The sequence below is a fragment of the Lagopus leucura genome, unplaced genomic scaffold, assembly GCF_019238085.1.
Source record: "Lagopus leucura isolate 7727_CA_CO unplaced genomic scaffold, USGS_WTPT01 Super-Scaffold_100001, whole genome shotgun sequence".
Classification (NCBI taxonomy): Eukaryota; Metazoa; Chordata; class Aves; order Galliformes; family Phasianidae; genus Lagopus; species Lagopus leucura.
Genome location: NW_024962262.1, coordinates 101,219,681 through 101,342,737, shown reverse-complemented (window position 1 = coordinate 101,342,737; position 123,057 = coordinate 101,219,681). Strand labels below are relative to the sequence as shown.

The 123,057-nt window shown below is 47.9% G+C and overlaps 12 protein-coding genes and 1 non-coding gene across 21 annotated transcripts; 10 read left to right on the top strand and 3 right to left on the bottom strand.

Moving 5' to 3' along the window:
* Nucleotides 1-438: 438 nt before the first annotated feature.
* Nucleotides 439-4,524, top strand: GNB3 (G protein subunit beta 3). Of its 2 annotated transcripts, none has more exons than XM_042867501.1 (9): nucleotides 439-495; nucleotides 1,035-1,073; nucleotides 1,239-1,345; nucleotides 1,457-1,520; nucleotides 1,645-1,807; nucleotides 1,906-1,969; nucleotides 2,430-2,631; nucleotides 3,399-3,615; nucleotides 4,418-4,524. In XM_042867501.1, the coding sequence occupies exons 1-9, from the start codon at nucleotides 439-441 to the stop codon at nucleotides 4,522-4,524; spliced, it is 1,020 nt and encodes a 339-aa protein (XP_042723435.1). The 2 variants fall into 2 exon arrangements, with proteins under 2 accessions (XP_042723435.1, XP_042723434.1); XM_042867500.1 differs by having other exon boundaries at nucleotides 1,906-1,972.
* A 1,077-nt stretch (nucleotides 4,525-5,601) lies between these two features.
* Nucleotides 5,602-7,676, bottom strand: CDCA3 (cell division cycle associated 3). The gene is made up of 5 exons (XM_042867502.1): nucleotides 7,511-7,676; nucleotides 7,318-7,438; nucleotides 7,043-7,249; nucleotides 6,349-6,470; nucleotides 5,602-5,969 (listed from the first exon to the last, which is right to left on the bottom strand). Exons 1-5 carry the CDS (start codon nucleotides 7,628-7,630, stop codon nucleotides 5,832-5,834), a joined length of 708 nt encoding a protein of 235 aa, XP_042723436.1. The 5' UTR covers nucleotides 7,631-7,676; the 3' UTR covers nucleotides 5,602-5,831.
* Nucleotides 7,677-8,014: 338 nt separating this feature from the next.
* USP5 (ubiquitin specific peptidase 5) lies at nucleotides 8,015-23,088 on the top strand. 2 transcript variants are annotated; one of them, XM_042867940.1, is made up of 20 exons: nucleotides 8,015-8,154; nucleotides 9,400-9,525; nucleotides 9,855-9,921; nucleotides 13,268-13,401; nucleotides 13,651-13,796; nucleotides 14,104-14,288; nucleotides 14,805-14,899; nucleotides 15,382-15,575; nucleotides 15,727-15,798; nucleotides 17,042-17,123; nucleotides 17,321-17,446; nucleotides 17,879-18,032; nucleotides 18,448-18,622; nucleotides 20,015-20,103; nucleotides 20,309-20,431; nucleotides 21,006-21,149; nucleotides 21,291-21,436; nucleotides 21,516-21,669; nucleotides 22,269-22,353; nucleotides 22,525-23,088. In XM_042867940.1, the coding sequence occupies exons 1-20, from the start codon at nucleotides 8,047-8,049 to the stop codon at nucleotides 22,616-22,618; spliced, it is 2,499 nt and encodes an 832-aa protein (XP_042723874.1). In that variant the 5' UTR covers nucleotides 8,015-8,046; the 3' UTR covers nucleotides 22,619-23,088. The 2 variants fall into 2 exon arrangements, with proteins under 2 accessions (XP_042723874.1, XP_042723873.1); XM_042867939.1 differs by having other exon boundaries at nucleotides 20,309-20,500.
* A 296-nt stretch (nucleotides 23,089-23,384) lies between these two features.
* On the top strand, nucleotides 23,385-26,315 carry TPI1 (triosephosphate isomerase 1). Its single transcript, XM_042867377.1, has 7 exons — nucleotides 23,385-23,554; nucleotides 24,346-24,469; nucleotides 24,564-24,648; nucleotides 24,784-24,916; nucleotides 25,143-25,228; nucleotides 25,376-25,463; nucleotides 25,745-26,315. Exons 1-7 carry the CDS (start codon nucleotides 23,443-23,445, stop codon nucleotides 25,861-25,863), a joined length of 747 nt encoding a protein of 248 aa, XP_042723311.1. The 5' UTR covers nucleotides 23,385-23,442; the 3' UTR covers nucleotides 25,864-26,315.
* A 1,553-nt stretch (nucleotides 26,316-27,868) lies between these two features.
* LRRC23 (leucine rich repeat containing 23) lies at nucleotides 27,869-35,344 on the top strand. The gene is made up of 6 exons (XM_042867890.1): nucleotides 27,869-27,979; nucleotides 28,062-28,174; nucleotides 29,019-29,493; nucleotides 34,003-34,139; nucleotides 34,596-34,818; nucleotides 35,049-35,344. The coding sequence occupies exons 1-5, from the start codon at nucleotides 27,869-27,871 to the stop codon at nucleotides 34,768-34,770; spliced, it is 1,011 nt and encodes a 336-aa protein (XP_042723824.1). The 3' UTR covers nucleotides 34,771-34,818; nucleotides 35,049-35,344.
* A 57-nt stretch (nucleotides 35,345-35,401) lies between these two features.
* On the top strand, nucleotides 35,402-44,873 carry ENO2 (enolase 2). Of its 4 annotated transcripts, XM_042867886.1 has the most exons (12): nucleotides 35,402-35,689; nucleotides 38,508-38,599; nucleotides 39,508-39,603; nucleotides 39,873-39,931; nucleotides 40,984-41,053; nucleotides 41,194-41,327; nucleotides 42,143-42,365; nucleotides 42,625-42,822; nucleotides 42,949-43,150; nucleotides 43,333-43,441; nucleotides 43,583-43,641; nucleotides 43,920-44,873. In XM_042867886.1, the coding sequence occupies exons 2-12, from the start codon at nucleotides 38,515-38,517 to the stop codon at nucleotides 43,987-43,989; spliced, it is 1,305 nt and encodes a 434-aa protein (XP_042723820.1). In that variant the 5' UTR covers nucleotides 35,402-35,689; nucleotides 38,508-38,514; the 3' UTR covers nucleotides 43,990-44,873. The 4 variants fall into 4 exon arrangements, with proteins under 4 accessions (XP_042723820.1, XP_042723821.1, XP_042723822.1 ...); XM_042867887.1 differs by lacking the exon at nucleotides 39,873-39,931 and having other exon boundaries at nucleotides 35,434-35,689; XM_042867888.1 differs by lacking the exons at nucleotides 39,873-39,931; nucleotides 40,984-41,053 and having other exon boundaries at nucleotides 35,434-35,689.
* Nucleotides 44,874-50,650: 5,777 nt separating this feature from the next.
* ATN1 (atrophin 1) lies at nucleotides 50,651-73,659 on the top strand. The gene is made up of 10 exons (XM_042867620.1): nucleotides 50,651-50,802; nucleotides 65,582-65,776; nucleotides 65,973-66,110; nucleotides 66,455-66,568; nucleotides 67,385-69,357; nucleotides 69,434-69,656; nucleotides 69,736-70,453; nucleotides 71,489-71,632; nucleotides 71,874-72,054; nucleotides 72,556-73,659. The coding sequence occupies exons 2-10, from the start codon at nucleotides 65,699-65,701 to the stop codon at nucleotides 72,587-72,589; spliced, it is 3,603 nt and encodes a 1,200-aa protein (XP_042723554.1). The 5' UTR covers nucleotides 50,651-50,802; nucleotides 65,582-65,698; the 3' UTR covers nucleotides 72,590-73,659.
* A 422-nt stretch (nucleotides 73,660-74,081) lies between these two features.
* Nucleotides 74,082-74,141, top strand: LOC122178436. Its single transcript, XR_006178328.1, has one exon. It is a non-coding gene; the product is annotated as a U7 small nuclear RNA (small nuclear RNA).
* A 60-nt stretch (nucleotides 74,142-74,201) lies between these two features.
* CUNH12orf57 (chromosome unknown C12orf57 homolog) lies at nucleotides 74,202-74,975 on the top strand. The gene is made up of 3 exons (XM_042867914.1): nucleotides 74,202-74,291; nucleotides 74,364-74,540; nucleotides 74,628-74,975. The coding sequence occupies exons 1-3, from the start codon at nucleotides 74,237-74,239 to the stop codon at nucleotides 74,774-74,776; spliced, it is 381 nt and encodes a 126-aa protein (XP_042723848.1). The 5' UTR covers nucleotides 74,202-74,236; the 3' UTR covers nucleotides 74,777-74,975.
* A 1,462-nt stretch (nucleotides 74,976-76,437) lies between these two features.
* On the top strand, nucleotides 76,438-95,632 carry PTPN6 (protein tyrosine phosphatase non-receptor type 6). Of its 2 annotated transcripts, XM_042866983.1 has the most exons (16): nucleotides 76,438-76,567; nucleotides 76,707-76,804; nucleotides 86,778-86,900; nucleotides 87,216-87,410; nucleotides 89,968-90,190; nucleotides 90,845-90,961; nucleotides 91,112-91,225; nucleotides 91,612-91,708; nucleotides 92,119-92,198; nucleotides 92,287-92,436; nucleotides 92,543-92,674; nucleotides 92,915-93,069; nucleotides 93,383-93,450; nucleotides 93,826-93,977; nucleotides 94,703-94,800; nucleotides 94,923-95,632. In XM_042866983.1, exons 2-16 carry the CDS (start codon nucleotides 76,791-76,793, stop codon nucleotides 95,023-95,025), a joined length of 1,821 nt encoding a protein of 606 aa, XP_042722917.1. In that variant the 5' UTR covers nucleotides 76,438-76,567; nucleotides 76,707-76,790; the 3' UTR covers nucleotides 95,026-95,632. The 2 variants fall into 2 exon arrangements, with proteins under 2 accessions (XP_042722917.1, XP_042722919.1); XM_042866985.1 differs by lacking the exons at nucleotides 76,438-76,567; nucleotides 76,707-76,804 and adding an exon at nucleotides 86,030-86,491.
* A 93-nt stretch (nucleotides 95,633-95,725) lies between these two features.
* PHB2 (prohibitin 2) lies at nucleotides 95,726-101,754 on the bottom strand. 2 transcript variants are annotated; one of them, XM_042866986.1, is made up of 10 exons: nucleotides 101,628-101,754; nucleotides 101,456-101,540; nucleotides 101,300-101,379; nucleotides 101,042-101,226; nucleotides 99,042-99,171; nucleotides 98,485-98,588; nucleotides 97,940-98,017; nucleotides 97,306-97,382; nucleotides 97,068-97,073; nucleotides 95,726-96,281 (listed from the first exon to the last, which is right to left on the bottom strand). In XM_042866986.1, the coding sequence occupies exons 1-10, from the start codon at nucleotides 101,752-101,754 to the stop codon at nucleotides 96,248-96,250; spliced, it is 906 nt and encodes a 301-aa protein (XP_042722920.1). In that variant the 3' UTR covers nucleotides 95,726-96,247. The 2 variants fall into 2 exon arrangements, with proteins under 2 accessions (XP_042722920.1, XP_042722921.1); XM_042866987.1 differs by lacking the exons at nucleotides 95,726-96,281; nucleotides 97,068-97,073 and having other exon boundaries at nucleotides 97,302-97,382.
* Nucleotides 101,755-101,874: 120 nt separating this feature from the next.
* Nucleotides 101,875-110,146, top strand: EMG1 (EMG1 N1-specific pseudouridine methyltransferase). Of its 2 annotated transcripts, XR_006178067.1 has the most exons (9): nucleotides 101,875-102,060; nucleotides 102,135-102,236; nucleotides 102,568-102,709; nucleotides 103,114-103,172; nucleotides 103,325-103,474; nucleotides 103,852-104,163; nucleotides 109,061-109,111; nucleotides 109,224-109,395; nucleotides 109,624-110,146. XR_006178067.1 is itself a non-coding variant. In XM_042866716.1 (6 exons), exons 1-6 carry the CDS (start codon nucleotides 101,929-101,931, stop codon nucleotides 103,963-103,965), a joined length of 699 nt encoding a protein of 232 aa, XP_042722650.1. In that variant the 5' UTR covers nucleotides 101,875-101,928; the 3' UTR covers nucleotides 103,966-104,177. The 2 variants fall into 2 exon arrangements, 1 of the variants encoding a protein (XP_042722650.1); XM_042866716.1 differs by lacking the exons at nucleotides 109,061-109,111; nucleotides 109,224-109,395; nucleotides 109,624-110,146 and having other exon boundaries at nucleotides 103,852-104,177.
* LPCAT3 (lysophosphatidylcholine acyltransferase 3) lies at nucleotides 104,359-119,968 on the bottom strand. The gene is made up of 13 exons (XM_042866715.1): nucleotides 119,776-119,968; nucleotides 110,536-110,643; nucleotides 110,321-110,427; nucleotides 109,833-109,926; nucleotides 109,676-109,713; nucleotides 108,428-108,606; nucleotides 107,934-108,042; nucleotides 106,994-107,080; nucleotides 106,504-106,670; nucleotides 105,712-105,859; nucleotides 105,078-105,236; nucleotides 104,842-104,968; nucleotides 104,359-104,710 (listed from the first exon to the last, which is right to left on the bottom strand). The coding sequence occupies exons 1-12, from the start codon at nucleotides 119,966-119,968 to the stop codon at nucleotides 104,852-104,854; spliced, it is 1,506 nt and encodes a 501-aa protein (XP_042722649.1). The 3' UTR covers nucleotides 104,359-104,710; nucleotides 104,842-104,851.
* Nucleotides 119,969-123,057: the final 3,089 nt, after the last annotated feature.

The window sequence follows — 123,057 nt, the reverse complement described above, 5'->3', positions numbered from 1 at the left end:
ATTTATTTATTTATTTATTTATTTATTTATTTATTTATTTATTTATTAGTTTTATTTTATTTAAACTAGAAAGGAACTTCGTTAGAGCAATCCCTCAGTTTCCTTGATGGAGGACTGGTGAGCACTGCCTGTTGATGCAAGTGCAGCAGAACTTCAGCAAGCAGTTCTTCAGCTTCTCAGTGTTCATGTAAGCAGGACACAAGATCAAAAGGATGTTTGATGAGGTCTAGCATGACCTTCCCAAACGCTAAGGGCATTGACTGGGTACAGTGAGACATTTCAGTCGTTCAACCAAAAACCAGCCTTTATCAGAGACACCTGCATTTCCATAACTGAGCAGTCTTATTGTTGGCCTTTCTACTTCACATCTCTCTCCCTTAATTTGTCTTCCCAGATTCAAGGTTGCCCACGTGGAAAAGCCACCTCTAGCTCAGAAAGATGGGAGAAATGGAACAGATGAAGCAGGAGGCTGAGCAGCTGAAGAAGCAGATTGCGGTAACGCTGGCAATAGTCATGAAACTGCTGGCAGAGTGTCTACCCCTTGTGTCTAAGTCTCCAACTTGGAGCTGAGCTTTCTCCAAGTACATCCTTGGAGCCTTCTGCAACACCGCACAGCCCTCTATGTACTAATGGAGATCTTCCTAGTATGGTGGGAGGGATTGGAAGGAAAAGTAGACAACAAGGGGAAGAATGGAATGGACACTGACATCATGACTGCAGATGGGCAAAGACTAATTCATCTCCAGACCTCTGTCTGTGGGGGCAGCTGGTGTTCTGTCAGGCTGGAGGATTCATGGAAAAGGTGTTGCATGGGGAACTGGGCAGCCTTAGACTCACCTCTCTACTGCTTGTTTGACTGGTGCTGAGCAGCCCTTATCACAGAACAGGAACTCCCTGTGCTGGGTACAATACAAACTAAGCAAAACTCCTATCCATTTTAAATGAGACTGTAGGGAAGGCCTCTGAATTTTACTTGCTGTTGCCTCCGTCACACACCTTTTTTTCTGTCTCATCCACTCTTGTCTCTCCTCCAGGATGCCCGGAAAGCTTGTGCAGACACAACACTTGCTCAGGTAAGGGCCAGGACTGACTGGGCAGGTTAACATGCATGAGGTCAGCTAGCATCACTTCCAAGGGGACTCTCCAGGTTGGAAGCAATTAGGAAGCAGGGATAGGGAGGCAGTACAGCTCCTGTTGGTCCCAGATTAATTCTTTCCCTCCCCCTGCTCTTTCCTCAGATTGTGTCTGGAATGGAGGTTGTCGGCCGCATTCAGATGCGGACCCGAAGGACTCTGCGTGGGCACTTGGCCAAGATCTACGCCATGCACTGGTCAACAGACTCCAAGTGAGAAAGATGCTGCTGATCTGCTGGGTGCCTGGCAGCACGTAGATATAGAGAGCAAGAAGGCTCTGGCAAAGAAAGACCTACTAACACAATCTTATTCCTTTCTTGCAGACTACTGGTCAGTGCCTCACAAGATGGGAAACTGATTGTGTGGGACACATACACAACTAACAAGGTAACAGTTATGTGGTTGCAGAAAACTGGGATGGGATGCGGGATTGGAACCCTTCAGATGCCCTCGCCCTGCTCTCCCATCTCCTCTGCTGCCAGAGGCCAGACATGGTTTCTTGTCCTCCCAGGTTCACGCCATCCCTTTGCGTTCCTCCTGGGTCATGACCTGTGCCTATGCACCCTCAGGTAATTTTGTGGCCTGCGGGGGCCTTGACAACATGTGCTCCATCTACAACCTCAAGACGCGTGAAGGCAATGTCAAAGTGAGCAGGGAACTCTCAGCTCATACAGGTGGGTGTTCTGCCTGTCAGCGGCCTGGGTGCCTCTGCTTCCAAATCTCACTCTTCTAGCCCTGCTCTATCTCATATTCGTTGGTTCCTGCTCCCCAGGTTACCTCTCCTGCTGCCGGTTTCTTGATGACAACAATATTGTGACTAGCTCTGGAGATACCACGTGGTAAGTGTTATCCTCTGTATCTTATTGACACGAGCAGCCACAGGCACTGAAAACTCACACTGGTCCCATCATATACTGCATTTTGGGAGAGCTCTGCCTCATGGTGGTGTGTGATCTCAGGCGCAGACTCTATGCAGCCCCTCTGGCTCTTATGGCTGAACAAGTGGTGCTCTTTCTGCAGCATCTTTCTTTCCACTTTATGTAAGGATGTTTTACCTGAAGGCCACAAAGAGCAACTCAAGAAGCCAGACTCATTGCTCTGCAGCTGCTGTTTTTCCCTGTGCAGGTTGGGTCAAGATACAGGTCTATCGGTGAAACGGGTCTATACTCCCACTCATCTCACGTGGTAGCCAGGCCCATGACTTCCTTCCTTTTCCTTGCAAGCAGAACAACTCTTTAAGCCAGCTAACAGCACTGTATGGCCTTGTCTGGCTCTGACGAGTTCTCTCTTCCACAGTGCACTCTGGGACATTGAGACAGGGCAGCAGAAGACCGTTTTCCTGGGTCACACTGGAGACTGTATGAGCTTGGCAGTTTCCCCAGACTTCAAACTGTTCATCTCTGGAGCCTGTGATGCCACTGCCAAACTGTGGGACGTGCGGGAGGGTACCTGCCGCCAGACATTCTCAGGGCATGAGTCTGACATCAATGCCATCTGCGTATGTATGCCATCTGTGTGGTAGAGGGGAAAAAAGAAAAAAGAGGATGGGCCAGCAATGAAATAGAGTCTCAGGTCAAGGTTGAGAGAGGCTGTCAGTCACATGAGGAACAAAGGTCTTGGGATTCAGCCTGAAGCAAAGAGGGCTTGAGTTCAGGTTGGGGGCTGGTTCTTCCCAGGCACTGGGGCACCAAAGCACCTGCCATTCTTCAAACCTGGCTTGGACCCAGCCAGTACACTGTCATCTGTGGAGCTCAGCACGATAACACGTGTTTATGCTGCTTTGCTTGTACCAGCTGTTGGGAACCTCAGCTTCGGCATGATCTAGGAGCCTTGACAGAAGACACAAGTGAGGTAGCTGGAATATCTAATTTAGCTGAAAGTCTCGTCTTCAGCTTGTACGGGTGGTAACTTGGGATCACAAGATTATCTGAAGAGGAACTCTTTATGTAAGGCAGCAGAGAGATCTGGGAAAGTATCCACCGTAGAGGCAAGGATTCAAACCAGAGCCTTAGAGGTGACAGAACAGTATACAGTGTCATCTCTTTCTGCTAATTAAATGGGTCTGCTGGCTTCCTGCAATGTACAGCTTCTCTCACCTGACACGTGGCTATTCTTCTGCCACACCCGTGTAGCTTGATTTTTGCTCTGGGGGCTGGGGCAGGACACACCCAAGAAGCACTTATGAGAAGGTGGCTTCCTGATGGTTAGCAGAGAGGTGAAAATCCATAAAAACAGCCTCATTAAAATCCGATGTGCCCTTCACAGTTCTTCCCTAATGGCGAAGCCATCTGCACTGGCTCAGATGATGCCACCTGCCGCCTCTTTGACCTCCGGGCAGACCAGGAGCTCATAGTGTACTCTCACGAAAGCATCATCTGCGGAATCACATCAGTCGCCTTCTCCCGCAGCGGGCGCCTCTTGCTTGCTGGATATGATGACTTCAATTGCAACATCTGGGACTCCCTGAAAGCAGAACGTGTGGGTGAGTGGCTCCTGGAGGCACTTCTTTCATTCTCTGCAGAGGTCTTCTATCCCTACCAAAGAAAGGAAAAGCAATGTATCCCTAATTTTTCTGAAAGGGACACATCCTATACCAACCAAAACTCAGCAGTGCTTTCTTATGCTTAAATAATAAATAAACTATCTTACTGAATGTTGGCTTTAATGTTAATCAGGTCAAGGCTTTAAACAAGTTTTTCAGAAGGGAAAAGTGTCAATATTCCTCTTAGCTAAACTGCTCTCAAACATCAGTATTATTTCATACATTCTTACAGCGCTGCACGGTGGCCAGGCACCAAGCTGAGCATGGACCTGGGCTTCTATCCAGCAGCTTTGGATGTTCTGATGCAAAGGATACGCCTAGTTACTATCTTTCTTCCAGACATGGCTCCTAATCCCCCAAAACTTATCACAGCCCACATTTGATCTCCAAAAGCATTGCTCTTTTAGTTTTGTCAAGGACACCTTCCTTTCTTAGCCTTACAATGGCTCCGTGGTGAAAACAGTTGGCAACGATCTCTTGCATTGAGGATGCTTCTAGCTGGACCTTCTTAAGAACATTGCTCCTTGGCCAGATACCCTAGTTGTACACCATGCACAAATGTTCTTCTGCACACTTGCTCTGATTAGCCAGGTACAGATTGCTAATCACATTTTGCGGGAACAGAATGATGCATAAGAGACTGGGTACACAGACTGTGGGGAAAGCACTCAGCTCAGTTAAGCCTTTTGCCTTCTCCCAGCCCTATTTCTTCTACTGATTTCTCATCATCTTCTCCCATCAGGAATCCTTTCTGGCCACGACAACAGAGTGAGCTGCTTGGGCGTTACAGCAGATGGCATGGCTGTTGCCACTGGCTCCTGGGACAGCTTCCTCAAGATTTGGAACTAAGGACAGCAGAGGAGAGAGAAAGAACAGCGGAAGCATGGCCCACGGCAACCGCATCATCAGCCAAGCACAACAGAAACACCCCCTTGTCACTCTCACTTCTCTCTACACACAGGTTGCTTACAGGGGTCTCCTAGAGTGAAAGGGGAAGGAGGGGGAGCACACACACTGGCTGTTCTCTCTAACTCTAAGTAAGCCTAAATTCTTGCAGGCTTGAAGACCTACAAAACACATCAGTTATATCTCTGGACTTTCCAGTACACCTCAAACACTGCATCTTGCTCCAAACACTACCACCCACATTTGGTATCCAGCCCTTGGAGGACCCCTCATTCAACATCTCTGTCCTAGACCTTTGATTTAACTATACCTAGCTTCTGTGGGGCTGTCATACTTCTGCAGGCAGCCTCAGAGATATACTAGGCTTGAGATTTATAACATGCAACCCTTACCAAGCAGGTAGTGTAACTTGGGCTCACTTTCTATTGGGAAAAACTTAAGACTTATCTATGGATAAATGGGGGAAAAAAAATAGCCCTCAGACCTTCCAGACTACCAGAGAATGTTTTATTTATTCTTGTTTGCTTCTTGCTGTTTCTTCTCTTTTTGCCTCATTCCTATATTGTGCAGTGACCCTGTCTAACCAGTAGCCATCAGCCACCACTTTCATGTCTGTTCTAGGTCTCCATAGTCCAGGCAAATAAAGAAAGCTGACATAAGCAGCACGGACTGTTATTTCCAGAGCCGCTCTTCTCCCGTGAACACTCTCTTGATTCTCTCTCTAAAGAATGTATTCTTTTAAGTCCACAAGGAACATGTTCCTCTGTTGTTTTGTTGAGAATAGCCCTATTTGTCCTGAAGTTCACTGCTCTGAGTTAGAACGGGGCACTGAAATTATATCCCTGCAAGCCTTGGAGATCTGTCACAACTTCAATCTCTCAGCTCAGGAGACAGCTGAGCATCAGAGCTAATGGAAAGCTGACATATTAGTCCCTTAAACTTAGAATAAAAGAAGACACACATACTGGACAAGCAGATTGCTCCTACTGTCACCTCAGATACAGAGTATCAAACACCAGCTAAGTTTTAAGATTAATTTATTTACTATAAGAACTATACAGTCAGTACAGCCTACGGAGAACCAAAGCCTGTACGTATATGAATATACATAAGGTTAAGAGTATTATCTTCCCAACAGAGAAAGGAGAAGATAAATCATGAGTCTGGAGTCTTAGTTGATTTCAGGATTTCCCAGTCCTAGAGGACTCTCTGAAAAGAGAATTACAGGAAGATTTTTGGAAAAGAAATCTCTAGTTCTCCACAAAAGGACACTGTTGGTTTTCTTTGTTTAAATCACTCCAAGCACAGTTCCCAGCTTTGAGGTTCCTGCTCAGATCCACTGCCACATCCTTCTCCCCAGGGTTCTCCCCCAGTATGTGCTTCTTAACCTACAGAAGGAAAAAAATGATTGTAAAATACAAACTGAGTTATTCAACTCTCAGTAAAATACGTAAGCCATTTTCAGGCCATCCACCTTTGACGGAATATCTGGCACTCTAATGTAAGAGTACAGGATTTTCATAGAAAATAGAGGATACACTGGAAGGGAGTAATATTGTGATAGAGTTGGGAATACAGATATGGAACAAGATTTGAGAGGGATCTAGGCATAAGATCATCCCATATAAGCATTCTCAGGATATCACCAGGCTCTACAGGTTTGGGAGACCATCATTCCAGCCTGTGGCTATACAAAAAAAAAAAAAAATGGAGAGATTTGTTATTTCAGCCCCTTCCCCTCCCACAGTATGAAGCAGTGAGATTTACCTGACGTTGGACAGGAGCACTGGGGGAATTATCGTCTTGTAGGATACTGAAGGGAGAACGGACAATCCCACCAGAGGTTGCCAAGATCTTGTTGCTGGCCTTGCGTCTTGCATGCTTGTTCACTGAGAAGCAAAGGAAACAAGTCAGTGTGTCACAACAAGGCTAAATGGTCCTGGATTTTACGTGCTTCCTGACATATGATCTCATACATGTTATTCAGAAGGTAAGAGGATCAGAACGAGACAAAGGCAGAGGCTGGCAGGGACCTCTGGATCTATCTGACCATGCTCTGCTCCAGCAGGGACACTGAGGGCTGAGTGCCAAGGACCACAATTGGGTGGGTATTAGAGATCTCCAGAGAGAGCCCAGAGCCTGTGGGCAACCCATGCCAGGGCACCATCACCAGCACAGCACAGAAGCGCTGCCTGGTGTTCAGAGAGAACCCTACTGTTCTCTCTCATGAACTCTCTGGTTCGTGCCCATTGCTTCTAGTCCTGACAGTGGGCAACGCTGATAAGAGCCTGGCTCTGTCCTCTGTGCACCCTCCTCTGGGGTGTAACTCTTCAATCCCTGAGAGAACTCATTTAGAGAAGCAGTCCCCAGCCTGTCAGCTGGAAGAACCGTTGGAGACCGACCGCTTGCTCCAGCACACACCCGCCCCACACAGCCCCTCAGCCACCCCCAAGGGGCTCACCAGAGGCCAGGCCGGGCCCGGCACAGCGGTGCGGCCTCAGGGTCGCCTCGCAGCCGGGCTCGGGGCCCCTGTCGGGCTGCAGCTCCGCGGCGCCCCGCAGGGCTGGCTCTTCACACGCGCGCTCTGCTGCGGGTGGTGGAGGCTCCGGGGGCGCGGTGTCGACGGCGAAGACCTCTCCGAGCTGCCTGACCAGGCACTCCACGCTGTCTGCGGAGGAAGAGACAGCGCTCAGCCCACACCGGGAATAGGCCCCGGGGAGGCGGCCCGGCACTCACCGCTCTGCGTGTCCTTCATGGGCGTGCGGGATATGCCGGGCGTCGGCGAGCGTGGGTCGGCGTCCTGAGCGCCTGCCTGGGCAGGCCCGGGCTGGGGGCTGCCTGCGGGGGAGCTCACCACCTGCAGGAGGACAGCGGGCGCTGAGGGGCCGCGGAGAGCCGTGAGGAGGGAGGAAAGGGGGAAACGCTGTACCTCAATGGGGGTGCGCAGGATGCCGGCACTCGGGGAGCGCGGATCGCTAACGTGAGCCAGGTGGCGGTTGCGGAGGGGACCGGGCATGGGAGTGGTAGGAGCACTGCCCGAGGCGCCCATAGTGGCGGGCGTGGAGCCGCGCGGTCCCCAGCCGGCGGCGCTGCCGCGATTCAAATCTCCCGCTCGGCCGCGGTGGCGCCGCCCCATTGGTCCCCGCCCGGAATAGGGCCCCGCCTCCGATCCCGCCCCGTGCCCGCCCCCGCTCCGCCTCCTGCCTTCTGTCGATCTGCGTGAGACTCCGCCCCACGCCGCGACGCCATTGGCTGAGGAACTCGGCAGGGCCGCCCGTGACGGCTGAAGGGCGGCTTCGATTGGCCGAGACGGCCGGCTCGAGGGGCAGGTGGGCGGGGCAACCGTCTCCAGGCCACGTTACGGGCGTGCCCGCGCGGCACGGGATTGGCCAGAGACCTTACGAGCACGCTGGACTGCGATTGGTCAGGGTGGGGCCGCGGGCGGAGCTGCAGTGAGCCGCTGTCATGGCGGAGCTGAGCGAAGCGCTGCTCTCGGTGTTGCCGTCCATCCGGGTGCCTAAGGCCGGCGACCGGGTCCACAAGGACGAGTGCGCCTTCTCCTTCGACACACCGGTAAGCTCGCCCCGAGGCCGACCTCCGCGGCCGGCCGGGCTGCTCCCCGCTCCCACCCGTTCTCAGCCCACCCGGGCGCCGGGGGTGCCGCCCGCGCGGGGCGCCATGGGATTTGTGGTTCCCCGGCTGCCGGGGCCGTGTGCGGCCCGGTGCGGCGCAGGGCCGTCCGAGACTACAGCCCCCGACGTGCCTCGCGGCGCACCCCTCCCGGCCGCGGAGCGCTGGGGGCTGTAGTACCCGGCCGGAGCGGGCGTGGGCAGCTCGTCGGCCCCTCGCCCGCCGCGGAGTATGCCGGGGGCTGTAGTCGGGCGGGGGGCGCTGCCCGTTGGCCTGGCGGCGTCACGCGGCCCCGCGGGCGGGGGCGAGCCGGTGCTGTGTCACTAAGATGGCAGTGGGCGTCTCCGCGGCCCTCTCCACACCGGTGCCGGCGTCCCCGCGCCTCTTTCCCGAGCCGGCCTGGGTGGGCCTAGGGAGGGGCGAGTGCCCCTCGGTCTCCTCCGCAGGGGATGTGCCGGAGCCCTCGGGAGAAAGGCGCTGCCCTCCGAAGGTGGAGGCTCTTTGGGAAACAAAAGCCCACCCCCTGGCCCGGCTTCCCTGCTGAGCCCCGCGCAGTGCCAGTCCCTGTGCTCTTGCCCTGTCTGCCTACTCTCTGCATTTGGATCCCTGCCCGCTTTGGCTTAAGGCCGGTATCTTTGCTGAGGTGTCTTCGTGCTTCTGGGGTGAGCAGGGCTCACCTGTAGCCAGTACAGAGTTCCTCACAAGCTTTTGCGTGCAACAGTGAAAACAAGCAGTGGTGTGCTGGCCTTCCCTGTGCTGTGGCCTGGCAGAGCTCCCCATGGCCACGGGAGCTGTGCCTGCAGGCAGGGTGGCACAGCTGCACTGGGAGTGGTTATGCCACGTTCTGACTGTGTGCATGATGCATGCTGCAGGCCTCTGGTGGGGCATCCTCCTCACCCTCCTGGGGATCTTGCTCAGACATCACAGGTTGGGTATCATCCTGCTGTGTGTGAGGAGTCATCTGGGTTTACCTGTACATCACCCTATAGGAGCACCTATCCTGGGACAGCCAGAGCAGGGCTTGCCAGCTTAGTTCAGATCAGTTACTAAATAACTGATATATAGTGATGAACAATTGCCATTATTTAATCAGTAGTTGATAGCATTCCAAGAGGTACCTTCTATCCTAACTGTTGGAATGGCATTCTTTGCTGTCTCCCTTCAGTTTTTCTCTCCCCTTCCTTCCAGGAGTCTGATGGTGGCTTATATATCTGCATGAACACGTTCCTGGGCTTTGGGAAGCAGTATGTGGAAAAGCATTACCAGAAAACAGGCCAGCGGGTCTATCTGCACCTCAAAAGAACACGTAAACCGGTATAAATAAAATAAATAAAACAAGGTGGCAGTACTAAAAAATAATAGAAGTCATGCTTGTTCTGAAACTGGGAGGTGGGAGATGTCTCAGTGTTAAATCAAGTATAGAGTTTTTCCTTCTGAGTTATCAGTGATGTTTTTCTTGGTGAGTTGGGATTCGCTAGACCTTCAGCTCTGCTGATGTTGAGCCGTTGTACCTAGCTGTTGGCCCAAGTAGTTACTGCCAGCCCTCTTGCGGTCTTTGCAGTAGCTTAACTCCAATCCTTAATGCTTGCCACAGCATGCCTGTCCCTCTAACTCTCTAACCCTATTTCTTGTCAATGAAATAGAAGGAAGAAGATGCTAATTCCAGTGCTGGGGACCCCCCAAGGAAGAAACCAACTCGCTTGGCTATTGGTAAGGAGGCGCTTGTGTACCATATATTTCTTGTCATTTTGGATCAGTCTTTTGAAGCTGCTTGGCTTCATGGCACATTTCCGTTCCCCTTCCTCTTCTAAGCTAGCTATGGTAGTGCCCCCAACTGAATTCAAATGTAATGTCTTCTAGTATGTCATAGGTAGGCAGTTACTGCAGAGCAGATGTTGTGATGGTAGTTTTGCTCTGCATTCAAACTTGTAGCATGTTTTCTGTAGGTCGGTAGTCTTTGTCTCCTCTCTGAACTCATTATGCCCGATAGAGCTTGGTCCCATACGGGTCTGTTATTTAATACAGATGTATCTAGTGAGGGGTTGGAGTAAGTCTGAAAAAATAAACATAAAGTTTCCAACAGAAATATTTCTTTTGAGAAATTTAACTAGTGGTATTTGTATAGAACAGGAAGGAATTACTGATAAGTGCTGTAGGAACACTTTGGGTTAGACAGTTTCTTGAAATATGAAGCTGATACTGGAGGAAATACACAAAAACTTAAAATGCTGGAACTGCTCCAAAAGTAATGCCTCTTATTTTATTATTTTGGCCCACAAAATCAGAAGTGGATGTTGGTGGCATGGCAGTAGATGTTGAACCTTTCCACCAATATCCCATTACGTTTTGTTGCTATGTGACAGATGGCAGCAGAGGGGCAGTCTAACAAAATGGTATCTGACATGGAGGTGCAAAGAAACGAAAATGTGTCACTGAATTTCTCCATGTGAAAAAATGGCGCGCTGAATTGATATTCAGTGACACTTGCTAAACTTTTATGGGAGCCACGCTCTGGATGTGAATACTGTGAGGAGGTAGGTGGTGCATTCCAGCAGTGACAACAACAACAGTATGTTTCCTCCACTGGTACAGGTTTTTAGGATCGCAGCAGGTAGGCATTTGTTCATTGCTGGCAAAAAATACATAGCTAATGGTGAGTGTTGAAAAGTAGTGTTTTATAGCTGAGAATTTGCTCTATCAAGTAATGTTATTGTGCTCTTTGTATTTGTTGTAGTTTCCATGGAAATAAATAGAAGGTATTACTTTTGGAGCAACCTACACATTAAGAGCAAGTCCTTTTTCAGGAGAACAGTGCTGATGTTCCATCACTTTTTTTTGCACCAACTGAAAAGCTGTCATAGGAATCAGAGAAGATGCTGCTTATTTGGAGCACTATCAGCTAGCAGTTTCTTAGGCATTATGGAGCAGAGGATGGGAACATTTTTATCAGTAACATTTTCGTGGGTTGCTGGAGGTTGACCACTACAGGGAAATCCAGAACTTGTACCAAGCAGGTCTTGCTTCTTAGTCACTTTTTCCCTAGCGGTGCCATTGCATAGCAGAAGCCTTGTGAGAAGAAACCTCACTGCTGCTATTGCTGCTTTGGGAGATATTCGTCCCAGTCTGCTTTGTGAGTTATTTCTGCATCCTCAGTTCTGCAAAGATCTTGAGACAAGTTTTCCCTGGATCAGAGAACAGTTGCCAGTTATAACATCATAGTGGATGAATGAAGCAGAAGAAAATAAAAGAAAGTAATAGCTTTGTAGCTGAGGCAATGATCTCAGACTTGAAGAGGTTTTTTTTTCTGTTTTGGGGACAGATTTCAGCTCTGTTGTAGCTCAAGTGTAGTGGTGGATTAATGCAGACATGGAGGAGGGTTTTGAAAGTATAGGAAAGATTTAGGAACAAAATATAGCTGCATAATATACCCCGTGGTCTCTCTGTACCTCAGCCTCCCACTCCACGAAAAAACTGCCAGTAGTAGCACTTGCCCTCCATGCCACTCTGTTGATAGAAAGACTCTTGTGGAGGTTGTGATGCTGAGATAGAGCCATGAAGGCAGGAGGCCTCCTGGGGCAAGTTTGTGGGTATATACAGGGTAGAAAACGGGTGGGAAACAGTCTGCCAGCTGAGGACCCTTTTCCTCATCTGGAGCCTCAGGAGGTTCGTGTAATGCCTCAGGGGACTTTGAGCAGTCTGTTTTTCTTTGCTTAGAGTTCAGGAGCTGTATAATATCCTGAGATTGTGTACTGTTTTGTTCCGTGAAGTGATGACAGATCTCTCTGGGATGTGCTGAAGAGGTGCAGGAGAGAATTATTTGAGATGCTGTTGCATGATGCTTACGACTTCTCAGAAATTTTTAAAACGACTTGGGCTTGCAGCATTTGCATTCTTACGTGGCAGATCTTGCATAGTCTAAACACTGTAGGTATCTGTGGTGAGAGGTGCAGGAGATATTGTAGGAACCAGATGTTCTTGTCAGTGATGTTTTATCAAATGCAGTAATGATTCTCAGAATTGTGTCACCTCCAGAATTCCTGAGGCAGGGGCATTAAAGACTTCCAGCAAAAACTCATATTCCCTTCAATGGTTTGTTGCAGAGATTTATTGCATCCACAGCATGCAATTTTCAAATAAAGGAAATGCAGTAAAAAAAAACCATGGAGGTTTAAGGTTGTCAATAAGCAACATGCTTTCAGCCCTGTTTCCTTCTGGAATGTAAAGTGTGAGCTCTTGCAGAACAGGAAAAGCCAAGAGGTTTTTTGTGAGAACCTTAGAGAACCAGAGCCTTCCCTCCACTGCACATGTAGCTTCTCAGTGACTCTGCCTGTGACAAGGGGGTTGAAACTAGATAATCTGTAAGGTCCTTTTCAACCCAGGCCATTTTATGATTCTATTCTATGACTCTTGACGACTTGCAAGTAATCTGTTGTGTATTGAACCTCCATTTCTGTTGCAGCCTCTTGAAAGCATGGCTAGATGGGCAAGAGAAAATACCAGTACTGTGCCTTTCCTAAGGCTTTTTGTGTGTTATTCTGGGTGTTGTGCTCCCAGAAGAACTGCTAGTTCTCTGTATTTGAGTTCAGGACATTGATTTTTCTTTTTTGGAAGAGGCAAGAAGCAGAGCCAGGCTCCTTGAGGATGCAGATAGGCTAGTCCTTCATGCTGGATTGGAACACTATCTCTTCCTACACATCTCCATGTGTGATCTGAGGTGCACTGTGATGGATAAACAGCAGTCTTTTGTCATGGCCCTGTTGTGGTCACTCTGTAGAACACATCTGTTTTTTCCAGTTGTAGTCAGGGTCTCGAGTTTCTTTAAGAGCAATTGTGCTTTTGTCAAAAGCACACCTGTTGTCACTAGGCTTATATTTCCTTCTGTGAGGTCCGTACCTGCAGCAGGAATGTTGGGAGGTAGACATGAAGAAAGATTATGGAACACTGGTCTAGAATTTTGCCTTAGTCATGATTCTTTATTTCTTGTAAGCTACAGGTGAAGAAGTGTTGGAAACTATTTAGTTCTTATCTCTTGCCACAATGTTTTTTCTTTCTGTAGGTGTAGAAGGTGGATTTGACATCACAGAGGAAAAGTTTGAGTATGATGAAGATGTAAAAATAGTGATTCTCCCGGAACATTTGGATATTCCCCGTGATGGGCTGGAGGGACTACCTGACATGGTCAGAGACAGGGTACGTTTGGGTGGAGGGTGACGTTTTTTACTAGCAGGGAGGCAAGGAAGCATTGCTAGGAGAGAGCTGCGGGATTATTCTACAGTCATAAATTACTTAAACAGTGCTTTTATAGTATGGAGCCTGGTTTATGACCAAATACTGTCTTTCTGTGAATGACTTGCAGTTCTGAACGTAAACGTAGAGTGCTGTAGAACTGGAAGTTTCTTCTCTTGCATTCCGCATTGTTTTTCTTGCTCTTCTGACTAGATTGCCAGTGCAGTTGAAGCCATCCTTACAGCAGACTCAGCTTCCCGGAAGCAGGAGGTGCAGGCTTGGGATGGGGAGGTTCGACGTGTTTCTAAACACGCTTTTTCCCTGCACCAACTTCAGAATGATGTCCGCATCCCACCATGGTGAGCACAGTACTGACATTTGCTGTATCATTCTGTGTCCCAGATGCGCCCTGATCATCTTCCTCTCCTGTCCCAGAAGATGAGATTTCCTCTCTGGGGCCCTGCCCTGTGTGTGAGTGTGCCTTGTGTAAATACAAGACCGGGGGCAAACTAAGGTATTTCAGGATGCTCAGCGTTCTGAATTACAAGATAAATGAGATCACAGAAACTTTTGTTCATACTGTGATCAGTGGGTAGCAATGGAGAGGGCTTAGGAGATAGAACCCAAAGGTTTTTACCCTAACAGCACTTTATTCCTTGTCAACAGTGGCTGGAAGTGCAGCAAGTGTGACATGAGGGAGAACCTGTGGCTGAACATGACCGATGGAGCCATCCTCTGCGGCCGGCGCTATTTTGATGGCAGTGGAGGCAACAATCATGCAGTGGAGCACTACCGGGAAACTGGCTACCCACTGGCTGTGAAACTGGGAACAATTACTCCTGATGGGGCCGGTGAGAAAGGGGGATCCAACAAGGGTTATAGATGGCAGGCACTGCTCAGGATGACTTTGGTCTCTGACAAGGTAAAGGAGGGAGGATTTCAAGGCTGATCTTGCCCACGATATGACCTGGAACATGCAGTATCAATCTATCGTGAGCTTTCCCATCTCCCACCCTGACCTGCTTCTTGTGGCAGACAAAGAACCAGCTGATTAAATCTTCTCTCACTTGTAATCTGAAAGCTTTTAGAACAGTTATCCAGCTTTCTCTCTTATTTTAAGTAGTGAGATATCTATCAAGGATTTTTTGTGTCTAAAACCTGAGGGTATAGCACAGTAACCCTTTCCTCAATCCAGGTATACAATCTCAGTATTCTATGTGTTGTACTACTCTCCTGAAGAGAGAAAAGAGAGGAAAGTCCAAGTGCTCAGTTTGTCAAAACTCCCAGTTCTGAGCACCCAGATATCTTCATCCAGAGTGAATTTTAGATCACGGGCCATGATTATTTTCCTCTGTGTTTCTGCATAGATGTCTACTCGTACGATGAGGATGACATGGTCTTGGATCCCAACTTGGCAGAGCACCTCGCTCACTTTGGGATTGACATGCTCAAGATGCAAAAGGTGAGGGGCTATTGCTGTGCAGACCTAGAGGGGGAGAGAAGAAACTAAGTTTTCTTAGCTGGATCCCAACTTTCTGTGGCTGCACAGAGCCATTCCTGATGAAGAAACAGTGTTTTATTTATCAAACAGAGAGTTGCCTTGTCCGCCTCTCCCATTGCCTTTTTTGCATTTCTTTCTTGTCCAGTAGTTTCATTTCACTGTGGCTCTGTGTCGGTACTTTTGGCAGGAAGGTGCCCACACCCCTAGCTGTGCTCCCTAGATTTATTGTTAATTTGTAGTTTTCATGCTCCTTTTAAGAAAATGCCTTGGATTTCTCTCATATTTCATAGCATTCCTCCTTCTGTCCCAAGTACTTAAATATTTGAAAAGAATTCTCGTATCTTCTTTTCACATTTTGTTTCTCTACTGCATTGCCCTTTTCACACCTCAGTTGTTCTCTTAAGTTGTCTTTGAAGGTTTTCTCCTGTTCTTTCCCTCCACAGACAGACAAGACAATGACAGAACTGGAAATAGATATGAATCAACGTATTGGGGAGTGGGAGCTCATCCAGGAGTCTGGTGTGCAGCTCAAGCCCCTCTATGGGCCCGGGTACACTGGTATCCGTAACCTGGGCAACAGTTGCTACCTCAATTCTGTGATGCAGGTGCTGTTCAGTATCCCAGACTTCCAGAGAAAGTAAGTGAGCCTAATCACTCTTTTCCATTGACCTGGGATCCCCTGGCACCAGTACAAAGAGCTGGGAGCTTCTGTTGCAGGAATCAGGCTCAGAACTGTCTTTGCTAGATGAATCCATATGTCTCTTAGATTGCTCTGTTTTTTTCTGCAGGTATGTGGACAAGCTGGAGAAGATATTCCAAAACGCACCTTCGGATCCCACACAGGACTTCAGCACACAAGTGTACGTAGACTTTTGGTGAGAGAAGGAAGGCTGAAGCTGCCTGGGTGTATCCCTTCTGCATTGCTACAGGTTTCTCCCTCAAGCCTTGCCTCTCTGTTTCCATGTTCATCACCAGACACACTGGTCTTCTGTGATCAATAAGGATCTAAGCCAAGAAAGATATGCTGAATGTCCTAGATGGAGAAAGCAGGGTTTATCTCAGTGCCCCTGGGGACTCTCAAACCTATGATGTGAGGGATGCAGTACCATATGTTACCACGAGGGGATTTCTGGTAGGCGTATTCTGTCTGCGTAACAGCTTCTTTGCAGAAAGGTTTGCTTTCTGCAGAGGAAGAAGATGGCTAAGAGCAAAGAGATACACAGATTTAGAAAAAAGCATCACTCTCAGTGGATAGTTTATATATGCTTAAAGAGACTTCCTGCAAGAGGTATGGAAGAAGGAGCACAGGTTTTCAGAGGGCGCTTCATTTAAATACATTGCTTTGCTTTTGCATCTGCATTAAAACAGCAAAGCAGTATATGGAGGCTTGGGATAAAGGAAAGGAAGGTAGCATTTGTGGAAGAGAATCCAGAGGTAAGCAAAGATTCCAAATTCTAAAGCCTGGGGTTAGGTGTTCAGTTAGGAGGAAACTGAGACAGCCTGGGCAAAAGGAGGAATTGGTAGTGTTTGGTTCCAGACAAATGGCAACAGTGATGGGGAAGAATTGGAGTGAAGTGGAAGAACAGGAGGATCTGGGTGTGGGAAGAAATCACTTGAGCTTTGCTATTGTCCATTAAGTGCCTCATGGAGTTATTCTTAACCTTCCCCTTGGGAAACTGTGATCAGTCTGCTCATAATATTGCTATTTCTAGCTCAGGCAATTTCACTGTGTCCTGTTGTCTCTTGTGCTGTCAGTTAGATACGCTGCTACTTTAGCCACGTCAGGCTGCATTATAGCTTGGCTGCTGAGCAGCTGCTGTGTTGCTCAGCACTGGCAACCCTTCTGTGAGGAAAGGGAAGCTGTTCCTTTTTGCTCTCCCCACTGTACAAGCAGTGGTTGAAAATGTTGACCAGAAGTCCAAGTAACTTTCCTGTGGATGATGTCTCATGGGCCCAGAGGGATCAGACCAAGATAAGGTGATCTTAGCTGATGCAGTTGAGAAAGCCAATCTCTGTGAGAATTCCAGCCATGTCACTGTTGAAGTTGGACAGGTTTCTGTGGCTCCCAGAGTGTGTGGAGTTTGACAGACTTTGTCATTCCAGAGCCAAACTGGGTCATGGTCTGCTATCTGGGGAATACTCAAAGCCAGCTTCTGCAGAAGGGGAACAGCAGCCTGATCAGAAGGTGAGATCTGGATATGGTTCCCACATGGTGTGTGTTAAATGGGGGAGGAGGAGGGAGAACCATTTCTGAAGATATGTCCTGGGGTTTGTACCATGGCCCCATCACACAAAGAGCATGGCTAAGAGTAGAGTGTTGCATACGAGGGCACACGTTTGGTACATTATGAACACCTCCTTCTTCTACCTTGTTATTTGCAGGGTGTACAAAATGGCATTGCTCCACGCATGTTTAAGTCCCTCATTGGGAAGGGACACCCAGAATTTTCCACTAACCGGCAGCAGGATGCCCAGGAATTCTTTCTGCATTTCATCAACATGGTGGAGGTAATGGCTGAGTTTTATTTCTCTGATTTTGGAAAAGCCTGGCTTTTTTTCTTGCTGTAACATGGCATGAGATGTACATGTGAGAAGCTGGCAAATGGAGCAGAAAGAGGGAGAGAATAAAAGGAAAAGGGGCAGCTGGCACCTGTGGGAACAGAGAAAGAGACATGTTTGCCATGTTTTCGGGGCTGATTCCCAAGAGATTCCTCCTAGCAAGGGCGCAGATGGAGATGTAAAATTCAGTTTAGGAGTTAGAATGGCATGCGTTCCCACGATCACAGAAGATGTCTGTAGGTTCCTCTTTGCTTTTCCTGTGGACGGGGTGTAGAAATGAATACTCTTTCACCATGTCTTGTGTGGGACTGCTGCTGCTGTAGATCGTTATTTCTGCCATTCTGATGCCATATCCATCCTTGTAATCTCTCCCTCTTTCAGAGGAACTGCCGCAGCTCGGAGAACCCTAATGAGGTCTTCCGTTTTCTGGTGGAGGAGAAGCTGAAGTGTCTGGCCACAGAAAAGGTGAAATACACCCAGCGTGTGGACTACATCATGCAGCTGCCAGTACCCATGGATGCTGCGCTCAACAAAGGTTAGTGATATGTCCTAGCCAGGATAGCAGCATACATTATGTCAGGTATCGTGCTTTTCTTACGGAACTCCTTAAATGGGAAAGAGACTTCCTCAAGCTATTTCTCTGCCACTTCTGAAGCCAAATTCTTCACCTGGTCTTGTAGGATTGGGCTCATTTCTTTAGTGGTGTGACAGTGATGTCCCTCTAGAGCCTTTCCCTCCTACACTTCAAGCTGGGCTGTGGTTTAGCAGCAAAGCAGAACTGCAGAAGCAGAATAGTGCTTGCAGTTGCCAGCTTTGTGCTCCATTCTTGAGAATGCGTATCCATGTATCTGTAGGCCCATTCAGCCTCTGGGTGTAGGTTACACAATTGCTTTACTTGTACCTAGAGGTTGTCCTTGACTCCTGTACTTTATTCTCCTTTATTCTCTCAGATGAATTACTGGAATATGAGGAGAAGAAGCGGCAGGCAGAGGAAGAGAAGCAGCCACTGCCTGACCTGGTGCGAGCCAAGGTGCCTTTCAGCTCCTGCCTAGAGGCCTATGGAGCTCCAGAGCAGGTGGATGATTTCTGGAGCACAGCCTTGCAGGCCAAGTCTGTGGCTCTCAAGTGAGTGTGTGGGGGTTACTAACTTGCCAGGCTATGGTGAGTGGGCTGCAGCCGCATCTCAGGGGGACTTGTTTTCATCGCCCGGAGAAGGCGATGCATTACTGAAGAGCATTCCCACAGCTCTTCAGTCCTCCAGATCTTTGTCCATAGAACATGGAAGCAGAAGGGAACCAGTCCATCAGTGCTGGAGTGTAATCCCCTGAAGGATTACAGTGGGCAGAACAACAGTGCTAGTGTGAAGTCCTTGCCATCAGATTTCAGTTGCTGAGAGGCTATGAAAATACAGTGACATCCCAGAAAATTGGCAGCTTTTATTCTAAATGCAGTTTAGCTGTAAAATTAGTACTGACGAGTACGGCAACACCAGTTCTGCGTGATCTCCAGAATGTCTTTAAGGGAAGCTTTTTATCTGCTAAGGTTTGAGAAAAATGCTGAGCATAACAAACACCTGGGTTAAAGTATGCTAACTTAAATGCTAATAGCAGAGCTTTAAAGAACAGCTGTAATTTGTCACACTGCCAGCAGCACATGTCACAATGGTGCAAAGGTGTAGTGAGAAGAACACAAGCTTAAGCACCTTCCTTCTGTGATGCTACTGGCTGTCCTGCAGTGAAAGAGTAGTTGTCAAAGAGCCCAGTAAATCCATAGAATGGGACTTTTTTTTTCCTAACAAATGTACTATTATTAAGCAATAGCTACTAAAAATGAACAGTAAAGCAAACGGTTTGAAAAATAATGTTTTGCTTTTAAATAGTGAGTTGTGTTCAAAAGCTTTGTTAGAATTAGCATTGAATATATACTGCTTAAATTAATTCTACCGCATGTTAAGATTATTCTGGTAATGAGTCTTAATGTTGCTTCTCCCTTCACAAAGGTTCCCCTCTGTTTTGGAGATGCCAAACACCCTTTCCCTCAAACTGTGACTAAATAATGTTCAATCAAATCAAGTCCCTGTCAGCTTAAGACTTGCCTCTTCTGCTTCATAGCTGAAGAAGTGCTTTTGCACTTGAAAGCTTATCACTTTCTGCAGCTTTATCTGTTGGTCTAATAAAAGATTATATTTCTTGTGTTCCATAAGAATAATAGTTTAATTAAATCCTAAAATCTGAGTCAGCTTGTAAAATGCATGATTGGGAGATAAAGAATGTACTGTGTTTCCTTATCCCGCAAGATTTTGTAAATGCTTTATTCCACCTAATCTGGTCAGAGAACCTGCTTTAGAAATTGTTTGGTGTTTAACAAACTTTAAGCTCAGCCTAGGAGAGTTGTACAGATTTGTCCCTGCCTTAGGACATGCCTCCACCTTACTGTTAGTTGATTTCTTGAATCAACTAGATGCCCTCAGTCACTGCTAACAAAGTATAAACTGGCTGTTACGTTAATGTCTTTCAGAACAACGCGGTTCGCCTCTTTCCCAGATTATCTGGTGATTCAGATCAAGAAATTCACTTTTGGTCTGGATTGGGTGCCCAAAAAGCTTGGTAAGAAGGACAAGAAGTCCAAGCATATAGGTACAAGGTGTCATAAATGGGTATTGTGATCCTTGCTCCGTAGAGGAAAGTAACAACCCCAAAAGGATCTGCAGGCTAGCATGTTGTGTCCCCAGTGACTTGCCCTTCTAGAACTCCCAACGGAGTCTTCTGTTTCTGCCTGTGTGTCAGACTGAGCAAACACCCTGTCTTGTAGATGTCTCCATTGAAATGCCAGAGGAGCTGGATATCTCTGCACTGCAGGGAACGGGGCTGCAGGATGGAGAAGAAGAAATGCCAGACATTGCACCCCCACTGGTGACACCAGATGAGCCCAAAGGTAGCCTGGGGTTCTATGGCAACGAGGACGACGACTCCTTCTGCTCCCCTCACTTCTCCTCTCCGACATGTTAGTGATTCTCCTCCTCTCTTCCTGATGCCTGATTCGTTTCCTTGCTCTCCTTGTCTTGTCTCCTATCCTAGTGGTTTCAGACTTTTCCTGTCCCTCTGTCTGTGAATATCAGCTGCCTCCCTTGCATGTAAGGGTGTTATGCAGGGGAGTTTGTTAATTCCCTTACTGTGGGAGATGAGAAGGTGGCATGTCTTGTGCATGTAGAAGGGGCAGAGCTGAGATTTACACAAGATTTGACTGGCAGAGAGGTATTTTACATAGACAAACCACAGCACAGGGCAGGGTTTGAAGGCTAGGAAATGGGCAGTGCTGCTGAGTTAATGAGGTGAACGAATCCTTGTGTTCCCTGGAGTGCATGTGTGTGAAACCACATTTTTGAATAAAGTGTGATGAGGAAAGCAGGGAGTGAAGAAATGGCTTGGGAAGCTGTATGAGACTGCACAAAATGGTGCAGGCATGGCTTGGGTGGGAGCGGGTGGCTCTAATCTCTGTTTTCTCACAGCCCCCATGTTGGATGAGTCAGTGATTATCCAGCTAGTGGAGATGGGTTTTCCCATGGATGCTTGCCGCAAAGCAGTGTATTACACAGGGAACAGTGGGGTTGAAGCTGCCATGAACTGGGTCATGTCACACATGGATGATCCAGGTATGAGACCACATGGCCATGGAGAAACTTACTGCATCTGGGTCACTGTCTCACTTCTTGTCCCACTGCAACAGGGAAAAACTAGTCATTTGAACCTCAGACTGTATCCCTTCTGGGGCTGTGTTTTGTTTTCTGCTGCAGATTTTGCTAACCCGTTAGTTCTCCCTGGATCCAGTGGACCAGGGTCGACTATTGCCTGTCCAGACCCTCCATCAGAAGACAGTGTGGCCACCATTGTCTCCATGGGCTTCTCCCGGGACCAGGCTATGAAAGCACTTAGAGCAACGGTGAGGGGCACAGGTGACATCAAAGCAAAACAATTTTCTCAGGAATAGGCATTTGCAAGTCTTTTCCTTTGCCTTCCAGAACAACAGCCTGGAGCGTGCAGTGGATTGGATCTTTAGTCACATTGATGACCTTGATGCAGAAGCTGCCATGGATATCTCAGAGGGGCGCTCGGCAGCAGAGTCCATCTCTGAATCTGTTCCTGTTGGTCCTAAAGTGCGCAATGGGCCTGGAAGTGAGTTCCAAGCAAAATGAATACAGGCTTCGGGGTGCAAGCTCATCCAATCTAATCAATGCAGTAAATCCATAGGTTTTAGTGGCAGCAGCTCCCACAGAGCTGAATGGGTAGGAGTGGGGAGGAAAAGGAGAAGGGTGGCAGTGTAGGGCCCAAACCCTTCAGCATGGGAATTAGTTGGAAGCTGATGAGTGAGGCCAAGAAGATGCTGTTAAATGAAAGGCAGGAAGGATTGTAGTTCTTTCCCCATATTCTGATCTTTGGTCTCATTGAGAAACTGAGTTCCAATCCATTTGCAGAGCTCTAATGCCAATGCAGTTTTGCCCTGGACTCTATAGGGAGGTGGAATTCCTGCCACTACCCATTCAGCTTACCTGAGCCAAATGAGCTTGGAAGAGAAAAGGCTCAGTGGAAGTCGTCATCTCATGTTTCTTTGTACCTTTGGCCTCAAGTCAGTCACACTTGACTGGGACCCATTTTTAAGTTAGTACCTAGGAGAGCTTCCATCAGATCTCACATCAGGAATTCTCTAGAGGGCCTCGCACAGGTCTGTGGTGCCTTTCCACTTTATCTGATACCTCTTCTCTTTTCCTCACAAGAATATCAGCTGTTCGCCTTCATCAGCCACATGGGCACTTCGACTATGTGCGGTCACTATGTTTGTCACATCAAGAAAGATGGCAGGTAAGAGGGGTTTTGACAAAAGGGGTCTCTGAAGTACAGCTTTAAGCCACTGTTCTGCCCTGTTTCTTCAGAGGTGATGGTGGACAGAGAGAAGCAATCTGGCAAAAAGGCTCACATAGCATCTTTGCCACACGATAGCATTCCTGAGCTTCCCCCTTTTGTGTGTTGCAGGTGGGTGATCTACAATGACCAGAAGGTCTGTGCTTCTGAGAAGCCCCCCAAGGACCTGGGCTACATCTACTTCTATCAGCGGATTCCCAGCTAGAACATCCTCTTGCTGTGTGTGGAGGGGGGGAAAGCGGGCCGTAGGCAAGGAAGGGGAGGGGTGGGGGCAGTCAGAGCAGGGTCTGCCTCCCCTGCTCCTCTTACCCGCTGCCCTTCCTGCCCTCGCTGTGGGACGCACGGGGAGCTGAGTTCCACGACAGGCTGGGGCTGGAGCCCCCGGGGACGGGAGCGAAGGGGAATCGGAGGGTGGACATACGTGTTTCTGTAGGACGTACCTTCACTACCCGCACCCCGCTGCGCAGCCCTTGGCTTTGCTGCTGGGGGGACGGCAGCTCCTTGCTTCCCGCAGGGGCAGGGCACGGGCGTGCGTGTGGCTCGGGCGGCGCTTTCTGCCTGTCCTCCCAGCGAGGGGGCAGCACGGGAAGCAGCGCGGGCCGTGAGCGGTGCCCCCTCCCTGCGTGCCCTTCACATGCCAAAATACACGAGGGACAAAATAAAAGTCGAAATAAGTCCCGGTTGACGAGTTCTGTGTAGCCGGGGCCCCGCGAGCCGAAATTCGGGCACTGCCGCGGTACGAGCTTCCGTACGGAGAAGGGAGATGGCGTGGGTCTCTTGCGGGAGGGGCGCGGAGCTTCCGTGCGGGCCCCGCGCTCATCGCAGCTTCTGAGGAGCCGCCGCAGGCATCTCCGAGCGCAGGCCGCCCGGCTGCCGAGGCCCCGGGGGGGTGGGGGAGCTACCGGGGGGCGGGGCTACCAGGGGGCGGGGCCTCGCGCCCTGCCGGCCTATAAAAGCGGCCGCCGCAGGCTGCGTGCCGTTGTCGACCTTCGTCTGTGTCGGTGCCGGTTCTCGCCCGTCGCCTCCGCCATGGCTCCCAGGAAGTTCTTCGTGGGTGGCAACTGGAAGATGAACGGCGACAAGAAGAGCTTGGGCGAGCTCATCCACACGCTGAATGGCGCCAAGCTCTCGGCCGACACCGGTGAGGGAGGGCGCGGCCGCGGCCGCACGTAGCTCACGTCCCGCGCGGCGGGGCCCGGCCGGGGCACGGGAAATGTCAGGGGGCGGCGGGGCCGAAACTTAACCCCGCGGCGGGGCTAAAAATACCGCGACACCGGATCCCGGCCGCTGAAGGGCACCGCATCCCCCCACCGCCGGATGCGGGCGGTCTCCGTCCACCGGGGCGGCGGGGATCTGCGGGCCCGGCCCGGAGAGGAGAGCCTGCGGCGGGCGGTGGGGCTCTCCGGGCTCTCCCTCGCGCGGAGCTCCTGTCCCCGAGGCCTCGTCCCTGCGGCCACGGCCTGCCGCCCTACCCCGCGCCAGGGTTCGGGGGCGCGATATTTGGGCTGAGGTCACCGCGCTGTGGAGCGGGTTCCAGCGGCGTGCCTAGCTGATGCCCGGCTGAAATCCACGTGTAACCCGACGCTGCCCTTTTCTCCCCGGTTCAGCCTTGAGGCCGGACAAGATTCCTGCCCGGTTTCTCGGCTGGGATGTTTCCAAGGGACCCTGTGTGAACTGGCTGGAAGCCTGGCTCTCTGCCCGACTCCCCCATTTCTGACCCCTGGAATGAGTTTCCCCTCTGCTGTCGAGTCATCAGATAGTAGGGAGGATGTTCCTATTCTGTGGGTCCCCCAAATGTCAGCGAGGGCAGGCTGAGCCTCCACCAAGTGGGAAAGGGGGAAGGGTAGCCTCTCAGGGCTGGGCCACAGGGCCAAAGGTTGCGTGTGGTTTCTATCCTTTGGCCTTCTGATGGGTGACCCTTCTGCCTTACAGAGGTGGTTTGTGGAGCCCCTTCAATCTACCTTGATTTTGCCCGCCAGAAGCTTGATGCAAAGATTGGAGTTGCAGCACAAAACTGTTACAAGGTACCAAAGGGTGCTTTCACAGGAGAGATCAGGTGAGTCCAAAGTGAAGATTTAAGCCAGCATTGCTTTGCAAAGTGAATTTTCTGTGGAGATGTGAGTCAATACCTTCATCTGCTTTCTCATCAGTCCAGCAATGATCAAAGATATTGGAGCTGCGTGGGTTATCCTGGGCCACTCAGAGCGGAGACATGTTTTTGGAGAGTCTGATGAGGTGAGAGACTCTGGAGTGGAGAGGTGGTACCAAACACATAATTCTGTGAAGGCTGGAGGAGTGAGCAGTTCATGGGAAAGGTAGGTACAGGAGGAGGTCTGACTGCCACTTACCTTATTTCTCTTCCATCCCCAGTTGATCGGGCAGAAGGTGGCTCATGCTCTTGCTGAGGGCCTTGGTGTCATTGCCTGCATTGGGGAGAAGCTGGATGAGAGAGAGGCTGGCATCACGGAGAAGGTGGTCTTTGAACAGACCAAAGCTATTGCTGGTAAGGGAAGAAAATTGACTTTTTTCTTTGGACAGCTGGGAAATTGCCATTTTGGCCATAAATGTCTGTTCCTGGCCTTCCTTGAAGGCTTTCAGAGACATTGCTACAAATGTTAATGAATAGTGGTCATGTTATTAAAAGGTCTGCATGTTCCAGGAAACTTTCCAGATCTACCCTTCCCAACATGAGGTATTGTAATCATGTGTGCTTTCTTCTCTCCCCTCAGATAACGTGAAGGACTGGCATAAGGTGGTTCTTGCCTATGAGCCAGTTTGGGCTATTGGAACTGGCAAAACTGCTACTCCTCAACAGGTATTAGCAAGGGAAAGGTGGCTGATAAAATGGCTGTCTGAGCTTGCTCGAGAGGTCTCCCTGAAGATGGAACAAGGCAGTTCCTTCTTTGGAAGGGAGTTGTAGGCAGGATGGTTCGGACCAGTTCCTATTTCTGTTTCATTGCAGGCTCAGGAAGTTCATGAGAAGCTGAGGGGCTGGCTCAAAAGCCATGTGTCTGATGCTGTTGCTCAGTCAACTAGGATTATCTATGGAGGTAAATGAGTCTGTAGTTTCTTTGAGGCTGAGCTTTTTTTTTTTTTTTTTTTTTTTTTTTTTTTTTTTGCTTGCTGCTGTTGTACAGCATGCTCTGCTCTGCTGATGAGGAAACATGAGATGAGCAGAGCATGAAGAACCACTTACTAGCTTTTTTAGGTGAATGGGAGATGGTCTCACAATTTACAGAATAAGAGGTGGCTAGTACCTTGCAGTTTATCTCAGTGTTATTGCCATTTTGGGTTTGCCACATCTGAACTCTTAATCCTGTTCCCTCTTTAGGTTCAGTCACTGGTGCCAACTGTAAGGAACTGGCCTCTCAGCATGATGTAGATGGCTTCCTTGTTGGCGGGGCTTCTCTCAAGCCAGAGTTTGTGGATATTATCAATGCAAAACATTAAAGCAGCCTGTGAGGAGCAGTCCCTTACGGTTAAGAGCAAGAAACTGAAGCAAGAAGGGACCTTTTGTTGCACGTGTCTCGGTACAGAGGCTTCTTCTGAGGCTTTCCCCCACCACCACAATCATTGTTCTAGCTGTGCTGCTAACTCCCATCACCTCGTTGGAGTCCCATTAGTGTGAGCCCATCTCAGCAGAGTCTCCTTTCTGAACTGGCAAAATCCTTGGTTATCTGTTGAGCTGTTAGAGCCCACAGTCAACTTGGCCATTGCCTCTCTCTCTTTGCAGCCCTGCAAGGAGGGAGGGCCAGTAGTACTGAGGGGAGGAAAAAGGAACCACCATCTTCTGCATCCTTCAGCTCCATCTGCAAGGAGCCTGGCAGCTTAGACCCTTGTGAGACACCTTACCTCACCAATGTCCTGTATTGAACAATAAATGAAAAGGAAAAAAGTGTGTCTTGTTTCTTATTCAGAAGCAGTTAAGGGCAAGGTGTAAACAGATGAGCTGGAGTACTTTGGGGAGAGCTAGCTGCAGAGAGGGCAGTATGTTTGGGTGTTCTGTCTTTGTGAAGTTTTAAGGGGGGGTGAATGTATTTTTGGTTGTTACTTTTTTTTTTTTTTTTTCTTATACCCCTCCATTTCCTTGTTGCTCCAACAAGCATTGCACAAATGCAATGTGTGTCTTCTCACTATAGTTCTCACCTAGAACATAGCCCAGAGAACCTTTATTTACTGTTGCAGTTCCTCTTCGGTTCTGTGATAATGAATGCACTGCAGTACATTTCAGTAGCTGCAAGAGCACCTGGCTGTCCCACTAGTAAGTGGATGTTCCTGCCACTGTCACCCTGGTGGTGGCTGCTGGCTAGGTGAGCCAGCACAAGTGTGAGTAATAGCTGCAGGCTTGTGTGAAGCAAGCTGGTGAAACTGCTGTTGTGAGGTAGTAATAATCCTAAATTAGTTGGTGAGGTTGTCTGGCCAGTGAGTATCCCATCAAGTAGGAAAGTTGGCCTGAGGAGGAAAGGAGGGGTTGCTGGTGGAGATAGAACATGTAGTGAGTAGGTGCCTGGAGAGAGGTGTGCAGAAAAGATGTTTCAGAAGTTAAAATGGAGAGGAAAAAGATCCTAAGATCCGTGGCTTCTGCAAGCAAAGTGTTTGAAGGGCTTCTGGGGCATGGCCTTAGTTTGGTCCTACACAGCACTGTCAGAGCAGCAGTGACTTGCAGAGGTGGAACTGTGCCTTGGACTGGATGGGCCCAGGCTGTAGCACTACCGCCAGCTCTGCTGTCCAGCGCTGCCTGGAGAGCAGCTCTGCAAGGGACAGGGAGAGTGACCTACACAGGAAAAACAGATGGGAGATGTGCACCACGCTTGCTGTATTCAGGAGAACACAGAAGTGCAGAACCACTCATTTAGTGAGGAACGAAGCAGGCAATAATCTCTGCATCAGCAGGAACGTTGTGGCTCTCTTCTTTTTGTCTGCTTTCTGGCAGGAGGGACCATAGCTGCGCGGAGCAGGATCACTGCCAGCTCCTCACCCTCAATGAGAACTGCAGGGGCTGGACCTTAACCGTGTCGCTGCTGAGGGCAATGAGCCGAGATAGCCTCACCGAGCCCGTGCAGCCCTGTGCCCAGGCCGGGGGCCAGGAAGAGCCGGCACTCCCAGCACAGGCACGCATCACACACGCACATCAGCGCGGACGGCCAACACGCAGCTCCGCACACCGCGCTGTGCCAGCGGCCTCACCCCACGTCTCTCGGGCCGGGCCTCGGCCGTCGGAGACCCGAGGCGGCTGCCGGCACAACTCCGCACTCAGTCCTACAGCGGTTCCGATACCGACTCGGCGCGAACCGGAACGCGGCCTGGAACATACGGGAACCGGGGAGGCCGGAACTGCGGAACAGCGCGGCTGTGTGGTAGCAGCGCCGGGGCCCGCCCCCGTTCCCATGGCAACGGCGCGGCCTGGCGGGCACGGGGCGCAGTGAGGCCTGGCTGCCGTCGGGAGCGGGGCGAGATGGAGGGCGGGGGGCTGAGCGCGGAGGAGGAGTTCGTCGGCTATGAGGGGGGGGAGGATGACGAGGAAGAGAAGGCGCTGTCGGAAGAGGAGGAGGAGGAGGAGAAGCAGGTGAGGAGGCAGGCGGGGGCAGCTGGCCTTGTATCCCCCCCCTCCGTCCGCCATTTCACCTGTGCTGGGCTCTCTCCCCCAGGTGCCGGCCACATGTCCCTTGACGGAGGAGGTGCTGAAGGAGGGCCTCTCCCTCCTCTGCAAAATTGGCAACGGCCTGGCGCACGCTTACGTGAAGTTTGAAGCCAAGTATAAGTGAGTGTGCAACGCACATGCAGGAGAAGAGATCCTCTTCCTAATGTGTCTGTGTAGCCGTCCAGGGGCTGCACCTAAGGCCACCAGTGACTGGGCTGTGGGGCAGGAGTGTCACAGGGCACATTCTCCAGCTGCCTTGCTTCCAGGCAAGGCCTGAACTGGGGACCACCTCCACTGTAGCCCAACATGTGGATCTGTGGGGCACAGTAGTGACCCCTGGGCTTGTGGGAGCTTCTCGGGTGCTCTGATTTTGATCTCCCAAGGGGACCTGAGCAGGACACCTTCACTACAGACAGTTCAAGAAACATCCATTAAGCATCTCTGCATATAACTGATTAACATACACACTTAAAAGTACAATGCCACAGTTGTCACAGGAGTTTGGAGCCTCAGCCCCATCAGTACCCCCAAAGAGCTCTAGACATAGCAGGCCTCACAAGGTAAGGCCAGTCTAGGTGACTACTGGCTTTTCCTGGCTAGGAAAGTCATTACACACAGCCTTGGGTTGCCCCTGCTGTCTAAAAGACACTCTCCCATATCCCACCCCCCCTAGGCTTGCCTTCTTTCTACTCTGGTTCTTCCCTCTCCTGACAGCTACAGTTCAATGGGAAGAAGTACTGTCTGTGCCAGAAGGAAGGTCCTCTCCTTGGCATTCAGCCTTGCTTACAGCATCTTTGGCCCATCCCTATTGCCTGCCTTTTTCCTCCTTCACACAAGGCTTTGTAGGACAGGAGGGAGATGGGAGAAGAGGGGGCCCTCCCTCCCACCATAGTGAGAAGCAAACTGAAGGCTGATAGCAGGGGAGGAAGTGAGAGGTGTTTTATTCACTTTTTCCCTTCCACAGGGACTTGACAGACATCAGCCTCCTTGAACGTTTCATTCACCTGCGGTATGTGGATTTGTCAGAGAACAAGCTGCAAGATTTGTCTCCACTGAGCAGCCTAACCCACCTGCTTTGGCTGAAGGTGGATGGGAATCTGCTTACCAGTGCCCACATGCAGGAGCTTCCCTACCTCCAGATCGTCAGCTTTGCTCACAACCGCATCAAGAATATGAAGGGCATTACTCACCCCCACTTAGCCAGCCTCAGCCTTAAAGGTGGTACAAACTACTGTCTTCATTGCTGTGCACATAGAAAACTCTCTTTGAGTGGTATTAACTGTCATTATTTCTTTGTCCTTTGGCACTCAGGAAATAAAATCCAGACAGCACTGGGTCTGAATCAAGCACTGTATAGCCTGCGTATACTGGAGCTGCGAGGAAACAAGCTAGAGAGCACAGCAGGGCTTTGCCTTCCCAAGCTCAAGAATCTCTATCTGGTAAGGGATCAGCCATCTTGGGAAGTGGGACTGAGATGCTGCAGAGGTTGGCATCTTCAGTCAGTGGGTGTAGAGAAGACACTATCCCATTCCAGACGTCATAGTGTACACGCTAACCCATTCAGTTCAATCTTCGCAGCCTGAAAGGAACAGATTTCAGAGAGCTAAAGAAGCAAAGGTCTCTCCTTTGGGGTAGATCCTTCTATGATATCTGTTCAAATAGTGCAAAGGCAGTAGCAAGTAGCCAGTAATTGTTCTGCAGAGAGCAGGGAGGTTGGCAGTGCTTGGTATGTTGCATTCTCCCTTTGCAGGCACCTAAGGGAGAACAGTGTTCTCTCCCTGGCAGCATTAGGCAAGATCACACTCCATGTCTCCCAGGAATGTGAATGTCAGTGGGGAAAGCAGTAGGTGTTCTCTGGATTACACACAGGAAGGTGATCATAGAACGTGAATGGTTTGGATTGGAAAGGACCTTTAAGATCTTTTTGTTCCAACCCCCCTACTATAGGCAGGGACATCTCCCACTAGACCAGGTTGCTCAAAGCCCTGTCCAGCCTGGCCTTGAACACCTCTAGGAAGAGGGCATCCACAACCTTCCTGGGCAACCTGCTCCAGCATTTCACCACCTTCACAGTAAGGAATTTCTTTCTAGTACCTAGTCTACATCTACCGTCTTCCATTTTAAAGCCATTTCCCCTCATCCCATCACTACCAACCCTTCAAAAAGTCTCTCCCCAGTTTTCCTATAGGCTCCCTTCAGATACTGGAAGCCTGCTATGAGGTCCCCCTGGAACCTTTTCTTCTCCAGGTTCAAGAGCTCCAACTCTCTCAGCCTATCCTCATAGAGAAGGTGCTTCAGCACTCTGATCATCTTTGTGGCCCTCCTCTGGGCCCACTTGTCAGTTAATAATAATATGAAATAACTTTCTGCCTATTTGATGCGCACTTCCATGTGTACAGTTACGTATTTGAGGTCTCTATCTAACCCAATACCTATTGCCAGCAGCTCTTTCTCCTCTCTGATGGGCCTAATTGAGTATGGGTATAGCAGCACAGAGATATGATTCACATCTTGGGCTGCCAAAAAAACCTGATTGAATATCTCAGTTGAAACTAAGAAGAAGCAATTTTCTTCTACTGTGAGCAGTTGCTTAGGGACCATTTACTGCTTGAGACACAAATGAAGAAAGTATGTTGGCTTACTCCCATGAATCACACAGTACTATTGCTCGCAAAGACTTGATAGTGATCCTGAGTCGTTACCTCTGGAAAAGCAATTAAAGATGATAAAAGCTACAGGGCTTCTTTTCATCAGTACTCCCTGGCAGAAAGCACTGAGGAGATTGTTGTCTGAGGTTGTCTGCTATTTTCTGGTATAGAGCTGAAGTCTTAGGACTACTGGTGCTGGAAGAAGGGATGAAGTGGGTAAGTCTCTAGGTACAATATAGAATTGCTAAGTAAAACAAGCCATGTTAGCAGGTGACTGAGTTAAGCCAAAGCAACACCTTTATTTAAAGTAAGAAACGTAATTGAAGAATTCCTGAGCCATGCATCTGAAGCAGGCAAACTGCAGGACAAAATTATTAAAACTAGAACTACCGATTAATGTCTCAGAAATGTGAGCTTGAATTTGTTCCCCATGTTTACCTGCTTATCAAATCGTTTTGGAGGGGGATCTCTCCCAGTACTACTTTGCTTTCTGTAGAAACGTGTCGGTGTTACTTGAGCCATAGGTAGGTAAAGCTGATGTTGCAAGGACAGGGTTCAGTGCACCCATCAAATAGGAATTCAAAGGTCAGCTTAAAGTAACTGAATCAGATTTGGTTAATATATGACATAGTTTCAGTATTCACAAAGTTCTGCCCACCAGCGGGAAAACCAGAGGCTGATTGTGAGCCATGTGGTGCTTCAGTCAGCATCCATTTTAGGTTCACTGCTGTCCAAAGTGTAGGTGTGTGTTACTTCCTGTTCGTTACGCAGCACTGCTGACAAAGGCTAGCTACAGCATGGGCAACATGTTGTATAGCTTGCACTAAGAAATGATGGCTTCATGTGTACGTGAGGAATCGTTACAGAAGGCGAGGTGATGATGTGATCATTAAAATAAAGGTGTCATTTTGAGTGCTCCTGGAGTTCAGAAAAATGGAAGAATAATAATCTGTTCAAAAATCTGATCTGCATCGTCCTGTTAGCGCTTGCATGGCTGGAGCCTTTGAAACTGTTCACTGGTGTAACGGAGCAAGTGGGAGTGATAGTAGGTTGCTACGCATTTCACAGACTAGTGGTCTGTGAGCTCCCCACTTTCATTCCGACATCAGCTCCTGATTTCCTCTGAAGTGAGGTATACAAATCAATCTTGGCTTTTTAAATTTGTTTACAGGACCTTCACTAAGTCTCAGACTTTCCTCTTTTTCTCAGTGTTACCTTCTTGGCCATTTTGCTTCAGAGTCTCCTTTGCCCAGTTTCCAATGCAGTCTTCATTTTCTACAAAATATTCTTTTCATAAGTGAGCCTGCCCTAAACTGCTCTCCTGTCCCACCAGTTGAGACTCTTCTCCTTTTATTAGATTTGACTACATCACTGCATTTGACTACATCAATTTTGGCATTGACTACATCACTGCTTGAGTAACAAAAAAGGAACAGAGAGTGCAGTGGCACCGTTGTGGGTTAGCCTAGCAGGCAGCTAAGCACCACACAGTGTTCTCCCTGGTAGGATGGGGGAGAGAATTGGGGGGAAAAAGTAAAACTTGTGGTTTTAGATAAAAAATAGTTTTATAGGACAGAATAGGGAATGAACAAAAAAAAAACCCAAAACCCACAAAGAAAGTGTTGCATAATGCAATTTCTCATCACTCCCTGATCAATGCCCAGCCAGTCCCTGAGCAGCAGGAGCACACCTTGGCCAACTCCTCCCATGTGATAGTTCAGTGTGATGCCAGATGGTGTTGGATATCCCTTTAGCCAGTTTGGGACTGTCCTGGTTCTGTCCTCACAGCTCCTTGTGCCCCTCAGGCTCCTCACTGGTAGGACGCTGTGAGAAGCTGAGATGTGTCTGCACAGAGCTGCTCAGCAACAATTAAAACATTGGAGTGTTATCAACATTATTCTCATCCTCAAATCAAAACATGGCACTGTGACAGCTACTATGGAGAACATTAGCTCTATGTCAGTTGAAACCGGGATGGGAGCCTCTCTCCCTGTTCATGTATCTGCATCCTTAGAAACTATAACCCTAAGCCACAATCACGAGTGAAGTCCTGCTTATCTCTGGGTTGAAAGATGCGGTAGGGATAACGTAGTTGCCAGGGATTTTGCAAACTTGGCTGCACAAGGCCATGAGCAATCAGATCCAGCTTTGGTGCTAGCACTGCTGTTAATCCAGGGATGGACAGGAGGCTTTGAGTGGAATTTTCTAGACAAAATTGTGCTGTGAAACTATTACTGAATGTAAGAACTTTGTGTTTCCCCATCTCACAACTGTTCACACCAAGGTGAAAGAAACAGATAGGGAATTTTGAACTGGTAAGATATTCTTCCTGCCCTAAGCTTGTCAATTTTATTTATTTGTTTATTTATTTGCAAGACTTATGGATAGCTAATAAATATTGTACTGAGAAGCTCTTAAACCAACTGACAACCCCCACTTCTCTGCAGCCTCTGTCAGGATCATGCAGCCTGCTTCTGGTCATAGAGGAGCAGAAGAGAAGACTTCTTGGTAGTAGATTTCTCCTATAAAAGAAGCAGCTAAACTGGAAGTTTGCTGGACTTTATGACTGAGAGGAGCAGATAATTATCCTTTAAATGAACTTGACTTAGCTCTTTGCTTTCTGTTCCACATTGACACTCTTTGAGGCCTTAGGGGCTCAGATGAGGCACTGCTGTGGAAGGGCTGTTTTGCTGGAAGTACAGCAGGTGGCTCAGATGGCATACTCTGGTAAATTTGAATCGTGGCATGTCTGCATCCCTGTGTAACTAGAGGCTGTGTTGGAATTACTCATCTGGGGCGGTCATGTCCCAGCCACTAAGTGATGCTGCAGGGAACTCTTTTTAGCAGGCATTTGGTTCTTGAATCTGAATACTCAGAACTCTTTTAGTAAGGCCCTGAGCATCCTGCTTGCAACCAGGCTAGCATGGTAGTTAGCCTGGCTGCAAGCAGGATGCTGCATGGAGACTTCCAAAAGTCCTTTCCCATCTAACTCTTTATGAGTCTAAGCAGAGTCCTGATCAGAGGTACAAGCTAGAGCTGCAGACATGTTCTCAAGGTATTCTGTCCCCTATCTCTAAAATTCCAGTGCAATTTCTGGTTTGGCTTCTGACCATGCTATCTGTCACTGCCAGGTAGCCTCCCTACATTGTTATGTGTGTATGATGTCCTGCTTCAGAGAAGATTGCTTAGCAGAGGTAGGAAGTCTGAAGAGTAGAAAGAGCTTGACAGAACAGAAATAACTGCTGTTCCCTTTGCCATTTGTGCCTTTTTTTCATTCTCACTTCCTATGTCCCTGCTTAGGCCCAGAATACCATTAGGAGCCTCGAAGGCCTTGAGGCACTAGAGCAGTTGTCAACTCTGCACCTGCGTGACAATGAGCTTGAGACTCTGGATGGATTCTCTAGCAGCATGAAGTGCCTGCAGTACCTCAATCTACGGTAGGTCCTCCCTGCTTCTTGTCAGGACTGGACACCAATTCATCAGGCTATACTCCCATTTACATCTTTAGGATTTTCTGTTTTCTCTAGAAGCTGAAGCCTGATGGGAACGGGTTGGATTGATCTTTACAGCTTTTAATTGGTGTTCAGGGCTCAGTTTTCTACCAGTTTCCCAACCCAGACTTTTCCAAGCTTCTCGGAAAAGCTCTGCCTCTCCAGTTGCTCTCAGACTCCACACCATACTTTTTATATCTTGCTGTAACTCTTTTTCCACCCCTCTCCGCCTGTTCTCTGTGTCCTGGCCATGACCACCAGTGTCCTTTTCTTCCAAGCACTTGCTGGACAGGGGGTGGCATTATCAGACTGTTCAACACACTGTTTGAACAGAAAGAAATCCTTATTGTTAGGACTTATATGGATCTCTTTCTCCTGCACATTGTGCTGATTTTTCTTTAGGAACAATGGGATCAGTAGCTTGCAGGAAGTGGCAAAACTGCAGGTGCTCCCCGTGCTGCAGGCCCTGGTGCTGATGGACAATCCATGCTCTGATGAAACAAACTACCAGCAGGAGGTCCTGGCCCAGCTGCCACACCTGAAGCGCCTCGACAAGGAACCAGTTGAGAAAAATTAGCATGCAGAGGCAAATGAAATCCGTTAGAAAAGGCAGGAAGAGGAAAAGGTATGAACAGGAATGTGAAAAACATAAGGTCAGATGTGCTGGTAAGCCCCTCCTCCTGTGAATCGAATGAAAAAATGGCTGAGGGAGGTCAGGTCCCAAGGGCAGAGCTGCATGCAGCTGAAAACAGGCTTTACAGTCTGATTGCCATCCCTGGCCCCAGCAGCACAAGTGAGAGGTAAAAAAGAAGTCAGGCATGGAGTCATTTAACTTCTCCCTCTTTCCTTCTTCAGGAAATGGAGGTATCTCTCTAAGGTGATGTATCGAGTGACCTCTGGTTTAAATCCCTGTTCCTTGTGAAGATTTGGGGATGCATCTTCCCATGTGCAAAGCAAGAGCTATAGGTATGAGGTTCACCTCATTTTGCCTGAAGAGGAGAGGAGTGTCCTGGATGCTGCCCTCAGTTACTGCAGCGTTTTTACAGTCTCTGCATGTACATCCTCAAAGTAGTCCCAGGAGGGAAAAGGGGGGTTACAAGTTGCGTGGTTTGATTTATGATTTTCTTATTTGGATAAAAATACTTAACGAACCTGGAGTGTCTGTAATTGTTTATCCTGCCCACCCACTCCTATTCCCTAGCTCTCTCGCCCTCTTCTGTCTGTGTCTGTCCCCTGTCTGTCTCTCTCTCTCTCTTTCTCTCCATCCCCTACGTGCTGTTTGCAAAGCTTTGCTAAATCCTGACTCATCGCAGCTTTGGGTCACATGCTGCTGTCCCGGCCCTATCAGGGGCGTCTCCATCCTGCTGCCGCCGCCGCCGCCGTTGGCTTAGAGGACACATCATCTCCCCTTGAGGTCCTGCATCCCTACTCAGCTCCGTCCTCTCTCCTCTCTACCAGCACTTTCTCAGTCTCTCGTTCACCCCTGCTCTAGGAAGGTAAGTGTCTCCCCGTGGCCAGCCCTCCCCCTCACTGCATGCGTGCCTCTGCTCCCCGCTCCGTGCCCTCCAAACCCTACACGCACTTGTGTCCCTGTAGAAAAGGACCGTTGTGAGCGGCGTTAGCAATTAAACTCCCCTCACTTCCTCCACCTGCTCCTCCCACCCCTTTCTCCTCACCCCCACCCTTCTCACTTTTCTTTCATATTTTAATTTCAGGTACTCCCTCCTTCCCAATCCCCGGCAAGGATGATTTCAGATATGAGTCTGGGGAATTTCAAAAGGGGGGGCAACCGACAAGCATAGGTGCTGCTGCCAAGGGCACTGCGGGGAGACGCTGAGATGGAGCTTTACCTGGGGGAGGGGGCTGGCGGTGGTGTGAGGTAAAGCTCACTGGATTTTGCTGGGGAAAGGACCCAACCTCGGAGCAGACCTCTCCCAAACTACTGATGTGTCGACGCAAACACGAGAGCGAAGCCCAGTCCCAGGGAGAAGGAGGGAGGAGGAGGGATGTTTTCTTATCACCGCCCCACACCGCACAGGGTGAGGGGGGGCAGCAGGGAGAGGAGGTGACAGTCAAGCAAGCGAGAGCTGCATCAGCCACGACACTGCAGCAGTGCGGGCTTCCTTAGGAGCAGTGCCTAGCCGGGGGGGTGGCAGCTGCACCGGGGCCCCAGCATGCAGGGCTGGTGGCTGTACCCTGGGGAAAGGTCTCTGCAGTGCTGTCCTGCTAGGAAGGGAGGGGGGATTGCTGCAGCAGGGTCAGGCAGTGCCCTGGCGGATTGTGCTGCATGAAGCGGTGCCCGTGGGAGGCACTGCAGCAGCGCCATGCCAGAGTACCCTGCTCAGCCCCTGCTTGAGAGAGGCAGCCCAGCCTCCAGCCTGGCTGCTCTTCTTCTCACTGTGTCAATGGGTTTCCAATTGAGGCTCTGTCCCAATCCTTTATCCCAGCTTATCCTCCTCTGACCTGCTTTCAGGACAGTGCAGCTGATGCTAGGGATTTTAGAGTGGTTCAGCAGAGGCCAAGCAGAGAGGGACATGGAGAAACTGCAGAAGTGGAGAAAAGGGTGTAGAGAACTAAAGAGGAATGAAGAGATCCAGTAAATGATGGGATGGAGCCAGCTAGGTTAGGTTTGGGCTTGTCATCTGGCATCCTTGGAGCTGGCTCAAACAGGGATAGGTGGATGCAAGCAGAGGGACGTAACCAGGGCCAACATGATCACGTAAGCACTGCATCTGGCGCAGGTCTTGTTGTCAGACCCCTGCTGTGCCATAGGTCATTTTAATGGGTATGGCCAGGGCACTGCTGTGAAGAAGCTCACAGCTGTGCAGGCATGGCTCTGGAGGAAGCTCCTGCAGTGCAGTCCAGATGACATGAGAAGTGCTGCCAGTGTGGCTGAGGGGGATCCCAACCCAGATGGGCCCTGTGGAGGGCCCTGCATAGGTTCCAGAGAGCCCCAGTTTCCCCCCACTTAACCTTCCCAGCTTCACAAGCTTTTGCTGAAACTCCAGAGCAGTGTGATTTCCCCAAACCCTGTGATTTCCATGTAGCAGAGGCCATGGGACTGGGAACTGACTGGCTTCCCCAGCCTGTTTCTTAGCCCTGCTCTTTGCTGTGATGCCCTATTTGCAGCACCCCCAACAAACACACCTGTGCTGAGAGACAATATCGGCTGCATCCTTGCCTGCAGCCCAAGGCATGATTCTGCCCAGAAAAAACACCGACTGCACCATGCTTGCCGCTGGGCCTGGACTCCACACTTGTGTGGTTCCAACTCTGCTCTGCTTTGAATGAATAAGCTGGGGAGCCAGGGACAGAAAGCCCAGCGAAGCAGGGGTGGCAGTAACAGATAGTCAGCAGATGCTGCCCGCTCCCAGCAAGGCTGCTCCCTACACTGCACTGCCCCACTGCCTGCTGGTGGAGGCAGGGAGACTTGCAAGGCCAGCTACGGAGATCAGGAAAGGGGTCAGACCTCTTGTGGAGAACCTCGGGAATGAATTTCAGCAAAAAATGCCTCCCTCAAACTGCTCTCCTCAAGCCTGTTTCCCACCTCAGGTTTCACTGAGTGCATCCAAAATGCCAGATCTCCTCACACACCCCTGCCAGAGAGGCCTCAAGGTCTTCTGTGCCTACATTCCTCTGGTGTGTGGGGGCCATGAACTGGGGTCAGCCTCAGCATCTTAGCCTGCCCAATTTCCCTCCCCTTGTGCTCTGAGCTGTTCTTCTCCTTCATCAGGTGCCATAGCCTCTGGCTGCTCAGTCTCAGCTTGGCTGGCCCAGTCCCTGGTGTGGACTGCAGCCATGCCCTGCAGGGTGCCAGCTGCAGAGGAGTGAGGCAAGGCCAAGGCAGGCGCTGCCCAGGGCCCAGCAGGGATCTCTCATCCCTGTGAGGAGATGAAAGTTTCTGGGAGCCCTGGTGCCAGGGCTGTGCCCTCTCCAGAACCCCCAGTGCTGTGGCCCCCTGTAAGTCAGGGGTGCTGGAAAGGGGGCACGTGGCTGCCACGCGGGACAAGAGGGAAAACTCCTACTTTGTTATATGTAGTGAAGGGATGGGATTCAGCATCAGTTCCCGAAGAGAATGTGGATAGCTTCTCACTTTCTGGGCTTTGGATCACATTTTTCATATCTTCCCTCTAGTCTAAATTTCCTCAAGCCTAAATTTCCTTGGAGTTTGAACTTCAGCTCCTAATGTAGATCTTTGTTGAGCATCCTTTCCTCTGCCTAGACCTTAGAAGGGTGAGCCCTAGGTCCCAAGGGCAGTCTGAGATCTTGCAGGATAGCTCAGAACTAGCATGTCCTTTCCTGTCCTCTACACAGAGTCACCATGGCAGTCGAGAGGATCCATGCCCGAGAGATCCTGGATTCTCGTGGGAACCCCACTGTGGAGGTGGACCTGTACACACACAAAGGTATGGGGTGAAGATGAGAGATGAAGGGGAAATCCTGTCTTGCTGAAGGGGCTGGATCTGCACAGCAGCTGAGAGCAGGGAGTATCTCCCCTGAAGGCTCTCCAGTGAGCAACCAGAGACATCGGGCCAGGGAGATAGATCTCCTGGCGTCTACCTGTGGTCCTGCATGACATGCATAGTGAATGCTGACTGCTGTGTGTGTGGCTTGTCCCATGTCTGACTGTAGCGGAGACGGCTAGTTTCATTAAAATAGACATATTTACCTTTTTGTCCTATCCACACAATGCTCTCTGCAGCTATACTTTCACTCCTGGGGCACATTTGGAAATGCTTCCACAGCCATGCTCCTGAGGTTGAGGGAAGATTTGTTTCTGAGACGTGTGCAATCATGTGTGTGCAATTATGCATTTCATCTGGAAGAACTGCAGCTATGTTGGGCTGACAGCTAGGTGGGATGAGATATGTGCGTAGTATGAGTGACCAGAGTAGGCCTCCAACCTCCTGCTCCTTCACTGAGGTAAAAATCCAGCCCTGGACAAAAGGGAGGAAGCCTCCGACAGCTGTGAGTAGGGCTGTCGGAAGGATGCAGGCAGAAGTACCAGGACAAGGAATTTCTGCATGTCATTTATAGTTCTGGGACTGGCACAGACCTCTGCATGGCTGAGATCCAGGTTTCCCAGTCTGAAAACACTGGGTGGACTTCTTTCTGTCAGACTCTCTGCTATTCCTCCTCTGAGAGGTGTTCACCTCTGAGAAGACTACCATGAGCAGCCAGCCAGTGGGGCTATCTGTTGGCAGAGGCGGGTGGCTCTATCCTTTCCTTAAAGTAGAACAAAGACAGATGCATGAGGTCTTTCCTTCCTTTTAATCCTCTGCTCTACTCATACACACGTTTTGCTGTCCCTCAGGCATGTTTCGAGCAGCGGTTCCCAGCGGAGCATCCACTGGGATCTATGAAGCACTGGAGCTACGAGATAATGACAAGTCACGTTTCCTTGGAAAAGGTGGGGAGGTGTCTGCTCCACACCCTGTACCTGGGGCTGTCACACATGGGGCTTCACCAGAGGGTACCACTCATCCACTAACGAGACATGCCCTCCATGGAACCTTCCAGGCACTGATCCAGTGTCAAGTGAAATGTCAGGCCTCGACCTTCCCTCCCTGTTTCCCCCTCTCAGCCTTTCTATTGGTCTTCTACCCTCCCTCTCTTCATTCTCTTCTTTGCCTCAACCTTTGTCTCTCTCCTTCTTTCTCTGTCTATTCCCTTCTTTAGGGGTCCTGCAGGCCGTGGATCATATCAACAGCACTGTCGCCCCAGCTATCGTGGGCTCTGTAAGGATTTCTCTTTGTTCTTCCTTATTGAACGCTTACTCTGTTCCGTCTCTTTCCACCTGATCTCTGTTTCTGCCTTTCTTCATCTCACTGGGTTGACAGATGTAGTGCTGCTCTCTGTGAACCCAGGCACACTCTTCCTGCCTCCATGGCTGTATGCAACAACAGAGATCTTTTCTCTGAGTGGAAAGGAGTTAACCCTACCTGGCCCACTGCTGCATCTGTACCACCTAGCCAGTCCCCTCGTTTCTTTCTATAGAGCTCTCTACCTTTTTCAAATGTGCTCCTCACTTAATCTCGTCCACACGTCTGCATCCTCACACCCATTCGTCCTCCCCTCTCCTCCAGCATTCATGGTGTGGTGAGCAATGACTGTACCCACGCAAGGTCTGGCAGCCCTCCCCAGCACAGTCTGTGGACTTCCAGATCTGTAGTGTCACATCTGTAAGTCCTTTATGGAACCTGCTCTGAAGGGAGTTGAGTTGATGTCATGCACTGAAAGCCACGCAGCTTGTGAGGAGTCTGACTGAGAGCCCAGCTCTTCTCAGCCCTGAGAACTTTCTGTACTGGTAGAAGGCTCCCCACATTGGCCTTAACACTGCTCCCTCGCTCATTCCCCGGAACAGCTCCATCTAGTTCTCGTGTGCTTTCTTGGGATTGAGCATGCACTGTTATGCCTAGCTTGTATGTAGCCATAGCATGACAAAGCTCCCTGGAAGCTGCCAAAAAGCTGGATAAATCCTCAAATGAGTGCTGTGTGCTGAACTCTGTGTGACCGGCCTGGGCTGCTGCTGATCCCTTATCCAATGTGGGTGCATCTAAGCTGCACTGCAGTAACATCATCATGATTACCTTACCTGACTATATACCAAGGCTATATACTATTAGTATATACTATATACTAATTTCCAGAGCTTTATGTGTATGTATTCCCCCACAAGCTGAAAAGGTCCATGTACCCCCAGCTTCTCCATCAACACTTCCTTTCTCATGTGCCAGAGCCAACAACTCTTCTCAACATCCCCTTCTCAGGAACTCTTTCTTTCCTCCAGGGCCTCTCTGTTGTAGATCAAGAGAAGATAGACAATCTGATGCTTGAGATGGACGGCACAGAGAACAAATGTAATTTGCTATTTATTTCGGTCTGGGAAGTAAAGATCACAGTGGGTGGAGGGAGGGTTGTAGCCTGGTCTGGCAAGGGCACTTGCTGGGCAGAAAGGCAGTACCTGAGGACCTCAGTGAGTTCTTGGTTTTGCCCACAGCCAAGTTCGGTGCCAATGCCATCCTGGGAGTTTCACTGGCTGTGTGCAAGGCAGGAGCTGCAGAGAAGGATGTCCCCCTGTACCGGCACATTGCTGACCTGGCAGGCAACTCCGATCTCATCCTTCCTGTGCCAGTAAGAATCCTCCATCCTTGACATACTAATTCAGAAACTTCCAAAGATACCTCAAAGAGTGTGTTTGATAGAGGAGGTAAAGTAGTAAGGGATATAGGACCAAAACACCAGCTGAACGCACTGCAGGAAGCAAACCAATGCCCAAGCTTTCTCAGGGAAGGACTCACAAACAGAATGCCTATTCCTGGAATGGTGTGTAAGGCTCTGCCCTCCCCACCTGCACAGGGGTAGAGGGGAACTGGAAAAGGCTCAGGAAAGGATAAGAGACAGATCAAATTGTGGGCCAGCTTTTGTAAAAGGAAGGGCTGTGTAAACTAGGAGTTTTCCTTGTGGAAAATAGGAGCTGAGAAGGATACAGCAGATGTTGTGGTGGGGGTTGACTGAGGATCAACCACTACTCACTCTTAATGCAAGAACCAGAGAGCATCATGTGAACCCTCTGAGGCACAGTTCAAAACAAGGCTAGTTATACTGTGAAACTCCCTCACAAAGCATACTGTGGGTGCTAAAATTTTCTTGGGGTCGAGGAAAAAGTTCCTGGAAGAGAGGTTGATGTAGCATTGCTGAATGGACAGATAAATACATACAGTTTGGGAGAACTCTGAGAGGGAAACAGATGGGAAAATCCTCTCCAGTTGTTTGGCACTATTGGAAGGAGGATCCCAGGCTGTACGTGGCTTTGGTCTGACATGCTGCAGCTGATGTGTTATGTTACTCTATGGGATGTGGTATATGATGAATAGACATGGTGACCCACCTGAGAGCCTTGTCAAAATGGGTTCCTTCAGCTCTAATTCACTTACAAACTCTTCCAGGCTTTCAATGTGATCAATGGAGGTTCCCACGCAGGCAACAAATTGGCAATGCAGGAGTTCATGATCCTACCTGTGGGAGCTGAAAGCTTCCGCGATGCCATGCGCATTGGGGCTGAAGTCTATCACAATCTCAAGAGCGTCATCAAGGAGAAGTATGGCAAGGATGCTACTAATGTGGGCGATGAGGGAGGATTTGCCCCTAACATCCTGGAAAACAGTGAAGGTGAGAGTTACACGTTAACGGGATATCCCTGCCTGCAATGCTGTGACCAAGGCCTTTTTACACCCAATACTTTTATCCTTTTAGATGTGGCCTCCACAGCCCCTCAGCATGTTTCTGTTCTGCTCCAGGCTTCATTCTCTCTCCCTCATTGAGCCATCAGACTCGCAGTGGCTCCTGTTCACAGGGTCTTTCTAGGGAAAGTTTCTGCTGGAAGTCAGAGCTGTCTGGCACAGGCTGACTTCAACTCTCTTCCTTCCAGCTCTGGAGCTCCTCAAGGAAGCTATTGACAAGGCTGGCTACACAGACAAGATTGTCATTGGTATGGATGTGGCAGCCTCTGAGTTCTACCGAGATGGCAAATATGACCTTGACTTCAAGTCCCCAGATGACCCAAGCCGCTACATTTCGGCAGATGAGCTGGGTGACCTCTATCAAAGCTTTGTACGTGATTATCCAGGTGAGCCACTGTGCTTGGCAATGGGGACTCATCACCAGTGTTGCAGACATCACAGGTGCATCTCTACCATTTTGGGGGGATTGGGAGGAAGGTAGCTTTGACTTGTCTCTTCTGTTGTCCATTCAGTGGTTTCCATTGAGGATCCCTTTGACCAAGATGACTGGGAGGCCTGGTCCAAGTTCACGGCCAATGTTGGCATTCAGATAGTGGGAGACGACCTGACAGTGACAAACCCCAAGCGCATTGAGCGAGCTGTTGAAGAGAAGGCCTGCAACTGCCTCCTGCTCAAAGTCAACCAGATTGGATCTGTCACAGAGGCCATCCAAGCGTGAGTCCACCCTGCTGCCACTGTTATTTGAAATAGTTGGTGATGTACCACAATAAGATTAAGACTCGTGTCTCTGTGAGAGTGTAGAATGCTGAGGAGGGGAGGAGAGGGTCTGGATCTCACCCTGTGCAGGGGGTGGGTATTAGAGTGGCAGCTGCTGAATACATATCTTGGTCCTGCAGCTGTAAGTTGGCCCAGGAGAATGGCTGGGGTGTGATGGTGAGTCACCGATCTGGGGAGACCGAAGACACCTTCATTGCTGATCTGGTCGTAGGACTGTGCACTGGGCAGGTATGTGAAACCTAACGTGTGCACAGGCATGCAGAAAAATGCAGAGGTGAGAAGCAGCATCCCTCTTGCTTCTCCCTCTGGGGAAACTGGTGCGAATCATAATGGCGTCTTACAGTGTTTGTTTTGGGAAATCCTTTACAGATAAAGACGGGTGCCCCCTGCAGGTCTGAACGCTTGGCTAAGTACAACCAGCTCATGAGGTAAGGGGCTCTTAGGGTAGGAAACAAGTGAGAATGGAGAGTAACTGAAAAATAGAGAAGCTAGAAACCCGAAGGGCAGAAGGAGTTTGTTGGGAGAAATGTGAAGGCAAACTGCAGAGGTGAAAGTAGAGATCTCTGGATCCCTCTTCCTTGGCATGGTGGGATAGCAGCACCCTCCAGCAGCTAGCCCCTCTGCCCCCTTTCAGCTTCCTGGCCGTATGTTATCCCTCAGGTACTCTGGTGCCTTTCCTGAGTTTTGCTGTCTCTCTCTCCTGCAGGATTGAGGAAGAGCTTGGTGATGAAGCACGCTTTGCTGGACACAACTTTCGCAACCCAAGTGTTCTTTGAACGTTGTCCCCCAGGCATAGACACCCTTCAGCTTTTTCCCACATCACAGACTCTGAACCTTCCTTCTCTTCACTACTCCCTTTTTTGCTCTTTCTCCCTTCTCTACCACCTGGTTTTCTCTCACCTCAAAGCCCCACGAGTTCAGGTATCCCTGGCTAGATATACCCAGATGAAGGATGAAAAAGTGGTCCGCACCCCATCCCTTGCTTTGGGATCATAAGCATTTCTGAATCTAGGCATTTTGTGTCTTTTGTTCTTGTGCGCATCTGAACCACTCTGTTCACATATTAGACTACGGGAGCATGCTGCCCAGCATGTTTACGTTGTACGCCGAAGCATGTGCAGTGAACATATGTGCGTCGGCTGGTGTGTTTGGACAAGTGTCGCACTTGTAGCTGTGTTTGAACGAGTGTCACCAGTGGCTCGCTCTCGTTGTGCGTGTGTGTAGGTGTATGTGTACTGGCCTACAGCATTGTTGTGCCCCAGGTGCATTTGCGCTGAGCCGTGGTGGGACCTAAGCGTTCCTTCCTACTGTTCTGAGTGCTGTTCCATGCTGAGCTGTGCTTGTCAGCAGCTTAGTGTTGAGTGAACAATTGCTTGTCACTGGCCGTGTGTACGTGTGCTGTCAGTCTCCAGGTTAAGCAGCTCTATGGGATCTTGTGGGTCAGCACATAGTACTGTGGGGCAATATATTAAAACACAGTCGTAAAAAAACACATGCTCTCATTTGCTTATCTTAACCTTCTTCTCTGTTTCCATCCCTCTTGCACTCCTTCACTCTCTCTTCTGCCCATAATGTCTGCTTCACCTTCTAGACAGTCAGTGCTCAACAGAGCAACAAAGTACAGAACCCTAAACTTAATTAAAATGTATTTCACACCTGAGATCCTTGACTTGGCCTGATGTTTCTCTGCACTTATCTGTATTTGAGGAATGGGGACATTTTGTTATCAAAGAAGAGGATCGTGCAGAAGGACAACCAAAGCAAGCAGAGGAAGTTGGCAAAAGAAAGGCCCAGATAACCCCCAACCTGCTTTCACAGCTGTCCCACAATGAGACTTGTCTGTCCTGTATCCAGCTGGGAAATATTGAGGGAAGGGCAGATGGGAGAGTTTTCTGCATGAAGAAACTGTGCAAGGGATTTTAATCATGCCTGCCACTGATCTAACAGACCCCAGGGCAGGTCACAGGCCAGATGCCCACTAGACATCCTGTGACAGTAAACTGAAACTGCAGATTTTGGAAGAGAAAAAGCTATCTTTGTGTGCTTGGGCACACTGAGGTCCTGCAGAGCTCCTGTTCAGCCCTTGCCTGACTGTGCTGCCACACCTTTCGCGATGAGTAAGGTAAGTCAGCTTGTTCAGTGAGCCCTAAGCCCCCTTGACCAAACCCCAGTATGGACTTCCAAATTGAAAGACAACATTTAAAAATCAACACTGGCATTTCACTGCTAACTCTTTACTAAATAATACAGGAAAAGGAGTGCATTCATCAAGGAAAGACAAAGGCTGTGACATGAGAGAAAAGATGGTGGGAAGGAGAATGGTGTTGAGACGGGGTTGGTTCCGGTGGGGTCACCAGTAAATACGGAACAAATACCGGCAGCAGTCAATAGCTTGCGTCCTAGCTGCAAGTACCTCTGTGAAGACTTGCCCCTACGATCCCCCGCGTCCCGTCCCACACCTCACGCGCACGGGCGGTCAGTGCAGACCAGCACAAAGCAGCGGGACTGCCGTTGCCTTCTGGGAGCTGTAGTTCGGGTATGGCCGCGGGAAACGCTCCATTTTCCAGTGCCGGAGCCCTCGCCTCGCCTCAAAATGCGGGTCCCCTGCAGGCAGGGGGGAGCTGCTCCTCCGCCCGCGCTCCCGTAGGGGGCGGCCTTGTCTCAGCGGCTCCGTGCGGCTCGGCTCGGCCGGGCGCCGGCGGAGGGTGGGATGGAGCTGGCCCCTCCGGGCACCGTTGCATTTTGCAGCCGTGCAGCGTTTTGCCACTCCCTCATCTGCAAAATTGGTTTTGCACGATGTCTCTGGTTTTGGAGGAAAGTATATTTTTGTGCTCGAGGTACATGTTGTTATTATTATTTTTTCTTTTTCCATTTGCACGCCTAACCACTGCTTCCTTTTGTTTTAGATGCTGGGATTTTGCAAACAGTATGGCTGAGCAATCAGGGAAGGTTTTTTGGAAGTAGTTTCTCAGCTTTTATACTCTTAAAGCATCTCCTCTTCCCGTTCTCCCCTCACTCACTCTCATTTGTCTTTTTTTTTTCTTGTTTTTTTTTTTTTTTTTTTTTTTTTTTTGTTCACCGAAGGAAACAAAGTGCAGGAGGTGGTGCGTTACCCATTTAAATGCAGCAGTACTGTAACAGCAGGGAACAGGTGTGTGTGCGTACCTCCATAGGTTGTGAGAAGAATTTGTTAGCAGTTACTGCCAGTGAGATAATGCCACGTCCCTACAGTAGGACGTGTGGAAGCACCGGGGTGATGAGGATGCATTGCCTCAAAGCAGTGCCTCACCTTGGTGGCTTTTCTAAATCAGAAGAGTTTGGCTTTGACAGCCCAACATGTATATGACGCTGGTATGTTCACTTGGGTCACTACAGGTACATACATGGATGCTGCTATTTCTTTGTCTCCGTGGCAGACATTTGGTTACAGTTCCTTTGTGATAGAAAGACCCAAATACTTTGTTATCCCTTACACAAGCAATGCAGTAGGAGATGCTATCTTCTCAGCAGCAGAGCTACAATGTGCATTTCCATGAGAAGCAGCGGAGATTGGGGTGTGGAGGCAACGATGTCTGTTAAGAGGAACGAATGTTGGATTGGTTTTCTTTCAGCTCTCAAATCAAATTCTGTTTAGGTGACGTTTTCAGAGATACAACTGGCTGTTCAAGGGATAATTTAGCTCCAGCTGCCCTGAAGCCTGCACAATTGTTCTTTAATAAATAGGTGTCCACAGAGCACCTGGAAAGGAGAATAAGCCTTATTGTAGAGGACACATGGAAGCCTTAATGATGCAGAGCTAAGAAGTTTCTCCCGTCCCTCTCTCTGGAATGAGTTGGGAGGGGTGGGTGTAGGGCGGAGGGGAGGGAGAGGACAGATATGCATGTTAAAACTCAAGTAAACAAAATCCCTAACAGGAGGCTTTTTCTGCTGAAAGATGACCTTGATCTGACAAGAGTTCCAAAAAATTAGGTGCTGGGTAGCTCGTGTTATGGGACAGCCACTGCAGGGAGGCTGGTGAGTCTGGGTATTGAGTTGTGTCACAGACTCAGCATTTCTGCGACCAACAAACACCAGTGCTGTTTGCATGAGTTTTAGACAGCAAGCCAGGAGGGGCCATCCTGTGTGGCCATGTTGGAGTTTGTGTCACAGGAAGTCTTTACCAAGGCCTAGAACAAGCCACAGGGGTTTTTGATTCTTCTTGTTGAGGAGATTGCTATGTGTTGCACGTCTGTGCTGCCTGAAAGGGAAACAGGGCTCTGCATAGTTTTACAGCCACAGGTTAATAGGATAAAGATCAGAAGGGGTGTCTAGTGGTCTCCGCACCAGGCTCTCTGTAGAGGTAAGGTTGGCCCCAGAGGTAGATCAGCGGCCCACAGTTGTTCCTGAGCATCTCCAAGGGGAGACTGCCCAGATCTCTGGGTGCCTGTGTTGGTGCTGAACCATGCTCAGGGAGGAGCTTTGTTCTTTGTATAGACAGAATTTCTCTTCTTGTAAATTTTGTAACCATTTCACTGTCCATCTGTTAGGAAATCTTGGCTCTGACTTTGCTATAAACTCCCATTCTCACTCTCACTCCTCTTTTTCCCTCAAAACAAAACAAAACAAAACAAAAAGCTAGAGAGAGCAATTAGTCCTTCCTAATCTTTTTTTTTCTTTCTTTCTTTCTTTTTTTTTTCCCTCTCCTGGCAGAGAGAATTGTCTCCTGTATCTTCTCCTTGCATGTCATGATCTGCATCCCTTCCAACCACTAGTCCTCCACGGAAATTTCCAGCACCTTCTTTCTTCTGTATTTCTACAAGAAGGTTGGAAGGTTGCACCACAGCCAGCTCCTCTCGCTCCTGAGTCCCCCAGAAGTAGAAAATAGTGGAAGGATGCAGCCAAAGAGACTCTGGAAGGCTGCATGCTCCATCTGCCTGCTCCAAGGCAGGACCACTGATGTGTTACTCGTCTGTCTTCCATTTGCACTGACCGCTCTGAGTCAGAGTACAGCACGGTGTTACCAAACGTCAGTATGGGTATGAAAGTGATGACATGAAAACATTTTTAGAATTGACCTTGTGGTTAAATAAACTCAGGGTCACCAGATGGCCTGACAAGTTACCAATATGAGAAGAACCACCTAAGATTATTAAGATGGAATGTGGAGAGGCCAAAGCAATACCAGGCATTGTGACTTTCACTCAAGTCAGAGAAGGCTACCTTAGTGATTTGGGTATTTTTGTTTAGCATCCAGTAAGCAAGGATTTTGACAAGGTCTTCCTCCTTTCTTGAATTGTCCCTATAAAGATCACACTCATTATGAGCTTGGGATGCAGGGCTGCCAAGCTCCTAAGGTGAGAATTTGAAATGGCAGTGACAACCACAGCCTCAACAGCAATAACAGTATTTTTTCTCATCTTCTAGAGCTCTACTGGGTGAGACACTTCTTATGGCAGCTGATGCTTAAATTTGGGAGTGTGTATGTGCCTTCTGCAATGTAACACCTCTGTGAAATAATCGGTATCATGAAATGTTTCATACTGATAATCAAAAATCAGTGAACATTTTTGCAAATGTTGGTTGTAGCTTTTTCAATCCTCTGTTCCACACAGGGAAATCAGAAAGTAATGGTGAATAAAAGCACCCCAGTATCACCATTGGCAGGGTGGAGGCTCTCAGCAAGGGTCAAGGCAAAGAGATAGGATGAGGAGAAGAATAGATGAGAAAATGAATGATGGCTGGAGACACGAGGCATGTTTATATTGTGTTATATTGTGCAATGGCATGCTGCCTGGCAGCAGAGCTGATTTGGGAACAAGAGTCCAAGTCCAGGGGAAGTGTGGGCCTGGTAGTGGCATGGTACCGCTGGGAAGAGGGTGTGGAACAAAAGCTTGCAGGAATGTTGCTGGGACATTGTTAGGAATGTTTGTAAAATGCTTGGGTGCAGCAGTGATTAGCACTACAGAAAAACCCACAGGGAGATTATTACATCTGCATTCAGTGCCAGGTTTGGATGCTGTACAGTGAATAATGCTCGGAGCCATGTAACGGATAATAAGGAGTGCTGAACGAACACCCACTGAGAGCAACATCCAGCCTGCTTGCTGATGGACAGGAGGTCCTGCCGAGGAAAGGTTTTGTGATTGTGTATAGGAAGGCTACCCAAATGCCACAGCAGGACTTGCCCCTGTGCATACCAAATCCCTCTTGCTGTGTGCAGGCTCACATAGCAGCATAGTGCTTGGTTCTGCTCATACAACCAGCCTCCTTCCAAAGTCTGAAGCTGAGAATAGCACTCGGTCACTCCTGGCTTCTCCCTGATGCTCACCAGCAGTAGAATCATAGGATCACAGAATCATAGAATGGTCTGGGTTGAAAAGGACCATAGTGATCATCTCGTTTCAACATCCCTGCTACCTGCAGGGTCGCCAACCACTAGACCAGGCTGCCCAGAGCCACATCCAGCCTCGCCACATAGATGAGCCTGCCCAGAGCAGATCGCAGCCCTGCTGCGCTGTAACAGAATCATTTGGCTCCCCACCTCCCCTTCCAGAAGTCCTCCTTTGCTTAAACTTTTTCAAAATGGCCATGCACACCCTCTTTGAGGCTGAACTTTGCAAACAACGGAGCGCAGCCAGCAGCCAGCAGCCAGCTCATTTTCCTGAAGCAGAGAGGAGCCCACACGCGGGCAGGGGGAGAATTGTTCACATTTTTAACATTCTGGCTGAATTTGAGCCCTTTGTAACGGCACGGCGCCCGCGTCTCCTTTGCATCTTAAAGAGCGTTTCTGGTAGCAGCCAAAGGCCCCTCAGCGCCCGCCCGATGCCTCCTGCCAGCACCACAGATAGCCCAGGCAGGACCCGACCCCACAGAGATGGCTACCTGGCTTGACAGAGGAGAAGAATAAGAAAAAGGGGAAAAAAGCGGGGACGTCCCAGCCCCCCGGGACTGCGCAGGGCACTATCGAGGCGGTGCGCGGCGCAGCGGGGCCGCACAGGCCCGTCCCGAGGCGGCCTCCTCCGGCGCTGGGCGCCGGTGCCTCTCCGGCCGCCGCACGAGGCTCTCCCTTTGTGCCGTTGCCTGGTAACCGCGCGGGGGATGGGAGGCCGCCGGCCCGCGCCGCATGCTGAGCGCGGCCGCCCCGCCCCGGGCCTGCCCGCCCCCCGCCGCGGGGAGTCCGCGGCCATTTCGTCTCCCGGCGCGGGGCCGAGCCGCGCTGGCGGCGGTGGGGAGGCGGGGACGGGCGCGCTGGCGAGCGCGGCTCGGGGGGTGACGGGGCGGGGGGGGCTCGTTCTGGGCTCTTCGGAAATGGGAGGTGGCTAAGGGAGGCGGGCGGCGAGCGGGGCAGAGGCGGCGGAGCCTGAGAGCGGGGGGCGCGGCGGGGACGGGGGGCGCCGCCCCCCCTCGGAGCCGCTGCCCCCGCGCCGCCGCGATCCCGGAGGCACGAGAGAGAGCGGGGGAACGCGAAGCAGGAGGAGGGAGGAAAAAAAGGGGAAAAAAAAAAAAAAGAAAAAGGAAAAAAGGGGGAGGGGGGCAGCGTTTAAATCCCTTCCCCCGCTCCTCTCCTCCTCCATTCCTCCCTTCATTCGACCTCCCCTCCGGAGCCGCCGGTGAGTTCCCCTCCCGCTCACGGCCGCTTGTCATTTTCGCCCACTCGCGGGGATTCCCTCCCTCCGTCCGTCCGTCCGTCGGATCGGGGCGGGGGGCGCGGGCGGGACGCGGTAACCCCCGTGGCGGTGAGGAAGGGCCCCCCGCGGTGCCTTCCCTAGTGCGGGCGCGGCGGGCGGGGCCGGGACCGGGTCGCGGTGGCTCCGGGGCGAACCTCTCCCCGTGAGCGGGAGCCGGGAACGACCGTAAATCGCCGAGGGGGGCCGCCCGCCCAGCCCAGTGCAGCCCGCGGAGCGGGCCCGCCGTAGGGTCCCGGGGCGGGGACCTCCCCCCCCTCGCCGCTTCCCGGCGTGACGTCAGCGCCCGCCGAGCCCCCTCCCGGCAGAGCGAAGTTCGGCGGGGGCCGGGGCAGGGGTGCCCCCGGGGCGGCGGAGGAGCCGGAGCTGTGAGCGCGCAGCCCGGCGCCGTTCGGGAATCGAAATAAAACAATGCTGGAAGGAAATCGGCCCGCCCGCTGCCGGCCGGGCTCCCGCCGCCCCGAAAAATCTCGACGAGATTCCCTCCTCCTGGAGAGCCTCTTATTGTCCCTGCTTTCCAGGTGCAGCTCGGGAGCAGGCAGAAATAACGCCCGCAAGCGGTGTTCGCAGCGGGCTCTGAGCGGGGGAACCGGCGTACCGCCAAGTGCGTGCGCTCCCTCTTCGCTGCACGGGTGGGATTCGCCCCGCCGCTGCCATCCGCAGCACGGGCGGACCTGCTGCCCTGTTCACAGGCGGGAACAGCTGCCGGGGGACCGGGGAGCGAGCACGGCCCTACGGGTGGTGGCATCTGGGGGGCGTTGGTGCTCACTCTCCGTCCTGGGGTGTTCGTCGACTCTTCAGGGAAAGGTGGCAGCCTTATTTCCTGTGCCGCTCTTCTGGCTGTGCCATCGAATCGGTCGCTGCTTTGCCCTACTGGCCCCCAGATGGCAGGTTGCAATGCTTCGGTGGCTGTTGACCAGTGAGTCCGCCGGCTGTGCTTTGGAGTGGCAGCCATTTGGTCATTGTGGCATCGCTTTGCACGCTGCTTTGCGTGCAGTTGAGATCTGTCGATTGCCTCCTGCTAGCTGCAGCGACGTTCTGAGGCTGCTTCTGAAAGAGGTAGTGTCTTTCATGGCATTTGCCTCGGTGCTGTGGCGGCTTGACTTCTGCAGTGAGTTACTTAGTTGCCAGCGCAGCTACTTGTGAGAATTTGTGTCTTTTGTCTGCACGGTGTGTTCTGCGGCGCTATGATTCCTCATGAGCAGCCTCTACCCATGGAGCTAGCCATTCAGATCGGTTGTGAACATCTCTCCTGGGTTGTTGTACTGGATGGGTGGCACGGGAACCAGTGCTTTCTAGCACTGAAAAAAAGTGAGGTGAAAGTAGCAGGCCATTACCTTAAGGGTGTGTAGCAGCAGAACCGTTGAATATGTCATTCATCTTGTGCCATCTGAATAGTGGAACACAGTTATTGAACCTTCAGTTGTGCTTATGCCTAAAGGTTCAGAGATCAGCCCAGTTTTCCCTCAGGAATCAAGGTGTTCATGTCAGAGCGCAGCCTTTCTGGGTTGCCTCACTTTCATGAACTCAAGTCCACTATTGTTGAGTTGAAAGCGAATGTCCCTTTAAGCCAAGGGTGTTGTGCATCACTGCTGTGCTGTACGTGCATCCTTGAGGGAGTGGAGGGGCTGAAACTCCAAAATCATTGTCCCTGAATGGGACACTTGTAAATGTGAACTATCAAATCAATGGAAGGAATTTCGTCCTTCTTTCCCAACCTGTTTGTTTTTATTTTTGTTATTGGTGTCTGCATAACCAGTCGTTTGTGCATATTCCCTGTTTTTGGGGGGGAATAGTCTGGTCTTTCAAACCATACTGTTCTGGTTGTGATTCACAATGGAGCCTTTCAAGCATGGCTTTGAGGAGTGAATTTGCAGTGCTGTGTTTCTTGCTGGAAATGATAAAACTCCTCTAAACGTGAAAATTAAACTTGCACTGAGTTCTAATAAAGAAGATCAACAGGTTTAACCTGCTGTGATGGGCCGCCTTTACATCTTTTTCATATGAATTTACCTCCTCCCCCAAACTTTGTACCCCTTCGGTGTCTCTGGAAGGTTCCTACGTTCTTGCCTTCAGATTCATCTATATTTGTATATAATACTGGGCATGCAAGGTTCTATGACTGTAGCCTATCAAGATCATTATACCAAGAGCAACCGGATAGGTGTTTTTCTTCAGGATGGGGAGATTGTATTTGCAGCTGGAATGGATAGAGAAGGTTATGCTCATCCCAAAGATCAGCATCTGTAACTCCATAAATGCTTTCTTTATTGCTCCTTGGCAATAGATTGGCTTGAGTTGGAAGGGACCTTAAAGTTCATCTAGTTCCAACCTCCCTGCTGTGGTCTTCCTCGTGTTCACCAGCGTTATTGTGGAGGATGAAGGTGGAGTTGATGGGTGTAGATACTAGAATTTGGAGCTGTGTGGGGAAGAAATAAATTGCTGGACCTGTGTTGTAATATCTTTGCAAATTAAGTCTCTGCAATTGATTTGAGCATTTATTTGATTTTTCCCCTTCTTAAATATCTCCCTGCACGCTTACTCAGTCTTTTATTTTTTTCTCTTTAGGTAACTGCCTGTTCTTATGAGAACCTGTATGCTTCCTCTGTCAGGCTTTATCCTCCCCGGTTCTATTTTGTCTATCTCCTATTAATGTTCTCTTTTAGACAAATAAACTACATTCTTACTTCTAGTGGATTATTTTTTTTTAACCTCCTTCTTCCTCCATTAAGAGTTGTTATGAAAATATCAAGTATATTTCCTGCATTTATCGGTTTGTCTCTTCTATCTTTGCTTCCTGAGAAATGTTGTGAAGTACAGAATGATAATGCTATATAAATTTCTTGAAGGGCCAGTAGTCCAAAGGAGAAGGCAATTCAAGTTCCAAATGTGAAAATATAAGCATCTCCAAAAAAGTCATGCTCTTATGTAAGTGAGCTACATCTAGGGTACATGTTCTCTGCAGAATTAATTCACGTGGTCACAGCCTGCTTACAGTTAGTTTTTTAATGTTAACATGAGGTAGAGCATTTCAAGACCTTGCCTGGGTTACTGAAGCTGCAGAGGTCCCCAGACACATTGCTTGGATATGTGTGCCATTGCCCTTTTTATAACACTAAGCTGGAGGATCTTGCTGACCTTCCAGTTATTAAGTGTGCAACTGTGGGCCTACAGCCCATGGCCTCCTCGTCAAGTGTGTGGAGAACAGTGAGATGCAAGGGGATGTTTTCAGCCCAAGTGATTTGAGATTTACCTCTGTATTAGCCCAGGGGTTAAAGTGGACTTGAGAGTTCTTTGGGAGAGAAGATTTGGCACATACTAAAAGTTTAGCGCTAGGTAGTTTTGCGAAGAAACAAAGTGCTTCAGAAGCACTGCCTTCCTTCCAGTTCTGATGATGCTCTGCTGCTGCAGAAATTTCTTAGATTCCGTTTTCATTGTTTGTTGTGGCAGCGAACATTGATTTGTTATTGTCTCTTGTAAAAATATCAATGTTTGATTGATTGCTGTGGCGGTATTTTCACCTACAAACCAAAGGGTAACTGCAGTATCTTCTCTGAGTAATTTTAGCCAATGTTCTGACTGAGCTTTGCTGAGGAAGTGTAACTGGTTGCTTTCAATCTTCCTCTATGTCTCTTGCCCTGGTGACATTGTTCGTCGTAGATCAGTTTAGCTGGAAAATTTTAGTCGTGTGCTTCCCTGCTTTACAAGCCACTTGGTGATACCTTCTTTCTTCCATAAGGTCTTTCTGTGTTGTACATCATTTAAGTGAAGGTTTCATTTGAACAGCCTTTATCTCTTTTTTGTGTGTATGTATTTTACATGCACATATATATACACACATGCACCACATGATGTACATATATAGTAACATATATAATACATCACATACAATATGCATCATAAAATACTGTATATTAAGTTTTAAATGGAAATTGTATAGTGTAGTATATTGGATATAAAGTTGTATCTATGAAATAGTATATTGTGTATGCTGCTGTTTTTCTTTCAGACAGCGCAACAGATGAAGTGATTTTCCTCAGAATTATTCAGAGCTTGCCAGCAGTCGACTCTCTATGAGCCAATCATGATTGTTCATGGGGCTTTCCTTATACACTGCTAGACTGATGCTTTCAAAGTACAGTTTCACCCAGGACTAGCCTCTTCTCAACCCCTCTATGACTTCTAATGACTTCAGCATTAAAAAACCTGTTCTGGTTAGCTAACTGCGCTTCTACCCTGTACGACACAAGGCAGGGAATTTTACCTGCAGTCTTCACATTTGAGCAATTTTTTAGAAGAAAAGGGGAAAAATCATTAAAGATTTCTAGCAATACGTTAAATCCCTAGGCAACTTTTTCAAATAATTAATCTATCCCAGTTTTCAGATTTTACCCTGCTTCTGTCAGAATTTTTTCTAGCTTCAGCTTCTATCCATTAAATCTAGGGTCTTAGGTTTGTAGATTAGAGAGCTCTCTCCTATCCGCAGTTTTCTCCCTTTATCATATTATAATATTCGTAGGCCTTGGTCATCACCTTTTGACCTTTTCTCTAATAAACTAAACATGTTGAGCTTCTTAAGACTCTTTGTAAAGAGGAAGGGGAGTTACCAGACCTCACATCTTCCTCGTTGTTCTTTCTCAGAAGTTTTCAGTTTGTCAGCATCATTTTTGAAGCACGCAAGACAAAACTACATACGCTATTCCCATGATCACAGAATCACCAAGGTTGGAAAAGAGCTCTGAGATCATCCAGTCCAACTGCCCACTTGTCACCAATATTTCCCACTAAACCATGACTCTCAGTAAAACATCTAAACATTTCTTGAACACCTCCAGAAACAGGTGACTCTACCATCTCAGAGAAGCATTTCCTAATGTCCAACCTGAACTTCCCCTGGTGCAACTTGAGACCATTCCCTCTAGTCCTATTGCTAGTTATGTGGGAGAAGAGATCGACCCCTACCTCAACCACAACCTCCCTTTGGGGACCTGTAGAGAGTGATAAGATCACCCCTGCGCCTCCTCTTCTCTAGACTAAACAATCCCAGCTACCTCAGCAGTTCCTCATAAGGGTTGTGTGTCAGACTCCTTACCAGTCCTGTGTTTAGTCGGGTAAAAACATTTCTCTGTTTTTGCTCTTGAAGAACTGGTGGATTTCATTCATTCAGAAATGGCCTCCTTAGAAGTCCTGTGCTGGGAATTCATGTTCAGTTTGCTACCGACTGTTAATTACAAGGCCTTTCCAGAGCTTCTCTCTATCCTCAAATTTTCATCCTTGAAAGCATTCTATGTTCTTCTGTTCTTCCTGTCGAAATCTTCCATAATTAAAATGCTTTTACTGCAACCTCACTGTTGCAGTAATTCCAACTGATCTGTGCTGCATACTCTGCCTCAGCACTACCTGCAAACTTTACTGTGTTTCTGCAAACTTTGTTTGGCCGGTGCCTTCACCAACTGCCAATGAGTCCTATGATGATTCACTGTTGACCCTCAATGGCAAGCTTTGGGAAATACACTTTTTGACAGTGGATCCATGCATGAGGTCCTTTTGACAGGACAGGTCGTGCTCCTGCCATATCTGTGCGCTAGGTCACAGGTTTGCCAAGTGCTGCTTTACAAAGATTACCCAATGGTTTTAATGATTGATATGATTAATATCTCTTGGGCGGTGTTTTCATTTGCCATCATATCTTTTCCCCTGGCTATCCAGTTTGGGCTTAATCTGGTAAAAATCATGCCAATGGCTCAGTAGCCTACTTGAGATGTAGAGGCCTTTATCTGTGGTTCTGTAAGGAACATTATGCTTATGTACACGGCAGCATTTTTGCATGAATTTGTTATTTTAAAATCTTTTGGGATCAGGGAGAATCTTAGATGTTTGTGACTTCTAATACTTCACTGTATCATGATCGGGAAGACTTTGACTCAGCCAAAGTTATCATGTTTTCTGATTTTGTAAAGTCACTAAGAACTAAATACAATTGTTCTTTGTGAACTTGGTGAAGTATGTGAGGCAAAACTTCTGTTCCTATCCCAAGAGTAATTCAGTGCTGGCACAGGTTCCTGTGTGACTGAGGAAGCTGTTCCCTGAGATGTTCGTGATGATTTCTCGTAGCCTTGCAGTTTGCCACAAACAGGGGATTTGGGTGGAGATCTCTGGAGATCTCATGTGTAAATCTTCCTGTGACAAACTATTGGGTTTCCCTTCTCTCAGCCCCACAGCTGAGAACAAGATCATCCCACTTAGCCAGTTCTGTAGACTGGGAATGATCTATGGGATTCCAAACAAGCGAGTGACTCAGAGTTCATCAGTGTCTTGTGCCTGCAGCTCAGCTGTTCCTGTGCCCATCTCCTTGGCCTTAGTTCACTCCTTTCCTCCTGGATTGTCTGTTTGTCTTCTTCCCACTCAGACTCTTGGTCTTTGCAAAAATGGCCATCACACTGACTTTGCTGTTAGCTATGAATTCCTAGAAACAGAGAATCCAAAGGCCGTGCCTGCAAAACCCCTGTGTGCACCATGCCAACTACTTTCTTTTGCAAACTTAGTGCATTCTATCTTAATAATAAAGATTTTATTTTACCCTTGTTATGCTTCAGGGAAAGCTGTTTCAGAGCTTCGCCAGATGGATGAGTCTTCTCATTTCCATCTTAGAATTGTTGACAGCCATTTTATACCTACCTTCTTCCTTAGCTTCAGTGTACTTCTAACTCTCTGTGTTTAATTTTTGGTGTTCCGCAGACAGTAATTGCATGACCTCAGATTTTATATTGTGATATTTGGAAAAGTAATATCTTTCTAGGTCTTGAACATGACAGACAGACTCTTTGTGTCCCTCAGTACTCTGGAAACTGCTTTCTGTACCTTCTGTAATACACTTCGATCTTTACAAATCTTTACAGAACCAACAGATTTGGTTACAGGGTAACCAAAGCATTGTGTGGTTTGCCTGACAAGTTCGGTGTCCCTTGGCATTGATACTTTCTTCCTCATTGCTTGGTAATACTTGTGTGGTACCTTCAAAATAACAGTGGTCTCCTAAGCCTTCCTGTGATTAATAAATCCCTCTCCTCTCCAGTGCTCTCTACTGATGAGCAGAAGTTCTGATGGTGGATTTGCTTGCTGTTTCTCTTCATGCTATTGAGTAACGGCCATCTCATCCAGAGTCTGCTGCTCCAGCAGTGGTCACTATCAAATACTTAGGAAAAACAGTAATATAAAGCGAGCTTATATGCCATTTTCCTCTGGTACTCCTACAGGTTTCAGCCATTTTCAGGGCAGGGACTGCCATAGGCAGATGTGGTTTCCTGCTATTCAGTGAGCTTCAGATACTCTATCTTGCACAAACCTTTTCTCTCTCTTTTCTCCCTTAAGCCCATGAAAATTTCTAGCACTCACAAAGTCCTTTGATGAGAAATTCTGCAGTGAACCACCCAATTCAATAACCATTTATTTCTGTTGTTTTTTGAACTTGTTCTTTGTAGCATTATTTGATGGTCCTCATTTCTTGTACTGGAAAAAACAGCAAGAAATTATTTTATACCCAACTCCTACTTTTCACATATGGCTTTACAGACCTTACAGACCTTCTGACATCCTCATTTAGTATTCTTTTTTTTTTTTTTTTTTTTTTCCTGGACAAAGATATTTAACCCATTCAGTCATGCCTTTTCATTGCCTTTTCTAATTTCTGTGGAAGGAACAGAACTGCAAGCATGTGTGGGCAAAGCATGTGTTTATGCAACTGCGTAATGGCATCCACTATTTTGTTTTCTGTTCATTTCTACCAGGTTGTTTACCTTCTTGATAGCTACTGAGTGCCAAGGTGATGTTTTCATGGGTCAGTCTGTCATACCCCAAGGATACCATTCTTGAGCGGCTCTGATCAGTAAAGAGTCTGTCAGTTTACATGTGGAGATGGAGTTATCTTTTTCTTTATGCGTTGCTTTACATTTGTGTAGATGGAAGTTCACATGTCATTTGATTGCTCAAGTCATTCCTCTTGGAAAGTCCTCCTCTACCAATTCTCACCTTTTCTGTCATCTGGCCTGACGCTTTCAGCACTTTTCTCATTCAGATCCATTTACAGGGTTGAATCCTTTTAGCCCCTGAGCTTTTCTCTATCTCTCTTCAACATTCTGACTAGTTTGCCTGGGACAGAGGGTCTGAGCAGAGAGCCATACCATGGCCTGGGCCTGCCTCTGCCAGCTGCAGAGCAACATATCTTTGCAGAAAGGAGTGGCGATACAAGACATTCATTGATTTGTTAGAGGAGGGTTGGGTGGATGGTACGGCTGTATTTTTATATTTATCCTGCAGCTGCAAAGTTTCCAGCAACATCTCTCAATAAAGACCTAGGGCAGAAGACCTAGGTTCTCAGTAAACAACCATGGCAGGCCAATAGGTGGATAACGTCCTTGTACCAGCAATTTGAAGCCATGGTACGTGGAGCCATGGTCAAAAGCTGCAGCAAGGAATTTATGAGCCTCCAAAGATGTTTCAGTACTGGGATGGGTACCCCATGTCAGTTGGGGTTGGTTTGCTTTTTGAGATATTTGGGACATTTCTGAGCAACTCCACCTAGATTTGTGGCCAGTCCAGCCGTGAGCAGAAGTTTGGAGAAGGGACCAATAGAGCTGCCATCCAAACCAAATCTTTCTTTGAGTCTCTAGTAAACTGGCCTTTGATGTCTCTAAGCAATTCACTTTGCATTCCTTAGTAAAGGGAAATTCATATCTAAAAGGAGGGAGGTTATGAATTACAGTATACTCTTAAACAATTCCAGAGGTGAGGTATGCTCAGGCCTTGCAAATACAGGAGGTGCTAAGCTTCCCGAAATAGTGAGCATGGAAGTGGTGATGTGTCCCGTCTCAGTCATGCATTTCTTAGCTTCCATCCCACTCTGTGTTGCATTTTGTGATCCTCTGCCAGCCTATATCTCCAGGAGATCCAAAGGCCCTCCTCTGGAAAGGCTGAATATTCTTCTGAGATTTTAAAGTAAATCTGTTACAGACTTACAGTCATTTTACTGTGCCCTCAGGAATCAACTTACCATTAATGTAACGTTCTTTAGTACATCAACCTTCATTTAGTGAATCAAACTTCATTTTCAGTTGCTTTTGCAAAAGTTAATATCCTCTTCTATGCTGTAAATTAAGCTGATGTTAAATGCATAAATGTTTTTATTATTTATTACCTCACTCTCGCTCTAATTGTTTTTATCTTTCACTCTTCTCATTAGAAAATGTGTTTTATTCTCAGTTATCTTTTTTTGTGGAGTGGAACTTCCCAAACTGCAGCTTTCACACTTCACATTTTTATGTCTCACAGTTGTGTAGAATTAAGAAAACAAAACATTAATGCGGACTTAATAAAAAGTAAACTGGCTTTATCCCCTTAGAGTGCCAGTACTCTGAAAGTATCTGGCCTCATTTCATGAAATGGGAGCATTTTAATTTTTATTACTTTACAGGGGTAAAGAAGCACTTAGGTGCCAGTGAATTCCTAAACAAGTATTGTTATGAAATATATAAGATAAAGACTAAACCTAGTGACTGAAGTTGAGCTCCAGCATTATTTTAATATTTATGTAGGTAGACCTAAGCCACAGAGGGTTCATTCAGTTACTGTATTTATGTATAATTCTGGTAGAGAGTGAAGTTTCCAAAAATGTAGATGTACCTGTTAAGTAAATTAAGTAAATTTTTTTTTTTTTTAATTTACAGAAGATAACTAAAATTGGAAACCATCACTGATCGTGCACTGAGCTCATACATTCTGATTTCCGAACAGCAGTTTACACTGTCCTGTGCAGCAGCAGGAGGTGGGGGCTGACAATGGGCAGGGAGGCTGGGGAGGTCAAGGAAAAACATAGTTGGTTTGGTACGAAACTCCTGGCAGCTCCAGTAGGAAGAGCTGGATCCCCCAGCTCTGCAGTCATTTTGAGGAGAGAGACGGCGTTAAACTTTGCTCACTGGAATTTTATTGGAAGATGATTAAATGACCATTAAGTCTGCCATTTTACCCCTTCACTAATCCAGTCTCCAGCCTGTGCTCACAGCCCCTCCATCCACCGGCTGTTGTAATTATTCTGTAGGATCCAGCCTGTGTCAATTACTACCTTTCATTCAGTTTCACATAAGCATACTTCTTCATAACAAAAGTTACTGTATGGAAAAAAAAAAAGTGAAGATTTGCAAGTCATGGGAATATTGGCAACCAAGGTAATACCAGCTACAAGCATTTGCCCACTGCCATCTTTGTATTCAATGATTTTGGCATCCTAATCTTTTCACTTACACAGTCATTTTCACACTTGGTGTACATACCAGAGAACTGGCAGTAAGACTGCAGCATGCAGCCTGAGCCCTGACATACTCATCATTTATTGCTATCTAACACTGGACACAGCACTTTCCCCCTTCCCTCCCTCTTGCATGCCTAGCGCTAAAACACCAGGATTAGAGCACAAAGTCAGGCAAGTAGCCATTAGGAAATGTCACACATCAGGATGCCTGACTTCGGTATTTTAGAAAAAACTTTGTTTTTTCAGTTACTGCACAGTTGTTAACCCCAGGTGAATCTCTAGGATTTTTTCCTCATTTTATAGGTAAAGGAAATGGGGATAGGAGTTGAAAATATATTGCCTGGAAACACTATGCAGTATAAGATATAGCAGCTGCTGTCTTGAGTGCATGTCCCTGGCAATCCTGCTCCATTGGGTGCTCACCTCTGAGTGGTCTTTACCTGCCATTGGGAATACTGTGGTTTACATCACATCTTGCTTTCAGGATGCTTTTTGGCATCTGCAGTATGTTATAAAGATGCTGTGTTCATTTCACCACCCCTTTTCATCCTTTTGGAGGAGAAGGGAGAAGAAAACCAGGATATGAACTTGAACTAATAAGCTGCAGAGAAGGAGAATCCCTCTAATTCTCAGACCCTGTTTTGGCAAGCCAAATGCCTTTGATTTCAGATAGGATTTTGAATGTAGTTCTTACATTAAAAAAGAAAAAAAAAGACAGGAATTGTCACTGTGTACTTTCGATAATTCCCAACTGAAAAACAAACAAGCAAAAAGCACAAAAGGAAAAAAACAAAGAGTTTGAACTTCGGAACATCTATACTTAGACTAAGGGAGGAACTCAAAAGTCATTTTCTGTGGTCTGTCACCTAGCGGAAGATAACTCTGGCCAGGCTATATGTCTGCAACCTGAAGTAAGCTCTAACACTCGTGCACAGTTGGCTGTCCATTGGCATGGCATTCCCTTGTACCGCCCTTGGCCAGTGCCAGCGAACGCTCTCTGAGATGATGCCCAAGCATGGTTTGCAGGTAGCAAGATATTGTCAGATTGCCCCTTCCGCCTATGATCCGGCCACGCACATTGCCATCCTTGCATTGTGCCCCCAGCTATGGATGTGATCAGCCCAACAGTGCTGGACTTGGCTGGCATTTGACCTCAGGCAGACCGGAGCCCCGTGTTTGGGCTGCCCACGCTGGACTGACCCTGCTGGTGAGCACTGGCTGAGGTGACAAGGCCCTTCAGATCTGATTGGGTCCTGGGGCATCATCCAGGCCTTCCCATCTCACTGAAATTGCCTCTCTGCTGCAGGCAGCACGTGTGGGCTGTACATCTGGGTACAGAAATGCAAGTTTTCTGGGGAGTTTGTCACTTGCCACCCCAGACAAGCCCCCAAACACCATTCTAGGCCATCTGTGCTTCTGCTGCCATGTATGAATGTTTATTTTCTTAGACTCTCAGTCTAGTATGTAAACTATGTACAGAACTAAGGACATTAATGTAACTTTCTAAGAGGGCAAGAGCATGTGTTTAAGTAGGTAAAACTTGAGTGTGTCCCATTAGAGCTGGACTTTCTTCCAGCTCCGATAGCTGCGAAGAGCTGCTTCACACCACAGCCTGTGAAGAGCACAGTGTATTGGGTCTCCCAGTAGAGCAGCCCCAGGCCTCCTGGCTGCCTGGACAGCCTGGGACAGGGAACCACACGGGGCTGGTGGCTGGAGGAGTGCAATCCGTTTTGGGTGTCACATGGGGATGCCTGTTGAATGCAGGAGCCTGCACAGGGCTTGCAGGAGAATACGGTGGATCCTTGGAAGCGCGCCTGACTGAGCTGGGTTATACAAACACAAACAGCAATTCCCAGTGCCTCTTAACTCAGTTTAACCTGTAAAGGGCTTCACAAAGCCAGGAAAAGGTTAGCCCTTTGGCAACAGTACTACCAATTGTCTCATTTTCACAAAACCACAAGGTGGTAAGAACTCTTCAGAGGCATTTAGAGGGATCTTCTGTGATGGAAAGGGTTAAAGCGTAGCTCAGTTTTACACTTAGTTAATTGCCAGGGTTCCTACTGCAAGCTTTTATTTTGCAGATGTTGAGATTAGAAGCAGCACTGTGATCCTCTGGTGTGACCTCTGACATAGCCATTGCTGTGCTGAGCCAAATAATGTGTGGGTCAGTTTTGCTTTAGAAAAGTCTTAATCCTCTAAGTGGCAGAAACTTCTGCCCCAGTGGTTAATGGTTGTCTTCCAAAATGTACCTGTTTGCTTCTGGCTTTGTTTGGTGCTATGTAGTCTGCAGCTGAGAAAAATACTTGGTATTTCGTTTAGAAAGGGAGGTTCCAGTAAGCATTTGCCTTACCTCCCTTGGGTAGACTGCCGTCATCATTACTATGGAGCTGCTAGAAGGCTGAAGTGAGCCCTCTGCACTACATGACAATGTCCACTGTGGGAGCTGTGGGTGGCATTGCTGCTGAGTGTAATATAAAGAGCAGCAACATGTCGGCAGTGAGCTGCTGCTAGCACTGCATTCAGTTGAAGTGGAGCTGGCACCTGAGGGCTGCCAACATGGTGTGTGCTGGGATTGAGTTCAGCTAGGATTGCCTTCCTTATAGCACTCCTTTCTTATCAGAAATAGTAATTCTATATGCTTACCTGGAACACACTCTAGCATCGGCATAACTGACTGAATTAGCAGCTGAAGGCCAGGTTATGCCAGAAAAACAGGCCTGTAAAAGATATCAGTTCATAGGGATTGAGAGAATGCTCTGGCTCCAGTAGGTCAGTTCTCAACCTCTGTGAGCTATTTTTCTATTAAAGAAGAGGTCTAAGTTAATGAATTGTTTTGTGTGAGAATTAATGCTAGATGAGTCCCCTGTGGCTTTCATGGTGAGGGTCAAATAAAATATTAATGAAATTAAAACAAACAATCCCTGTTCTTCCCAAGTATCTTCTATATGAGTGTCTCAGCACTGGCCAGAGAAGATGAGGAATCCCACAAGGAGCAGGTCAGGGAAATTACTTGTGTTTTATAAGCAGGGAGGTGGAGGCAGTGGAAAGCAGCGACTCAGGCCATGCAACTCAGCATCTGGGCCATGAGCTCTCCCATCCCATGCTTTTGCTCTGATCTCTGGGTTCAGCTCCCTTTGGAGAGTGCTTCCAGACTCCAGCACTGACCAGTTAGAGGCTGACCTCTCCAAATCTGGGATGGCCTCTAGGAGTGCTGAGTTCCCAAAACTTCCCAATGCTTCCAGAGCCAAGCATATAACCCAGAAGACAAGTGTATGTTTCCTGATGCTTCAACCATGGGACAAATTTTGTTGTCTTGCAGATTGCCCATCCAGATGCTGGGTGCAGGAGCTTGTACAACAGACTGGAGAAGGACGGCCTCTTTGGATATGCCTGTGCAGTGCAGGGCAATGCAAAGGGTCCTGAGCTGGAGCCAAGCAAACCAGCCTCAGAAGCAGCATTCCTTACTGACCCCAGCACAGCTCCCAGGCTAACAGAATCATGGTGTTTTCATACTCTGAACTAGGAAACCTCTGGCATCATGGGGTGTTAAATATCTAACAGTGCTTTCAGGACATGGCACAGATTGTAAGCTTGTTCAGAGGGAGCTTGGAAATCTCCCTGCTGGTGCAAAGTTCTGTGCATTTCCGGGCATGACACTGATACATAGAGAAACAGCAGAGGGGATGGAGATGAAGGAGGTCTAAGGAGATGGTCCAAGCTAAGCAGAATGATGCTGTTTGTGCCATGCAACATCAAAGCTAAATGAATGTTCTTGCACCTATTTTGGACATTGAGTAGCATGAGCAAGACTTGTCACATATCCATCTTACATGCTGGTATATGTGAGCACGTGTGTGTGGTCTGGGGAGGTCAGGGCTGTATCATCCTCCTTGCAGCAGAGATCTCAGGGGGCTTATTACACAGACTTAGATAATGATAACACGTGGCCAGTTAAGGATAACTTACTGCAGCGGCAAGTGCAAAGAGGAACTTCTGAAGGCAGAAAATTAGTGGTGATTGTTTCTGTTTGTTTTTTTTTTAACTCTTATCTCTCTCTGGAGATAAATCAACAAGGAAATGGAAATACTAAAATGCTTCCAGAGGAAAATCAAAATACTGATAACTCATTCCTCCCTGCTTCCCTCGAAAAAATTCTGTTGCATCCTGACTGCCTCACATAATGTTTGTATCAGTCCTAGAAACTGCAAATCAGAGATGACAGTGAACAAATCTTTTCTCCTACTAATGGGAAAATTTATTGCGTTCTTGGTAAAGATCCTTACATCTGTGCGTAATAACTAAAGAAACAGTAATAATTTTGTCATATTTCTATAACAAACCACAAAAGGATGTTCTATAGTCTACTCACTGTTTCTCCCCATCTTCTTGTCTCCCTTTCAGTGCCCACCAGGGTCGTACTGCCTTGCTGGTGTAAGCCCTCCCTTCCAGAAGACCTGCTCTTGCCCACCTCAGTCTCCCTCAGAACAGCAGAAGGGGGCTGCAGAGCGATAAAAATTTATGTTTTCATCAAGCCGTGCCAAGGAGAATGGGGGTCCCACACCCAAAAGAATGAAGACACGACAGAACAAGGACTCGGTACATAAGGTGGAAGAGGGAGGTGGGATCCCAGTGACCAGCAAGTGCTGTGGGTTGGGACTGAGGCTTGCAGCAGAGGTGGTGAACATGAGTTTGATGTGGTGGAGTGTCAGGACGTGGGGCTTCGAGAGGGCAGGGGACAGGGCAGGAGTGGAAGGAGGTGCAAAGTAGAACTTATCCGATGATCCCTTTCCAGATGTCTATGCGGAGTGGACGGAAGAAAGAGACTCCAGGGCCCCGAGAGGAGCTCAGGTCACGGGGTCGAGCTTCCCCCAGTGGTGTAAGCACCTCCAGCAGTGATGGCAAAGCTGAGAAATCCCGACAAGCAACAAAGGTAGTATGAAGTAGTGTGCGGCTGTAGGGTGCCAAAGGGCTGCCCAGAATGGGCACGACCCATTTGGGAATGCAGACCAGATGGGATCTACCATGCAACCCATGCTGAGTTAGCTACCTGTAGGGGTTGTATTCCTTTCTTTGTGCTTCCTGATATCTCAATTTTCAATACTGCTTTTTGCTATATCCTGGCTCAGTGTTGCCACTACAACGTCCCACTGCCTGCTATGATCTGCAACAGAAGTGGTGCTGTGTCTCGCCTGCTGCCAGCTGGCAAAGCTGGGCAGGGTGGGAGGTTTCCCTGTGGCCCTCTCACCTCTTTGTTTTCTCTTGTCTGCCTTGCAGAAAGGCCGGGTGGAGGAATCCTGCACCCCCAAGGGCAGCAAGCAGGGCCGAACAGAAGAGATCTCTGAAAGTGAGGGGGAGGACAGCAATGCTCCTAAAAAGACCAAAACTGAGGTGAGTTCTCTTTGTTACGGTTACTGGCACATTCTGGACCCTACCTGTGCTGCTCACATCTTCCTAGCTTGAGATTCTGTTTGCTTGATAGCTCTGTCACCTCAGATTGTGCCCTGCAGCTCTTCTGCAGGCAGAGCCCAAGTGACACCTGCAGTTACACCTATGTAATTTCTCCAAGTGGATGCTGCTCAGCTCAGCACTGATCTTTCTTTCAGTTGAACTGCTCTTGTAGGCTCTGAGGCTCACTTGTTTGTTGCCACATTAACTGCTTAATCACCAAGCAGTGGAAGAGTTCAGTGGGAAACACAAAGAGAACCCCAAAAGGTAAGGAGTGGGGCAGAGAGGACATGCTCAGGGCAGGGCTTGGAAAAGGACCAGGGAGCAGGCGTCTTGCTGAGCAGGGTGTCAAGGAATGCCCTACTCATGAGAAAACTGTGGGTCTGGGGGCTGTGTGGGCAGCACTACCTCCCCCCTTGCTGTGCCACCTGGTGGTAGTACTGGCTCATGTCTTGGCCAGCAGCCCATTACTGGTGCTGGTGCTGGGACCTTGCAGGTGCCTTGTCTCAGCCTCATCTATAACAGTTACTGTGCCTCTGAACATGAGATGCCCATCACCATCTCCTCCCCAAGTGTGTAATGAAGTATCCAAGAGCACCTGAGCTGCTGTTCCAAAGGGCAGCAAGAGAACTGCCAAATGAAGCCTCCTTCCCTCAGTGTGCTTTTCTAATGCTAGGGACAGCAGAGGAAGGTGAGATTGAAAAGTGTCACGCATTATCAGGGAGGTCGCATAACTTTTTCTTCTTCTCACTACTTCAGGAATTACCCTGTCCTCCATCCCCTTCTGACGTTGACAGCCTCGATGGCCACAGCTTCAATGATGAGATGAGCAGCGACCCACGGGACATTGACCAGGATAACAGGAGCACCTCACCCAGTGTCTACAGCCCTGGCAGTGTGGAGAATGACTCCGACTCCTCCTCTGTGCTGTCCCAGGGCCCATCCCTCTCCTACCACCACCCTCCGCTCTTCCCCCAGAGCCCTCCGGTCGCCCCCACTTCTGACAGCCTGGCCCGTCCACCTGAGCCTGGTTTCAGTCTCCCAGGCGAGGCCCACCCCCAGGGCCCCACTGGTGGAGGCTACCACTCCCAGCTGGAGGGCCAGGCCTCCCGCATTTTCCAGGCTCCAGCCCCACAGACACCAGCCTCCTCTTCTTCTGCCGTTGCCACCACTTCTGCCCCCTGCTCTTCTTCCTCCTCCTCTTCTTCCACTTCCACCCACGCTCCTCTCTACCCTACGGCCAATGTGGTTCAAGTTGGTTCCAAAATTGCTGGTGGAGCAGGGGGGCTCTCAGCACCGGGGAGTCGCGAGCAGACCCTCAGCGCCAAGCACAATCCACCACCCACCACTCCCATCTCACTGGCGTCGGTGGTTGGGGGGTTGCCCCCTCAGAAGACTTCCCCAGCCAACCCACCGGCTGCTCCCCCAGCCTCTGCACCTTCCTTCCCACATGTCTCAGCCAACCTGCCACCCCCACCAGCCCTACGCCCACTGAACAATGTGGCAGCTGCCTCCAGCTCCCCAGGGATGGCAGGGCAGGCCTTGAGTGGGCACATGGCATCACCCCATGGGATAGGCCAGGACAAGGCACAGCCCCTGGCCCCCTCACGCTACCCCTATGCCCCTCCGCAGCTGCCACCCTCCAGTTCCTCTTCCCAGTACCCACAGCCCTCCCCCACCCAGCCCTTGCCCAGTTACACTGCCTCCTATGGGCACTCCTTTCCCCCGCCCAGCGGCCTTTCAGTGTCCAGCCAGCCCCCCAAGTACACCCAGCCCTCCCTACCCTCACAACCTGTATGGAGCCAGGCCCCTCCTCCCTACAGCCGCCCCCTGGGCAATGCCAGCTCGCATCTCCCAGCCTCTTTCCCCGGTCAGTCTCCTCATCACCAGCAACCACCGCAGCAGCACCACCATGGCCACAGCAGTGGTGGGGGGGTCTCCCCAGCTGTAGCAGCAGCTCCCCCACAACCCCCTGGGGGCTATCCCCATGCCCTGGAGTCCAATAACCATCACCCATCTCATGCCACATATGGGTTGCGCCTCTACCCTCCCCACAGCCAGGCCACTTACAGCCAGGCTCCGTCAGCTGCTACAGCCCCTTCTTCCTCCTCCTCCTGTTCCTCCTCATCTTCTTCTTCCTCCTCCTCCACCTCTTCCCAGGGAAGCTACCCTTCCATATGCACTCATCCCCCGGGGCAGAGTCCTGCCACCTACACCTTCCCTCCGCCCCCACCCCCCTCCCCGGCCCATGGTGCTGGCCCTCCAGTTACTTCTGCAGCCACCACCCTCTCTACTGTCATCACCACCATGGCCTCTCCATCTGCGGCCCCCTACAAGACCGTCTCACCCCCAATGCCTCCCTCAGCTGTGGCTCCATATGGGAAATGTGCAGCCTCCCCTGTCCCCACCTTCCAGCCCCCAGCTCCCTACAAGCCAAGCTCTCCCCCAGCTTCCTCGGCTGCTCCATTCCGGGCTGCAACCCCCCCAGGCTACCGGGTAGCATCCTCTCCTGTGGCCAGTGGCTACAAGGCCGCCTCACCCACCCCGCCTGCCCCACCGCTGCCAGGGAGCTTAGCCACCCCAGCCCCACCACTGCCGCTCAGCGCAGCCCAGATCAAGCAGGAACCATCAGAGGAGTATGAGCCCCCAGAGAGCCCTGTGCCACCTGCTCGCAGCCCCTCACCGCCACCCAAGGTAGTGGATGTGCCAAGCCATGCCAGCCAGTCGGCCAGGTAGGGGCAGGAAGATCCCCACCCTGCCCTTTCCCCCGTTCCCCCTGCACTGACATGCTGCATTTGATGCCCCCAGGTTCAACAAGCACCTGGACCGTGGCTTCAACTCCTGCTCCCGCACAGACTTGTACTTCGTGCCCCTTGATGGCTCCAAGCTGGCCAAGAAGAGGGCAGACCTGGTGGAGAAAGTGCGGCGGGAGGCCGAGCAAAAGGCTCGGGAGGAGAAGGAACGAGAGCGGGAACGAGAGCGAGAGAAGGAACGGGAGCGGGAGAAGGAGCGGGAGCTGGAGAGGAGCGTGGTAGGTCCAGAGGATGCTGGAGGCTGACCTTGGCGGTGGGCCACAAGTATCCTGATGCTGTTTCTTTGCTATCTTGCAGAAGATGGCCCAGGAGGGCCGGCCAGTGGAGTGTTCCTCACTGGGGCCCGTCCCCCACCGCCCTTCCTTTGAGCAGGGCAGCGCTGTAGCAACCGTGCCCCCCTACCTGGGCCCTGACACCCCGGCCCTGCGCACACTCAGTGAATACGCCCGGCCCCACGTCATGTCCCCCAGCAACCGCAACCACCCTTTCTACGTGCCGCTGGGTGCCATCGACCCAGGCCTGCTGGGCTACAACGTGCCAGCCATCTACAGCAGTGACCCAGCCACACGGGAGCGGGAGCTGAGGGAGAGGGAAGCCCGTGAGAGAGATCTGAGAGACCGGGACCTGCGTGAGCGCCTCAAGCCTGGGTTTGAAGTCAAGCCGGCTGAGCTGGAGCAGCTCCATGCCGTTCCAGCTGCTGCCATGGATCCATTCCCACGCCATGGTGGGCTCAGCCTGCAGACGGCCCCCGGTCTCCATCCCGCCTTTCCCTTCCATCCTGGGCTGGGCCACTTGGAGAGGGAGAGGCTGGCGCTGGCAGCTGGCCCCACTCTGCGTCCTGACATGTCTTATGCTGAGCGCCTGGCAGCCGAGCGCCAGCACGCCGAGCGGGTGGCTGCTCTCAGCAATGACCCACTGGCCCGGCTGCAGATGCTCAATGTGACGCCTCATCACCATCAGCATTCCCACATCCACTCCCACCTACACCTCCACCAGCAGGATGCCATACACGCAGGTAAGGACTGCACAGAGCAGTGCTCTGCTCCTGCTGCATCCCGTCCATCTGCCTCTGGGAAAGCCCAAATATTTCTGATGCAAGATTAGAGGGCCTTAGCCCCACGTATTCACCCAGAAAAGGTCACCCTCATGATCCCTTGTGGACCTCCCATCCGAAAGACACTGTCATCTTTTGCAAAAGCCATGTGAGTCTGCTGCTTGGTGGAGAGCAGAACTGTTTTCACCACAGCTTTTAGTTTGGGTCCCTTAGAATGCAATGCCATGTGAGCACTGGCTGCACCATATTAGGGGGCTGTGGGCTGCATTCCTCACCCTAGGGTCTGCTGAGAGCATGGGCGCCCTGATAACAGCAGCCTCAAAAGCATCCTTAATGCCAGGGAAATGTTGGCTCTGTAGTTTGCTCTGTAGTTTTCTCCTGCCACTCTTGGGATGGGATAGGGGGAAGAATGGTAAGGAATTGGAGACAACCATCCTTCAGAATGGAGGTGGCCCCTTCCATTTCTTTGTTCCACAGAATACCAAGGTAAAAAGCAGCTTAATGAAAATCTCATGGAAGCAAAGCCCATACTATCATATAATAGAAAGAAATTGCCGTGCCTACGGAGGTGCTGTGAAAGGTCAGCAGGATGTGGTGGCAGTCACAGGCAGATACCCACATTAATCATCTGCAGCTGTTCAGAGGTGGCATTGGGTACAAGTGAATGGCGTGGCTCCAAAGCATTGGAAAAATCAGTTTTCATATAAAACAGTATCTCACTTCTGGGTACAGGCTAGATGGTAGAGCAGGCCCTTGCAGAACCAACTCTGAAGAGTATGGGCACAGAGTATGGGCCACACTGCTTCACATGAAATTCAATGCAGGCAAAAGGAGTAATGCTCAAAGGCAATGGTACTGCATTGCATGCCTTGAAAGCATTCCAGTCCTAATGCAAAGCGACTTGCTCCGTACCTGTTTTGTTGTTGTGTCCTGTGCTCTTCCCTTTGTGACTTACCAAGCACGAGACAACTACCTTTTGACATCTTTTCTTCCCAGCCTCAGCCTCTGTCCACCCTCTGATCGACCCCCTTGCCTCGGGATCGCACCTCACTCGGATCCCATACCCGGCTGGCACCATCCCCAACCCTCTGCTCCCTCACCCTCTCCATGAGAACGAAGTGCTGCGCCACCAGCTCTTTGGTAAGAGTGCTCTCAGACCTGCTTTACCCCTTCAGAGGGCATCAGCAGAGCACCGTGGGGCAGGGCGGCCATGGGGGGTGTCACAAGATTGGTGGAGATCTATGAGGCAGAGCTCCGGCATGGTATGGGTTTGGGTGTAGCACAATGCCATTAAGTGCCGTGGAGCCTTGACTGGTCTGTAGGAGCATGGATGAAGCTGTGACACTAGCTTGTTCATTCTTTCATTTGTCTATTGGTACAGCTGCTCCCTATAGAGACCTGCCAGGATCTCTCTCTGCCCCCATGTCGGCAGCGCACCAGCTGCAGGCCATGCATGCGCAGTCGGCCGAGTTGCAGCGCCTGGCACTGGAGCAGCAGCAGTGGCTCCATGCTCACCACCCTCTGCATGGAGTGCCACTCCCCACCCAAGAGGATTACTACAGGTATGTGCACCAAGCTCACACTTGGACTGAGCATAGCAGAAACACTGGGAAAGGGGCACATCTGTGTAAGCAGTGGGGTTAGAGATGTGTTTCCCTATATGTGTGTGGCTCCAGACTGACCCCATGCTGGGACTGGGGATTGCTTGCTGTGGTGTACAGCTATGGGCTGTTGGCCAGAGGCTGTGGTGGGGCTTCCGCTCCTGTCCTTGGCAGGAAACCTGTTTCACACATGCCAATATAGTGATGAATAACTGATACCCTTGCCAAAATGCCAAGTATTCGAAGGGCTGGATGCCCTTGTCAAGGCAAGGCTTTCTCAGAAGCTTGTTGGGTAAGAAGTGCAGCATATTATGTTTTGGATGGCACCTCTTACATGAAGGATTTGCAGTGCCAAGCTGGCACTGCCATGCAGGATTAGGCTAGCAACTGGCATTTGCGCAACGCTAATTTCTCACTATATCTTCCCTCTCACAATCACTTTGTTTCTCTCCTTTATCCTAGTCACCTGAAGAAGGAAAGTGATAAACCCCTTTAAATTGACTTCAACTGTCAACATGACATCCCTATGTCTTTCTGTGAACCAACCAAATCCCAGGGGAGGGGAAGCTGCAGTGATGCGTGTCAATCCTACCCTGCAGCACACTGCAAGAAAGGATGGGACAGAACTATGGTATGGCATCCTGGGAGCAGAATGTGGAGGAAAGCACACAGGGAGGGACTGCAACACCAATGATCGACTTGAAAGGATCTGCCCATGATGTCAGCAGAGCTCTGGAGGAATTAAAATCTGCATCACAAAGAGCTCACAAAGATAAAGACTGGTGTGAATTCAAGATTGCAGCAGCTCCATCTTTCGTTTTGAGGGAGCAGTTGTGTTAACTAGAAAAGGACTCACGGGACTTCATGTACACAGTGCCGCCTTTCCTGCTTCTGTGAGCAGGAGCTGCAGCCACGACGCACCTCCAAACTCAGTGGAGCCTTTCTTCTAGATGCCTCCTCTTCCCCCACACTGTAGGTGTAAGATACTGCTTAGCGATGCCGAAAAGCAACACGGAACTTATTCAGATGAGCCTGAGCAGCCTCTCATTCTCCAGCCTCCCTCCAGATGCGAGCAGTGCGTTCCTGGACCTTTGAAACACGGCACTGCTGCCCGCTGCCAAGGCAGCTCCAGGCTGCTGGGTACCAAGCGCTGTGGGACTGCTGGGCGCGGCCGTATTTCCCTCACACCTCACGGATGGCCACGGCCCACAGGCACCCCTTGATCCCAGTGCCAGGCCTGCCTCAGCGGCACCCCTGCCCTCACCCCCCCACTTGGTGTACTTTGACTCATGCACATCCTATTAGACGTGGCAGTTTGATGTAGCAACGTGTGTCCCCTTCCCCCGCGTGCGTGTCTGATCTCACGGTTGTATAACTCGAGCGGTCCCCATATATATATTTACTTAACCATTAAAAGGAAAAGGAAACCAACCCACGGCCCAGATATGGAAAAATGCCCCAACCATGTTCCCCACGCACTCCCCATCACACATTCTAATAATTTATATATATAAATATATATATGAAGCTCTTAAAAAGAAAAGCAAACAAGCAAACAAAAACCCTTCCAGAATCAGAGTCCGTTGTGTTCATTTCTCTCTCGGCGCCCAGAGGTACCCTGCTGGACAAGGTGCTCAGCCTGCCGCTGCGGCCCGCGGTGGGCGGGGCATTCGGAGGACACGCCCTCTGCACTGCACCTCCCGCCAATCGCAGCCCTCGCCCGAGGCCCAGTCGAGCCCGTCCTCTACAGGGGGCGGGGCGTGCGCGCATTGGCGCCAATAAGAAGCGGCTGATCTGCATACGACCAAAGCGGCGCGGCAGGGCTTTGTTTTGCGGCTAATGCCGGCCGCCGGAAGCGCGGAGCGGGCGGCAGCCTGCATAGAAGAACTGAGGGGCCGCTCGGGCTGCGGCCCGGAACGAGCGGCCCACTCGCCCTTACTTTGGGGCATGTCTGCGCCTTGCGCGCCTCCGCGCGAGGGCCTCTCTGTTAGTGATTTCAGCTCTTTTAGTATTTGTCCAGCAGGTTTCCCGCTCTGCGGGAAGCCCCACACTGCGGTGCAATGATAGGGCGCGGCGGCGGGGGGCGGTGCTTACGTTGTGGGTGGGGGGCGGTGGCTGGCGGTGCGGGGCTGCGGGAGGCCTCATGGCGGCTTCCGTCCAAGCTCCGCCGCCGGCGCTCAGTGCGGAGCAGGCGAAAGGTGAGCGGTGGAAGGTGTGGGTTGGCGCCGGGGGGTCGTGGCGGGGTGTGTGAGGAGTTTATGTCGCCGCAGTGGTGCTGGCCGAAGTAATCAAGGCCTTTGGGGCGCCTGAGAACGTGCAGCGCATGGACGAGGCCCGGGAAAACGCGTGTAATGACATGGGCAAGATGCTGCAGTTCCTGCTGCCCGTGGCCACGCAGATCCAGCAGGACGTGATCAAGGCCTACGGCTTCAGCAGCGATGGCGAAGGTGGGCAGTCCTGGCGGCAGGAGGGCAGGGCTCGTTCTGCCGAGCGCCGTCTTCCTTCTCTCCCTCCTTCCCTCCCTCCCTTCGCAGGGGTGTTGAAGTTCGCCCGGCTCATCAAGTCCTACGAGTCGCAGGACCCGGAGATCGCCAGCATGTCGGCAAAGCTGAAGGCTCTGTTCCTGCCCCCCATGACGCTGCCGCCGCACGGGGCTGGCATTGGCGGGGTGGCCGCCTCGTGACGCCGCCGCCTGGGCTGGTGCTGGGGGTCCCCGGTGCTCCGTCCGGAGCCTTCCCTCGCGGCTGGGGCTGTCTGCGCTGCTGCTCAGCCAGCCCCGAGAAACCGAGCGGTTTAAACAAGGAAGATAATGGCGTGAGACGAACCGGTTTCTTTGTGCATGTTTCTGTTTCTGGCTGTGAATAAAAGACGTCTTGAAAGTGCCCTCGTTGGCTAATGAATGGACAATAAGCTGGTGCAGCTCTGCAGGTATAGGCCCTTCTTCCTGATGCGGAGCAATCGTAGCGGTGCCTGCCTCATATGTGGTGAGACCTGAGCTTACTGTGCAAGGCACGTACCAAGTTCTGCAGAAAATGCACTTGATGATGCAAGCCTTAGTATGAAAGCACAACACTTTATAGCTGTCCCTTTCTTTTTTAATGCTGTTAAAGAGATGCTAAGCCTCATCTAGAATCACAGACTAGTATCAGAGTATGACAAGTTGGAAGGGGGCCACAAGGGTCATTGAGTCCACTCCCTGCCTCCACACAGAACCTATCCTAATTCAATTCAAACCCAGTGTCTGAGAATAAGCACTCTCAGCTTCAGCAGTCTGGGGCCATGGACAACCTGTTACAGGGCCCCACCACCTTCTGGTGAAGACCATTTTCTAACCCCCAACCTGACCTCCCATGATGCAGCGCCATGCCATTCCCTCTAGTGCTGTTGCTGCCACCTGACAGCAGAGCTCAGCCTTGCCCCTCTGCTCCCCTCACGAGGAGCTGTATGCTTCTGTGAGATTCAGAGTCAACTTGCTGTTAACCAGAATTCCCAGACCCCTTCCAGTGGGGCTGCACTCCACCTTCTCTTCCCCTGATAGGATAGATCCAAGGTTGTTTCATCCCAGGTGCAGAATACAGCATTTGCTCATGTTACCTTTACTTGGTTGGTGATTTCCCAGCCTTCCAATTTGTCAAGAACAAGTATTTACAAATGTGCTATTTGAAATGTACTAGGCAGCATGTTCTTGAAAACAATATTGTCCCTAAGGTGCTGTCCAGTGATGTAAATGCAGCTTAGACCACTGTGACCAACAGTCAGTACTGGTAATTCATAGGCTTTCCCATACACTCCTACAATGAGCCTCTGTGGCTGTATTCTTGTTTTCTGTCTAAATGGGATAAAACTTGTCAGACTTCGTGATACAAGTGGTAACATGATGTAGCAAGGGCCGGCATATAGAGAGAGAGGGCTGTGCTTGACCATTTTGGATGCAGATAATGTATAACTATTCTGCATTTCCCCAAACTGAGAGAGAAGTGGGCTCTCCCTGGTGTGAAATTCTGTTATTTTCACCTTATGAAGGAAGGCACACGAATGTATCATTTTAGCCTTCTAGTACATATGCCTGTTGCCCATGGGAACGCTGGGGTCTTTGGGAAGGGCTGAGAGCAAAGAAGGGCTCCCAGCCGCCACAGGCTGGGAGAGCAAACTACGGCTGTGAGAGCTGTGTTGGGTTTTGCCTCTGTGCCTTGGTTACAAACCAGGTAGGAATGTAGCTGGAGAGGGTGTGAGCAGAGCGGATAGGAAATAGGAAGAGCAGTCCATCCCTTCCGTTTCTACCTACCTCTCCCAGCCTGGCCTTTCCCCACCCCTCTAGTTATTTATTAACTACAGCCCAGGAAGTGTTTTGCAAATGGTGAAAACCAAGCCCTCTGCCTGGGGCCTGCTTTTTGCCTAGCCTGGAGCTACCACCTTTAAAGTGCCCAGAAACAAACAGAGCTCAGTCAGGATCCTGCCTTTGTGCATCAGACGGGTGAGTCACGGGACACACGGCAAACCCATCAGCTGCTCCTTCCTGAGCCTTGATACCGACTGCCATGATCACCCAGCTATGGCAGCAGAGCACAAGTCCACCTCTGCTACTTCCAATCCTGCTTTATTTCTTCTTGTAGGACCCCCTGGTTTAGGGGTGTGGTAGTTCCTCCAACAGCTGCTGTTAACCCCCCATCAGTGGGGATCTGCGTGTCAAGACCCCGATGCCATCCTGTGGGTGAGTGCTCTGTGTGTTAGTTAAGGCAAGAAAACAGAACTGGGGGAGGGAAACAAAGATACTGGCAGTAGGAACTGGGCACACATGGGAAAAATATACCTTAAGCTTGAGGTACTGGAGGACTAGAGTTTCAGTGTTTTTGTTACTGCTGTTACCATTGCTCCTCCTCACTATGATAATGAGCGAACAGTTTGTGATGCCCAGCTCACTGCAATTACTCTGCGAGCTGTGAAGCTGGAGCATTTAAAAATGTTTTTGTACAGAGGGTTGTCAGGTGGATGACCTTTTTAATCCTACCAATTTGTGATTGCTACAATTTTAATTCTTCTTTATGGAAGAGCAAGGCATGCAGTCTTTACCATCAGTATAAATGGGCATTCTGTTTTGAGGACTGCAGTGGTATGGAGTAAAGAAATGCAGTTTGCACTAGTCTGAATAGAACCTCCTTGTCAGGTGGTCACACAACCTGACAGAGGATCTAGCCTCGGCAGGTTATAGGATGATGGTCCATATGCCCATTCCCTAGGACCAGATGGCCTTCACTGCTATGTACTTCTGGGAAGAGCTGCAAGACTGCCTGTCTCAGTGCTGAGAACTAGAAATAGCAAATGCAGTGCTGATTTTCAAAAAGAGTTCAAAATAAAAGCCTCCAAATGTGAAGAAAGCGCAGACCATTACAGTTGATATCTGGGCAAGAGGTAGCAGAGAAGGCAACGTCTGTGACATCAAAGAAGGAGTCAGCATCTGCTTTTGTAAAGGCAAATCTTGTGTTGTAAAAAAGCCTGCAGATTTTGATCAACTTAACAAGTTTGTGGACAAGAGAGACCTGGTTTTCCAAAAGAGAATTTGACAAGGTTGCCTCATGAAAGGGTTTAAGACAAATTCCTAACATAAAAGAGAAGGTGGCATTTTTCTTTAGTGAATAACTTGAAAAAATAGGGAAAGGAAAGTAGGAATATGTACTTTTTATAGTAAGTTGAAGGTATCATTAATGTCATGATAAGGGTCTGACCTGAACTATGTGCTGCTCAGTATATTTCCAAAAGACCTATAAATAAAGCTTGAATATTGAGATGAGAAAATTAACTGTTTTTAGAAAGTTATTCAGGAAAATGGGAAGCTGACTCAATAGTTGCAGAAAGACTTTATGATAATGGATGAGCAGGCAATTGATCAGGAGATGAAATTCAATATAGGCATATGTAAAATGATATTCTTAGGATCATCAAATGGTTTGGGTTGGAAGGGATCTTAAAGATCATCTAGTGCCAGTCTTCTCTGTTGTGGACAGGGTTGCCACTCACTAGCTCCACTTGCCCAGGGCCCTATCCAACATGGCCTTGAATGCTTGCAGAAGTAGGGCATCCACAGCTTCTCTGGGCAACATATTCCAGTGCCCTCAGTAAAAAATTCACACTAACATCTAACCTGAATCTACTATATTTTAGTTTAAAACCATAATCTCTTGTCCTATTACCACAGACCCCAATAAAAGGTCCCTCTTTCTCTTTCCTGTAGGCCCTTTTTAGGTACCGTAAGGCCACTGTAAAGTCTTCCAGGAGCTTTCTCTTCTCCAGGTTGAATGATCCCAAATCTCTCAGACTCTCTTTCCAGGAGAGGTGCACCAGTCCTCTGATCATCCTTGCGGCCTTCCTCTGGACTTACTCCTGCAGGTTAATGTCCTTTTGGTGCTGAGGGTCACAGAGCTGAACTCAGTACTGCAGGGGGTGTCTCATGAGAGTGGAGTCTCATGGAGAGGGAATAATAATCATCTCCTCTCTGCTGGCCATATTTCTTTTGATACAGCCCAGGATATGGTTGGCTTACTGGGCTGCAAGTGCCAGAATTTCATCCACTAGCACTCCCAAGTCATGTTCTATTCTCAGTGCTGTATTTGTGCTCGGGATTGCTTGGACTCAAGTGCACTTGGCCTTGTTGAACTTCATGGAACTCTCACAGGCCTCCCTCTTAAGCCTGCCAAGGTCTCCCTGGATAGCGACACATCGGAGGTTCCCCATTCCCTACAATGATCAACAAACATCTCACAGCTTGGTGCTGTTGGCAAAGTTGCTGGGCATGCACTCAATCCCACTGTCCATATCAGCAACAAAGATGTTAACAGTGTTAACCCCAATACTAATCTCTGAGGAATACCATTCGTCACCTGTCTCTATCTGGACATTGTGCCATTGACCAGAACTCTTTGAATGTGATCATCTAGGTGAATCTTTATTCAGCGAGTAGTCCTTCCATCAAATCCATGTCTTTCCAGTATAGAGACAAGGATCTTGTGTGGGACAGTGTCAAAGCCATTGTAAAAGGCTCCCGTGTTTGTCAGGCACAGTGTGCTCTTGTGGAGAAAAATAACTCAGAATTTACACATGAAACAGTTGTGAGCTAATGGTAACCTCTCTGGAGTGAGATTGTGACAGCATACAAGTCCATGTGCATGTTAGCTTAATGTTCAGTTTTGGTGAGCAAATAGCAGAAATTATCATCATGTCTCTGTCTGTATCTCATCTTTAACGCTGTTCATTTCTGAGTCATCCTTTGCCCTCTTCTCCAAAACAATACAACAGAGTTAGACACACCTCAAAGAGGGACAACAGAGATGATTTGGTCTAGGATAGCTTTGTATGGAGACCATCTAAATAGGGTTGGAGTCTTCAGCCTGGGAAACAGGTGAGGAAGGATACAGAATTTAGAGGTTTCTAAAATCATGAGCAGGTGGAGTGAACATCAATCAGGTGATGACTGATTTTTCTTTCTACAGCAATGAAGTATTATTAAAAATGTGCAAGCAATATAAGCAAACCAAAGGAGGTAGTTTACCAGTGAAACTCCTTGACAAAAGATGCTAAATTTCTTACAGATTTGACAATTGACTAAACTAACTTCAAACAGAGACTTAAAGAGTACAGGGAGGAAAAAAACCTCTGTGCATAAATTCTTCTGCTTTTCCTTTGTCAGCCATTTCAACCTCTAGATGGCCTAGTCCAACCCTCTGCTCACAGCTCTAAACCACCATAGTTGAGGTTGCTTAGGGCTTTTTTCAGGTTAGTTCTTGCACATCTCTGGGAGAAATTCCCCAGTCTCTCTGGGAATACTGAGGCAATTGCTGAACCTCCCTTGCTGTGTGTATAATCTGAATTTCTTTGCTGCAAGCTACGTTTCTTATTTCTTTTCCTTTCGCTGTGTTCCATGGAGAAGAATCACCTCTAAACACCCTGGTCCCCTGTTAGATAGTGTCAGACTGCTATTAAATTCTTTAGCAAGCAACTTTTCTCCAGACTGAACAAACCTAGCTCTCATTTTCTGTGGTGAACCCAAGCTCCTCATTGCCCTGGTGGCCTAGTGCTGGGTTGTGCCCAATTTCTCAGTGTCCTTTTTTACACCAGTTCAGATGGAGGTGCCTTTTAATTACTTACTTTGTTTATCCTGTCTTCTAATCTTGTTCCAGTGCTAGCTGTGGCTTTTCTCCATGAAGAATTTGCAAGATGAGGTTCTACTATCTGGTGGCACTTAAAGCCAAACAACACCATAAGAGTAGTCTCTTTGCTGAAATCTTCTGACCTGTTAATTATGTTGTGATAGTATTTTAGAGTCTCGATTATAATTTTGTGGTACATGCTTCCATATGACATCATGTGAAAAAACTTGAAAACTGTGGGGAGTTGGCTGGGCAGGCAGGTGCTGCTCAGGGGCTGGTAGGCTGGTGGTGAGCAATTGCTTGTGCATCGCTTGTTCTGTCTATATATTTTATCATTATCATAGCTATTGTTCTTTCTTCCTCTTCATTTTTTTTGTTTTAGTGAATAGTTTTGTAGTTTTTATCTCAGCCAATGAGTGCTACTTTTCTTTTTTCTTTTTTCTTTCCCCCCCTCCCCCCCCCCCCAGTTCTCTCTCCTATCCCCCTGGAAGGGGTGGGTGCAAGTGAATAGCTGTGTGGTGCTTAGTTAGCTGCCCATGTAAACCTCAGCAGTCCTTTTGGCACTCAACATGAGGCTCAAAGAGTTAAATTAGCAGCAGATTTGACCAGAGCATATTAAAACAGAGTTGTGGTTGTTGTGGTAGTTACTCTGCTAATTTTTTTATTATTTGCAGAGCTCTTTCAGAGCCTTTTCTTGGAACTGTATTATTTAGCACCATACTTGCTATTTATTTTCCTCATTTTGGTGTTTACTGTCACTAAGAGTTGGATTAAGTTTGTCATTTTGTTGTACTGTGTGATCTTGGTTTATGATATGATAAAATTGCTGGTTGGAAAACTGATCTTGTGTTTGTGCTCAGCATTACAATCATCTCTGTGCCTAGGGAACCAGATGTTGGAGAATATTAGTAATGACACTCTTTGCTTTGTCTCCTCTGGGAGGTAGGCTATGGGGGAGACAAGGGAGGATACTTTCCACCTTTTCCTCAGCCTCCCTTTCTCTTTCACTTTCTCATGCCTCCGCCTCCCACAACAGGCCCTGATGTTGCTCCAAGCACTGTGACAGGCCCTACAATTGCTCCAGTCTTTGTGACGGACCCTGTGGTTGCTCTAACCCTTCTGATGGGCCCTGTGGTTGCCCCAAACTCTTGCAACAGGCCCTGTGGAATTAGCTTTCCTCCTCAGATCGTTGCCACTGTTTTGTTCTTAGGCCTGTCTCCCTGCCTTCTCCCTTTTTCCCCTTTCCCAGGGTGTGGTTCCATGGGTTTCCCTACCCCATTAGTCACAGAACTGGGCTGAACCATCCTGTAAACCGTTGACAATATCCTTTCAAGTAAGATCTGCTATGTTACCCAGACAAATGGACCACCATGGAGGAAGGTATCCAGTGCCTGATAAATTAGCTGTGCTGGAGATTATGCGTAATGTTTACTTGGATGGTAATCAGTTATCCCATGATCCAGATGATATGAGGTGCCCTCAATCTATTTGACAGAGATCTGTATGGAGTGCACCACCATCATATGCCACCACCTTAACAGCAATGACCTGGAAAAATAACAAAAAAAAAATAGCGAATGAAGTGTCTAGCCTACTTCAACAATATGAGGAAAATCTGTCTTTCTCCCTACACACCTGTATCAGCTGTAGAAAAGCAGGTTCAGCAGCTCAAAGAAAAAGTATAAGTTTTCTCCCCAGTCTATACAAACCAGTATCTCAGCTATTAGAAGTCAGCGTTCCTGTGCTCGAGTGAGTGAATACAGTGACACCACACTGTCACCTGGTGGTTTTACTGTGTGACCATGGATAAGATATGAGGCAGTGGAATGGAAAACCTACTTTGATCCTTAGGCATGGATATGTGAGTTGCAAGGAAGAACAATTAAAAAAAATGGTTCTTCCAGAAAAATGGCTGCTCCAGTTTCCAAATGGCAAAATGTTCCTAGATAGACAGATAGTCTGATCTTATTTCTGACATTGACAGTGAACCCTCTGGTTCTCATACATGAGAACTGAGTAATGAATACAGTAATCAGAATCAGAGGTGCCCTGCCTCCAGCCAAGTGGAGGAAAGGGACAATGAGTTTTACTGGACTGTGTGAATTTGACAGCCTAGCACATTAGAACTACAAGAGTGTAAGGCTCTAATGGACACCAGTGCACAGAGTAATGTCATCAAGTTATAAAGGGGCAGATCTTCTGTATTTCTGGAGCGACAGAGGTATCCCTTTTCATACTGTTTCTCACAGTATCCTTTTGGACAAAATGTCCACCATATGGCTAGACAAAAACATAGTGTGATGGGTGAGCAACTGGCTGATGAGTTGGGCCCAAAAGGTCATAGTAAATAGGGTCACATCAGGCTGGTGGCTGGTTGCTAGCAGGGTTCCACAGGGTCCATTTTAAGGCCAGTTCTCTTTAATATTTTCAAAAATTACTTGGATGTAGGACAAGAAGGTGTTTTGAGCAAGTTTGTTAATCATACTCAATTGGGAGGAGCAGGTGACTCCATGGAGAAGCTTTGCAAAAAGTTTTAGACAAGTTAGAGGACTGGGCAATCACCAACCGCATGAATTTTAGCATGAGCAAACACCAGATTCTGCACCTGGAAAGGGGTAATTCCAGCTATACATACAGACTGGGGGATAAGATATTGAAGAGCAGCTCAGATGAAAGAAATCTGGGGATTTTGGTCAGCAACAAGTTGAATATGAGTCAAAAGTATGCCCAGGCAGCCAGGAAAGCTAACTGTATCCTGGGTTGAATCAAGCATAGCATTGCTTGCTGGTCAAGATAAATTATTTTCCTACTCTACACTGCACTGATACTGCCTCTTAGATCATTGTGTTCAGTTTTGAGTGCCACAGTACAAAAAGGACATGAAACTATTAGTGTGTCCAAAGGAAGGCTTACAAAGATAGTGGAGAGTCTAGAGGGGAAGATTCATGAAGAGTGGCTGAAGTCCCTGGGTTTGTTCAGCCAAAAGAAGAGGAGACTGAGGGGAGACCTCATCGTGGCCTACAGCTCCTCATGAGGATTTCCTCTCTCTGATGACAAGTGATAGAACCTAAGGGAATGTCATGAAGCTGCAAAGGGTTCTGTATGGCTATCAGGAAAGGTTCTTCACTGGAGGGTGGCTGGGCCCCAAAACAGGCTTCCCAGGGAAGTGGTCACAGTCCTGAGTTTGCTGGAGTTCAAGAAGCATCTGGACAATGCTTTCAGAGATGTGGTTTTGTGTGGAGTCAGGAGTTGGACTCCATGATCCTCATGGGTCCTTTCCAACTTGAGATATTCTACAGTTTGATATATAGTAAACTACCTGAGAGTGAAAAGCAACGTGCCTTGTTCACTGATGGGTTCTACTGTACTCTGGGACAGCGTTAGAGGTAGAAGGCTGCTGTATAGAGTCCTACATGATTGAGCTGCAGAAGCTACTGAAGGTGACTTGAGGCAATTTGCAGAAGTGAAGGCCATCCAACTAGCTTTAAATACTACTGAAGAAAGAAGTGGCCAGCACTGTATCTCTGCATTGACTCCTGGGTGATGGCAAATGCACTATGGGAGTGTTTGCAACAATGGAAGCAGAACTGATGCAGTTATGATTATGGAAAGATATTGCTGCTTGGGTAGATAACATGGTTGTAAAGGAACGTCCCTTAGATGCCCACATACCCAAGAACTGTGCCACTGATGATCATCAAAACAACCAGCAGATGGATCAGGTCTCTAGGACTGAAGTGGCTTAGGTAGATATTGACTGCAACATAAGGGCGAATTATTTCTAGCTCTGTAGGCTGATGATACTTCTGGCCATCAAGGAAGAGATGCATTATGTAGATGGACTTGGGATCAAGGGGTTGACTTGACCATGGATGCTATTGCACAGGTTATCCATGAATATGAAAGGTGTTAGAATTAAACAAGCCAAAGAGATAAAACCTCTTTGGTATGCAGAACAATGGCTGAAATATAAATAAGGGGGGGCCTGGCAGACTCACTGTATCACACTCACACAGACCTGCAAGTGCAGTGTGCTCACAATGGTGGAAGCACCCACCGAACGACTGGAAACATACCCATGTCCTGTGCCACTGTGTAAAACCATCCAGAGTTGATTTTCCCTTCATAGCATCTGGTGTAATTCTGTGTTTTCGTTTAGGAGAAAAACACTTGATAACACCCCAGTGTTTTTAGTTGGTGCTGAGCAGTGCTACACAGAGCCAAAGACATTTCAGCTTCTCAGCTTCTTATACTGTCCTGCCAGCAAAGGGAGCTGAGGGGGCACGAGAATCTGGGAGGGAACAGGACCAGGACAGCTGACCTAATCTAGCCAAAGGGATATTCCATACCATATGACTTCATGACATAAAGTTGAAAGTGGTAGGGAAATGGCCAGGCAGAACCTGCTTGGGGAGGTTGACTGGCTGAGCATCAGTTGGCAGGTAGTCAGGTTGCTTGTGCATCACTTGTTTTGTATGTATATATTGTTATTATCGTAACTATTATCCTTTTTTTCCTCTTTCTGTTTTAGTGAATAGTTTTTATCTCAACCCACAAGTTCTATTTTTTTTTTTTCTTCCAATTTTCTCCCTCATCCCACGGGAGCACGGAGTAAACAAATGACTGTGTGTTTCTGAGCTTATGGAGGTATTGTATGATCTTTGTGTAAAATTCGTTTCATTGAGTCTCTGTGCCTTTGAAGTTTCCTTATTTTAATATCAGTTTTAAGTCAGTACAGCTGGATTCTGCAGCTTACCACATCCCAGCTTATCATCTGTGTGAAACTGGAAGTATTTCAAAGGAGGCTGTTTTTGGTGCCTGATCTGTCTTTCTAGCAATGAAGTTTAGTTTCTCTGTTCGTGTCTCCTGTACTTCCCTTTGGTGTTAGTTTCTGTATGTCTTGGCCATTGTGAACAGCCTGTTCAGTTCTTTGTAAGATTTGTGGTATGTAGGGAAGTCTGCAACTGCTGCTACTTGAAATGAGCAAATCTCTTTTTTTTTCCTTCTAAAACAACACACATCTCAGCTACTCTGTGTGGTAGAAGAAAGAGTCATGCTCCTTCGCCAGCTGGATTGCCTTCTGTGGCTTTTACTTTGCTCTCATTCTTTCATGATAACTGCAGACTTTAAAATGTGCTATGGAAGAGGATAGTCATGTGCTTTAGCTGTGGAGAAGTAGAAATAGTTTTCTTACTTTTAATCTGGATGTGTGGATTTACAGCTTTGACCTCACAGGTGCTGTGTGGGCCCACCATAGGCTGTAGCTGATGGTTCTGCTCTCTGCCTGTTGTTCTGGGTGCTCCAACATGTCTCCCAGCCCTTTTGAGCTTCTTCTAGTTGTACCCTCCAGGTAGGCTGTGTTCAAGATGCAAGTGCTCTGCTTAGAATGCTAGCCTATGCCTCTTAAAATCTGCAGACCTGGCTTTACTCAGATTCCCTCTGTGGCTGCTTATAGCACATGGGATATTTACCTGCCTAGTGGGGTCGTGGATGTTTCATCTACACGGCTGAGGGCAGCCCCACAGAGCAAGATGCATGTCTGGTGGTCATAACACATAGGGTGCTTTATTGCTGAACGCGTACCAGCAGCATGTGCTGCCTGTTTTACCCTTGCAGATGTGTGGGTGACCCTAGGTAGCTGTGGTCCCCTTAGTACCACTGCAAGGACTTTGGAGTGGAGAGCCCTTGTGTTTCTTACTGACCTCATGAGAAAGAAGGGGAACAAAGGTCTTGCAGAACTGAAATTTGTGACCACAGCTGGGTCCCAAGAAGCTCTTGTAGAGTCAAACCTGATGTGAAAAAAAACAAAAAAAAAAACAAAAAAAAAACCAAGGGCCTGAGAATAACAAGGGGGCTGGGGAGGAAAGACACAAAAGGAGAAGCAGAAGTGTGTGCAAAGCAGTTTGGGGCTGAGGAGCTGATGGTTCAGAGCACTTCCTGTTCCTGGAGCCGCGTGTGCTCAGCTGCGCACCAGGTTGCTCCTGCCTGTGCTCTACAGCACAGAGGGCCAGGAGATCAAGGCACACACCCAGAAACAGAGTGATGGAGAGGCACTGAATGGACTAACAGTAGACTTCAGGAGAGATACATGGCCAGCTCCCAAGAGAAGCAGAAACAACTTAGTGCCGGTTGCTCCATTGCTGATCTCCGACTTCCCTTTTCTCAACAGTGCAAAGAGACTTTTCCTCTGTATTTTTTGAGTTGCTTTGGTGATAACCACTTGACCTCCCCTTCATTTTCCCCTTCACAATGGTGAGGTAAGAGGGTCTGACACGTTTGTGCGTGTGTGTGGATGTGTGGGTGTAGGCAGGGGAACCAGCAAAATAGGGCAGCTCGGAGGGGATCACAGTGGTAGCTGTATCTCAACTGAAATCCTTCACAGGCTTGGGAAGGTAGTGGTTAATAAGGGTATTCATGCTATTGCTGGCTATCACCTGCATGGATATCCCTAAGGAGGATGACTGGAAGCCATTCTTCACTGTACAATAGTGGTGCCTGGCATTTTTTTCGTTTACTTGTTTCTGTTTTCATCTCCTTTTCTAGGTGGTTTCATCGTGACCTGAGTGGGCTGGAAGCTGAAGCCTTACTGAAGGGACGAGGTGTCCATGGGAGCTTCCTAGCCAGACCCAGTCGAAAGAATCAAGGGGATTTTTCCCTTTCTGTTAGGTAGGTAACCTGGACTTTGACTGCTGTCTTTCCAAGGTTACATATGCAAAATGCAAAATCTTCATTTGTCCTGCGGTCTCTTCTTCAACTGTCCTTATTCCTCTGACTTCTTTCCAAGCTGTAAAAGGACCTGAGCTGCCCAGTAACTTCTAGACACTCCCTTAACTTTCATCAGGAGCTTCTTTTTCCAGTCATCTCCTTCCACTGGGATGGTTTGCTGCAGTTCCATGGGAGAAGGTGATGCAGGCGGTGGCTCCAAATTTTCTGGTTTTTATTCAACTGCCTCACCAGACTGCTCTGTGCCTCATCCCTCAGGGTTGGTGATCAGGTAACCCACATCCGTATCCAGAATACTGGGGATTTCTATGACCTATATGGAGGAGAGAAGTTTGCCACACTTTCAGAACTGGTGGAGTACTACACGCAGCAGCAGGGCTCACTGCAAGATAAAGATGGAACCATCATTGACTTGCGATATCCTCTCAACTGCTCTGATCCCACTACAGAGAGGTATGGAGAAAACCAAGCATTGGTATGTCTGTGATGACATGTTTCATGCCCTTCTCTCTACCTGGCCCACATCTCTAGAGAAAACCTTGCAAAATGCATCTCCTGGTTCCCTCATCCTCCTGTGTTTCCACAGGGACAGCCATCCTCAGCAATAGCTGAACGTAACTTGACATGAGAGCAGACTTGATGGGGATCTATTTATACTTTTGATGTCTTGTTGCCTTTGTGATTTATATACTGTTCATAAAAAGCAGGGGTTGTGGTGTTAGTTATGTATCCGCAGTGGTAGGTGGGGGTGACTTGGTGCGTGGGAGCCCTCAGCCTTGCCCCAGACCTGCTCCTTTGGGCCTAGCTGACTCGTGGCAGAGTGGGGCCCACATTCACCTGCTATTCCCAGCCTGTTGAGTCTCCTTCCTGTCCCCACTTTGCATATGTCTCTGACACAAAGTTCCTAAATCAAATCAGGTGGTTTTGCCCTTGCATCGAGCCTTCAGGCTTGCTGACGCAGCTTGGAGGGTGTCATGCTGTGCTCTGGGGCGGGGACAGACGGCTTCATGGGGAGCAAACAGGTCCTCCTCATGCACCTGGGGACAGAGAACTGCAATGCTGGATGAGAAGCAGCTGAGTGCACCATGTGTTACTGCTGTGTCCTGGCTGTCCGCTCCACTCAAGGCCGTTGGGCTGTGGCCCTACTGCTTCCTCCCTTCCTCCTGCGGTTGGAAACTTCTCCCCCCAGCTCTTACGAAAGCTCCTCTCACTCTCTCCCCAAGTGATTTTCCATCACGTGGGTTTGAAGAGCTAGGCTGTGCTGGGGGAGGGAAGGGGGGAACAGGACACATTAACTCCTTCCTACCTGTGCAGGATTGGCCCGCAGACCCCTTTCTTGATCAAGAGGGCAGTCAGCTGTTCCCAAGGGCAAATGTTGGCTGGACACTTATTTGGGAAGAGGTTCAGAAATTAATAACTGCCATGCAATGGAAGTCCCCAGCTACTTCTTGCAGAGAATGGGATGAAGATCAGTAGAAATTAAAGCTAGCCCCAATTAGCTGAGGATGGTAACTGTATGTGACATCTCAAAAGGATTCTTAGATGATGTGTAGAAGAATGTGTTGTGCTGAGCAGAGCAGGGGTGAATGAATGCCCTGTCTGTTTCTGTTACTGTGGAATGGGATCCTGCACTAGATTTTAATTCTTGGGGATAGCGGAGGAGCTGCAGCAATTCAAGGTCCATCAATAAATACCACTGCTGCCCCAGACCTCCACCACCATTAATTACTCAATTGTCAGCAAAACTGCTGCTATGGATCTACCCACACTCAGCATCTGCCTGGCCTTTACTGCAATGTGTGCAGTGATGTGTGGAGCATATCTGGTGCTTATTGCAGTACCTGAAGTGAGCAGAGCAGGAAGAGGCATTACAAGTCAGCCTGATGCAAGAGCTACCTGCTTTTGAAATGCTACTCACCAGGGAGATGGCCAAAATGGCAGTGGCTGCAGTTGCTGAGAGCTCCATGACACAGGACAGAGCTGCATGAACACAGCCCATGCTGGTATGACAGATTCAAAGCCCCTGAACACACGGCCCAGTGCATGGCTTCAGCTGCAGATGAAGCTGTTCCATTGACAGATGGGCCTTTTTGAGCCAGTCCCATCCTTGCTTGAGAGGGCCCAAATCTGCTCTCTGATATCCAAGTGGGAAGCACATAGGCACTGGGGTTGTGGTGGCTCCTGGTCTCAGGTATGTCCAGATCCAGCAGAGCTTCCACAAGCAAAGTGGTACTGGAAGGAGTGGGATGATTCAGAACATCTCACAGCATCTCAATTTACTACAATTTGCATGTGTTTCCCTACTTACCAGCTCAGTAATGCCCCCAGTACCTTCTGGAATGGTCCCCATGTCTAGTCTGATTGCTGTAGTGTGATGTGTTCGTAGAGTGGGAATTATCCTTTGACTGAAAAGACAGCTGAGTTTCAGAAAACAGGATTGTTACTAGAATTCCAAGAAAAGGATCTTTCCCTTGGTTAGTTCTTTAATGGGTCTGAACTCAGTAAAGCCATCTGAGTGCTACTAAATCTGATGGGATTGTTTCTCACTGGGGGCTTCGTTCTGTTTTCTTTAGTGTTTGAATTTCCAAAGCACCCTGTAGCAGTAAGGCTAGAATCCCAATGATGCTTAAAGATACTGAAACCCACAAGTACCCTACCTGAACTGATCTGAAAGCCAGTAATCATGGCTTACCTGTGCTTTCGTGTATAACACAGCTGTATCAAACTTGGTGCTTTCCCGCTGTAATTTCTGTTCCTTGGTCCATTCTAGCTCCACTCATCCCTTGCCCTTTCCTTTTCTTGGCAGCTGTCTAACTGCTGTGCCACGTACTTTTCCCAAGATCTTGCTTCTCCGTTGGTATCCCTTCTTTCCTCCTTCCTCTATTTCTCCCCTCATCTTTCTTCATCCCCCTTTCTCTCCTTCCCCAGTGTTGCTGTCTGGCATGTATCAGCTCACTGGCATCCACTTACTTGCATCTCCACCTCTTCTGACCTTCTCTTATTTTTTCAGATGGTACCATGGGCATCTGTCAGGTGCTGCAGCTGAATCACTTCTCCAGGCCAAGGCCACCCCATGGACCTTCTTGGTGCGGGAGAGCCTCAGCAAACCTGGAGATTTTGTCTTGTCTGTCCTGACTGACCAACCTAAACCTGGGTCTGATGCTCCACCAGCTGGAGCAACCAGTGCCTCTGGGGCCCGTCTCAAAGTCACCCACATCAAAATCATGTGTGAGGTGAGCAGGTGGGAGAGCAAAAGGAGAAGGGAGTATGTGTTTCTACCTATCTCTGCTATCTTTTCAAAAGCCCTGTCATCTTGATGATCAGTGTTTATGAATTTGGATCAAAGTGCTGTCACCTTGCAGGTTCCTTATGTTCTCATGTAGGACTGGGTGACCACTGGCAGTGCTGGGCGCTCAGACATGGAAGGAAGCAGGATGAGGTGTGTGTGAGAGCTCCAGCAAAGGGAGTTGAGTGAAAGAGGAGGATTCACAATCTAATGATGAGTTTATCAACAGACTTAAAAGCTCTTGGCAGAGTTGGAGGTATCAGCAAGGTCTTCAGACTTATTCTGGAGGATGTTGCACCTCTCTGTAACAAGCACTCTCTCTTTCATATGAAGCTATACAAGAAACGGAGGGAGATTTCAAGGCCAGAAAGCAATAGGCCTTGAGTGAGAATTGAAGGCAATATTTCCTCCAGGCTTCCATCCACTAAGGAGTCAGCTCACCATGAACTCGGTACTGTCAAGCTACCTTTTGATGACTTTTTTCTAGATGGCACAAAGTGGTTGCTACGACATCGAACCTCAGATTGCTCTTTTTTCCTGAGCATTATCAGCTGTGCTTGCAGAAATGTTATGGGATGTAACATGTTCTTTCTCCATTTAGAATGGACGTTACACAGTCGGAGGTACTGAAAAGTTTGACAGTTTGGCAGATCTTGTAGAGCATTTCAAGAAGACTGGGATTGAAGAGGTGTCTGGCTCTTTTGTATACTTGAAGCAGGTAAATTCTGTTTCTTCTGTTTCTCAAGGATCCTTCATAGGGATTCGCTGTTTGTTTGTGTTCTGTCACTCCTTGTTTTCCACAAAGGAGACTTTGACCTCCAGTAGCATCTCTCTCTCATGCCAACCTGTTGTATTTTCCCATCCCCAGCCCTACTATGCTACAAGGGTGAATGCTGCTGACATTGAGAATAGAGTGCATGAACTGAACAAGAAGAGTTTATCTGAGGAAACATCAAAGGCTGGATTCTGGGAGGAATTTGATGTAAGAAACAGTGGGGGGATTTACTCTGTCTTTCTGGGGAGTTCCTGTGCACCATTTAATTATCCATCCCTGATTTCTTTTTGGAAGTTTCTTAGGCAATCTTGTAAATTAATATCAATTTGTCTCTGAAATGTCTGTTTAGATCTCAGGAGTAAGCATTATCTTTAAGTTAATTTATCTTTAAGAACCCAGTGAGGTAGAAATGTACTTTTTTCATGGATAGAACTAGTTGCTAAAACAGTGAGAGCATGAACCTTGGACTTTTCAAGCTAGTTAACTTTTTACATCTCTACTCCTTGACAAGCATGCCCACGTATCCCTAGAGTTACCACTGCTCCTCTGACCATCTACTCTGTTATTGTGATCTTGCTTTTTCCTGCTTTTAGAGCCTGCAAAAACAGGAAGCCAAACAACTATTTGATCGTCATGAGGGCCAGAGACCTGAAAACAAGAGCAAGAATCGATACAAGAACATCTTGCCTTGTGAGTCTATTTCCTCTACTGTAAAAAGAGCAAAAAGATGGAGACAGGTAATGAAGAGGTGTCCCAGTTATCTCTGGCCCTGCCTCAGCCAATTCTGTCCTCCAGATTGGATTAAAAAGTCTGCAGCATAGAAGATTTAAAAGCTGATAAAAGGTCACAACCTTTTCATGCTCCTGAAGGAGGGAAGGAGGGAGGAAAGCATTAGACTAGCTTAAGGGACGGTCTGTCATGGGAAGCGGGAACTGGAAGCACACACTAAAATTGCTCTGACCCCAGAGAAGAAGTAGTGAAAATGTGGGGCATGCTGTGTACACTGAGTAACATGAATGAGGTGGCAGTCAGCGAGGGAGGTTTGTGTGGCTGGGCACAGTGTGTCTCACTGCTCTGTTTATTCTTGACTGCGCACCTAGTTGATCACTCTAGAGTCATCCTCCAAGGAAGGGACCCAAATATCCCTGGATCTGACTATATCAATGCCAACTATGTAAAGGTGAGATTTTTGAAAGATGGCTGTATGCCCTAAGTGGGAGAGAGGACTGCCAGTTCCTGCAGCATCCTTGATCCTTCCCTTTCCACAGAACAATCTGATCAGTCCAGATGAGTGCCCCAAGACCTACATCGCCAGCCAGGGTTGTCTGGATACCACTGTCAATGACTTCTGGCAAATGGTGTGGCAGGAGAACACACATATTATTGTTATGACCACACGGGAGGTAGAAAAAGGACGGGTAAGAAGGTGTCTTGAAACTGCCCTTTTTTCCCCCTTCAGTCATAGCTGTTTTCTTTCTCCCTCTTGCCTTCTGCCTGTCTCCACTTTACCTCTTGTCCACGCAGAATAAATGTGTGCCCTACTGGCCAGAGGCAGGCAGCACAAAAGAATATGGTCCTTACCTCGTGGAGAATGTTGGGGAGCACGACGCATTGGAATACAAACTCCGGCATCTCTGTGTGTGTCCAATAAATGATGTGAGTGTGCTTGGTCGGGGACTGTTCTGGAACCCGTGGGTCTAACAGTCACTGTATGTTTAAGGCTGGGAACTACTGGGTGCTGTGGTTGCATTGTTCCATCTGTTTTGGGCTGGGACCACTGGTGACATCACCAAGGAGTGCTCTTAAGTCTTTGGCTTAAGAGCCAGCTCTCCCCAGGACAGTGGCCAGGGAGAGGACTGGGTTGCAGTTTTACCAGTAAGATGTTTTTATTCTCAGAGTGAGGCTGCGCGTGAGATCTGGCAGTACCAGTACCTGAGCTGGCCTGATCATGGTGTTCCCAGTGAGCCTGGAGGAGTGCTGAGTTTCCTTGATCAAATAAACCAGAAGCAGGAGAGCATTCCAGATGCGGGGCCTATTCTGGTGCATTGCAGGTTGGTACAAAGGCTGAGGTTTAAATCACTCTCCATCTCTTTCATAGGGCAGGGTGTAAAGTCTTTGTCCTGCTGCACTAGCTGTTCCTTAGGACTTGAACCCATTGACAATTCTTACTCCTTTTTGATGTCCCCAAACCAAACTCTACTGCCTGTTGAATCCTTGATTATTTTGTGGCAGTGATGAACAGCTGCTACAGTGCTGCATCCTTCCCCAGAAGCAGCTGCATATTGTTTCAGGACCATGATGGCTGGGTGGATGTAGGTATAACTATGCAGGCAGCTCTGATCTCTGCTTGTCCTCTCCCTGCAGTGCTGGGATTGGCCGCACTGGGACTATCATCGTCATTGATATGATAGTGGAAACAATCTCCACCAAGGGTAAGAGGACCTCATTGTGTCTTGAAGTAAACTGGCCCACGCAATAAGGCTTAATGCCAGCAGCAGAAGGTCTCAGTGGAGGAGAGCCTGCCACAGCCATGATAAAGTTGTGCTATCCTTGGTCTACGGCAGCTGCTGATTCTCTGAACTGTACCCACTTACTGTGACTTTCACCTTCCCTGAGCCTGAGCTCTTCCTCCAGGGCCAGGCTTGAAAGATCCTGAGCAGGAAGAAGGGATGGGAGGTCCTCGCAGGGGTAGGGGTGAAGGGAGGTGAAAACTCCTTGAATGAGCTCCACTGTGACTGCTTTTGGCAGAGAAGTGGGAGAGAGGGGTCAGCAAATACATCCAAAGTTTTTCTGGTACCCCTTTGTAGGGCTAGACTGTGACATTGACATCCAGAAGACCATCCAGATGGTAAGGGCCCAACGCTCAGGGATGGTGCAGACAGAAGCCCAGTACAAGTTCATCTACATGGCCATCTGCCAGTTCATAGAGACAACAAAGAAAAAGCTGGAGGTTATCCAGGTGAGAAAATGGGCTTTCCTATCCTGGGAATTGAGGCTGTGTGTAGTGTCAGCCCTGAGTCCAGGTGCTCTATTTCCTAAATGTTAAGTTAGCTTTGGAACCTACATAGACTCTGACAATGAACCAAGATTTGAGACTTCTCCCCAGCACTATAAAATTCAGGAGACAATAGCAGCAGCTCAAGTACCACCTCCTCTGAACCACTATACAGCAGTTTTAATGCAACCATTTCAACATCATTCTATATAACTTCCCTAAGTGTGGTTTAGTTACAAGCTGAATCTAAACCAAGCAGATTTTGCTCTCTACCTTTGTCTTTCCCATCCTGGTTTTGTAGTTGTCTCCCAAACCTCTGTCAAAAGGGTTTTCTCTTACTTGCATGCTGATACTGGCGTGCTTTCTCTTTCTAGCCTCTGACAACATTCACTACCTGCTGCTGTTTCACTGTTTAGCCAGCGCATGACAGTGAGGTTTGTTGGTGCCTCCAGAAATGTGTTGCCTTTCTAGTCCCTTCTGTACAAGGATGCAAGCATTTTCCTGCTGCTCACCTCTGCACCACCTGTGGGCAGTGCACAGGGCATGTGAACTTAACAATCCACCAACCTCTACTGAGATCCTAGCATGATACGGGCACGATTAAACAGCCCCGATTCTTCCATTATGCCTCCTCTCATTATGCTTCTCCCAGACCCCATTCTTCTCAGCTTGAATTTTCTCTCCTGTAGTCTCAGAAAAACAAGCAAAGTGAGTCAGAGTATGGGAACATTACCTACCCCCCTGCAGCGAAGAATTTGCATGCCAAGGTCTCACGAAAATCCTCCAAGTAAGTGCTGGCATAAGCCTGAGGCTAATCTATGTTTGCTTCTGGCAGTGCTCTTTCTACCTGCTGGCTTGGCTAGGCTTTTCCTTCTGCTCACTTTTTCCTGTTTTTTCCTGGACTTCCAGGCAGAAGGAGACAATTTATGAAAATTTGGGTAAAAAGGAAGAGAAGGTACGGAAACAGTTGTCCTCGGAGAAGAAACTGAAAAGCTCACTGAAGAAGAAATAAGCACAGATTGCAGGTAGCCCCAAGGGAGTTTCAACATGGAGTGCAGGATGGGAGCTCACATCCATGCTGGCCAGTCTCACATTTCAGTCTCTTGGACAGTAGGCCTTCCTCATCTCTTCCACGCCATCTTTCAGAACTCTGAACCAGGCTGCTTTCTAGCTAGCTGACCGACTTCAGCGTCCCTTGCCTGTACAAGCCTGTGACAACTCCCACTGCCCTTCATCATTCATTAACAGGAAAAATCACACCACTTCTTTCCCTTGATCCTCGTGCACTGGCACCCAAACTCACTGCTGCTTCAGCAGTTCCTCTTTTTGAGGAGTTAAGGAAGAGCTTTACAGTGACTACATCTCTCTCTGCTTCTTTGAGTTTAGCCTGTTTAGCATTCCCTGAGAAATCATCTTTTAAAATCTTTAATTTCTGGCCTATTTCAGCTTAGCTCCTCTGCTGTTCAACAGGAAACTTCCCCTTTTCTTTATCCTGTCCCTCTACACAATAACCTTTTCTTTTCCATCCTACAATTGAATGCTGTAAATATGCCAGAATTTGGTGTGACATTCATTTTATCTTCTGTTTGTAAATAAAGGTGTACTTGTTTGAATGCTGACCCAAGTCTTTTGCACTGCTTGCAATCAAATAACAGCTCAGCTCCCCTTTCCCCTGTGCAAAATAACCTCTTTTTTAGGCACCACACACAGTATAAATTTTGAGATTTTTAATTTTTACAAATGTTTGAAAGAATCACTGAGCACACAGTGATAAATATTCCAGCAGTTGATAGGCACCCAATGAATGGTATTTTCCTGAATTCAGTATTGGGATCCAAATTTATTACAAAAAGGTTTTGTGCTGATGGCAGCAGAACTCCCTCACTTGACCAAAAATAAAAAACAGGTCTGATTTTACCTTACAGATATCTAAGATTGATGAAGATCAGAGATGAATTACTACATCCACGTAGGTTAGTTTTATCACTAAGTCCCCTTGCTCCCTCCCCAGATTTAACTGGTGAGGTGAAGAAGGAATTATAGCTGTGATGTGGTAGAACCCAATCCTACAGCTGGGTCACTACAGATGGAGCCGGGGCATGGAAACCAAATCTGGTTACAGGTGTAACAATTTCAAAGTGAGGTCAAACAAAGCTAATGTGCAGGAAATTCCAAGCTCCTCACTCCCATCTTCTGCTGGTCAGCGCTGGCGGTTCTAGAAGGCTTCAGTTCTTTCATTTCTTCCCTTGTTTGAGTAGAAGACTGTCACTGCGAGGGAGACAGAAGTGAGTAATCAGCCCAGAAAGCACAGGCAAAGCTGAGCCAGACCCTTACTACTGACTTGGGAGCATGAAGTGTCACACTCCAACAATGTGGACTTCAAGTCCTCTGAAGACCTTTTTTTGAACCCCCTTAAGCCTGCTGGGACAAATAAGGTAGAATCTGGCCAAACAGGCACAAAGGTGATCAGAGATAGCATAGAAAATAAACCAGCTCTTGTTTCTTTTCTTGATTCTAAGCTTTTAGCCAGACACTACTAACTCAACTGGCTCTGCTCTGTCTCTTCCAGTTAACACTGGACAAATGAGGCTAAAACCATAAAATTCTGTCTGGCTCTGAAAGTGGAGAGTGAGGTTTTCTAACATGGACTGGAAAGCTTTTGGAGAGTGACGAGAACATCTTTTCAAGAGATCATTACACCAAATCAACATAATATACTACAACCATCTAAGTGCCTCCATAGAGCCCTGTTTTAACAGCAGGATGTCCAATACAGGTGGGATAGATTAGAGGACAGTCCTCAGATTATTATTCCTGTCTTCCCCATGCAAGGTTCCAAGACACACGCACATCTCCCACTTGACGTAGATGTTTGTATGGCCCCTGCAAGGAAAGGCTTCAAACTTCATATCACAAATGGGAACTGAGGTAGCAACAAAATGAACTGGTAGCCAGAAATGCCCAAGAAAAGCAACACCCAGGCCAAATACCAACACATCAATGTCCTTGTTCCAAATACTAACAAAAGGATCAAAATAAAGTCGAGCGTCCTACCTTCCTCTGTGCCAGGAGATGTTGTAGTGGGGTGAAGAGGAAAGAGAAAACAAAAGAGAAAATCATTGGATTGAGAAAAAAATAATTTATTTTTGCAGTAAGCAAGAGTGCACTCTACTTAATTGTGTTCTCTTGCATTAGGATCTCAGAGGAAAGATCCTGAGAGAGCTCCTGAAAAGACTAGTTTCACAAGGAAGGTGTGGGTAAATTGCCCCCCAGCAGCCACCTGTCCTCTTACCTGGTAAAGCCCTCATCCTGCAGGTTCAGTACCAAGTTATCTGCTGTGAGATACACACGGTTTTGTGAGCCAGCAATCTGAAAAAGAAATCCGTTATAGAGATCGTATGGAAAAAAGCTTAAATACACAAGGAAGGACAGCATTAATAATCACTCTCTCCCTCAAGATACAGCTCTCTTGCTTGTATACACTTAAAATCCTAGTTAAATGAATACAGTTTTCAAAGCAAACTATGTAATGTCCTTTCTTCCCATCCCAGTGCCGTCAGACTTTTAAAAAGCAGTGATCATTCTGTCTCCTTGTCAGACAGACCTTTGATCCCATGCCTATCTGTCCCCTCTTTGCAGTGTGCAGCAAGCCAGGGGCTTGTGGTGGCTGCAGCTGAGGGAGGGTGATGAGATCTGATTTGGATCTGGCCTTGTCATATGAAGGGCATAAACTCCTAGCCTTGCATATAATGGCCGATCACTGCTAACTAAATCTTTAGATCTGTTTGATCAAAAAAAGAGCAGAGCTGGGAGAAAGATCAGGACAGGGCAGGTCACATTCGCCTTAAATTCATCATACGGCCACCGGGCTAGAAGGAGAGAGCAACTGCAGAAGAAACATGGAAGTTCCCTGCTCTCCTACTCACCGTTTTTGAGATGTTCTGAGCAGCTCGTATCTTACGTAGTTTGATGTAGCCTGGATTCCTGCTCAGAGCTTCACCGAGGTGCAGGGTACGGTTATGGAAAAAAACCTGGTAATGAAACTCGCTGCCTTCAATTAATTCCTCCTAAGGAATTCACACAAATATATGAACACGTATCAGCAAATTCTCAAAGGGAAAAAAAAACAAAACACTGCTACACCACTAATTTGGGCCTCTAGGCAAGCACATTTTTACGTTTCCAAATGTAAAAATTCCAAAAAGTACAATGTTATTGCCCCACACAGCAAACAGTAATTACATCTTACAACAGGGAGCAAAGGCTCGCGGTGTCTTCTGCCCTGATCTGTATCCTCAGACAAGTAACTGCATTTAATCCTCACTCCAACAAACTGCAGGGAAAAACAAACCCGAGACCTACTTGATGCTATCATCTCCTCAAAGTCTGATAAAAATGAATCCATGCAACAAATTCCAAGGCCTGTCAAGCTCACAAGCCACATCCCACAAAACACCCCAAAGCAGGATATCATCTTAGCAGCTGTAGCTTCTCCTTCAGCCTGAACAATCTTCTGCTTCTGCTCCTGCTTGGCCTTCTCCACCAGGAACTGTGCACGCTGTGCCTCCTGCTGAGCTGCAGAGAGAATGGACAAAAGCACTCAAAGCAGATCCCATCTCTTGAATCCTCTGCCACGACTCTATGGCTGAGGCCTGGGAAACTCATGCTTCTGTAAGAACTGACAGTAATTCTAGGGCCACATCCACAAAAAAGAAATGCATAATTTTGCCGTTGTTTTTTTTTAATAAAACCACAACCTCTAAGTATAATAATGGCAAGTACTACTTCCCATAGGAAGTAGTAGGGAAGTTCCCATTCATGACCCATTCCACTAGCTATGGCCCAAAGTTTTCTGCTAATACTTGGAATAATCTAGTTAGCTCCACTACTAAGGAAGCTGGGGCCTGTAACCCTGAAGTTGTATCAACGCAAAAATATTGACACGCTAGCTCAGATTGGCTTCCTTGCTTATTAATACAATAAAAAGGGAAAAGCAACCCACCCTTTCAAGGCATAAACTGCACTCACCCACTTGCTTGGCCTCCACGGCCGCTGTGTATTCACGACTGAAACTCAGCTCTGTGATAGCCACATCATCCAGGATGAGGCTGAAATCCTTGGCTCTCTCTGTGAGTTCTCGCCTAATGAGCAGAGACACCTGAAACACAAGCACAGCAACAGCACTTCACACAGGCTGCTTCTCACTTGCTGTGCACTACAATACTGAAGCACAACTGCTCTTCAGTTCAACCACAGCACGCCAGAGAGACAATACCTAAAACAAAGCTTGAACATTAATGCCTGTCCTCTGAATCTATCACCACTAACTCACTCTCCATATTCAGAGCTATATGTGTAGCATTTCAAAACTTAATTACAGCTATTTATAATTCCTTAACAATGCTACACAATTAGCACTAGAAAAAACCCCAACTTATTGAAGTTTTTTTTTTTTAATTTTTTTTACCTTCCACATCCTATCATACGTAGTTCCACAGTTGCCATGTTTGTTTTGGAGTAAGTATTTTCTCCTGCACTTTGAATTTTCCACCGTTTGGAATCTGAGTTTTTCCTCAACCCTTCATTGAGTGAATCGCAAGCACATAACTTACAAGGAGTCACTTTCTTTCCTTCTGAATCTAAATGCTCCATATTTAGATTCAGAAGATTCATACATAGATTCATACATATCACTTTACAGTAAAGACTGCTAAACACAATTTAACTCACTTGGTTCAGAAGTCTCACAGTTACCCCACGGTCCTCTGCTTCTGATAAACCTAAACAATGCACAGATACTGCTTCTTTGCTGCCACACCCTCCTTTTCTATTCATTCATGTTATACAAGATCTAACACATTAAGCTGTCTCCCCAGTGCACACCAGGCAGCTTTTTATGTCTTTCATAACCCCGATGTTCCTGTTACTGACCAATTCCTAAAATAAAACCTGGACATTTATTTCTGTTATTTGCTTTTTTTTCCTGTCATGGATTCGAAACAAGTTAAAGATACTTTGCATTTTCTCTTCAGCAGTCTCATGCAGGAACTTCTCCAAAGCATTTTAAAAGAAAATCAGCAACTCCACTCTCCCTCATTTAGGATAAGTGGCAGATCACAGAATCACCGAGTTTGGAAAAGGCCTCCAGGATCATCCAGTCCAACCACCCACCTATCGCCAATAGTTCTCACTAAACCATGTCCCTCAACACAACATCCAAACGTTCCTTGAACACCTCCAGGGTCGGTGACTCCACCACATCCCTGGGCAGCCCATTCCAGTGCCTGACCACTCTTTCAGAGAAAGAGTATTTCCTAACATCCAGCTTAAATCTCCTCTGACACAGCTTGAAGCCATTCCCTCTGGTCCTATCACCAGTTACATGAGAGAAGAGGCCAACCCCCAGCTCCCTACAACCTCCCTTCAGGTAGTTACAGAGAGCAATGAGGTCTTCCCTGAGCCTCCTCTTCCCCAAAATACTCTCAGAATCCATAGAGCTCAAATTATTAAAACATAAACTTACAGGTAAAGGCTTTTAAAAGTTAGTAATTTTTATAATTTTGCAACCCCTCCAGGTTCCCCCCTAACCTTTCTCTAAACAGAAATATTTACAATATTCTGTAACATCTATCACCAAACACTTACCACTTTGTTAACTTCTGACCTGCTTCTCATTTCAGCTCCACTCAAACTGTTCAGTTTGTTTTGACATCTCCCTTGATACCCACAAAAGGTCAGACAATCATTTTAAGACAGATCCAGTGCTACATGCTCACTATGATTTACATTAGCTCTTCCTCCTCCATTATTACATTACGTTTTGCATTCTACAAATCATGAAACCAACACTCCTCTCAAAAGCTGTCAGTACAGCTTCGGCAACTGTATCAGAATCAAACCACAAGCAGAACACAGTTCATACCCTTTCTGCCAGCAGATATGCATCTTCCACCCCTTTTAATGTTCCCCATGTGCACAATTTAAATGTCCTTTGCAATCTGAGCAGAAGCTCCCTCAGGAAGGGTCACCTGGGCTCTCTGTGTGATGAGCTGCGAGGCATTGAATTTGGCCACCACGCTCTTGAGCACCTCGTTGACGATGGAGGGCAGGACCCGCTCCTCGTAGTCCAGGCCCAGGCGCTGGTACATGCTGGGCAGCTCTGCAGCATTGGGGCGGGTGAGGACGCGCAGTGAGATGTTCACCATCTGCAGGTCTGAAGGGAGAGACGTGAGCGGGGCCGGCTCCAGCTCTCCCACCCAACAGGCCCTACCGGGATCCGCTCTTACCTTTGGAGCCTGTGGGGGAGGAAATTTTCCGCGGCCGGGCACGGATATCATAGATGATGGGGTACTGGAACCAGGGAATCCTGCGAAGGATCGGGACGCCTACATCAGGGGAGGCCGCACGGGCACCCGGACTGGGAGGAGGGGGGTAGGTCCTACCTGAAGTGCAACCCCTCAGCAAGGATAGTGTCCTGCTGCACGCCGCCAATGCGGTTGAAGAAGATGGCCCGCTGCCCGCCTTCCACTGAGAGAAGAAACGGCGCGGTCAGCGAGAGTGGGGGGGTGCGGGGGGGGCACGGAAAAACGGGGCGCGAGCCCGGAGAGCACTCACCAATGAAAACGGACTCGCGGACTCCATAGGCCAGGGCGCCGGCGCCCAGCAGCAGCTTGAGGGCGGTGCCGACGCCACGCGGCCCAGCCGGCAGCCGCCCCGCCAGGTCCTTCAGGCTCTGGGCCATGGCCGCGCCGTGCCGCGCGCCCCGCCGGGAAGGACACCGGAAGCTGCCGCTGCCTTCCGCCGCGCTCCGGAAGTGGTCCCACGGGGAGGGAGGGGAAGGGTGCCATCTTGGGCGGCTGCGGCGGCCATTGGCGGCGCTCGCGGTGGTGACGCTGCGTTGTGCGGCTCGGACAAAATGGCGGCGCCCAGGCGGCCGCGTGGGGAGAAGGAGCAGGATGAGGATGATGTTCTGTTAGAGGCTAAGCGCGTCCGCGGGCAGCGACGGCTTCTGGTGGTGCTGGAAGGGGCGAGCCTAGAGACAGTGAAAGTGCGGACGGAGGGGGTCGGGCCGGGGGATGCTCCGCGGTTTCTGTTATCAAACTGTCCGTGCTTTGGCCTTAGGTGGGGAAGACGTTCGAACTCCTTAATTGCGACAAGCATAAGGCGCTGCTGCTGCGGAGCGGCCGGGACCCCGGAGAGGTGCGGCCCGACATCACCCACCAGGTACCGCCTAGGTACTGGCAGCATGGACTGCCCTAGGGCGTGTGGGGCCATGCCGGTGTGGCACTCGCTGCAGGAAAGTGTCCCTGGAGTGTGGGGTATCGTCTTATGGCCCTGGGGCGGGAATGAAGTTAGCTTCACCCACCATACTTGTACTTAATAACGTGTGTTTCTATTTATTTGTGTATGGGATTGCTTGTTTCTCAGCATAACAGGAGTACTTGTATGGCCACTCTGTCTCTTGTCACGTATGCAGTCATGGAGTCTTTTCCAAGATCCCTCCCTTGCACCTTTTCAATTTCCACTACTACATTTTTGTTTTGTCTTGTTCCAGAGTCTTCTCATGCTTATGGATAGCCCTCTGAATCGGGCTGGTCTTCTGCAAGTTTACATCCATACCCAAAAGAATGTTTTAATTGAAGTTAATCCTCAGACCAGGATCCCAAGAACGTTTGATCGATTCTGTGGTCTTATGGGTAAGCGATTCATGCTTTGTACTGGCTACAGAATTATGTAGGGTGGTGGTTAGGAGCACAAGAGTTGTGTGAAAAATTAAGAAGTTACACTGACCCCCCCCCAAAAAAAAAAAAAAAGTGAGAAAAGAGAAGGGAAATGAAAGTTTCTTTTTGTGAATTCCCAGCCACATACTCGGAATACATACCATACTTCCTAGTACAGTAGGGAGTTGCCTGCATGAGAGTATGCTAATGGCAAAATAATTCTCTGATCAGTGTGTTTTTTTGTTTTTTTTTTTAAACTTATTTAGAAGATGCTGGGAACTCTGAAGTTCTTTCTAGTTGAGCTCTCACCAGCAGGCAGAGAATGTGCTTCCTCCAGCAAGAGAACAGACTGCTTAACTAATGTTCTTCTCTTTTGTCAGTTCAGTTGCTGCATAAGCTTAGCGTTCGAGCAGCTGATGGTCCTCAGAAATTGTTGAAGGTAAGCAGTCATTCACTGTTTACAGGTAATGGTGCAAGATTCCTCTTTGCAGCCAGTAATGTGTTTGCTTTAAGTGCAGTGTATATTGTGGACTTGTCTATCTGACAGAGCCTCTTATCTCTACACTGCTATTAATTTTTTCTTTTCTGTAGGTTATTAAAAATCCAGTCAGTGACCATCTACCTGTGGGCTGTATGAAGATAGGTACCTCTTTTGCAGTTCCAAATGTGACAGATCTGCGTGAACTGGTTCCTACAGCAGAGCCAGTAACTATTGTTGTGGGAGCTTTTGCCCACGGTTCAGTAAGTGCATGTAGCCTTTTTACTTAGGAGTTGTAAATATATTTATGATTGTAGGTTTTAGTACCATTTTTGAGGTTTTTTGTTTGTTTGTTTGTTTTAAACTTCTCTATTCTTTGGGAGCTTTTCCTGCAACCCCTTCTCTGCTATAGTCCTGTTAAGAAACTGCCCAGCTCTGTGATACTTGGGCCTTTCACTGAAGAGAGGGCTATCAATTGCCTTGAGGAGCTTTAACGTGGCAATACTAAGTCTTGGATGAACCATGGTCATATAGGAGCAATGATGTGCCTCTGAAACGGATGAAAATAGATGGGATTAAGTGATAGTGTGCATCTTGATATACAGTCAGATATGTATTTTCCTCTTCTTTCTCCCCCCAGGTCAATGTGGACTATACAGAAAAGATGATCTCTATCAGCAACTATCCCCTCTCTGCTGCCCTCACATGTGCTAAAATTACTACTGCCTTTGAGGAAGCCTGGGGAGTAGTATGAACTTCTGTCTCTGCTGCTGTCATGATGGACTGCTATACAGTGATTCCAGATTCTGGAGAGGCTTTTTTTAGTTCTTTGTGGACCTGGTGCAGCTTTGGGCTCCTGAAAAGGAAAAGCTTCAGTTTCTTCTTTGTAGCTCCTGGAGCAATGCAACTTTACATGGAGGTGCCCCACCAACCCTTTTTCCTCCTATTAAAGGTAACTTTTCATAAGACTGTGTTTTGTACTTAATTTTTTGTAAATGAACAGCGTGGATATCACCCTTGATAGTAAATCCAAATTTGTTGTGGAACCAAAGTTCTTAGCTGGGCCCAGCAGCTCTTTCGCTGTAGTGTGTGACAGCTCATGACTCCCACACTGATGCACCCTGGAGGAAATGAGCTGAAGCAGATATGAAAAAAGAACAGGAGCAACTTTATCTTGGATGACAAACGTAGAAAAGTCAGAGGGTAGCTCCGTTCCAATATAGTGCCCGTGTTGAGTGTTTTACAATCATCTGATATCAGCAGAGAGACGAGAGTGTCCACTGGAGGGCGGCAGAGAGATAAGGCAACATACAGAAAGTGGAGGGTCTGGAGGGAGACAACTCCATTCCCCTCCTTTTGGGTCTTTGACCCTGTGCTTTCTCTTTTTCCCCCTCCTCACGTTGAAAAAAAAAGTCATACTTCAACACAGCAAACTTGGCAGGTGGTGCTTTGCTTCTGGAGTGTTAAATCAACTCCTACAAATGCATGGGTGGTACAATCTGAAAAAGAAAGAGCTATTAGACTTGTTTCAGTTGTCTTGTTTCAGGGCTGTAACGCTGCTGTTTCACTTCACCGCCTCGTCCCAGTGTGGGATTCCTGCGAGGTGTCCCTGAAAGTAGCACAACCTTACCTGTTGGCTGTTATTCTGCTTTTTTTAGCTTTTCTTTTCGTGGCACAAGTAATTTGCGAATATAAGGCAACACCAGTAATAACGTGAAAAACAACACGTGGCCAAGGAAATAAATAGACTTGTACACCTGCAAAGAGAAGGGGTTAAGGGTCAGCAAGCAGACTTCAGCTAAGACTACATGAGAGGGCAAGCAGGGGTAAAAGGGACTGGTTGCATAGATTGTTTAAGGTTAATACCTTCATCCATTTGTCCCAGGTGAAAAGGCAAAATGGCACCAGAGAATAACCCATAAACATCCAGTGGTTAGTCTGCTGTAGCACATAGAAAATAGGCTGCAAGGCAGTGATGGAGGCCAAAGTGCTTAAAGCAGGACTGTCCCGAACAAGGTTTATAACCTAATGTAAAGAAAAATAAAGCTCTTCTCAGTTGGATGTCTTAACAGTTGTGTCTGTAGGCTCTGCAACCAGACCATCCTTGTTAATTAACTTTGGTAACCGGCAACAAAAAACTAAGTACCCTATTCTTGAAGTTTTAATCAAAAAAGAAAAGGCTAAATATGGAATATTTTTCTTTCACTATCAGAGATTTAGCAGAGGCATTCTCACGTGCTTGTCTTCCAACCTTCCCAACTGGCAAGCACTTCAGTTGCAATATGCTCATGTGCTAGTTGTACTGTAAAAGCTGATGGGAAGAAAGCTATGGCTTGCCAGTGTTAAGCTAGGAACTTACTGAACCTTTGACCAGAACAGTACCATTGTGAACACCAATTTCTAAGTGAGCAGTTATTGAACCCTTCAATGTGGAGTTTCCAGACTCAAGGGGAAACGTTAACGCAGGTGACTTCATTCTGCTAAGTCTGACAAGGCGCACCTGTTTTTCAACGATGACTATAAGCAGCTCCATTTGAAAGCACACCAGGTAGCCAGAGTGTAGTCCATGCCAAATAGCCAGGAAGAACAGGGCCAGTGCCTGTGAGAGCAGTTTGTTACCCAGGAACTTCAGGCGCTTGAAGATGTAACTAGAGCAGAGTAGAAACAAAGTGCTTCTAGTACACTGTTTATCCTTCTCTCTCCATGTCAGAGATGTAAGGCCCAGGGGACCGTGTCTTCACGTTTCCCTGTGGTAACAGAAACAGCTAGACAGTAGTTGCCCTCAGAAATTGGGGGCAACTTACACTTCAGTCTTTATCTTAAATGCCAGCTAGTGAGGGTAGGTGGTTCTTCTGACAACACTCACAGAAATGAGGATATTTTACAGTTCAGTTGTGGTCCAGCAAGATCTGAACCAAAAAGCTGTGTTGTTGCATAGGAGGCATCAAGAAGCAGGAAACAGCTGCCAAACTGCATCAGCCACTAGACCAGTTTGGCAACTGTTTCACCTGTTCTGCAACTGTTTGACCAAGAAGGCTAGAGAGCCCACTGTAGTTCCATTCTAGCCCCCACCCTCCAGCTTTTGCCATTTTCAACTTCTTGCCTCTTAACAAAGAACTGCCTTTTTAAGTTGGATTCAAAGATCTACCCAACTCAGTAAGCTGTTTCAAATAGGAGTAGGGTGAGAACTGACAACTAACAGATGCTGAGTGCTCCCTTCTCAACTTATGATCTTGGTTCTGTTGACATAGGTACTACTGACATAACAGAAGTAGAAATTTTTCCTGCTCACCGGGCCACCCAAGCATTGGTGTTGGTGTTGAAAGAAGCAATGGTCCCTGTGAACAAAGGTGTTGTCTCATACAGCCAGACCTTCATATTGGCACAGGCATCCCACATAGGTTTTCCACTCTGGTCAGTCCCATTGTACCCTAGACCAACAAGGATGCAGACACCTTCCTACAGAAAAAGACAGAGGAAGGATAATAAAAATACATCACTTTTTTTTTCCTTTTTTTTTTTTTCCTGAAAGGCAGAGCTGGAGACATTCTGATTCTGTGCTCACTGGACAGTACCACTGCAGATGGAGAAAATGGGTTAAAATCTTCTCTTTTTGATTAGTTAACCCTTGCTTTACTTAGAGCAAACTACACTGATCTGCATTGATACCCAGATACTTGAATTTCTTCCGTTTAGTGCTAAGTCCAACCAAAAGCATACTTTGTAACTTCAGAGGTGCTAACTTTGTTCATTTGTCTTGTCTAGAAATACTTCTGACTCACCGTAACAAGCCAGCAAGTTACGTATTTGTAGAGTATAATTTTGCCCCAGACCAGTATGTAAGCACAGCGGAACCAGAAAGGCTTCTCCTGCAGAGATAGAACAAATTAAACATGAAAATGAATGAGTTCTGGCTATATAAAAGGTGGATAGCTGAGATCTCATTACTGTCTTTCATATTAATCTAATCAATATGTTGCGACACTAAATAAACTGGACTAGCAGGCTACAGGGTTATATGAATCCATACACCTTTTTACTTCCTTTGGTGATATTTGACTGTACTGACACACGTAGTCTGGAATTAGCATAATCATTGTGGGAATTGATACCCTCATTTATTCACACTGGTACAGAAAGAATGAACAAGGACTGACGTCCCTGTTCCTTGCAGGGGAGTTGGACTAGATGATCTTTAATGGTCCCTTCCAACTCTTGAGGATACTGTAATTCTATAATCTGCAGATTGGAATTTCTTGTTAGGAGTTTTCAAAGAACCTCAAAGACTCTGTAAATTTTTAATTCAAATGAGTCAACCTGGAGAATCTGCTGCTGCATCCCTCTACACAAAATACGCTGTTGAGAGAAGCAGATCAAGTTTTTCTTTCAAAGCTGGCCTGTACTCAAGGATAGCTCACCTAATAGAGTCTACACAATGAACCTCCATCTTCAAATTTTAAAAAGCCTTGGAAACTCTTTGTGTGTAATGGTTAAACAGTTACTAAAAAGTAACAAAATACACATTAGGATTCCAAAACCAGCTGTACTATCCAAGATGAATTCTCCATTAGTAAAAGGCATAGCACTAGTTGCTGACTTATCTTCTTTTTGAATTGAGGCAAACCTAAAAAGTACAGTGGCCTTCCTCTACTCCTGTAGATCCAGTGCCCTCCAGAGAAGTAGAATTCTTGCACATATCAGAACTGTCAAATATATACATACCATGTAATCATCTGAGATGAGGTATTCATCAGAGATGTATGGGCTTGACAAGGTATAGGTCACTAGAAATAAGAGACCCAAACTCAGGCGCTTGAGAGCAGGCACAAAACTGAGAAAGAAAAATATGAAGGTCAAGGAAAAGCCCTGTTTAAAAACAGTAGTGGAAATGAGGAGTATGGGGAGACGGTGACAGGGGGTTACCACATTCCACTGCAGCAGATGCCTCTACTTGGAAGCTGGGGTGCTGACCGTATTCCAGGTCAGGACTGAGTCTGTACTAAACAAGTCAAATGTTAACATTTGTGCCCCCAAACAATGCTAGGAAATTATGCAGAGTTTATGAGCACCTTCTGAATGGCTGCCTTCTCTTATAAATCACTTTTAGTCACAGTATTTCAGTGTCCAGGTAAGAATACACTCTGCTGCAGGGAATGCATGGGGGATTCAGCATTCTAGGATCTTAGGAAAGCAAGGAGCTAAGTGGATCTCATTACCTATTGGGTCTCTGGCCTTGAACGTCAGTCATCTCACCCTTTGCCAGTTTCTGATAGTCTGTCATGGAGAACTGAGGCCCCACCATGAAGGCACCATAGAAATAGGAGAATCCTGAGACTTCCAGCAAGGTAGGAACTCCCCGGACAGCAAATCGACGCTGCTCAGGGGTCAGGAACTCCTGCACCAAAGGGATTGGATTAACATCATCCTAAGGGTTGTCATACTTAGCTCTGGGTGTTATGTTTCAGTGCATCTCCTTTATGGTCTAAGCTCTTACTCTCCACATACAGGGAACTTTTAACTTAGTACTTCATGTTCATTCCTCTCCTCATTGCTATCACTATCTCCAGTCCCTCCAAATAGCAACAAGATCTAACAGCTGAGACCAGCTGCATAGATCTATACTCCCAAAAAAGCTCAAAACAAGGAAGAAATCTGTTAACATGCAACCCTGCCAGCACAGATGCACAGTAAAAGCTCTGTATCTGACCATTACCAATCCCTCACTGCAATAGTATGTACCCAGACCATGCTGTCCTACAGTTCCTACTTCTTGATGCAAGGATTTAATGTCTTCAAATACTTGAAACTTCTGCTTAAGAGATTTCAGATGAACATTTTTTTTCTTGCAGTTTGTGATGACTGCATGGACACTGAACGCTGGATCAGGGCCTGTACAGGAGGTGAGAAACAAAGACACCTGAAGTAGTATTAAGAGACTGTAATAAGTGTTCTGTCCTCTTCGCACACTGTGCTGTGTGACTTCTGTCACTATGTAATCTTCTCTAATAACAGGGCCAGAACAAATGGCAAAAATCCAAGAAGATATGACATGACTCAACAAAAGAAAGGAAGATGGGAACTGAGATCCAGTGCTGATGGTTTCCACATTAAGGGAATACTACCCACAAGACACAGAGCATTGGAGATTGGGAATCTAAAGCAACAGATCTGGGGAAAGCAGATGGTGAGGAATTTGGAAGAGGGCAGAATAATATTTTGACACAATTCAGTGCTGAAGCAACTTTTGCCCCTCTGTAATTGCTACAGTTTCTGTTCCAAATTATTTTTTTCCACTCTGGAATTCAGTGCTCTCAGATATTCACAGATAATCCTCTCTCAGATCTGGCTTTTGCCAAACAATGAATGCAGCTTACTAACTTACATCCTTTGAACCTGATTTTGTGTCTTCTAGATCACTGGAATAGCAAACAAGAGGAAGGGAAGCGTATTTGTGTTCTACTCACCAGATCTTTTCCTCCATCATAGTAATCAATGGCCAAGCCTGGAGATGAGAAACAATCATTTGAAGATTTATGATGGACTATTTGGGCTAAGCAAGCAGTCCTCTTCCCTGAGGCATGGCTTACAGAATGCAAAATATAACAAGGTAGCATTGCTTACCAATTAACTTGAGAGTCAAGACACAATGTGGCATTGTCCACTTGATGTCATAGTGTTCTGTGGCTGTGAAGTAATAGCCAGCCATAAGGTATGTCTGAAAGAAATAATTATTTGGGTTATTTAAAGCAAACCTCCAGCAGTTTTTGATCTGTTTTCATTTTTCCACCTATATTTGCTACTGAGAACTGCAAAAATGAACAGAAAGCTCTTTCTACAAACTGATGCAAACTGACATAAAACTTCCTTAGGAGGAAGTTTATCACACACAGAGGTGGTGACACACTGGAACAGGCTGCCCAAGGAGGTTGTGGATCTCTCCATCCCTGGAGGCATTCAAGGCCAGGCTGGATGTGGCTCTGGGCAGCCTGGTCTGGTGGTTGGCGACCCTGCACAGAGCAGGGGGGCTGAATGATGTTTGAGGTTCTTTTTTAACCCATCCCATACTATCATTCTATGATTCTGTGATGCAGTAAGAAAGGGAATTTTACCATCTGAAAGACAAACGTGGTGAAGATGGCAGTGACTGTGCGACCCATAAGTCTCAGGATGAGAAACTGTATTAGAACACATAGCAGTGAATGAAAGAACTGCATCCCTGTAGAGAGAGAGAGATGAAGCAAAAATGAGATTTTCCCACTACAGGTCCTCCCAAACTGCAGCAATCTCTGGGCCTAGTAGCTCTCTCTTCCAAAGCTCATCTTACCAAAATTGAAGTAAGCAATTGAGAGTCCTGTGAACACATTGTAGAGATGAATGAGGTAGGTCTCCTTCTGGAAGAGGAAATAGCGCTGGAACAAGGCAAAAGGATATCCTAAATAGAGGGGGAAAAGATGGAAGAGTTGTAAATTAGTGTAAGCAAGCAGCAGCATTTGTAATGGTCCAGATTATAGCTTTATTGAACACTTTACTAGGAATATGCACTTGATGTAGATACATCACCAATACAGGCCATGGTATAATTGCTGATACTGTATTTCCATCTAAGGGTATAAATGCTAGATGACTTAGTGGAGTTTCTGGCCTTATACACTACAAGAGGAGGGATAGTGCTGAAATACATATATCAGACTTCGGTGGACTACTCTCTCACTCCTCCAAATTCTGTGACAAACACGGCGAATATTACAAGGGAAGGGAAGATAAATATTATAAATGGTTTATACCATTGCACTGATCTCGAAATTCAGTCCCTGCTCCCCCTCAGTGACCTCTTATATGATGCTGAGTAACCTTATGGTCAATGGCTCTATGTCCAGGTGGAGGCTGGTGACAAGTGATGGCCCCCAGGGGTTTGTCTTGGGACCAGTACTCTTTATCATAGACATAAACGATGGGATTGAATGCACCTTCAGCAAGTTTGCAGAGACACTAAGCTGAGTGGTGCTGTTGATACGACAGAAGGAAGGGATAACATCAAAAGGGACCTAAACAAACTCAAAAGGTTAACCTAATGAGATTCAACAAGGTACTGCACTTAGGTCAGGGAAATTCCAGATGTGTGTACAGAGTGGGAAAAGAACTCCTTGAGAGCAGCTCCACCAAGAATAACATAAGGGTCCTCGTAGATGAAAAACAACATGAACCAGCAGCATATACTCGCAGCCTGAAAGGCTAGCAGTACTCTGGACTTCATCAAAGAGGGGTGGCTGGCAGGGTGAGGGAGACAATTGTCTTCTTCTACTTTGCCCCCAGTAGATCCATCTGGAGTACTGTGTCCAGGTCTGGGGCACAAGAAAAACGTGGAGATTTTTGGAACGGGTCCAGAGGAGGGAAATGAAGGTATCAGAGAGCTGGAACACCTCTCCTACGAATACAGGATGAGGCAGCTGGACTTGTTCAGCCTGGGGAAAAGAAGGCTCCAGGGAGACCTCATTGTGGCCTTCCAGTACTTAAAGAGAGCTTACAGGCAGGAGGGAAATCCACTTTTTTGACAATAGGAACAGGACAATGGGGAATCATTATAAACTAAAAGAGGAGACATTTAGATTAGATGTCAGGGGGAAATTTTTCATTGAGAGGAGTGAGGTGCTGGAACAGGCTGCCCAGAATTTGTGGATGTCGCACCCATGGGGGCATTCATTGCTAGCATGAATGAGATTCTGGGCAGCCTGAACTAGCGGGTGGAAATCCTGCCCTTGTCAGGAACTGGTTGGGCTTTCAGGTCCTTTCCAACCCAACCCATTCTATGATTCAGTGATTTTGTGATGTTTAATCCCAGTGCTCCCCAAGTGACCTCCAGTCATACATAATTTCTTTTCTGACTCTTACTTTAGATTTGCATTTGATTTGTTAAGTACTGTGTATACAAAACTGTAACTAAAGTCCACTGAGACTACACATGCAGTAAGTTAAAGTAAGAAGCATTTCCTATTAAGTAGCTAAGATAAGTGGAAGGAGGTTTTTCCTTGCATTTCCTATAGTTTAGAATGTGTTCCAGTTTAGGAATGACTCCAGATTATTATCTGTGGCTCTAGTGAGAAGTTAAGTATTTGTGAAGCACTTCAGTAGTACAGTGAGATGGGCCATACAATCTCCCAAGAGTAAATTAAATTGTTGTCTTAAGGGTTCAGGTGAGGGTCATGAAGCATACAATGAACACTGCCACTTACGAGACAATAAATGTGTTTTAATACATATTGACATGGTACGTTTTGTCCATCTTACAAGGATCAGAAGTCTGTTCACGCAAATGGTGTTTCTAAAGGTGTATGCATAAGGAAGTTGAACTGGGATAGTAAAGGCAACTTTATATCTGGCTATGAAATGTCTGTCAGAAATACGTACAAATGCTTTACTTTGCAAATTTGTGTTCTCTTAGCCTGATTAAAATCAAAGCAAGCAAATCTACCCCAACAAAAAAATCCAGAAAAATAACCACAGTGCTGGTGCCCACACTACTTATTAGCCTAACTGAAGCTTGTAGCAGTGGATAGATGTCTGCTACCTGAACTAAGGAGTAAAAGTAGCAGTAAGTAGTCACGTTTTATATGCTGCAATAATAGGGTAATGAAACGCACATCTGCTGAGCAGTGTTTGATGGATGGAAGCTTTCCAATAAGTAAAGCCAAATCTAAACACTGTGAGAGGAAATGACAAACTGTACTGTTATATCAAGTACACGTGCTGCAGTCAGTGCTAACAGCTGAGAAGACTGGAAGCATTTTCTGGCCCTTCCCTTCTCCCCCACGTCCCTCGTGAAGGAATTACAAAGTCTGGGACTTGGGCTACCTTGTAGATCCCGGAATGCTGCATGCTCTACTAAGTCCAGCTGTGTACCTCTTTCTTCTAGAAACTCAACTGCTTTTCCCCCATTTCCTCAGCTTCCTGCCATCTCTCATTCTGCCCTTCCTCCTTATTACTGTTCTTTCCTCATTCTGCGTCCTGCACCAGTTTCCTCTTTGCAGACTCTTTCTCATGCTCAATGATTGTCCAGTGTCCACATTCCACAACTCATTGCCCACAGACCCTAGCAACCTTGCTCCTGGATGCTCATTCAGCCTTGTTCTCCCTTTTGCAAGAGCAGTTCCTAATTCCCATACAAAACGCCTTACTCAAACCTTCCTTTCCCTTTCTGCTCTACTTCTGTCCGGATCTTCCAAACCTATTGCATCTACCACAGCATTTGTCCTTCAGCCCAAGTCAGCAGCATCTTCCTTTACCATCCCTGAAAGTCAGCAGAGGAGGAAAGAAGTAATTGTCACACAGAGTTCAGAACACAGGCTCTCAGATACAAGAGTAATTCAAAGAATTAAACCAATTCACACGATTAAAAAATAAGGCATTGCCTATCAGCCTCGAGCTCAGAAACATATAGACAGATACTATTTTTTCTCATTTCAATTTTCCTGTGAAACAGATACTATTCAAGTTTAATAAACCTATTAACAACTGCCCACAGCTCTGTAAAACCAAAAGTGGTAAAAAAAAAAAACCTAAGAAGTATTACTGTTGGCTCATACTGAAAGTTAAAATACTTAAGTTTCAAATGGAAAAATCTTTTCCCCTTTTGAAAAAGCACGAGAAAAATAAGATTAGAAATACAGGCAAAGTACAATTTATTGCTGCTCATCAACAGTTTCAGTTTTAATACATTTTCTCAAAAATTAGTGCAATCTTGCTTCAATTTTTCTATTTTTAATTTAAAAAAAAAAGTTTCCATCAATTTCTGTGGACAGAATTAAATTGTGCCTGACCACTCTAGCGTATCTGTCTCCAAACTGTAAAGATCTGAAATTCTGTCCATTTTCTCTCACCCCCAACCAGTGTTCCTGCTCTTTAAGCAGCCCTGTGTCACATTCCATGCTTATTTTTTTTAGCCCCACACAGGATATCATATAATGGTTTGGGTAACACTGCTCTAATTAAAAAAATAAAATTACATTAAAAGTCCTCTCAGATGGAGGGCTACTAATACACACAGCATATCTGTTTGAAGAAAGCTAGCCATTTAAGGCCCACTCTTGCACTACACAGGTGCTACTCCTGGTCAAAAGTCGCAGTGTCAGCACATTCTTCTGATAACCAGAACAAGTTGCTCCTGCTGTGGCTACAGTTTCCTTACAGCTTTCCTGCACACAGATCATTTTCTCAGTTTTACAATTGGGCCAATTCCACACTACAGATATAAACTTTAACCCCCACGTGGCAGTAGATACTGACTACCAGTGGACATTATGCTGCAGCCTGTCTGCTACGGAGCACTCCCATCTATTAAGTAATTAGTTGTTCTGACCGATAACAGTGGCAGCACTCCCACCCCACCACGGAGTCCTTGAAAGAGTATGAATTAGCACAGGAAAGGCAGGAAAGCAGTTACACAGAAATTAGTGTTGCCATCTGGAAAACCTGTCATATTTAGATAGGTTGGATTGAGGACACCACGCAGCTTTCCTTTCACCGTTCAGAAACAACAGGAACAGAGGCCCTGCTCCTCGGTGCTGATGAGAACACGTCTATCAGCTCCCAGTCTGCCAAATTCATCTTTTGCAGCTCTTTCAGACAGAGCTGACTGAGACAGGAAAGCGGTTGTAATGCTCCTGGAGAAAACAGAAGGCGACCTGCTGATCCAAGGTAACTCTCCTCTTCTGCACACCATCAAACTGAAAAGCTGCCTGCACGCGCCATTGACTTTTTGCCTCTAGAAAAGACTTTTTATAGCAAGGAATTAGCAATTGATGCAAAAGTGACAAATCGGCTGAGACATGCCTCTGATGATAAAAAAGATGGAAGAATTTATGGGAACAAGAGGACAATCTCTGATTAAGAGAACCCTGGAGTTAAAATGGAACAGCTTCTTTGCCACAGGCATTTGGGAGGGTAGCGGATTGCTGCACAACATCAAGGTTGTACACAAACACAAGAATCTAACTGAACAAAAATGTAAACGATTAAGAGGCTGGATTAGGCAGGAGGGCTAATTCCAAGCAAAACCGGCCTTGTTAAATTCAACACATCCTAGAATGTGTGACAAAAGTGCCTTTTTCCAGAGATGAAACTGCAAATAAGAACACCAGAAGCCTTCTCTTATTTTTAAGTTTTTGCTTCTTTTATTTCTCGCTTTCTATACGCTTTTTCATGCTCCATTTCATCTTCATGCTTCTTCTCCTTTTCCTATTGCTGATCGGTTAACTCTACCTTTATTAAAATCCAGAAGATCAATTGTCTCTGTATTCTTATAAGAGCACTAAAACTAAAACGACAGGGGCAATGGGAAAAACAGATGTGTTAAAATGTAAGCCCTACCTAGTATTTTGACTTCAAAGTTGTTCTCTTTTTCTGCCTATAATAGCACAAGAATTCCACAGCTTTAAGAATCGGCGCACATGTGTGAGAATTTTAATTCAACACAGGAGTGTACTTTTAGACATCCACTTATAGTGCTTCAGTTTGCACCACCTCAAAGCGTGTGAGCAGCATTCCTTTCAGATGAAACGGAACTGAAAATACACTCCAACAGGTGATCTGTCCACATAGATGGGCTGAAGAAAATTCAAAGAAAATGCCTGCAAACCATTGGTGAGAGGTGGAAGTTGAGGAAAGAATACTCACTTGCGAGCAAAGCAGATGATTTCTAGGACTTATAGGAAAAGCATAACTCCCGCATGTCACTGCTATGTCTGTAGAACAGGGCACACTTCCCAGTAGTGTTCCTGGCAGGTCTGGGTAGATCAGTGGGTCAGTTTTGGCTCAGGGCTGTAAAAAGCACACTGCCCCCACCTCCATGTGAGGCAGTGCCAGGTAGCTTTGCAAGACAATGTGGCAGCATGGCCAGATCAGCACATCCAATTCTTGGGGATCACGCTCGACTTAACTGCTAGCCACATAAGAAGTAAGGCCAACCTAAAGCCTTAAATAGACAGTGTCAAGGCCTCCTGGCTCCTGGCTGAACACTGACAGCAGGAAAGAAGCCAGTCTCCCTTCAAAGACAAAAGGACAACCTCTTCTCTCTTCCCATAGTTGGAGGTGCTCCCTCCCTTCCTCCTGCACAAAGTGAGTGCAGCACTGGCTCAGCCTGCTTACTTCAGCAACCAGAACTCTGTAAGCATGCTGCTAAGAACACCAGTGTCTTCCATGCTGACTTGAAGACAGCACTTCTCCAGGTAAAACACTGTGCTCAGTGAAGGCTGACTGGGCCCTGCACCTAGCGAAGAACAAGGTGGAATACATCTCTTGGAAGGCAAATTCATATCACTGAATCACACCACATTTTTTTAAATTATAGGGCCTGCTAGAACTACACTTCAAAGTAATACTGTTTATAATATTGCCTAATTGCAGCCAAATTTCTTCAAAGTTTGTGTGTATAAATTTTCACATGTGAACTCTGAAGTTTGTTTTCAATCCTGTACAGTTTGAATAATGGACTCCGCTCACGTTTCATTCTTTACATCCTGCTTTATAGGATGTAAAAAAGGTGCATCACTGATTAAAATACTGTGGGATGACAAAAATCCCCACTGTTTACTCCAAAACATGTTCTTACAATCTCTGTTAGTTTGCTGAGGAAATGCGTCCTCTTTAGGATTACTCAAATTTTTGTTCTTGGTTACTCTTCCTTCCTCCCCATCGTTTCATCCTATCTTTACCTTTTTTTTTTTTCTCCTAACAATGACAGACTGTTCACAGTCTTAAATGACACCTTTTGCTTATTTCAGATCATGCTTAAGTGAATATTCTTACTCTGAATGGAGAGAGTTGGTTCAGAATATTTTTTCCAAAGACAATGCAGCTTTCTCCAGAAATTAAAATAAGAAGTTGCAAAGTCCTTTGCAATTCTTCCCGTTTTTCAGAAGGCTGTTTTTTGTCAGTTTCTGGTAATTTCCAGAACAGTGAAACCCTGGAGACAGTCATTGCAGTAGAACTGCATAATCTAGATGGTGAACTGCATCACTGGAGGAGAAAAGAGCAACAACTCTTTAATCCACGCTTAGAAAACAAAAATCATACTTCATCCTCATTGTCTTGTTCTGATATAACTCAGCAGTACTAGCTGCAGGCAATAAAAACAATTTTCTTCCTGAATCCCTGCAAACACCTGAAATGGAGGAAGTCAAGAAAAAGCAACACTTTGCTTACCCTAACACAATTTCCAGCTTTTCAAAATGCCTTTCGTTTTTGCCCCACGCCATCCTATGATGTGGTCATCAACAACAGTTTCCTTACCAAAGGCTGAAAGCCATCAGTAACAATAAGAGGACTGTAAGCTAAGCTGCAATGAAATGAGCATTTCTTTTAATGCCAGTGTCAGGTTAAGAAACTGTTCTCACTCTCCTGTTGCTGTAGAGTGGTGCCTGGCACCTACTTTTAATGCAATCCTATAATGCTTTACTACCTATCCATTAAGCAGGAAAGCTGGAGCCAGTCCTCTCAGCCTGACTGCCCACACGACTTGCATGAGGACCAAACTGTAGGCAAGGCTGTTTCGCATGCCCTTAAGCTTCCTGTCTGAAGTTATGTCTTCTCCTGAATGCAATTAAGAGACACTGACGTAAGGAGAAAGGTCAGGGAAATGTATACCAAAACAAGAGGCTAGAGCTGCACATTTTGGGGATGCAGGGAAAAAGGACACAAGCAGGCTCCCAGCTCCTGATCCCAAGACTCTCTCTGAGACTTTATGCAACTGAGCATCAAACAGCTATAGTTATACTCACAAGTTTTGGGCTCAATTAATCTACTGACAGCAGTGGGAATCTCTTCTTACCATTAAGATGGCAAATCAGCTGCTGTTCATTTCAAACTAATAAGGGATTTTATTCACCCATAGGTCTCCAAGCAGGAAACAGTGCCCTCCAATGTCGTGTTCTAGTTTGTTGCTTCCAAAAGTAAGAAGCTCTAAGAACTGTTCAACGCATGCTCTGCAAATGCATTGCTCTACAGCATGTGTTTGCCTCCACATACACTTTCCAACACTTCTCCTAAATCAGTTCTTGTTGGACAAGTCCCTTGCTTACTTCAGTTGACTCGCCCAGTAGTAGCCTTTCTGCTTTTTCTGGTTTAGGTTTCTGCCAGGAAAGTAAATTGAATCAGCTTATAATTAAAGTCTCAGAGAGACATGTGGGAAAAGCTGTGGAGCTCATTAATTCACACTGACCTATCTGCACGTCCTGTATGTGTTTCCTATTACTTACTTTTCCTTCTTTTTTATACAGTTCAGCAGCTTCTGAGAGTTCAATGTCCTGTATCTACATTTGATGAGAAAAATGTTTTGGTTCAGTTTGATCTTATTGCAGATGAAATCAAGCATGAGTAAGTCTGGTCTAGACTGCAGTTACTAAGTGATACAACTTTTCCTATCTCTCTTTCAAAAAATGCACTTTCAGTTAGAGAAAGCTGTTTTTCAGACATCTCACACATTAGCTCCCATACTCCCTCATATACACTTTCAGCTTCAGAGAAAAGCTTTTATTTCCTTTCTTGATGATTACACCATCCTTTTTTTTTTTTTTCTTCTCCCTCCTCCCCCCAGAACTTAAAGTTTCAGAGGTATCCCCGGAGATTTCTATCAGCAGACTGTAAAAACACACTTGAATGGATTTTTTGGGAGCTCTGACACATATCCCCACAGATATTAGCCATATCCTGACTCAAGCCTTGCCTCGACCATTTTACCCATGATTTTTAACTTAATATGTTCAGATAAGCATAAGAAGCATGTGTTTTGCAATACTGCAGGTGGAGCACAGGACAACATGCCAGTTTTTCTAGCCACTTAGACAGCAGGCTTCACTCACCCTACCTGGTAGTATGCACAAGCCACTCCTGCACGCTCTCATTGCTGCTGTAGACACAAATATGGTCCCTAGGCCAAAAGGTGCTTGGACAGGGCCGTGTCTCAGGCACCCTACTCTGAGTGTCCCTGCTTGAGTGAAGTGTGGCACAGATGGACACAGAGGACCTTGCAAAGCCCAGCCATGCTGAAAGCTCCGTGCACCTGTGGTTCCCTAGCATGAACCTCTCTGGTCCCGCTCTCCTTCGAGACCTGATGTACTGCAGCACCTGGCACATGTCTTAGGGCACATGTCTGGGACAGGCTGCCCAGGGCAGCAGGCACAGCCCCAAGCTGCCGGAGTTGAAGGAGCATCGGACATCGGACACGGGGTTTGAGCGCTGAGTGGAGACGGGAGGTGCTCTCGGGATCACGGCGTGCCCCTCCCAGCTCGGGATACCCTGTTCTACGGCGACAACTCCGCCAACAAAGTTCTGCACCCAGCAGCGCTCAGGACTCTCAATCGCGCCCACCCCGTACTGTGCAGCACGCCCGTCCCTCGCTATCCGGATCCACAGGTCCCGGTGCCGGGCTCTCCCCCTTGGCCCCGCGCCCAGACACGTGTCGCCCAGCACCCGGACACGCGTCGCCCCGCCGCTCGCCCTCTGCCCGCGGAGGCCCCGCTGACTGGGGGGGTCCGTGCCCGGGGCTGGAGCCCTCGGCCCCGCCCGCCCTTACCCATCAGGATAGACACGATGAGGCGCAGCGCCTGCTCCGACGAGCCCAGGGCCTCCGCCACCCGGGCCAAGCTCCAGCCGGACCCCGCCACCGCCATCTTCTCCGCCGGCCCCGCCGGCCGGTTGCTCCTGGAACCCAGCAGCGGCACCAACACCGCGGCCCCCGCACCGCTCTCGTCCCTCTCCGCGCCCATTGGCTGCTCTGCGCCGGCCACGCCCACTCGGCGCCTCCGATTGGACTGCCTTTGGCAGAGGGGCGGGGCTCTGCGCTCAGTAAGGCAAAGGTTACCCCGCGAGTGGGCGGTGCCGCGAGGTGTCCCCGCTAGCCAATGATTGGAGAAAGCGCTTCAGGGGGCGGGGTTCGATCCGAGAGGCGGGGGCGGGGCCGCGCCGGCGAGGCGGAGTTCGCCTTCCCATTGGCTGTGTCGGGACAGGAGAGAGCCGGGCAGGGAGGGGTAGGGGATGTGGTTGGGCAGGGGTTACTCGCGGGCAAGAGGCGCGTGGCGCTAGCGGTCGTTAGAGCGGAACCGGGCAGGGCCGCGCGGCGACGGGCTGTGGGGCATCGCCGCCCCGCCGCGCGGGGACCGAGCGCTTCGCTGAGCTTCCGGGGTGGCTTCCGGAGCTTAGCTCAGCTGCCGTGCCCCCGAGGGGGTCGCTTTCCCCACCGAGCGCCGTGGCACGCTCCGTCCCTGCGGCACCCTGCTCCGTGCGGTCACCAGGTGGCTCTGCCGCACAGCTTGTGGTTAACTCGTGCTACGGGAGCCCTCTGGGTACAACTGGGTACAACGTCCTCCTCGGCGCCGGGTTCGGGTGCAGTGGAACTGATCCTCTTACTTGTGCTCCCTTTTCATGTGTCACTTAAGTCCTGCCCCAAGCGAGCTGGCAGCACAGGCACAGACCCGCTCGTGGGGAAGATTTCTTTTCTCCTGATTATACTCCGAATTGTATCTGTTGCACGTTATGCCCATTGCTGCTTGTCCCGGGGAAGAGCCTGGCTACGGTTCCATCCCCATGATAGCCAGCCTTCTGCCAGTAGCAGCAGTTAGATCCCGCTCTGTATCAGATCTGGCAATGTGCTCACATAGGCCTCATTGACTCAGAAAGCCAGGCTAAAGATCTTACCCCCTCTTGCCTTTTTCCTGGCTAAAAAATGGTTCCTCACTACTGGTTATCCACTGGACTCCGGTGAGTTTGCTCCCGTCTCTCTCTTGCTGGAGAACACACAGCGGGCACAGTGGACCAGACACAGCTTTATCAGTGCCATGTGGAGGGGAATAATCATTTGTCTTTATCCATTTCACCACAGTTTCACAGTAAACGATGTATTGTTGCTTGCTTTTTTTTTTTCCCCTCATGCTTTTTTCTGCCCCAGAGTGGCAAAATTAGGGAGAAAAATAGGTTGAAAAAACTGCTGTCTTGAAAGAGGGCAAGTTTCCCTGTATGACAAGCAGTGCAGCAGAAGTCAGAATGCAGAAGTTAGCACAGTTAAGGGATGAAAATAATAAAGTAATGGTTTAACAGAAACCTCACAAAGCTCAGAAAAGCAAATGCCTTGCACCTGAGGTGAAAGACAATGTCTTAGGGGCACTAGGAACGCTAAGCTTCCCTTCAGATGTCCACAGTGAAACAGCGAGAAGCCATGGTTTCACACTGTCTGAGAAATTTCAATTAGACTGAAGGGCTGTTCATCATGGAAAGGGGTACTTAGCCTGGGAAATCTTCAGCCTCAGAGGTGTTCAGAAGACACCTTGACAGGGGCCCAAGGCTGACAAGAAAGTGAGAAAAATGGGAATAAAGAGTAATCAGTGCAGTAAGGAAGTGTGGAAGAAGGGGAGGTTTCAACTCTGGCTTCCACAAATCCCTTACAGACAGTGCAGAGTGTGGAGAGTAGGGCAGGGTGGTCAGCAGGGGGTTAGAAACCCTTGTAGAGAGCCTCTTTGAGTTTATAGAAAGGACGTCATGTTCACCCTAACTGGTCGCTGTTAGCCAAACTTTTTGTAAAGCCCAAGAACTGACAATATCCATCTGTTTAATTGTGCAAATGTATGGGTTTCAAACTCATTTCCCAAGTTAATGAAGTCTCTGTGCACATACTGACTCTTATCATTCCCCTGGTTGTATTTGACAGGGAATGGGCTGCAGTACCTGTAGATATGAAAGTGCAGAGCCAGATCAGAGAGACAGGCCTGCTGGCATCACTCCTGAGTGAGTCCACTCCATAAGCAAACTTTCTGCCATGTTTGATAAAATTAAATAATCCTATAGATTTAATACTTCTTCTGGAGTTATAACCTCTTTTCTCTATCCTGCTGCCGAGGATAATCCACAAATTAGTTTAAAAGTGATGAATACAAGAAAGATCCAAAGAGGTCATGGAAACAATAAAACACGGACAAAAATTCTGGCTTGTTAGTTTTTATGTACCCACAAGTGGGAAACTATAACAGGGACAGATAGCCATATGTTTGTGTCTTAAACATCATCCTTCAACATCCGTGTATCTCTTCCCCTTTTCCTGTTCTTCCCCTCCCTTCTCACCCCTTTTCTGTAAAAAATGAGGTCGTACGTGGAGGATTATGAGATTCCATGACCTTGCTACAGAGGTGAGGCTGTAACTTGGCATCAGTCATGCCACTGTTTCTGTAGCATACCTCACCTCTTATTGGGACGTTTGTTCTCTACTGAGATTGCAGGTGGGACATAGAGCATTGGATTTAGCTTTCTGCATGCATCAGTGCATCTGTGGCTCAAGCACAGCTGTGTCTCCTGGCGGATGCAGGCTCCTCTTACTTTTAGAAAGGCAAAACCCCTGGTTTTGTAGGCCACGTTTGCAGTCAGCAGAAATGGCTTTGGACCGTTTTGATCTGTCTTTGGTAGTGTCCTCTTGAAGTCATCCACTGGTCCATCCACAAATCTGATCTATGATTTCACACAAAGAGGGAATTAAGGCTTTCCCTTAATTAAGGGAATTAAGGGAATCTGGTGGGCTGGATAAACTTCTAGGTCCTTAATTTTCTTGAGTAGCTGAGGTAACAAATCCACGAAACACTGTGTTAGTGCACAGCGTAACTCATTTGAGATGCCTACTCTGTGAAATGAGAAAAAATCACTTGCAATCACTTTGCTATATGTACAACAAAATAGATTTAGATTTTCTTGCTTCTGTAATTTGCTACTGTCATATAAGGGCTTCTGGTCAGAGCACAGTGCTGATTTTGAGGCCATCATCAGGCCATGATGAATGCCATTATTTTTTTAAACATTCAGGGCACTGCTGTGTTTA

Coding starts and splice junctions, on each gene's coding strand:
- GNB3 (XM_042867500.1), top strand. CDS start 439: ATGGGAGAAATGGAACAGATGAAGCAGGAGGCTGAGCAGCTGAAGAAG. Junction 1,074..1,238: donor CAGACACAACACTTGCTCAG/GTAAGGGCCAGG, acceptor CTCTTTCCTCAG/ATTGTGTCTGGAATGGAGGT. Junction 3,616..4,417: donor CCTGAAAGCAGAACGTGTGG/GTGAGTGGCTCC, acceptor TTCTCCCATCAG/GAATCCTTTCTGGCCACGAC.
- CDCA3 (XM_042867502.1), bottom strand. CDS start 7,630: ATGGGCGCCTCGGGCAGTGCTCCTACCACTCCCATGCCCGGTCCCCTC. Junction 7,439..7,510: donor TCCTGCGCACCCCCATTGAG/GTACAGCGTTTC, acceptor GTCCTCCTGCAG/GTGGTGAGCTCCCCCGCAGG. Junction 5,970..6,348: donor GTGCTCCTGTCCAACGTCAG/GTAAATCTCACT, acceptor TTCCTTCTGTAG/GTTAAGAAGCACATACTGGG.
- USP5 (XM_042867939.1), top strand. CDS start 8,047: ATGGCGGAGCTGAGCGAAGCGCTGCTCTCGGTGTTGCCGTCCATCCGG. Junction 13,797..14,103: donor GATGTCCGCATCCCACCATG/GTGAGCACAGTA, acceptor CCTTGTCAACAG/TGGCTGGAAGTGCAGCAAGT. Junction 22,354..22,524: donor CACATCAAGAAAGATGGCAG/GTAAGAGGGGTT, acceptor TGTGTGTTGCAG/GTGGGTGATCTACAATGACC.
- TPI1 (XM_042867377.1), top strand. CDS start 23,443: ATGGCTCCCAGGAAGTTCTTCGTGGGTGGCAACTGGAAGATGAACGGC. Junction 24,649..24,783: donor TTTTTGGAGAGTCTGATGAG/GTGAGAGACTCT, acceptor TTCCATCCCCAG/TTGATCGGGCAGAAGGTGGC. Junction 25,464..25,744: donor AACTAGGATTATCTATGGAG/GTAAATGAGTCT, acceptor TTCCCTCTTTAG/GTTCAGTCACTGGTGCCAAC.
- LRRC23 (XM_042867890.1), top strand. CDS start 27,869: ATGGAGGGCGGGGGGCTGAGCGCGGAGGAGGAGTTCGTCGGCTATGAG. Junction 27,980..28,061: donor AGGAGGAGGAGGAGAAGCAG/GTGAGGAGGCAG, acceptor TCTCTCCCCCAG/GTGCCGGCCACATGTCCCTT. Junction 28,175..29,018: donor AAGTTTGAAGCCAAGTATAA/GTGAGTGTGCAA, acceptor TCCCTTCCACAG/GGACTTGACAGACATCAGCC.
- ENO2 (XM_042867886.1), top strand. CDS start 38,515: ATGGCAGTCGAGAGGATCCATGCCCGAGAGATCCTGGATTCTCGTGGG. Junction 38,600..39,507: donor GGACCTGTACACACACAAAG/GTATGGGGTGAA, acceptor GCTGTCCCTCAG/GCATGTTTCGAGCAGCGGTT. Junction 39,604..39,872: donor GTCACGTTTCCTTGGAAAAG/GTGGGGAGGTGT, acceptor TCCCTTCTTTAG/GGGTCCTGCAGGCCGTGGAT.
- ATN1 (XM_042867620.1), top strand. CDS start 65,699: ATGTTTTCATCAAGCCGTGCCAAGGAGAATGGGGGTCCCACACCCAAA. Junction 65,777..65,972: donor CACGACAGAACAAGGACTCG/GTACATAAGGTG, acceptor ATCCCTTTCCAG/ATGTCTATGCGGAGTGGACG. Junction 69,657..69,735: donor GGGAGCTGGAGAGGAGCGTG/GTAGGTCCAGAG, acceptor GCTATCTTGCAG/AAGATGGCCCAGGAGGGCCG.
- CUNH12orf57 (XM_042867914.1), top strand. CDS start 74,237: ATGGCGGCTTCCGTCCAAGCTCCGCCGCCGGCGCTCAGTGCGGAGCAG. Junction 74,292..74,363: donor CAGTGCGGAGCAGGCGAAAG/GTGAGCGGTGGA, acceptor ATGTCGCCGCAG/TGGTGCTGGCCGAAGTAATC. Junction 74,541..74,627: donor CTTCAGCAGCGATGGCGAAG/GTGGGCAGTCCT, acceptor CTCCCTTCGCAG/GGGTGTTGAAGTTCGCCCGG.
- PTPN6 (XM_042866983.1), top strand. Junction 90,962..91,111: donor CTTTTGTATACTTGAAGCAG/GTAAATTCTGTT, acceptor TCCCATCCCCAG/CCCTACTATGCTACAAGGGT. Junction 94,801..94,922: donor GTCTCACGAAAATCCTCCAA/GTAAGTGCTGGC, acceptor CTGGACTTCCAG/GCAGAAGGAGACAATTTATG.
- PHB2 (XM_042866986.1), bottom strand. CDS start 101,754: ATGGCCCAGAGCCTGAAGGACCTGGCGGGGCGGCTGCCGGCTGGGCCG. Junction 101,380..101,455: donor GCTGAGGGGTTGCACTTCAG/GTAGGACCTACC, acceptor GATCCTTCGCAG/GATTCCCTGGTTCCAGTACC. Junction 98,018..98,484: donor AAGCTACAGCTGCTAAGATG/ATATCCTGCTTT, acceptor CGTACCCTGCAC/CTCGGTGAAGCTCTGAGCAG.
- EMG1 (XM_042866716.1), top strand. CDS start 101,929: ATGGCGGCGCCCAGGCGGCCGCGTGGGGAGAAGGAGCAGGATGAGGAT. Junction 102,237..102,567: donor GGCCCGACATCACCCACCAG/GTACCGCCTAGG, acceptor GTCTTGTTCCAG/AGTCTTCTCATGCTTATGGA. Junction 102,710..103,113: donor TCGATTCTGTGGTCTTATGG/GTAAGCGATTCA, acceptor CTCTTTTGTCAG/TTCAGTTGCTGCATAAGCTT.
- LPCAT3 (XM_042866715.1), bottom strand. CDS start 119,968: ATGGGCGCGGAGAGGGACGAGAGCGGTGCGGGGGCCGCGGTGTTGGTG. Junction 105,237..105,711: donor TAGTCATCGTTGAAAAACAG/GTGCGCCTTGTC, acceptor TCTTTACATTAG/GTTATAAACCTTGTTCGGGA. Junction 104,969..105,077: donor CCTGGGACAAATGGATGAAG/GTATTAACCTTA, acceptor TTCTCTTTGCAG/GTGTACAAGTCTATTTATTT.